The sequence below is a fragment of the Pristiophorus japonicus genome, chromosome 15 (genome assembly GCF_044704955.1).
Source record: "Pristiophorus japonicus isolate sPriJap1 chromosome 15, sPriJap1.hap1, whole genome shotgun sequence".
Classification (NCBI taxonomy): Eukaryota; Metazoa; Chordata; class Chondrichthyes; family Pristiophoridae; genus Pristiophorus; species Pristiophorus japonicus.
The window spans coordinates 145,757,883-145,902,061 of record NC_091991.1 but is presented as its reverse complement, the minus strand read 5'-3'; the positions used below and the strand labels follow the sequence as shown (position 1 = coordinate 145,902,061).

The following is a 144,179-nucleotide window of genomic DNA, read 5'->3' as shown; positions in this document are numbered from 1 at the left end:
TGTAGAGCTACATTTGGTTCCATGGAGGTGCGGAGTGAGGATCGGTTACAAGATTTCAAATCCTTCCACCCCCCCCCCCCCACCCCTACTCCTGTCGCAAGATGTGCCATATTTTCACTTAGTTCGTTAAGAAACACTGGTATCATTGAGGTATCAATCATCTTAATAAGCCCTGTGATTTATTTTATTAATGTAATTTATATAGGAATAAAAGTAAGCAGTAAAAGTGCATTATTTTTCACAATGAAGCATTTTGAAACATCTTGCATTGAAAATTGCTATATAAATTCAACATGATTATTCCTGTCCACTGTCACTGTTATAACCTTAGTGTAATTAAAACTGCTGCCTCCACCACAGTCATACAATGCTAAGTAAGCTATGCAGCAAAACTCACCAATCATAATGGCTCCATTAAGGGAAGAATTATAGGAATGGGAAATACAAACTTCAACAGCAAAATGAAGAATAAAAAGGTTTTGGGCGAATAAACATTCAAGGTTTGAATGCCATTCATAACCACTCAAGATTACCTTTAATGTTTGAAAGCATCTGAAGTATGTTCTAGCCAAGTATGATTCAATAATATCTTATCAAAATAAAATTTACCATAACTGCTTAAGTTTCATAAAGGAATTCATGTGTGTCTGTAATTGTTTAAATAATGTTATAATCCCCTATTAAAAGATCTGAGTGTGTGTGGCTGGCTATTAGAAACATGAATTTTAAAGAGAGTTTCGTGGACAGACTTGGGAATTGTGCTTAAAGAAGATTAAAAACATCAGATAAACCTATATTCCTAAGATGAGTTTTTTTTAAGATGAGAATTATTTCAGTTCGTATGTATGTTTATCTATGTGTATCTTTAAATGTTGAAACTTTATTTTATTATTTTTTATTGCCAGATATCTCTCATGAAGCAATTACTCAGGAATCAAAAAAGTATTGGCAGAACATGGAAGCTAGTGCCCAGGCAGGACAGGTACACATCTTCTCTAAATATGTTTATGAATGTAATTCAGAATAGGTTATTATCTCTGTCTGCAAATGCGCTCATAGTGTATTGCTTGATTAGTGCATTCCATTCTGAGAAAATTCCTCACGTACTAATTAGTGTAAGTGCTTAAAAAGAACAGTTTTAAGTTCCAGAAATGCATTTCCTGATATTCTCGAGGCTGTTATAATTATCCATACTCTGACAACAACTGATTGTTACCAGGAGATTGGGAAGTTATTTAGAAGATATGTTCTCTCTTTTTGGTTGGGAGTTTTGCACTGCAGGGAATAGCTGGGCACTCCCAGTATGCATTGCAAATTTCACTGTGCCAAAAGGATACAGATTAGTTTGACAAATTAATTTAGTGCTGAAATTCATTAAGTATTACCAGACATTAATTTTCAAGAAGTGGATTTAGAAATTCAAATTGACTTGGGTATCGTTAGTGTTATTTAAAAATGAAGAGTAAAATATTTGCATCATTTTCACTTTATTGAATGGAATATTGCGATTTAAAAAAAACCAGTGAAGAACAAATGTGTTCTAAGTCAAATGTGCCAGAATTTGTAGGGATTCACAGATTGAATTGCTTCTCTATCTTAGAATAGTGTGTCTAACTCCAGGTGTGTCTATGTGTTATATTTCTATGGTATTTCACACTGAGGAAGTCGAATAGAAGGCAAGAGATAATTGGACCAGGCACCCAAACATAATTCAATCTTGACTTTTTAAGTCGTATATTCTGTCTTTATTTTTTTACATTTCCTTGTTAAATTCTTGTGTTCACATTCATAATCAAAACTGCTGATATAAGCTTGTCGCATTTTGATTTGACAACAGTGCTGTAGACTGTTTAGTGTGTTATTTTTAATCTAGAAATTTTCTGAGTTTTTAGGCAACTAGAAGAGGGTATACTGGATTTTTAGGGGCATATTCACAAGCTATTTTTGTAAACCACTTAACCTTTAATCCCATCTAGTGACCTGTTTATCTCCCTTTCTCTCCAAAACACTTGCTTTTGATCCAAGATGTGCTCTGTATAAAGCCAATGAAAAGCAGATTATAAATTAAGCTGGACAAATGCTGAGTAAACTGCACTGTTCAGAATTGAAGAAACACCCTTGTCTATAAATTTGAATGTCAGCATTCTATCTTTCAACCCCACATTAACATGTTATAATTATTGTACTAATTACCCAGCTGGAATACCCATTGTTGTAAGCTATCTACACCTGTTTTTTGGAATTTCTGATGGGGTGGCTTGACCCATCCACCTCCACGGAGGTGTGTGGGGGGCCTGACCCATCCACCTCCATGGCACGAACCTGGTATTGCAGTACTTCCAGGAACGGTGCAGTGGCTCTAGGCCTTTTGGCTAAGAGCATTGGCGCAGAGTGATCCTTGATGTGTGCAAGGTGACCTCTGGCGTTTGTGATCTGACAAAGAATTGGAAAGATTGGCTACGAATTTAAAAAAAAAACAAAAGCGTTAAAAAAAAACCAAAAGCTTATAAACTGCAGTTCACCAGTACTCCTTTGCCACTGGTTATTCTGTTGCAGTCAGTCTGACATAAGAATACCTGGAACTTCTCAAATTTAGCTATGTACTGGTGTTGTGGAAGCACATGGCGTTCAAGTGCTTGTTCTAGTATCAGACCAGGTATCTTTGTGTATTGCACGAATACTAGTGTAATACCTACAACAGGCTGTTTACACGTGGCATTCATCGCTTGGGGGCAAAGTGAACTGTATGTCAGAAGTGTTCTATTAGTGGTAATCATAACTCACTTCCTATCATTCTGATATGGTAATACTGTATAATCATTCTCTCTACGTAGGGTTGGAGCAAGTATCAACCCTAGATGTAAATTCTTTTAGAATTGTATGACAAGGTTTGCTACAATCGAAGCCATATTTTCACATTTGAATCAGGCTGTAATGTAATTTAATACCAAACCCTTTGAGAATGGGAAAGGGTTATAAATTCCAACTATGTCTGTTCATATCAATTGCAATAACTGAAAATTATTTCCATCTCCCACGAGATATGTTTCTTCTTAATATGTTAATGGAATGATCGAAATTTTTAGCCCATCCAACACTTTTTGCTGGATGCTAGCCCAACGTTGAAGATATCTACTCAAACCCCATTTTCCTTCTCTTTATCGTACTCTTGAATATTTTTCTTCCAATGCATATCTAATGCCTTCTTAGATATAATTAAGATTAAAAATCAGCAATTATTCAGTTGCTATATTGTTATAGTAAGCTGCTAAACCAAGCATCTGCTATAGCAACTAACTAGCCATAAAATTAACCACATAAAGTGCTGTGGCAGGTGATTTGGAGAAAATAAAATCCTGTTTTTGTTCTGTATAGGTGGTGCTGATCATGCACCTCTTGTAAATAGTGGGTAGCTTACCTGTAGACAGACTTTTACAAGTGCTTATTCTGCAACCAGCAGTACATGCTGAAGACAGTCCCTCTGAATCCTTCTTTCATAGAGGAGACACTTATTTGGTGTCTTGCTATGGCAGCACATCTAAGATCAGGAACTGAATGGGGATGGAACCGGTTTGACTGACTCCACTCTGACGCACTGGTTTAGTCTGCTTAATGATTCTGTTGCGATACTTTGGACAACTGAACAAAATACTTCTTGAACAGTATAAATCGGGGTTGGTTTGCATAGCACAGTAACCTATTTTTTTAAACCCGCTATCTAGCTATAAATGCCATTCTATCAATGAAATGTATATATTTCAAGTGAAACTATAGGTAATGCATGTTCCTAAAACGTGCACGTATGTCTCAAATTAATGGAAAGGAAATAATCACAATTTCTCAATAATCAGAAGTCATTGCAGTAATATGTTCCCAGTATATTGGAAAAGTATACCTCTGGTTAAAGATGATATTGCAATTCAAAATCCTGCTTCTCTTCATAGCTTTACAAAGCTTTCATCACAGAAATTAGAGATATTAGATGAGATTGCACTGTCTGGGTAGAGGTGAACGATCAGTGATTAGTTATTTTCTCTTTTAAGATACCTCTAAGCGTGTCAAAAACTAGGAATCTCAACTTAAAGCTCAAGTTTGTGTGTGGGCAGTGCTTGAGGAATGGGCAGACCATCGAGCCAGATAAGAACAGAAAATACTGCAATGCTAAAGCAAGACACCCGTAAGTAATTAAATAATCAGTATGACTGTCATTCAGTCAAATCAGTATTCCTGAATGATTGATCTACTATTCTGAGTAAATGTAATTTCAATAGAGCACCACAGACAACTGTGTAACAATTTGTTTATTGCTGTTGATTGCTTTTACTGATTCCTACACTTTTAAATCTGTTTTGCACAATACGTTTAGATTATGCAAGAAGCTGTGAACAGTTAATGTAAGGATTAGTTGTATAATAGGTCAACTGCTATGATCTTTTATATCCGTTTAAAAATACTGAACTGTAAAAGATCCTCATAACTTTCACAGCCTGATGCTTGAGATTGGAAACTCTTCCGAGTACAATTTGGCTACTCCTGTTATTTTGCTGGTTATAGAGTGACACAGTGACACATAGGCCCAAAACTTGTTGTGGAAGGGCAACAAACGGCACCTGGAGTTAATTAGACTTGCCTATGCCTGTTTAATGGCATTGATTGTTTGTCCTGCAAGTTGCTGGAAGTGCGAGATGGAAATGGCGCAGAGTGCTCTCCAGGGCATCTGTGGTCTGAGTGAACAGGACAAGCAACTGTGCATCTCCTGAACCAATCAAATTAAAGGATTCTGAAAGTAAGTTAGAATGGTGAATTCAATGTTAAATTAGGTACTAAAAGGGAAAGAAAGATTGGATTGAGAGAAAGAGAGGTGGAAACGGAAAGACAAAGTAAAATTAAAATCTGAGGAATGAGACTCCACACTTGTAATAGTTAATTTTCAGTGCCGGGGAGGTTGACTGGCAGCCATTAATACATATCACGTTGTTAAAAGGGAACTTGGATTTGAAATTACTTGACTTAACTATCTGTGGTGAGTTTACTTTGAATGAGGAGCCAGACAACGAGATGCTGTTTCCATGAAGCTAATAGCAGAGTGTTGTATCTACGCAGCAACTTTTCGTTTTCCGCATTTAATCGCACATCTGCCCTCACTTGAGGTTGCTGTCCCATTTGTGTATAAGTAATAGTGAGCGCTATTAGCCTGTTATTTTGACAGCAATTTTTGGGTCTTTGTGTTTTAGTATACAGACCGTGATGAGATGTCCCTTTGAATCCATGATTCCCATTTCTCCCACCCTTCTGTGTGGAAATTATCTCTATCGCAGCAAGCTACTTAGCAGAAGCCAAGATTTTTGATATTAACCCTATAAAAACATCAGTCATGAGCATGTGCAAATGCAATGGACGTAAACTACTGGAAAGGAAACATTGAATTTACTTGGCAATCGGAAAAAATCGCAAGACTGCACTAGGCATCAAATGAGTTTGGTGGGGAAGAAGGTGCTGTTGTAGGTGATTGGAAGAAATCACAAGACCGCACTTGGCATCAAATCAGCCCGGGGGAGGGGGGTGGTTCCCGATCACTGCGCTTGCTCAGACCTGGATTTGGTCCATACAGACCTTGGGGAGAGAGAACAAAGAACCTGTCCTGCCTGCCGTTTTAAGTTTCTTGCACAGATAAAATTTAAGCATGGGGCAATACTGACAGTGTCATACCTTGTGCAAGCCTTCTGCATCATGGTGCTGCGGAGGAGACAACTGATTTGACGTCATCGCATGAGGAACCTCATAGCCCGTAGGGTGCTGGGCAGGAGGCTTTATCCACATCGGGTATATCGAGACAGGCGTTCGTACCTGCATCTGAGTGATGCAGACTGTGTCAGAAGGCTGTGTTTCCGCTAAGAAGTTGTAACTGCGATCTGTGAGTTGATGAAAGCAGACCTGCAACCTAGAAGCGTCAGGAGGACTGCTTTGTCAGTTGAACTGAAAGTTACAGCTGCATTTTCATTCTATGCATTCGGATCCTTCCAAGCTACAACTGGGGATGTGTGCGCCATTTCTCAACATGCCACAAATGTCTGCATTCGACAGTTAACTGCTGCACCATAATCCCGGAGGAATGACTACATAAAATTCCCCATGACTGCCCAGGGCAATGCGTGACAGGGCTGTGGGCTTCTCCAGAATTGCTGGCTTTCCAAAGGTACAGGGCTGCATTGATTGTACCCACATTGCCTTGAGAGCATCTTTGGAGGATTCCGAGATGTACAAGAACAGAAAAGGCTTCTACTCCATTAATGTACAGCTCGTGTGTGACGACATGCATCGCATCATGTCAGTCGACGCAAGATACCCTGGGAGCACCCATGATGCATTCATCCTACGCGAGACGCTATATCTGCCATGTTTCAGCAGCAGCCAGAAGGGCAGAGCTGGCTACTGGGAGATAAAGGGTACGGCCTCGCCACCTGGCTCATGTCGCCCCTACGCGTAACCTGGATGGAAGCTCACTGGGAATACAACATGTCGCACATTGCGACGTGCAGCATAGGAGAGAGGACCATTGGCATCTTGAAATAGCGTTTCCAATGTCTGGACCATTCCAGAAGCTACTTGCTATACGCCCCTAAGATTGTCGGCCAGTTCATTGTTGTGTGCTGCATGCTGCATAACTTAGCTATCATGAGGCAGCAGCAGCTGGTAGTAGAAGACCCACCTGTGGTGAGAGTGGCTGATGATAATGATGAGGAAGATGCAGATGTTGAGCAAGAGGATGAGGACGAAGAACTACCTGAACCCAGAGCAAGACGGCGGAGGAGGGCGGGCCATCGTGCCCCTTTAACGATTGCTCGAGCCTTGCGCCAGCAGCTCATCTGTCAATGCTTTGCTGCCTGAAGGTTCAGTGGCAACTATTCCACATGGACCATGTTTACTGTTTGGATCTGTTCTGTAATGTTGTGTTGTGTTAATGGAACAAATAATGGAAATGATTCTTGTATTTCAAAAATTGTGTTAATAATGGAACAAATAACGGAAATGATTCAATTATAATTTAAAATATATTTTATTCAAAAGTTTAACAAATTTGTACTTAACTTTAATAAAAATATTCTTGTATCAAACTTTTAAGTTTTCAGTTAAGATCACTTATAAACTTTAAGATCACTTACTAACTTTAAACTTGTAAATTTACATAACTTACAAATAACTTTTAATTTGATAACAGTAACAACAATAATAACATCAGCAGCAAAGAAAGGCTGCACCCATCTCTCCTCCACTTATTCTAAGACCGCCCGCTGCGCTTAGTCTTGATGACTCTACCACCCCTGCCCGCAGGCGGTGGTGCAGTGTTTCTGGGGTTGGTACCAAGCTTATTCTTTCTAACATCTCGGGTAATGCGCACCTGTTGTGGGGGAGGGGGGGAAAGCAGGCGGCAATATGGAGGGCCTGGCTTGGGGCTCTTCAGAGGCTGGTGTGGGAATTGGAGTGGCGTGGCTATTGATTCTGTCAATGGACACATTCCCTTATTGCAGCGGCTAACTCCAACATGCCCTCCCTCATGCGCCCTGACAGTGTCTCAACGACCTCCAACATTCCTTCCCTCATGTTGAGCAAAAGTGTCTCGACTACCTGCAACATTCCCTCCCTCGTGTTCACTGACATGGTTTCAGCTGACTCAGATATTCCCTCATTCATGGTCCCGGACATCGTGCCCATTTCTCATGAGTGTGTTGTTACTTCTCCCGACAGTCCCGATACCTCATCACCCACCCCACTAATGGTGTTCAGGAGTGATCGCGTAAGGTCAGTGCTCTCCGCACTCATTGCCATCATGTGAACCACATCTGTTAGGTCCTGCACCTCAGGAGAGCGTGGTCGAGCTCTCCTTCCCCTCCTCACCACGGGTGTGGCTCGCAGCATCCCAGTGGGACCCGCAGTCTGAGACGGGGCCCTGGGTGTGCCTCGCTGCACCCCACCACTGGAACCCGCAGCCTCGGAAGTTAGGGTCTTGGGTTTGCCTTGCTACATCCCACTGGAATGCCCATCCTCGGACGGTGGGAAACCATGGAATGTCCCACCAACACTCAAACCACTACTCAGGAAAGGGGCTGGCACCTCAATGGGCAGCACCGGCACCTCCTCCAAAGTGAGTACAAGAGATGGGGCTTCACCCATCCCCTTCTCTCCCCCTCACCCCATGCTCCTGGTCTGGAAGGTGGGATTGGAAGATGGTCTCCTCTTCAGGGCTCGTCCTCATCTGAATCATCTTCTGCATCTTCAGGGTTGGCCTGAAGTTCTGCAAAATATAACAGAACTGACAAATGGTTCGCAGCAGAGGAGGGGGCAGGGTGGGTGGCATGAGTAGGCTCACACAGCGCAGGCAGCAGGCTGATATGAAGGACCATGATGAATGATAGCACATTGCATCAACCGAAGCGTAGCTGATGGAGACATCACCAGGAACTGAAGCATGGCTAGCCCACACAGTACTTAACATTTAGCAAAGCCAGACTGTGGAATTTGCAGGACTTATCCTCTCCCTCAAATGTGGGCCCAGCTTGTGCAGTGGTAGTTGCTTTTCTCCAGACAGGGCTCATCAAAGCAGCAACCCTCTCTTCAAAGGGTGTCAGTGGGTGCAGATTTGCTGGGCCGCCTCCTGTTCGAGTTCTTTCCCTTTTGTTATTTGCCACCTTCCTCTGAAAAGATGAAAATATAACTTTTTAGAGAGGGTGTCTTTCAGCTGGGTGGGACATATACAGATGATCACATTTACAATTGCAATTCCATTGAATAAACGAAAATATTACTTACACTAACTACTTGACCAAGATCCTGCCTACTTTTTGCACTGGCCTCCAGACCTTGGGGTGGTCACCATTGCACAGTAATCTTGTGCAAGTTGGTTCCAGCGTTACTTCATTTCTTTTGATGGAACTTTTATGTGCCATCTGCCCTCAATCACAGTAACTAGTACCTCCACTTCATCCTGTAAGAAATTCTTGGTTATTGTGCCTCGTTGCATCTTGTATTGCAGCTCCGATTTTTCCGATGGTAATAACAGCTCTCACACAGCACTCAACATTCTCACACACACAACTGGCTCTTTAAAAATGGGCAAATGCAGACTGGGAGCTGTACTGCGCATGCGCACCCATAGGAATCACGTCATAAACGCCTTTTTTTTCCGCGCATGCGCAGAAGGTGCGGCATCGTTTTTTCGGAGCAGACAGCAGGCTCCACTCCCCTGAGGCGACTGGACAGACCAATTTTCATAAATACAGCAGGGAAACATGGCATAAATATTTTTGGAGTATTTCTAGCCTAGAAAAACGGCATAACTGGCAATACGCCAAAAAATGGCTTTGGGCAAAATTGAGCCCATAAAATGTAACATTAATATTGTTTATCTGTTTAAAGTTGGACCAAAGAACGTCGTGTGCTACTAGTCCTAGCCAATGAAAGTAAGAAATGGATTACTATACGTCCTCTGCCATCAAAGAAACCAATTCCACAACAATTTGATGTAAGTGTTTTAAATAATGTAACCATTATAGAAATGTGTGTTACTCCAAAATGAGCATCCTTTTATGTTTCTGTTTCAGTTGTGCATGCATATGGCAAAAGGAAAGAAATGTGGGTACATTGGGAACTGCTCATTTGCCCACAGCCTTGAGGAGAAAGACATGTGGACCTATATGAAAGACAGTAACAGTAAGTGCAGATTAAATCTTTATTTTCTCGGTTTGAACTGTAAAACTACTTTGAAACCTGGAGTCAAATAATTTGAGTCGAATTTGAAGCGACTGGTTGTTATTCACAATAAGAACAATCCTTCCCTTTTGATTCTTGAAAAACACAATTCTGCAATTGTCATTGAATCAAAGCCTATGTTTTCATTTAGGAAGATGCAGGTAATTATCTTCTCATTTCATTAGAATTTCACTGTAGAAGTACAAAAAAAATCCCTTATTACAGCCTCCTAAGTACATACAGCACTGTTGCTGCACAATAATGACTCATTCTATTCAGAATCAGAGATCCCAGCTCAGCTGGTGGCCACTCATTGTAGTAATCATTCAGACCACTGGCATTATTTTTAATTAATATTTTATTCGAACCTAACACACATTCTTTGGGATGGGGGAATTGAAAGCTTAAAAATAAGATTAAAAATATGATCTCAAAAGATCTGATCTGCAAATGATATCATCAAAAAAAAGACCTGTAACTGACTTCCTTCATAATGCTTGTATGTTCAAATTTTACAGTGGAGTGTCTTCCACAGACAGATTGTTGTCATTTAAAATAGTGGGCAGTTTTATTGGAATGTATGATGTAAATTAAAGAATTACACTACCATGTCACATCAGTACAGCCTAGATCTTTCAGTCTGAAAGCGATCCATTCATTTTCGGTAAGTTGTTCATCATTGTTAATCTTCTGCATGACTTCATTTGCTTTTTCATTGTACCATTTTATATTTAATTTTGCCAGTCCTAGACATGGAACAGTTGTATGAAATGTGGCTGAAGAGCCAGGAGCCAGAGAAAGAGGAAGCATCTTATGCACCAAAAGAAAATGGCAAACAAATCCATATGCCAACTGACTATGCTGATCTCATGGTAAGTGATTAATTACAAGTGCTAGTAGATCAGTTGCTGCATTCCTGAACAGATTTTTTTTTTTAAATTGTACTTCAGATTGTAAACTAGCCCAATTAGTTATGTGAGATCGATCAATGACGGTTAGATAATACGCTCACAAGCAAATTTCATTTATTCAAAGTATAATACCATAAATAAAGTTTAAGTACTTGTAACCAAGCAAGTTTGGGGAGAACGATCTCTCTCAGTTTACAGTTCTTGAGCTCAAATCTTCCCAGGTCTAATCCAAATTTCCATTATAGTATAAAAGCAAAATACTGCGGATGCTGGAATCTGAAATAAAAACAGAAAATGCTGGAAATCTCAGCAGGCCAGGCAGCATCTGAGGAGAGAAAAACAGAGTTAACGTTTCAGATCGATGACCCATTGTCAGAACTGGCAAATGTTTGAAATGAATGGATTCTCAAGGAGCACTGAAAGGGAGAGGGGAAGAAAGAACAAAAGGGAAGGTCTGTGATGGGGTGGAAAACAGGAGAGATTAGAGAGTCAAAGATGATGATGGGTCGACTTGAAATGGTAATGGTAGAAGTAGAAAAAGATTAGTCTAAATAGGGTGTGAATGGCGGAATAATTACCAGGTGCCATGGGAGACAGAGAAAAAAAAATTGCGTAAGATCGGGGTCAGGGGGAGGGATAGAGCCAAATATGGGCAGAGATTATGTTCTGAAATTGTTGAACTCGATGTTGAGTCCAGCAGGCTGTAAAGTGCCTAAACGAAAGATAAGGTGCTGTTCCTCGAGTTTGCGTTGAGCTTCATTGGAACAGTGCAGGAGGCCGAGGACAGAGATGTGGGAGTGGAGCGGGGAATTAAAGTGACAGGTGACCAGAAGCTCGGGCCACACATACGGACTGATTACAGTACGTTACAGTACATTGTCTTTATACCTTAGTTACTTACAATTTTTTCAAAATGTCCATTATGACATCCTAAGTCATAGGAGGCAGCGAAGAGGGGTATTTATTTATACCAGGAATTGCTCTTAGTTGGAAGTTGGTTTTTCACTGCTACTGATCCCAGAATGAATGAATATGGAAAAAATACTTCGAAGCATGTTGTAAGTGGAAAAACTTATAAAGGAAATGTATTAACTTTCTACAAACTATGATTAATAGACATCATCTTTTGTTGATTCTAGTTTTTCTGTCCTCATAATCTGAAACTGAAGAAAAATCTTTCTTATAAAAGAAATAGCAGAAAGTTGAGGCAACCTACATGTATGTTCATGTACATTTAACTAAAAAAGAAAACCTAAACTGCAGCATGGATATAAATTGCAACATGAAATGAGATTAATACCTGTAGTCAACTGATAGTGTCACATCTTGAAGGAAACTCTTATGGCTCTTATTATGAAATGGCCTGTTTTGGAAGTGTTTCTGAAAGTGAGTTGGCTCCAGTTGGTACATAATCTCCCTGTTTGTATTCGAAGATGGAATCAGCAACAAACAATGTGCTCATTTAGAATAAAGTTGCAAACTTGCTAGTCTGGTCGAGGCCTTCTTTGAAATCAGAAGGTGGTCTATATAGGTCATTAGTGGTAAAAGAGCATTGCTGGCTTGTGCGAGTGGAATGAACGGTCAGCCCACCCACAGCCTCACCCATGGTAGTAGATCAGACTGTGTGTGTTACCAGAAGAAGCCATTTAACTTTGCTGCCAGCATCAATTTCTGTTGGTTGTGAGGACTGGAAGTATTTCTTTACACAAAGGATGATCAACAATTCAGATTAGATTTAGAGACAACTGCTTGAAGCCAGGGAACGACTTTGGGGAACTGCTAGATGCTGTAATGGAAAGATAGAGTTGGTGTTTTGTAAGGATGAAATAAAACTGGTCTAAGGGTAGGCTTTATGATCTGAGAATCATGTCTGTAAAATGGAAATCTGTCTAAATTGCATTTAATATGTGGCTTGTAGGAACAAACAAGAATTATCTTCTAAAGTCAGCCAGAAAAACTTTGGCTTCACTTTTCCATACTAAGAATACGATCTACAGTAAATTGTTTTAATTCTGTATTTAAAAATGTGAAGTTTGGATCATTTTTTAAATTTTCCATCTTGGCTGTTCAGCCCTTGTATCTTTTTATTGGTCTGTTGCAATTGCATGACCCACTGTCTCCATTTTTGTAGAAATATGGTGGGGTTACTTGTATTTGACATGTGATATTGAAGAAAAATGCCCAAATCCCACCCTTACTTTATCTTTCTGATGCTGACTGCTCTGTATATTTCTAGCAATGGCCATTTTTATTTTTACCTGTACTGAGATTCTGAGATCTATTGCTCCTGCTCTGTGACACCTGCTTCAGGCCTCTAAGGGAAATCATTCATGGAAATTTAAAATCATTTGTATGGATTTTTATTCATATTTACCATAATACTTTTCTCCAGTAAAAGCGAAATACAATCTAAACTACAGTTTTGCATTTTTTCCCTTTTTGTATATACTTTATGATTTTTCCTTTTGCCATGTGTTATGCTTTTGAATAGTGGAGTGCTTTTAAAGGAAATTACTATTGCCTTTCCTTCAAAGACTGGCTATCACTGTTGGTTGTGTGGGAAGAACTGTAACAGCGAGAAGCAGTGGCAGCAGCACATAACCTCGGAGAAACACAAAGAAAAAGTTTTTAGCTGTGAGGATGACCAAAACTGCTGGCAACATCGCTTCCCAACAGGACAGTTCAGTGTTTGTGAAACGTAAGGATCTGTTTAATTCATGTTTTTAACCTACAAAATAATTTGGTTCTGTTTGGGAAGGAGATTTATATCAGTCGGATAAGAGAGAACTGTGTGCCAGAACCTTTAGTCCAGTTATAGTGGCGGGTGGTAATCTCTATATAAACTCAAAAGTAGTACAGCACCCACCCTGTGTGTCTTTATAATTTATGTAGTTCACATGGACCAGATCCAGTGGAGGCTATTGTAAATTGTACTATATGACATTAAAGGGCACTTATACCATCTCCCTCAATTCCTGGAGCTTTTCATTTGCTTCAGCCCTTAACATGCTGTGGATTTATCTACTTTTGTTGAGGCACAATCTTTTTTCTCATTTGGGTAGCTTTATTATCTTAATATTCATGTTTTTTTCATCATCACCTGAAAACTCACAAAACAAGTCAGCCTAGGGACAGTCATTTCCTTGGTCCTGTCAACACTTTTATAGTTAAAGATTTATTTCACAACTGACTTCTGATAAATGGTAACTAAACATTCTCTCAGAATTAGGAAAGTGCATTGGATTTGGGATAAAATATTAAAACAGCAAAGGCAACACTGATGCTTGAATCTGTTGTGATATTATGATGCTGCATCCATTTATAGTTCCTTGGTTGTGTAAAGGACTTGACTCCCATTCCCCAACCCATCCCCAGCTTAGTATCATCTGTTGAATTTGACTATATTGTGCTGTCAAGAGAATTGCCCATACAGCTTTAATTTAAAAAGGTTATTGTATCTGTAACCTTGCATAATGACTCTTTCAAAGCAATGTGTTATGGAAGTAAAATACCAATTGGAATATAATGAGTGTTTGTGAATTACAGGCATCAGACAGGTACCTGCGTGGATGACGAGAATTGTCAATTTGCTCATAGTAAAGCAGAATTGCAAGAATGGATGGATCGAAGAGAAGTTCTACAACAAAAACTAGCCAAAGCCAGAAAAGACCATTTGATTGCCCCAGATGATGACAACTTTGGCAAATTTGATTTTTTGATTAAAGACTTAAATTAATATAATAACCATGGTATGTTCATATTTTCAGAAACTTATTACTGGTAGAAGTTGACAGTCTCTCAATTGAAACCAAATCTAAAAGGCATATAGCAGTAATTCATTGAATTGTTCTCCTGCTTTACTTTCCTACAGTAATAACTGCTATGGTCTTGTGAAAGTAGCATATAGTAGAGGCAGGAGCGCGCAGTATTCTCTGCACTTTGACGTAACAGCAGGCTGCAGCCAGTAACGACGCTTGCTGAAAGTTGCAGCCTTGCTTCAAGGAGACGTGTATCTTAAAAAATCATGGGGTATATTAAAGTGCAAGGACTTGAATATTTTTAAAATTATATTCTCTATAATGTCATAGGAATATATTTCGGAACTACTAGCGACATGGGAAAAACTTTGGATTTGTATGAATGAGACTTGGAGGATACAGAATTTGTAAACCTTTGAGTATCCAAAGAATTCAGAAACAGCAGAGGAATAGGGATCAGTAATGTGGCAAATCAATTTTGATAGTATGTAACCGTTCAGAGATGAGAGTTGCCATCATTGAATGTGTTAGAGCATTAGGATGCTTTTTTAATAACTCTTTTTCTTCGAAGTAATAGTTTTTAAGCAAAATCATTTATCAGTGTATAGGATAAATGGATTAAAATTTTACCAGTGTTTAATTATGTGCTCCTTTTGTTGGCAACTGGGAAACAGGTATTAAAGAACTGCATAAAATACCTGGGTTGCAAGATAAAAAAGACTTTGTTATATATATTGCTTGCTATTTAAATGTTGATTTTCTTAAAAATCACGTGAATTGCCAGTTGGCAAAAATTATATGGACCAATATTGTCATTAATAAAGGATATGAAAATGTTTACATTCCACATTGTTGAAGTACATTTTATGCTGTCGATCGAATTCTAATGTCCATTTTAATTGTTGGTAGATCTCCGTGGTGTTCACAGTATGTTGCCAAATGCACTGTATTCTGTCATCCTCGTGTTGCTTGTTATGCCTCTGTCTCTGGTCTCCTTCGGTCTTTTTATTGTTTCCTGGTTCTTCATCTGCACTTTTTTGTTTTTGTGTATTTGTCCTTTATGATTCTTTCTCTGTAATGTTCCGTTATGCATTCTCGTTATTTAGTACCTCTCCCTCCAACATCTTGGGCCCAAATTTCCCCACAAAGGTAAAACGGCGCAGCGCCAAGCCCCCCGCCAACATTGTAAAGCAAAAGCAGCGGCAAAAAAAAAACTTGCAATTATGGTCGATTCTCGGGCCGCCTGTCAAGGTGATGTGGCGCAGAACACAGAGAGGAGGAGGAGCTAGGTCTGTGCTGGCCGCGCAGAGCCGGCAGGAGGGTGGGGCCTGATCGGAATGCCTGTGAGCGTGCCAGCAGCACACGCATGTGTGTTGCAGCGTTCGCGCATGCTCAGCGGGGCAATACTCCTCCCCTCCTCCCCTCCCCCACCACCCCACCAGCCTGCCGTGTTCTCCGTTGATACTCCTCTGCACCTCCCCCCCGCCCCCCCCCCCTCACCAGCCTGCCGCGTTCTCCATTGATACTCACACTCCTCCCCCACGAGCCTGCCGTGTTCTCCGTTGATACTCCTCTGCACCCCCTCACCAGCCTGCCACGTTCTCCATTGATACTCACACTCCTCCCCCCACCCCCACAGCCTGCCGCGTCCTCCGTTGATACTCCTCCCGGTATGCCGCGTTCTCCCGATTCTTGCCCTGGCCGGTGTCCCGCACCTTGCTCTTGCCGAACTGACTCCCGCACAGCCAGCCGCTGCATAGTTCAGTTTAAGATCGGATTTGATTCTGCACTTTTATTAATTTAAATCTTTACTTCACTTCTTTATTTTTTATTGAATTGTTATTACTGCTTGTGCTTTGCTTGGTGTGTGGTGGTGCTTGAAATGTTGTTACTTGCGCTGATTCCTTATCTAAGTACGGTCTTTATGGGCGGACAAAAGTGGACACATACGCTGCCCTAAGTTAGTTTAGTACAACTTTTTTCTGGCCAAATTGGCATAAATGGTGTAAGTGGCTGGGAACGCCCCCTTTTGGGGGAAAAAAATTGACCTAACTACCTAACTAACTCACTTACACTGGCACAAATTAAATGGCCATATTTGCAACTAAAAAGAAACACAGAAAAATCAAGTTACACCAAAATAAGTGGTGCAACTCATGGGGAAATTGGGCCCAATCTGAGAGGAATAGACCTGGGAGACAAGTTTGGGAGTAGCAGTGCCACCTGGTGTTGGTGTGCTGATATGTATTTGTACCTTGCAACTTAAAAAAAAAATATCCAAGTATGACAAACAGCAATGATATAAGCATCATACAAATAAGTCTGAAAACTCAAATACGTTAAAGATAGTTTTTAAAAAAATACAGTAGGTTCACCAGAATGCACAGTAACATCGGCTGTTTTCATGTTGTGGTAACTGGACTTTCCGTTCGTGTACTGGATTCTACAACGATGGCTGTGTATGGTGTGTAAAATATACAGATGCAAACCTACTTAATTTGATCTTTGTTCATTACAAATGTAAAGAGATAAACTATTCACAATGCAGCAACTTGAAATTTCAGTTTTTATCATTAATGTTTCTGGACAATTTGGGTTTGTTCTGGGAAAATCGGATTTACACCTTGACGTCATGCTGAGTTGTGTGACGTAATCTGCTGGTTTATATAAAGGCCCTGGAGCTGCATCATAGGAATCAGTTCATTTTTTCCCCAGCTTTGAACGGTTTTCTGCTACCATAACAGTTTCCTAACTTCTCGAACCAGGCCCCTGAAGTTTCAAGGAATCATTAATTCACATTATTTGTCGGATCTTCCCGTGGTCGAGACCCTGGTTTTCAAACCAATTTTATGATTGTGTGGCTCGTTGAGTGTATTCCCTTTGAGTATGATTTTTTTTTTCCTGTGGCTTCATTATTAATGTGCAAGAATTCGGAAGGCTCCCATTAATTACAATTCAGGCTTTCTACCATTGCTTTGAACTCGTGTTTACATCAAAAAACAAATTCTCATCTCCTATGAACTGAAACTTGCAACCTTATGAGCAATGTGAATAGGATAGCGTTCACTGGACTTGTCACCCTCTTACCGTGTTATCTTGCACCAGAGACTATAGCAATGTTTTGGATGGAGGACAATATAACCTTAGATAGGATGCCAAAAATGGCTCTGTTCATGAAAGTCCTCTATTCATGTCAGTGACTCAAATAAAGAAACAGCCAGCAGTTAACAACAACGCTGCTCATTTCCAACTTACAACTCCCTAGAAACTTAACAGAAGTTAGAAATGACTAACAGCTACTTTAACTACATATACTACATGACATCACTATAGTTGTCGATTCAGTCACATTTAGCTTCAGTCTTCACAAGTTACTATAATAAATGATAATTATCATGCATCAAAATGATATAAATCACTCAGGCATAACAATAGAAAAACTGAAGTCAATGGGGTCATGGGAAACTCCCCAGTGACTGACTGGAGTCATACCTGATGCAAGGAAGTTGGTTGTGGTTTACCGACGGGCAATCATTGCATAAGTCATTTAGGGAAGAGATCTTAGCCCAACTTAATGAAGCTAATAAAAACAGCTAATGCTGGAAAAACTCAGCAGATCAGACATATGTGGAGAGAGAAACAGAGTTAACGTTTCAGGTTGATGACCTTCTGTCAGAACTGATGAAGTGAATGTTTGCTGGTGATTCAACATTGTTCCATTACACTTTTCTAAATGAAGCAGTCCAGTTCATTTAGAACAGCATCCAGACTTGTGCTGACAACTAGCAGTTAATATGTGTAGCAGGTAATGACTAACTGAATATGACAAAACTCCACCACCTTTCATTGAACTTCAACTGCCATTACTGAATTGCACAACATCAACATACTGGAGGTCACCACTGACCAGAAGCTGAACTGGACTAGCCATATCACTGGACTGTGGCTGCAAAAGCAGGATAGAGGCTGGGCTGGGTACACTGTCAAGTGGCTAACCTGACCTTCAAAGCATCTCAACCATCTACAAGGAGCAAGTCAGGAGTATGATAGAATACTACCAGCTTGGACAGGTGCAACTGTAACAACACTCAAGAAGCTTGACACCATCTGAGAGCAGTTTGCCTGATTGATGCTTCTGCCACTGGACTCAGTATTTATCCCTCCACCACTGGCACAGTGTAACTACTCGGAGCTCCTTCATGGCAAACGAGCCAAAGGTGGGCAGAGGAAACATTACAAGGATTCTCAAAGCCTCCCTGATAAAGTGCAACATCCCCACTGACACTTGGGAGTCCCTGGCCAAAGACCGCCCTAAGTGGAGGAAGTGCATCCGAGAGGGCACTGAGCACCTCTAGTCTCAACGCCGAGCGCATGCAGAAATCAAGCGCAGACAGCGGAAAGAGCGTGCGGTGAACCAATTCCACCCACCCTTTCCCTCAACGACTATCTGTCCCACCTGTGACAGAGTCTGAGGCTCTTGTATTGGACTGTTCAGTCACCAAAGAACTCACCTCAGGAGTGGAAGCAAGTCTTCCTCGATTCTGAGGGACTGCCTATGATGATGATGATGTAACTGCAGTATGCACAATTTACAAGATGCACTGCAACAACTCACCAAGGTTACTCTTGGCAGCACCTCCTGCCCCTGTGACTTCTACCACCAAGAATAATAACAGCAATATTGTGGAAACAACATCACCTCCAAATTCTCCTCCATGTCCTCCAACACACCTGACTTGACCCCACATCATTGTCCCTTCATTGTTGTTGGGTGAGAATCTTGGACCTCCTTACCTTACACCACACCATTGTGGGAACACCCTCACCATAAGCACTGCAAGGATAAGACTCACCACCACCTTCCCATAGGGATGGGAAATAAATAGTGTCTTACCAGCATTGCTCACAGAATTATAATGGACCAGTTTCACTGTAACCAACATAATATAGCATCATAAAGAAACCATTTTGATTATATTATTCAAACCCTTGTAAATTTGATACCAATAATCAATACTTGTTTCAATAACTCACTTTCATAGTCTGGACAACATGGTAACAGACATGCTTTCAGCTTTAGTTTTTTTAACTTGGATGATATTCATGTAAAAACATGGGACGACTTTGATCAGATAACTGATTTCATACAACACTTCAGTTTCGCTGCGATAGTGCCAGTTAACCCACCTTGGGACAGGTGATTTTTATGTTTTCAGTTCTGCTGAAACAAACATTATTACAGCATAAAGTTGCCCAACTGTCGGGAACAGCTTCATTACTGCAATATAAATCCTAAAGTACAAAACTGATCAGTTAAAAAATAAAACATTTTAAACAGTTTTTTTCTGCATGCCCTGACTTCCCCATTAACTGCTATTTTTATTCTTTCAACTCTACTTACTTTTTCAATCTACTCTATCCATTCTGTTTTCTCACTAAAACAGGGATTAACTCTAAATTCCTTTGCTTACATGTTTTCTTCCCTTTTCCTGCTCTCTGACCTTTTTGGTGGTGGGACTAACTTATAAAACAATTCTCTTGAGAATCAACCGCAAAGACTGTTTTTTTCAGTTCATCGAAAGTCCCCAAAAATCTGAAGATTGAATTGATCAGTCCTACACAGAACCAGATCGAACGTATCAAACTGGGAACAGCGGCTGCTGGGGTTCTCCAGAGCCGAGAATAGTTAACTTGCTCCAGTATAGAACGGATGAACTGTGGGAGAAATTCGAATTGCGCCCCGGGCATAAATTTGGCAGAACGGCTGCTCAGCACGCTGGTCAAATTCGTCTTCGGGGGTCACTTTAAAAAGCTGCCGGCGAGTTGCAAGCGCAAAAAGGGCATCCAGCCGCAGCTCGCCAGTGGCGGAGGTCATGAAATCGACTGGCTCCAACGCTCAGCTGCTGGGCAGGTTGTGTCTGGCGATCACAGGGGGAGCTGGGCCGGCAGTGGAATCATGAGTTTCCAGTTTCCATTGACCAGGTACAACTCTCATGCTGCTGGCTCCCATCTCACTGTTATGCTGCCAGCCAGATGGACACCAAGGCACTGCATTGGTTAATGGAATGGCACTGTGACCCTGCTTCTGCTCAAGCTTTATCTGATCTGGGAAAAGATGGAAGGTCACAACCAGTATGCATTTACTCAATAAACCTAAAACAACCTGCCTCTCTGTTGAGTTTCAAAATAAAGATCCCCGAGGCATTTGGTCCTTTGAAATATTGTAACCTAACCCTGATGGCGTCAGACTTCACATTTAGAGTAGTTAGTTACCAAACTCTTGACACAGTATTAATGAAAGTGACACATGTTTTACTCCCCCGGTTGATAATGTTCTTGTTATTGATGTTGATTGCTTCTCACCAGTGACACATTTTGGAAAGATCCGTGTTTTGTAACAACTCCAACACAGTACTTCTGGTCACCAGTCTGCTCAAATCTTTATTATTAGAACAAAGTCCTTAACACAAAACACATTTCACAGGCCTGGAGGGTTGGGAAGGGCTATTCTGAGTGGTGCCTTCCCGTGGCTGGACAATAATCTGAACCCATCATTGAGGGGGCTGCCCCAAGAACAGGCTTTTGCAAAGCATCAAGTCTACCAATTTCAAACAGAAAACTATGAATGAAGCAAGATAGCAACCAGTAATGTACGGAGGAAAATAACTCAGGGGCAGTAAGGAACAGGGAGAGCAGCAAGTGGGGGCAGCCAGGATAGCAGAGGATAATCAGGACCTGGAGTGAGTCAGGTCCAGCAAGTATTGTGGTGCATAGTGGCTTTGTCTGCTTAGTTTACCTGAAGGTTTTCATTAAGATAAAATAGGTACTGGTTTCACAAGAAAGGATTGCAGGCATGACAGTATAAATTCAGAATAATTTAATGCATCACTATGATTACAGTAATATATCAGGTATGTAATGGTACAATAAGACTTTCATACTCATTTGAAATACAACATAATATATTTACTCAATTTGTGTCTTTGTGGTAATTTAAAGCTAAAAGGACCAAAAACAAAGTTTAAAAACTTTATTATTCAAGAGAGGGAGAGCCAGACACATGAGAACAAAGAACCACAAGCAAGGGTCTAAGAGAGAACAGAGACACATACAGGGAAAGCAGTGTGTAAATAGTTGTAATCATTTATCATCAAGGATGGGCGTTGCACAAGGAAGCTACTAACAAAGGTAAATCTATAAAACATTTTAAAAATAATTTTTCCCCATAGCTTCTATTTTTTGCACCAATACAGTTAGATACAATTAGGTATGCTCATCTCTGCACTCTGATTTTAAATCTTTGCATAATAACTTACCTACCCAGGAGGATGGAAGGAATACAGATCACATAGTGCAAAGAGGCCAACCATCATTGTTTTAAGTTGACAATCAGTGTTTCAACCCATGTATCAGTTTCATGACTATAAGAATAAAAGTGCTCAGTAATAAAATTGATTCTGTGTATGTATAAATGTTGAAAGAGTAGACTATACGAAAAAACAGTTTTGAAAGATTCAAAGCTCACAGACCTCCAGCATGGTGTTTGTGTATTGTCTTAATTGGAAAACCATTAACTTAATGAAGGGATGGCTGGGCCAGTCCAGCAGACACGAGTGAGGAGAGCCAATAAGGAACTGCCCTGGAACCAAGGTCCAATCCTGAGGCTTTCGGAGGAACAATGGACTTAAGGGTTATAAAAACCCAAGCACAGAATACTCTACCCCTCCTTCTCTCCTGAGCACACGGCAGACCTCCTGCTGAAGACCAGCCGAAATAGCAAGCCGTGTGTTCAGCCAGCCAGCGGAAAGTGACGTATACCTTTTTATAAATCTTTATTGTAACATTGTATCTGTTGTAACTAAGTACGATCTGTAGGATAGCTGATGACTGCTGATAAATGTGCATGTGTGTGTTTTAATAAACTGTTCCAAATTGTTTTAAAAGAATCAGTCTCACTGTCAATTTAATGCCAGAGATTTAGAAACCTTACAGACCGGGTGCAGTTGCTTTCTCAGATAGGATATGCTTCTCGGTGTAAATGCATTAACGGGTCTTATTTGAGCACACTGGTCATTGCACTTATGGACTTGTCAGGTTTTGGTAATAAAATGTGGGGCTATTCCAACATACTCCTGGTTGGCCTCCTACATTCTACCCTATGTAAATGTGAGGTGATCCAAAACTCAACTGCCCATGTCCTAACTCACACCAAGTCTCACTCTCCCATCACCCCTGTGCTCACTGACCTACATTGATTCCTGGTTTAGCAACACCTCGATTTCAAAATTCTCATCCTCATTTCCAAATCTCTCCATGGCCTCGCCCCTCCCTAACTCTGTATCTCCTTCAGCCCCACAACCTCCTGAGATATCTATGCTCCTCCTAATTCTCCCCTCTTGAGCATCCTTGAGTATAATCGCTCAACCATTGGTGGCCATGCCTTCTGTTGCCTAGGCCCTAAGCTCTGGAATTCCCTGCCTAAAGCTCACCGCTGCTCTACCTCTCTTACCTCCTTCAAGCCACTCCTTAAAACCTACCTCTTTGACCAAGCTTTTGGTTACCTGCCCTAATTTCTCTGTAGCTCGGTGTCAATTTTTTTTGTCTCCTGTGAAGTGCCTTGGGATGTTTTACTATGTTAAAAGTGCTATTATAAATACAAGTTGTTAAGTAGGATTGGGAATGGTGATGAATTTATAAAAGAATACACCAAGGTTTAACACTCTGTTATCATAGGCTCCAAAATGCTGATAAATGTATTGAATCAGCTGTCTAAAATGTTGTCAATTTGGTTGGGGGAAATAAGCCTATACTAAAAACAGAAATTGCTGAAAATACTCAGCAAGTCAGGCAGCATCTGTGGAGAGAAAGAGTAAATGTTTCAGGTCTGTGACCATTCGTCAACACCAGAAAATGTTAGAGATGTAACGGGTTTTAACCAGGTCCAGAGGCAGGAAAGGGGTGGAGCAAGAAGAGGAAAGAACAAAAGTGATGGTCTGTGATAGGGTGGAAGGCAGGAGTGATTAAATGCTGTAAATAGGCAAGCCTATACTTCACCTGCACACTAGATCATTCTTATACGTTCAGCACTCCCATTCCACTTTGAGCAATTACCAATCAACACTGATGTAAACTGTACTTTTGTGCACTGCACAAAAAATGTGATTGAAGACATAAAGTAAATCAGAAGCTTAATTTTGTTAGTTGTGACTCAGTGGGAGCCTTGCCTCTGAGTCAGAAGACAGTGAGTTTAAATCCCATTCCAGAGATTTGAATGCAATACTGAGGGAGTGCTGGCGGAGGTCTTTTGGATGAGATGTTAAACTTTGTTCCTGTCTGCCCTCTCAGATGGATGTAAAAGATCTCGGGGCACAATTTTGAAGAAGAGCAGGGGGATTTGCCCTGGTGTCTTGGCCAATATTTATCCCTCTGCCAACACCTTTTAAAAAAAAAAAACGGATTACCTGGTCATTAACACATTGCTGTTTGTGGGACCTTGCTTAACGCAAACTGGCTGCGGTGTTTCCTGCAACAGTGACTACACTTCAAAACGTACTTGATTAGCTGTAAAGCATTTTGAGGACGTCCTAAGGTGGCGAAAGATGCTATACAGATGCAACTCTTTAACTTTTTTTGCACTAACTTCACCTGGCATAAGTTCTATAGTCAATTCTCGTTTTCTAGGTTGACACATGTGATGTGATGTGTAAATAATTGCTAGCTTGCGCCTGACCTTGACGCCGACTAGCACAAGGACCCGGAGGCGGCTGTCACGGGACCTCATTGTCTGATCGATCCGCTCCGCCCCCCGCTCCCCCGGAGCCGACTCCTCCATTTCCCAGGTTGCCTTGCGGGGCGCGCGAGCGAGTGAGCTGGAGAGCGCGGGCGCGCGCGCGGTGTCCTGGTTACGGAGCGGAAGCGTTGGCGAGTACGTGGCGGAGCAGGGTTCGCCTGACCGCGAGCCCGAGGGACGGCGGCGGTCGAGAGTCGGGGCCTGAGCGAGTGAGAAGGCGCCGAGAGCTCCCCTCCCCCTCCCCCGCCCCGCTATAAAGGGATGCTGAGGCTACAGAGAGAGCTGAAGCGGCAGTGCGTGTGTGCCAGTAATGCGGTGGCTCAGATGGCGAGGAGACCCGAGTTTGTGTGCGGAGCCATAGCTGTCATCTGTACCCTGCTCACCCTCAGGTTTGCACTCAGGTAAGGGAGTGTTGGCCAGGACAGGCAGCAAACTCACTCTCCTAAACACACACACACACACACACACACTCTCTCTCTCTCATAAACACGCACTCACTCTCACTCTCCTAATCTCCCCCCACCCCACACACACACACACACTCCTAATCACACACACCATCATCATGGGCAGTCCCTCGAAATGAGGATGATTTGCTTCCACGCCGAAAAGGGATGAGTTCACAGGTGTTTCAATGAAGGACCCTAATATTCCGGATCCTGAACTATATTACGCACAAACTCTCACTCTCCTAATTACACTCATTCGCTCTCAGTCTCCTAATCTCTCTCTCTCTCTCTCTCTCTCCGAATCTCAATCTCTCTCTCTCTCTGTCTCCTAATCTCAATCTCGCGCGCTCTCTCTCTCTCTCTCTCATTCATATACTTATTCACACACTTGCTCTCCTATTCTCATACTCTTATTCATACATGCACACTCTTATTTTTGCAGATACTTGCCATTTAACTTATTATGAAAAAGTAATCACTCCAGCGTCTGCATAATTCACTCAATTTAGGGCATGGTAGGGTACTTGCTTGTAAGCTACTTTACTTGAAGTTTTGACCTCCTAAATCCATTGTGTCACTTTTTTCTATTTATGGAGCAATCTGCAGGGAAGAATGTTAGTTCTTTATGAAATTATACACTTGTTGTACACAGGCTGAATATCTGCTTCCCTCCATTGGAGATCCAGCACTCCTTGAAAGGCCAAACAAATTATTTAGAAAACTTTTGAATTCTGAAGTATTTTTCCCAAAGGCACACATGCACTTGTAGTGTGAAGGAAATATAAATGCAAGAACACTTGAGTGATTTGAAGCCACAACAGCGTTTTTGAGCAATAATTTGGAAGTGATGTCATATTTTTGCCAGATGCATTTAAAAAAACTTTATTTGCAGTACCATTGTCCCCTTTGTTGCTGGGTGTTACATTTTGATCTGGTTCGAGCATTGGGTTAGCACACTCTGAATCTATCTTTGTTTGGGTATAGAAAGAGTCTCCACCAATTGAATGTGAGCTCACAAGATGATGTTGACAGGTTTGTCATTGAATTATGTACCTGTAGTAGTAGAGCAGCTGGCAGTTGCTGATTGAGTAGAAACATAGAAAATAAGTGCAGGAGTAGGCCATTCGGCCCTTCGAGCCTGCACCGCCATTCAATAAGATCATGGCTGATCATTCCTTCAGTACCCCTTTCCTGCTTTTTCTCCATACCCCTTGATCTCCTCAGCCGTAAGGGTCATATCTAACTCCCTCTTAAATTATATTCAATGAACTGGCATCAACAACTCTCTGCGGCAGGGAATTCCACAGGTTAACAACTCTCTCACCTGAAGAAGTTTCTCCTCATCTCAGTCATAAATGGCCTACCCCTTATCCTAAGGCTATGTCCCCTGGTTCTGGACTTCCCCAACATCGGGAGCATTCTTCCCGCATCTAACCTATCAAATCCAGTCCGAATCTTATACGTTTTTTTGAGATTCCCCCTCATCCTTCTAAACTCCAGTGAATAAAGGCCCAGTTGATCCAGTCTCTCCTCGTATGACAATCCAGCCATCCCTGGGATCAGTCTGGTGAACCTTCGCTGCACCCCCTCAATAGCAAGACTGTCGTTCCTCAGATTAGGAGACCAAAACTGAACAGAATATTCCAGGTGAGGCCTCGCTAAGGTCCTGTACAACTGCAGTAAGACCTCCCTGCTCCTATATTCAAATCCACTAGCTATGAAGGCCAACATACCATTTGCTGCCTTCACTGCCTGCTGTACCTGCATGCCCACGCAGTGATTGATGACACCCAGGTCTCGTTGCACCTCCCCTTTTTCTAATCTGCTGCCATTCAGGTAATATTCTGCCTTTGTGTTTTTGCCCCCAAAATTGATAACCTCATATTTATCCACATTATACTGCATCTGCCATGTATTTGCCCACTCACCAAACCTGTCCAAGTCACCCTGCAGCCTCTTAGCGTCCTCCTCACAGCTCACATCGCCACCCAGTTTAATGTCATCTGCAAACTTGGAGATATTACACTCAATTCCTTCATCTAAATCGTTAATGTATATTGTAAAGAGCTGGGGTCCCAGCACTGAGGCCTGCAGCACTCCACTAGTCACTGCTTGCCATTCTGAAAAGGACGCGTTTATCCCGACTCTCTGCTTCCTGTCTGCCAACCAGTTCTCTATCCACATCAGTACATTACCCCCAATACCATGCGCTTTGATTTTGCACACCAATCTCTTGTGTGGGACCTTGTCAAAACCCTTTTGAAAGTCCAAATACATCACATCCACTGGTTCTCCCTTGTCCACTCTGCTAGTTACATCCTCAAAAAATTCCAGAAGATTTGTCAAGCATGATTTCCCTTTCATAAATCCATGCTGACTTGGTCCGATCCTGTCACTGCTTTCCAAATGTGCTGCTATTTCATCCTTAATGATTGATTCCAACATTTTCCCCACTACTGATGTCAGGCTAACTGGTCTATAATTACCCATTTTCTCTCTTCCCTCCTTTTTTAAAAAGTGGTGTTACATTAGCTACCCTCCTGTCCATGGGAACTGATCCAGAGTCGATAGACTGTTGGGAAAATGATCACCAATATTTCTAGGGCCACTTCCTTAAGTACTCTGAGATGCAGACTGTCGGGCCCCGGGGATTTATCGGCCTTCAATCCCATCAATTTCCTGCCTAATAAGGATATCCTTCAGTTCCTCCTCCTCACTAGACCCACTGTCCCCTAGTACATTCGGAAGGTTATTTGTGTAACCTTCCTTTGTGAAGACAGAACCGAAGTGTTGGTTCAATTGGTCTGCCATTTTTTTGTTCCCCATTATAAATTCACCTGAATCTGACACCAAGGGACCTACAGTTGTCTTTACTAATCTTTTTCTCTTCACATTTATAGAAGCTTTTGCAGTCAGTTTTTATCGAAACATAGAAAATAGGTGCAGGAGTAAGCCATTCGGCCCTTCTAGCCTGCACCGCCATTCAATGAGTTCATGGCTGAACATGCAACTTCAGTACCCCATTCCTGCTTTCTCACCATACCCCTTGATCCCCCTAGTAGTAAGGACTTCATCTAACTCCTTTTTGAATATATTTAGTGAATTGGCCTCAACAACTTTCTATGGTAGAGAATTCCACAGGTTCACCACTCTCTGGGTGAAGAAGTTTCTCCTCATCTCGGTCCTAAATGGCTTACCCCTTATCCTTAGACTGTGATCCCTGGTTCTGGACTTCCCCAACATTGGGAACATTCTTCCTGCATCTAACCTGTCTAAACCCATCAGAATTTTAAATGTTTCTATGCGGTCCCCTCACTCTTCTGAACTCCAGTGAATACAAGCCCAGTTGATCCAGTCTTTCTTGATAGGTCAGTCCCGCCATCCTGGGAATCAGTCAGGTGAACCTTTGCTGCACTCCCTCAATAGCAAGAATGTCCTTCCTCAGGTTAGGAGACCAAAACTGTACACAATACTCCAGGTGTGGCCTCACCAAGGCCCTGTACAACTGTAGCAACACCTCCCTGCCCCTGTACTCAAATCCCCTCGCTATGAAGGCCAACATGCCATTTGCTTTCTTAACCGCCTGCTGTATCTGCATGCCAACCTTCAATAACTGATGTACCATGACACCCAGGTCTCGTTGCACCTCCCCTTTTCCTAATCTGTCACCATTCAGATAATAGTCTGTCTCTCTGTTTTTACCACCAAAGTGAATAACCTCACATTTATCCACATTATACTTCATCTGCCATGCATTTGCCCACTCACCTAACCTATCCAAGCCGCTCTGCAGCCTCATAGCATCCTCCTCACAGCTCACACTGCCACCCAACTTAGTGTCATCTGCAAATTTGGAGATACTACATTTAATCCCCTCATCCAAATCATTAATGTACAGTGTAAACAGCTGGGACCCTAGCACAGAACCTTGCGGTACCCCACTAGTCACTGCCTGCCATTCTGAAAAGTACCCATTTACTCCTACTCTTTGCTTCCTGTCTGACAACCAGTTCTCAATCCATGTCTGCACACTACCCCCAATCCCATGTGCTTTAACTTTGCACATTAATCTCTTGTGGGACCTTGTCGAAAGCCTTCTGAAAGTCCAAATATACCACATCAACTGGTTCTCCCTTGTCCAGTCTACTGGAAACATCCTCAAAAAATTCCAGAAGATTTGTCAAGCATGATTTCCCTTTCACAAATCCATGCTGACTTGGACCTATCATGTCACCTCTTTCCAAATGCGCTGCTATGACATCCTTAATAATTGATTCCATCATTTTACCCACTACTGATGTCGGGCTGACCGGTCTATAATTCCCTGTTTTCTCTCCCTCCTTTTTTTAAAAAGTGGGGTTACATTGGCTACCCTCCACTCGATAGGAACTGATCCAGAGTCTTATGTTCCCTGCTAGCTTCCTCTCGTACTCTATTTTCCCCCTCTTAATTAAACCCTTTGTCCTCCTCTGTTGAATTCTAAATTTCACCTAGTCCTCAGGTTTGATGCTTTTTTTAGCCAATTTATATGCCTCTTCCTTGGCTTTAACACTATCCTTAATTTCCCTTGTTAGCCATGGTTGAGCCACCTTCCCAGATTTATTTTTACTCCAGACAGAGATGTACAATTGCTGAAGTTCATCCATGTGATCTTTAAATGTTTGCCATTGCTTATCCACCGTCAACCCTTTACGTATCCTTTGACAGTCTATTCTAGCCAGTTCACGCCTCATACCATCAAAGTTACCTTTCCTTAAGTTCAGGACCCTAGTTTCTGAATTAACTGTGTCACACTCCATCTTAATAAGGAATTCTACCATATTATGGTCACTCTTCCCCAAGGGGCCTCGCACAACAAGATTGCTAATTAGTCCTTTCTCATTACACATCACCCATCTAGGATGGTCAGCTCTCTGGTTGGTTCCTCGACCATATTGGTTTAAAAAACCATCCCTAATACACTCCAGGAAATCCTCCTCCACTGCATTGCTACCAGTTAGGTTAGTCCAATCGATATGTAGATTAAAGTTGCCCGTAATTACTGCTGTACCTTTATTGCACACCTCCCTTATTTCTTGGCTGTGTACATACTTCCAGGCTTCTGTTAATGCTGCCCTCTCCTTGAATGAAGAAAGAGCTGGGGTTGAATTGTACTTCTGCTTCTAATAGGTGAAAAATCTACTTGGTCAGGAGAGGAAGGGTGGAAATCAATTGGATATGCCTAGCTTATTTTTGTTTAAACAATTAATTTAACTCGTGAAGAATTGGAATAAACAAATTCTGCAATGATAGTTAACATTCTGGGTTTTCTGTATTAATTATCATAAATTGAGCTGTGTTTTGAATTGCATCACTTCATAACATTCAGTAATTAAACAATCTTAATGTGCGTGTGTCATCTTTTATCATCTGTGTCCATGCAGATGTGATTGGTGAACAGAAACTGAGTGTTGATTCTTCTAAGCCGAATCATCATACTGTATCCTGCAGGGATCTGTAACCAAGAATCTCATTCAAGCTCAATTTTCACTGGATTTATAAAGTATAGCTCGCAAAAAAAGACTTATTTTCAAAGAGTGATTTTTCATTTTTTTTTAGGGAGTTTGTTCCCCCCCCAGTGTAATTTTGAAATTAGAGTGCATACAGTATTTGTGAAGTATTTAACAGCTTAGACTTTTATTGCATTTCTGACTTCAAGTCAGTTACATGTTCGAACTGCAGTAAAGCTCATTCTTGTTTCTGTTAAATGTATTTGAAGTATGTAAATGTTATTGGTGGACAGTAACTAAAACAAATGAATACATGAACCAAATCCATATCACTCCAGCCATTTTGTGCTTTAATTCACTTAGTTTTTGTTACACTCTTTGGTTCCTGAATCTACTTGACACTAATAATACAGCAAGACAGATAAAAGAAAGACTTGCATTTATATAGCACCTTTCACGATCACTGGACGTCTCAAAGTGCTTTACACCCAGTGAAGTACTTTTTGGAGTGTAGTCACTTGTAATGTGATCAACAATATAAAGCCTCAAAATGTAACACCTACCATATTTAAGTAGTGCCAATATGTGCTAACTATATGAAAGAAAGAACTTGCATTTATATAGTGCCTTTCACGGCCTCTAGATGTCCCAAAGCACTTTACAGCCAATTATGTACTTTTTGAAGTGCAGTCACTGTTGTAATGTAGAACCACAGCAGCCAATTTGTGCACAGCAAGTTCCCGCAAACAGCAATGTGATAATGACCAGATAATCTGCTGAGGGATTAATATTAGCCAGGACACTGGGGAGAACTCCCCTGCTCTTTGAATAGCAATGAGATCTTTTAGGTCCACCTGTGAGGACAGATGGGGCCTTGGTTGAACATCTCATGTGAAAGACAGCGCCTCACAGTGCAGTACTCCTCGTGCCAGTCTAGACTTTTGTACTCTGGTCTCGTGGGAATTGAACCCACAACCTTCTTGACTCCGGCAAGAGTGCTACCAACTGAGCCATGGCTGACACACGTATAGTAATGTGGTTTAACAAATCCCGCATCACATTCTTGACTTAAAGTGCAACTTAAGGCGTGAAACTACTGCATCAAGCGACTGAAGTAGAGGACAAAAAGTGGTTTAAAATCGTGTGTCCCGGAATAGCTCGGTGAAGGTGTTCACTTTATTCAGAGGTGTGGGAAGTTGATATTTTCAGTATAGTTGGCTTTGCTCAATTGGTAACCCTGTCGCCTGAGTCAAAAGGGTTTTGATAGAAATTGTTTCCACTGGTAGGAGTGTCAGTAACCAGAGGACACAGAATTAAGGTAATTGACAAAAGAACCAGAGGAGACAGGAGGAGAAATGTTTTTACACAGCGAGTTATGATCTGGAATGCACTACTCGAACAGGTGATAGGATAGAAGCAGATTCCACTAGTAACTTTTTTTTTCTAAGAGGGAATTGGATATGTACTTAAATAGGATAATTTTCAGGATTATGGGGAAAGAGCAGGTGAGTGGAACTAATTGGCTAGCTCTTTAAAAGAGATGGCACAGGCACAATGGTCCCACGGCCGCCTCCTGTGCTGTGTGATTCTGTGAAAGGTTGCAAGTTCAAGCCCCACACCAGGGCTTGAACACATAATCTAGGCTGATCTTCTTCTGCAGTACTGAGCTACATTACTTTGAATGAGATATATTGAAGAACAAGGCGTTTTATCCCCAGTGTCCTGGCCAAAATTCCTCCTTCAGCCGCAATCACCAAAAACTGATTTTAACATGTAATTTATCTTGTTGCGGCATTTGTGAAATTCTGCTTGTGCAAAATAACAGCTGTATTTGCTTAAATAAGTCACAGCACTTCAAAGTAATTAATTGTACGTGGAACATAAATCGTCATTTTCTTTTACAAAATGAAAGAAGTGCTGGTAATATAGCCTTCCTTGAAGTTCCCAATAGTATTCTACTCATGGTGCAAAGTATGCCAACGGAAAGTACACTGCCCTCGATTATTCGCTCTCCGATTACTCTAGTTCTTGATTTAAATGCAAAATTTTTCAAATTAATGGGATACTGGCAGGGAGGGGAGGGGAGGGGGTTGGCGGGTGAGGAGGAAGGAAAGGAAGCTCAATCATCAGTGTACTGTAACTTTAGGACTTTCAATTTTTTCTGCAATTTCCATTAACCCAGCCATGGGAGGGTGTCAATCGGGTTGAATAACTGCTCCACTGTGGTTTTAGCGGTATATCACCAAGTGACCAGAAGCAGTATTCATGAATATCTTTTATAATATTCAAGGACAAATCTTCATTCTGTTGCTCTGCAACAAGCAAATTGAAGGCTTTGAGGGTAAAACAAAAGATTTCATGACCAATATTAATTGGGATATATAGAAAAATTCTAAGCAGACAGCGTCTGATTTAAAAAAAAAAAATGAAATATTAATTATTTCTAGATTTTTCTTTAGATTGATTTGTAGAATTGTTGCCAATCCTGTTCTGCCTCAGTTGCTGGGCCCATGATGCATGTAATTGAGACTATTCTTCAATTTTGCTCCACTCTCCTATACTACTGGTATTAGTACTGTTTCATGATTGCTAGGTGCTCATTAGTATCTCCTCTAGTGGCTGTGATTTATGTATGACACTTAATGGTGCATGTCAGCAGGCTGTTCACCACCAAGATGTTGCATCCAATTCATTCCTGTCCTCGCCCAACATATGTGTGCACTTCCAGTCCAGATTACTAACTCTAGTTCCATAGCCCCTGTTGTAATGCCCAGGTTAGGGTTTGAACCTCTGATCTTCCTGATCTACATGATGTATTAAGCCTTTAATTACAATAGTGATTGCTTAAGTCTACTTTGATGCGAGAAGCCAGTTTCTTGCCTAAAAACTTATATTCTGTATGCACTCCTCATCTCGATTCATTATAATGGAGAAATAAACTTTCCTTGTGGGCTTGTTCACCATTTTTGTATAGTACATCAAATGCCAAAATAATTGTGTCGTCCAATATTCGGGTGCGGTGGTTGTTACTGGACTAGTAATCCAGAGACGTGAGTGAAAATCCCACTAGGGCAGTTTGTGAATTTGAATTCAGTTAATTGAATAAAAAGCTAGCATCTGGGGACTTGTGCCAAAATTGGGGGAGCTGTCCTACTGACTAGTCAACAACAGCCTGATCTAGTAATGCTTGCAGAATCATACCTTGCAGCCAACATCCCAGAGGACTCTATCACAATCCCTGGGTATGTCCTATCTCATCAGCAGGACAGAGCCACTAGAGGTGGCAGCATAGTGGTATACAGGCGGGAGGGAGTGACCCGAGAAGTCCTCAACATTGACTCTGGACCCCATGATGTCTCATGGCATCAGGTTAAACATAGGCAAGGAAACCTCCTGCTGATTACCACCTACCACCCTCCCTCAGCTGATGAATCAGTACTCCTCCATGTTGTACACACATGGAGGTACTGAGGGTAGCAAGAGCACAAAATCTACTCTGGGTAGGGAAACTTCAATATTCATTAAGAGTGGCTCGGTAGCGGCACTGCTGACTGAGTCCTGAAGGACATAGCTGCCAGCCTGGGCATGTGGCAGGTGGTGAGAAAACCTACCTGACTTCATCCACGCCAGTCAACCTGTCGCAGGTGCATCTGACTATTGGTAGGAGTGATCACCACACTGGCCTTGTGGAGATGAAGGCTCGGCTTCACACTGAAGACACCCTCCGTTGTGTTTTGTAGCACTACAATCGTGCTAAATGGGATAGATTCAGAACAGATCTAACAGCTCAAAACTGGGCGTCTATGAGGCGCTGTTGGCTGTAAGCAGCAGCAGCAGCATTATATCCCACCACAATCTGCGACCTCATGGCCTGGCATATCCTGCACTCTACAATTACCATAAAGCCAAGGGACCAACCCTGGTTCAATGAGGAGTGTAGAAATGCCTGTCGGGAGCAGTAGCTAAAAATGAGGTGCCAACCTGATGAAGCTAACAACACAGGACTACAGGCATGATAAATAGCAGAAGCAGCATGCTATTATAGACAGAGCCAAGTGAACCCAATCAACGAATCGGATCAAACCTCCAGTCCTGCCACATCCAATCGTGAATGGTGGTGGACAATTAAACAACTAACGGAAGGAGGAGGCTCCATAAACATACCCATCCTTGATGAAGGTGGAGTCCAGCACGCTAGTGCAAAAGACAAGGCTGAAGGGATTACAGCCATCTTCAGCCAGAAGTGCAGAGTGGATGATCTACCTCTGCCTCCCTGAGGTCCCCACCACTACTGTTGTTAGTCCTCAGCCTATTCGATTCACTCCACGTGATTTCAAAGGGCTGAGCGCACTGGATACTACAAAGGCTATGGACCCTGACAACATCCTGGCTATAGTGCTGAACACTTGTGCTCCAGAACGAGCCACACCTCTAGCCAAGCTCCAACATTGGCATCGACCCAGCAAAAGTGGAAAATTGCCCAGGTATGTCCTGGCCACAAAGCAGGACATTCAATCTGGCCAAGTCAGTCCGTCATGGGCGGTCCCATGCCAAAAAGGATGAGTTGACAGGTATTTCAATGAAGAACCTAATATTCCAGGTTGTGCACTACACGTTGAAGGGTGGAAGATGCCGGTGTGTGGATTTTTTTTAAACATGTGGTGGCCATTGCACATAAGCCATCACATGGGCTTGACAGAGCTAAGTCCTTAGTCCAGTGGCAAAGATTAACCAAGACGACTGGAGACCAGCTCTGCTGCACGGACCTAGTGCACGCACACATTGCAGTGTGGGCTGGCCCGTGCTGCCCCTGGGTCCTCTGGTCCCCAGGACTGGGTAGATGCACTGCTACTGTTCATCGGATCCAAAATTCAATCCTTGGGAGTATTAAATTAGCTGAATTCATCCAGGACACCAAGACAAACGCTGCAGTTGCTTTCGGCGCCTCTGGTCTAGAGGAGATGGGGAACTCAGCCAGGGTTCTGGATCATCAATTAATAAATCCTCCTGGAAATTTCATGGAATTATTAGCTGGTATTGTTAGATATGCTGACCGCAACTACCGATGTCGTATATAACTTAAGGCAACATTGGTTGCAACCCATGTGGACCAACAGTCAGACTAACTGTGCTGACCACAACTGTCTGAAAAGTGACTGATTAACTGTTATCTGATGCTAACCACAACTGCCTACTGTCTGTTATCTAAAATAAGGTGGATGCCTGATTGTAAGACTAATGTTGTAAGATGGGATGTTCTAGAGGTGGGAGGAGACATTATACAACGTGTCATTTATGTGTATATATCTATAAACTGCTGTATCAATTTGGAGAAGCTTGGCTACAGACAGCAAGCAGGCTGTCTCTTCATTTGTGAATAAAGACAGTTTGAACTCTTGATGTCAGAGTTGTGTTGAATAGTGGTATAACATTAGCAACCCCCCAGTTCTTCGGCACTACTCTTGTATCCCATGAGGATTGAAGGATTATGGCCACTGCCTCCATTATTTCTACCTTTTTGCTGCTTTCAGCAACCGAGGATGCATTCTATCTAGACCAGGTGACTTACAACTTTCTTCTTTTATAGTGTCTTAGCTAAACTATATTGATAGATAGAGATGTCCTCTGCCTCTACATGAAAAATTGCCACTGTGTCCTTAATAGGCCCAACTATTTTCCCTAGCAAACCGCTTACACTGTGTATGTTTATCAATCTGGCCGGTTACTGCCCCATCAGCCTACTCTCGCTGGAAGGTGTAATTGACAGTGCTATCAAGTGGCACTTGCTCACCAATGACCTGCTCACCGATGCTCAGTTTGGGTTCCGCCAGGACCACCCGGCTCCAGACTTCATTACAGCCTTGGTCCAAATATGGACAAAAGAGCTGAATTGGTGAGGTGAGAGTGACTGCCCTTGACATCAAGGCAGCATTTGACTAGTAAAATTGAAGTACTGTAATGGGAAATGGGGGGGGGGGGGGTGAGGGGTGGTGATGTTGATGCTTATAAGTAACATCTGTGGCACACAAGTGTCAGGCAATGACCTTCAAGAGAGCGTCTAGCCATTTCCCTTTGACATTCGATGGCATTACCATTGCTTATCCCCCACCATCAACATCCTGGGGTGGGGGTGGGGGGGGGTCACCTTGATCAGAAACTTAACTGCACCAGCCACACACACACTGTGGCTACAAGAGCATGTCAGAGGCTGGGTATTCTGCTGCGAGTATCTCTCCTCCTGACCAATGTTCCCCCAACTTTTTTGTTTTTGTTTGCGAGGCTCCTTTATAAACTTTGCGCATTTGCAAAACTAACATTTAAAAAGTCAGTCCTGTGCAGTCCAGAGATCTGCGTGGCCGTGCAATTTGGAGGGAACGTTGCACCTGATTTTCCCCAGAGCCTTTCCACCTCCTACAAGGCACAAGTTGGGAATGTGATGGAATACTCTCCACTTTCCTGGAAGAGTGCAGCTCGCTTGATCAGGCATCCCTGAAACATTCACTTTCTCCACTGGTGCAACATGGCTGCAGTGTGTACCATCTACAAGAGGCACTGCAGCAACTCGGCAAGGCTTCTTCGACCGCACCGCCCAAACACACGATCTCTACCACCTAGAAGGACCAGGGCAGCAGGTGCATGGGAACACCACCGCCTCCCAAGTTGTATGCCATCCTGACTTGGAAATAAATATATTGTCATTCTTTCATTGTCGCTGAGTCAAAATCCTGGAACTCCCTTACAGCACTGGGAGTAGCTGCATCACAGGGACTTCAGCGGTTCAAGAAGGCAGCTCACTATTTTCTCAAGGGCAACTAGGGAGGGGCAATAAATGCTGGCCATACCAGCAACACCCACATCCGTGAATGAATAAATATTTGTAGTGTGACAGAGAAATCATTAGCTTTCAAGTTTACTGTACATATTGCTGCTGATTACTTAGACAAGATTGTTCTGATGTCAGTTTGAGAAGTTGTCCATTTATGGGAACACTCTGGGGCCTGCTTTTTAAAAACATTTAGTTGCATCTGAGACTTTGTTTCCTGGCATGACTATTTCTACCACCTATTGAACTATCATTTTTGTGAAGGTTCAGTTCCAGTTTAAGAAACATTTCAGTTGCTGTCACTGACCAATTGAAAAGACAAACTGAAACTGGGCTGTCTTTTGTATTTGGAGGAACAAATTAGTGCCACCTGAGGTTTTTATTTGTGTGTGTGTATCTAACTGCATATAATGTCTAAAGCTGTTCTCGTACGCAGTCACAATGCTCTTGCGGTCTTTATGCTTTTAAAACCTAAGATTTGCAATGCTTAATCGCTGCTTCCTGATTTACCCTCGATTCTCTTAACCTTAGTGTGGAGTGCTGTACTCGTCCTTTCATGCATTTATATAATTATGCTAATTAGAATTTCCACCTTAAATGATCAAACTCCGACCCGAAAATTTATTTAAAAACAATGGCCTAGAAATCCCGATCGAGCTCTTCCTGTGGGTAATCAACTGAAAAAGTTAAAGATGCGCACCTGCTTGTTCCTGCTGCACCCACTCGAACTTCTGATCCTGAGGCCTTCACTCCCTACGCATTGGAGCACGTGCACGTTGGGACGTCTGTATGCTGGAGCTGGAGTCACATGGCTCTGGGCAACCAATCAAGGAACAGTATTTTCTCATTCATAATAATGGAAACTTCGTAAGTTGGAGTTCCCATTGTTATGAATGAGACCCCCCCCCAAAAACACACTAATTTTAAAAAAAATAGAAAAATACATTACATGTTCAAGATTCATTTAAATTAAAGTTCTATATATATATATATATATATAAATATATAATATATATATATTTTCCTGACTTTTAAAGTTTTAAAAATTATGCCTTAAAATAAACTTACCGTAATGGGGAGGGTTTTTAACAAAATGTTTTCATGTGTTTATTTAATTTTAATGTTTATATATGTTTTTAAACACTTGCACCTGTAAAAGTAGGCTATACCCCTGCTTTTTCAGGCGCAAGATTTTAAAGGACACTTGCTGGGCAAGATATTTGTAAATATCGGAAATCTTGCCCTTCAAGTGTCCTCGCTCCCGAGATACAGAGGATCTGTCAAGCCAGAAACTTGACAGATCGGAAAAGCCGGTTTTCAGCGCATGCGTGTTGTAAACCGGCTTTTCCGATGCCTTCTCGGGTCCGTACTGGGACGTCGGAATTTCAGGCCCATTGTATTATCTTGTACAATTTAAGTTACACTCTGGCTTCAGTCTTTGAACCCCTCCCATAAGGATTCACTCAGGACTGGATGGATTTGAAAGCTGGGATGTTGCCAGCAGTAGCAAATGGGTGACTAGTTTTTTGCTAGCAGTCAGTGTGGATAAACAAACACGCAAAGCATTAATCTGGTTTTACCATTTCTGCTATTAATTAAGCTGATGTGCATTTCTGCCAATATTTTTATTTTAACAGCATTGCTACAAAGCTGACTTATTCAAAGGGGATCTCTTTAGCTAGTATTTTGAGGCACATTCGTGTGACTTTCTCACTGCATGGATGCTAACTAATCTACGAAGGGCAGCATTTTTTCTATGTAATAGTCCTCCCATGACATTGCTGACTAATAATGCAGAATGTGGGATATTCTGGACTCTTGTGCATCCTCTTTAAGGCCCTTCTTTCAAACTCGTCTCTTTGACCAAGCTTTTGGTCATCCTCCTAATAACTCACTCTTTGGCTCAGCATCTATATATTTTAATTATAGATCTTGGTATGTTTTTTGCTATGTTAAATGCGCTATATAAATGCAGGTTGTTTGCAGTTTTTTTTTATTCTGTAAGTGCTTACCTTGGACCTGTGACTTCCTAAGATACTCTATAATGCCTACAAAGAACCTACTCCCAAGAAATTGTGCTTCAACTTGTTCCATTTCTTGAACAGTGGCTTTGTTTGGGTGTAATCTTTATGCTGATGAGCCCAGCTTCCAATTTGAACTAAACTCAAGTAAGTGGTAAAGATGGTTAAAAGATTGGCAATCCACATGAAAACTTAGTTTGAACTTTAGTGTTCGACAGAGCCTTTATCTGCCTATTAATATTAAATATTGTAAGCCAACATGTCGAATGAGGAAGGAAAGAAGAGAAACTTGCTGATCAGTATACTTGAAAGTCAGATTATTAGACTAGGTGAAGATGATGATGTTGGTGTTAGAGTTGATGCCATTGGACAAATTATGACTCTGTGCCATTGAGCAACACCAGAAGAGTTGCCAGTTTATGGAATTCTCTCCCAAAAGGTATAATCAACTAAACAGTGAACATAACATAAGAATTAGGAACAGGAGTAGGCCATCTAGCCCCTTGAGTCTGCTCCGCCATTTAAAAAGATCATGGCTGATCTGGCCGTGGATCATAACCCTTAATTCCCTTATTGGTTAAAAATCTATCTATCTGTGATTTGAATACATTCAATGAGCTAGCCTCAACTGCTTCCTGGGGCAGAGAATTCCACAGATTCACAACCCTCTGGGAGAAGAAATTCCTTCTCAACTCGGTTTTAAATTGGCTCCCCCGTATTTTGAGGCTGTGCCCCCTAGTTCTAGTCTCCCCGACTAGTGGAAACAACCTCTCTGCCTCTATCTTGTCTATCTCTTTCATTATTTTAAATGTTTCTATAAGATCACCCCTCACTGTTCTGAACTCCGAGTAAAGACCCAGTCTACTCAATCTATCATCATAAGGTAACCCCCTCATCTCTGGAATCAGCCTAGTGAATCATCTCTACCCCCTCCAAGGCTAGTATATCCTTAAGTAAGGTGACCAAAACTGCACGCAGTACTCCAGGTGCGGCCTCACCAATACCCTGTACAGTTGCAGCAGGACCTTCCTGCTTTTGTACTCCATCCCTCTTGCAATGAAGGCCAACATTCCATTCGCCTTCCTGATTATCTGCTGTACCTGCAAACTAACTTTTTGGGATTCATGCACAAGGACTCCCAGGTCCCTCTGCACCGCAGCGTGTTGTAATTTCTCCCCATTCAAATAATATTCCCTTTTACTATTTTTTTTCCCCAAGGTGGATGACCTCACATTTTCCGACATTGTATTCCATCTGCCAAACCTTAGCCCATTCGTTTAACCTATCTAACTCTCTTTGCAGCTTCTGTGTCCTCCACACAACCCACTTCCCCACTAATCTTTGTCATCTGCAAATTTTGTTACACTACACTCTGTCCCCTCCTCCAGGTCATCTATGTATATTGTAAACAGTTGTGGTCCCAGCACCGATCCCTGTGGCACACCACTAACCACCGATTTCCAACCTGAAAAAGCCCCATTTATCCCGACTCTCTGCTTTCTGTTAGCCAGCCAATTCTCGATCCATGCTAATACATTTCCACTGACTCCGTGTACCTTTATCTTCTGCAGTAACCTTTTGTGTGGCACCTTATCGAATGCCTTTTGGAAATCTAAATACATCACATCCATCGGTACACCTCTATCCACCATGCTCGTTATATCAAAGAATTCCAGTAAATTAGTTAAACATGATTTCCCCTTCATTAATCCATGTTGCGTCTGCTTGATTGCACTATTCCTATCTAGATGTCCCGCTATTTCTTCCTTCATGATAGCTTCAAGCATTTTCCCCACTACAGATGTTAAACTAACCGGCCTATAGTTAGTTACCTGCCTTTTGTCTGCCCCCCTTTTTAAACAGAGGTGTTACATTAGCTGCTTTCCAATCCACTGGTACCTCCCCAGAGTCCAGAGAATTTTGGTAGATTATAACGAATACATCTGCTATAACTTCCGCCATCTCTTTTAATTACCTGGGATGCATTTCATCAGGTCCAGGGGACTTGTCTACCTTGAGTCCCATTAGCCTGTCCAGCACTACCTCCCTAGTGATAGTGATTGTCTCAAAGTCCTCCCTTCCCACATTCTCGTGTCCAGCAATTTTTGGCATGGTTTTTGTGTCTTCCACTGTGAAGACCGAAGCAAAATAATTGTTCAAGGTCTCAGCCATCTCCACATTTCCCATCACTAAATCCCCCTTCTCATCTTCTAAAGGACCAACATTTACTTTAGTCACTCTTTTCCTTTTTATATATTGGTAAAAGCTTTTACTATCTGTTTTTAAGTTTTGCGCAAGTTTACTTTCGTAATCTATCTTTCCTTTCTTTGTTGCTTTCTTAGTCACACTTTGCTGTCGTTTAAAATTTTCCCAATCTTCTAGTTTCCCACTAACCTTGGCCACCTTATATGCATTGGTTTTTAATTTGATACTCTCCTTTATTTCCTTAGTTATCCACGGCTGGTTATCCCTTCTCTTACCGCCCTTCTTTTTCACTGGAATATATTTTTGTTGAGCACTATGAAAGAGCTCCTTAAAAGTCCTCCACTGTTCCTCAATTGTGCCACCGTTTAGTCTGTGTTTCCAGTCTACTTTAGCCAACTCTGCCCTCATCCCACTGTAGTCCCCTTTGTTTAAGCATAGTACGCTCGTTTGAGACACTATTTCCTCACGCTCAATCTGTATTACAAATTCAACCATACTGTGATCACTCATTCCGAGAGGATCTTTTACTAGGAGATCGTTTATTATTCCTGTCTCATTACACAGGACCAGATCTAAGATAGCTTGCTCCCTTGTAGGTTCTGTAACATACTGTTCTAAGAAACAATCCCATATGCATTCTATGAATTACTCCTCCAGGATACCCCGTGCGATTTGATTTGACCAATCGATATGTAGGTTAAAATCCCCCATGATTACTGCCATTCCTTTTTCACATGCCTCTATTATTCCCTTGATTATTGTCCGCCCCACCATGAAGTTGTTATTTGGGAGCCTATAAACTACGCCGACCAGTGACTTTTTCCCCTTACTATCTGTAATCTCCACCCACAATGATTCAACATTTTGTTCATTAGAGCCAATATCATCTCTCACAACTGCCCTGATATCATCCTTTATTAACAGAGCTACCCCACCTCCTTTCCCTTCTTGTCTATCCTTCTGAATTGTCAGATACACCTGTATGTTTAATTCCCAGTCTTGGCCACCCTGCAACCATGTTTCTGTAATGGCCACCAAATCATACCCATTTGTAATGATTTGTGCCGTCAACTCATTTACTTCATGTGCTCCTTGCTTCTTAAGTGCTCCTTGCAAACATTGCTGGCTTCAGGAAAATGCATTGGGGGCCCCATGAGCAACTTCTAGCTTGTCCACTGGTATCCTGCTACGAATCAAATTATCCACGTCTTTCAATGCTCTCAGCAGGATGTCTGGTGCGACATCTTGCTATGCCACGTAATATCCCCCAAAAATTCAGTCGTGAGCAGGAAATCTTGGGGCATAAAGGAAGAGTATATTGGAGAGAAAGCTTGCATACCTTTATATATGTTTTGTTTCCTTTTGATACTAGGATGAGAACGGACAAGAGAAATTTGCTCTTCTGTTCCGGGAGGGAAAAAAATCCATGCTACTGTGCTGCACACTTTTGAGCCTAACCTTAAATCCTAATGCAGACCATAACCTTAAGCTCTGGCCCCACTCCAAATCAATTTGTTAACCCTGACTTTGTTCCAAGTGTACAGCAACAATTTCCCAACATGCTGTTTCCACTGATTATTGTTTAAACTAGATCACCTACAACTAAATTTGTTGCTTAGAATCATAGGTCATTCTGTTCATCAAGACTGCACTGGCTCTTTAAGAGCTTTTTTTTTTTCAGAACCATCAGTTTTATTCTCCACACAGATACCCTTAAATTGGTTCCCCATCTCTACCACGGCTAGATTGCCCCAGAGAAAGTCACTAATAGTGTTCCCAAGCAGTTCATTACTGAGAGCCAGAGATTTGGGACCCCAAGCACACTTCCAGCGCAGAATCTGCAATGCTATCTGGCCCAGTGAAATAATTAGCTAACCCTTTAATTATCTTTTTTATGATTTAAGGTAGTGGCAAACTTGCTTACAAAAGTAAATGCAACCAACACCACTAAGTCACAATGCATTTTATAAAAATCTGATGGGTCCAGATTAATATAAAAATTGCAATAGTACTGCATTTACCTTGATGAATTCCCTGCAGACAAGCATTCCACCAAAACTGACCAAAGCTCAGTAATTTTATGATAAAATACAACCAAACCTTCTAACTGTTGCACCCATTGAAAGTTTGAAAAACTCCACAATAGATTGCAGTTACATTTTTCTTTTGAATTCTCACCTTTTTAAAAAAAAAAAACTTTCAACGCTATATGGTAATAATGCGTGTAATTTATCCCTATGATGTGACTACTTTGGATTTTCTGAAGGATCACAATCTCCTGCTTTGGGGCAGCTTCTGTCCAGAAGTCCAAGCTGGCATACTCCAATAGTGCTTGCATTTTACTTTTCTTGGCTGGTCTATTTTTGTAGTAAGGAAGAAATGGCTGGAAGAAACAGGGTGGTGTACATGCATCATTTTGTTCAGTCTGTGACAGTTTTATTGGGGTGACCATATTTTCTAAGCCTAACCTGGGGACACTGGGTAGAAGCACAGAAAAGTAGCCAGGACAGAAAAAGTAGGTTGCGCAGTGAAGCGAGGCAATTTTTTTTAGCAGCCTACATTGTAACAGTTGCACACATGCACTACAAATGTGCATAAAATTATTGTGGGTGTGACATCGCACTATTGAAGCGCAATCAGAGACCTGACCCGGGCCCTTCCGCAAGGCCTCTCCCTCACCCGCTCCCAGGCACAACTGGCACATGCACAGAAAGACCGCCCAGTCGCAAATGTGCAGAGAGTCACACTGGCCCCTGAGCAAGTTCTTTTAATTTGGCCTTGGAGCCGCAAACTGGCAGCTCAGGTGGGGTGGTGGTACCCTCACTACCCAGGGGTACACCTCCGATGAGCTTTTATGAACTGGGGACTCTTCTGGGGACATTGTTTGCCTGGGGACAAATTAAGTCATCCAGGGACTGTCCCCAGAAAACAGGGACATGTGGTCACCCTAAGTTTTATTCACTATGTAGTGCACCTATAAAACTTTTATGATGCCTGCTTTGGGATTTTTTATCACTTTTTGTAATGGGTTCAAATACAGATGATTGCAAGCTTCAATATGCTATTGCATTCCTGCAGCTGCTATTTTTTGTTGTTGCTGGGTGGTGTTGTATCACACTTAATTCAATGTTCATGTCTGTCCAGATGGAGCATTGGATGTTCAGTTTGACCCAGCTTTTGTGGCTGCATTTAATGGCTTCTTCATTATGTTGCAAATTTAACAGAAATCAATTGTGTTTTCATTTAAGTTGGAGGAAGTCCATTTCCTCATTGCCTATTCTTCTATGCAGTTCCTTTTTTTGTGAACCCACAAGCTGCATGTAAAATATTTCACCCTCATCCCATATTGTGTTGATAAGTCCTGTAATTTCAGTTGTATGTGAGAGTTTCAAAATAAAACATTTGTGTACTATTTGAAGGGACACGGATACCCAGTTGCTATAGTGTGTTCCTGGATTACAGATGACATGAAGATAATGCTATTGAAGGTGTGGGGGCCTGTTTGAGTTATGAATGCACAATAGGGGACTGGGCAATACCAAGCTTTTGGCTTGGATTTCTTGTGAATTGAGGGCTTCAGTTACAGCAAACTCTTGTTTACTCTGAAAACTAATTGCTCCTTCCCAATTTCCATTATACACACAGGCTTCCATCTGAAATTTTGCTTTTTACAAAGGTAAAGTTGGCAATTTAAAAAAAAACATATTTCGCTTTCTGCTTGAGATCGAGTGTTTTTTTTGGCAATGTTTCTAACTCAACATTAACTACTGAGTTTCATAAAACTAGGTGAGAAGTTGGAGCAAGTTTCATTTCTTGCATTAGAATGTTTTGTCCGCTTATGCAATTGTTTCATTTTTTTTTTAAATTGTGATTTCTTCATGAAAAGTAAATGTTTTATTTTTGGATTTTGTTACAGTCGGGCAAAAGATGTTGTCAAAATGCCCCCACCTCCTGTTCGGTTTTTCTCCCCCAACTCTCCTGTTATTGACCTATACATGGGACAACTGGACCAAGTGGAAAGATATTGCCACATCTCTGAAGTTTCTGTTGTTCTGTTTTATGCTCCTTGGTGTGGAGAGTCAATTTCTGTCAAGGGAGAAATTGATCAGGTAGCAAGGAAGCTTCGGAAACAGGTGAGTATTGCTTTGTGTCCTCCGCCTTTCAATGCTGACTTTCCTGTGCACCCACAGTAAAACCTCAACATGCGCGCACACACCTCAGTCAGCACACTTATTGTGGCTATTTTGTGCACTACAGGTGCTGTTTGTTTAGTGTTTCCTTCTCTTCTGTGATTACTGCATATTCTAACTAGGGCTACGCACTGTACAGAAAATTGAAATATCTATCCTGTCCACCATAAAATGGCTTAAAGTGCAATCATTTAATGTTTGCAAAATCAGTCTCCCAAAGATATGGCCATTTCAAACTGTATTGCCCTTTGATTACAATCTTCATATTAACTCTTACTGTCTACCTGGTCATGCGTTATAATGTACACCTTAAGAATTTACGAGATGTTTTTCTGGATTAAGAGGTAAAATTGGAGAAAAGGCCTAAGTATGTTTGTTTTTCACTGGAGATAGTTGAGGATTTAATATAATTTTTCAGAATTATGAAACATTTTGAGGGTGTAAATAGTGAAAGATTGTTTCCACTGTTGGCTGAGAGCATGCATAAAACAAGCTCAGGCAGCGGAAGGTGTGTGCGGCAAATCAGACTCCCCACCCGCCCTATTCTTCAACGACTGTCTGTCCCACCTGTGACAGAGACTGTAATTCCCGTATTGGACTGTTCAGTCACCTGAGAACTCATTTTTAGAATGGAAGCAAGTCTTCCTTGATTTTGAGGGACTACCTATGATGATGAACAAAGAAACATCAATTCTGGATTATCACTTCAATGAAGGGGAAGTTGAATAGGGAGTGATGTATCACAAGTGACTATTGAGACAGTAGCCTTTTAAAAGTGAATTGGATAAGTATTTGTAAAGGAAGAATCTGAAAGTGATGTGGGTAGAGAGTAAAGAATTGTCGATGGAATGTAATTTCATGAGGGAGAAAGAAATCAAAGGTTAGGGTGAGAGGAGGCTTGTGTGGAATATAAATGCTGGCATAGACCAGCTGGGCTGAATGGCCTGTTTCTGTGCTGTAACATCTATCATTTCAGTGATGACTCGAACTTTTCTGCTGAACAGAAATTGTTGGTCTGCTGTTTGGTACAAAAATACTTGGCAGGTAAGGCAGCATCTGGGGAGAGAAAGAGTTAATGTTGCAGATCGATAACCTTTCGTCAGAAATGTAGGTGTTTGACAACTAAAATGGTTATCAATTGTAGGTGTAATGGGCTCCTGAGGCTTCAAGTCAACCTTGGTGGACCATTCTCTGGTTAGTTTTTACCCTCCCTCAAATTTAAACCTATAGCATCCCATGTTGAACTGCTTTGCATTTTACACTGTCCTCATAGTGCGAATGCACTATGTAAAGGTCCTGACACATCTTCAGTAGCACAGATCTTCATATGCTCTTTTTTTTCTGATCTATGTTATTTAAGACTTTTGTTTGTGCTGAAATAATATCCCCTAGATAAAATTAGTTTGATTCTCAATTTTATTTTCTGCTTAATTTGAGGATGGGTGGGTGAGTCTACTCCTAATTAGCTTCCTTCTTTAAGAAACTGCTTTACAATTGAAAGTTTACATAAGAACATAAGAAATAGGAACAGGAATAGGCCATACGGCCCCCTGAGCCTGCTCTGCCATTTAATAAAATCATGGCTGATCTGATCATGGACTCGGTTCCACTTCCCTGCCTGCTCCCCATAACCCCTTATCCCCTTATTGTTTAAGAAACTGTCTATTTCTGTCTTAAATTTATTCAATGTCTCAGCTTCCACAGCTCTCTGAGGCAGTGAATTCCACAGATTTACAACCCTCAGAGGAAATTTCTCCTCATCTCTGTTTTAAATGCCCCTTATTCTAGTTCTAGTCTCCCTATTAGTGGAAACATCCTCTCTGCATCCGCCTTGTCAAGCACCCTCATAATCTTTTATGTTTCTATAAGATCACCTCTTATTCTTCTGAATTCCAAGAGTAGAGGCCCAACCTACTCAACCTTTTCTCATGTCAACCCCCTCATCCCCGGAATCAACCTAGTGAACCTTCTCTGAACTGCCTCCAAAGCAAGGATATCCTTTCATAAATATGGACCAAAACTGCACGCAGTATTCCAGTTGTGGCCTCACCAATACCTTGTATAGCTGTAGCAAGACTTCCCTGTTTTTATACTCCATCCCCTTTTGTAATAAAAGGCAAGTTACCATTGGCCTTCCTGATCACTTGCTGTACCTGCATACTATCCTTTTGCGTTTCATGCGCAAGTACCCCCAGGTCCCGCTGTACTGCGGCACTTTGTAATCTTTCTCCATTTAAATAATAACTTGCTCTTTGATTTTTTTTCTGCCAAAGTGCATGACCTCGCACTTTCCAACATTATATTCCATCTGCCAAATTTTTGCCCACTCACTTAGCCTGTCTGTCTTTTTGCAGATTTTTTTTGTGTCCTCCTCCCATCATTGTATCGTCAGCAAACTTAGCTACGTTACTCAGTCCCTCCTTCCAAGTTGTTATTATAGATTGTGAATAGTTCGGGTCCCAACATTGATCCCTGCGGCACCCCACTAGTTACTGGTTGCCAACCAGAGAATGAACCATTTATCCCGACTGTCTGTTTTCTGTTAGTTAGCCAGTCCTCTATCCATGCTAATATATTACCCCCAACCCCGTGAACTTTTATCTTGTGCAGTAACCTTTTATGTAGCACCTTGTCAAATGCCTTCTGGTTGTCCAAATACACCACATCCACTGGTTCCCCTTTATCCTACCTACTGAAGCTAATTACTGTTATTTAAGCAATGACACTAGTAAATTGATTTTGGGGGTGGCAAAAATCCTAAATTCTAACTTCTAACTTTTGTGTCTTAAGCTTGTGACTCAGCCAGAAATCTTTAAATGGCATTGCAACTAACTCGATTTCATACAGAAGGTTAAAGTAAATGCTTATTTTGATGTGTGCCTCCTACTAGAGTACTTTTCTTTAGAATTCTTGTTACAATCGAAGAGGAGCGTAGACATTTTTCATAAAGATGCCTGTTGACACTGACCCTCCTGCCACCTACCTCTTGACACTTGCTAAACTGTAATCTACAATTTACATGTTGTAGGTTGGCTCTTGGATTAGATTGAAATATGTAGTTTTAAGAGATTTCTAAACATGGGTGTTTTGAATTTGTGGTAGATTATGCAAAATAACAGGGTTCATTGTTATAATGTATTTGCTTCATGGGTTCGTTGCTTAATAGCAATGTGTTGTGTTATGAATTCTTAAGAACTATTTGGTTTATTAGCAAAAGGTTTAATAATCACACTACACATTACCAATTCATTCACCAGGCTCACAATCACCTGCCTCACTGTGGATCGCCCGAACCCAACCAGCTGGGGTTTTATTGGGGTCAAGTTTTGGCCTGAGTTGCTCCTGTTTTTTTTGGAGCAACTGGTTTAGAATGGAGTATCTTAGAAATTGCAATTCTCGGCATTTAGTTTGCTCCAGTTCTAGTCAGTCAGAACAGTTTCGCTTTGGAACAGAATATTTTTTTCAAAAATGAGTGTGTCCGGCCACTTACGCCTGTTTTGAAAGTTTAAGCAGTGAAAACTTGCTCCAAACTAACTTAGAATGCAGATTTTTGTACGCTCAGTAAAACCTTGCCTACACTTTACAAATCAGGCGTAGGTTACAAATCAGGCGTAGGGAACGGCAGGGGGGGTGGAAAGGAAGTAATTAAATTCTACAAGCATTCAACAGTCTTACTTATACAAATAAAAATTATAAACAAAGCAAAGACAAAATATTGAATATTCCTACCTGTGTGAAGCAGCAGCAGCCTTCGAGCTGCGGTGTTTCAGGCTGGCCTTTCTTCCATCTAGGAGACAGGGGCGGCGTCACTGGCCCCACGGCAGCCGAAAAAACGGCAAACAAGCAGCCTTCGAGCTACGAAGGGGACTGAGGCCATTAGGCCACGCGATAGGGGCGCCGGCAGTGGCTCGACAGCAGCCGAAGACACAGCAAGCAAACGGCCTTCAAATCAACAAGTCCCTTTAAAAATGGCCGAGTGCCAATGTTTATGTGCTACTGCGCGCGCACTCCAACGCGCCCGCACAAGGCTGCCGGCACAATGTTGTCTCATTTAAATTAGCCCCGCCCCCCCACCACTTCTAGCGTCGGCGCCACTCTTGCTCCGCCCCCCCGCTGCTCTGTGCGTGCCGCGCCAAGCTCCAAAGGACCTGCAGGGAGCCGGAGAATCTGAAGGTATTTTTTTGACGCACTTTCGGGCGCGAAAAACGGGCGTCCAGGTCTAGGCGCGGCCCGAAACTTCACCCCATTGAGTCTTGTGAACATCAAATGACTGGCTAAGCTACTTCCAACTCAACAGCTCTACAGCTGTTTTTGTAGAAACAATAATCAAGTATCCCCTGCTCAACAGCTCTACAACTCTCTTTTTTTTTGTTTACAACCAAAAAATACATTAAATCAAGTGCCCCCTGATTAAAAGGGGGGGGGACACTCAACACATTTCAAGTGCCCTTTTTTGTTTTGTTGGAATTTTTTTTTTAGGGCATTAAAAACACACATCCTACAAGTGCTGCCTGGCTTTAAAAAAGGGGGAGGACACTAAAACCCAGCAGTAAAACAAATTAAACTTTAAACACTAATAATCAAATTAAAATTTGGTTGCCAGGGGTGATGATGCACTCCAGTCCCTCTGGCTCACAAACCTGTGAGCATACTCATAGGTGCATACGTTATACTTGTAATTTTCTTACCGCTGTCCTCAAATTGTGTGCCTGCCCTCCCCACCCACTGACACTCAGCTGGCTGATTTTTTTTTTAATCATCTACCCTGATCTGAATTCTTGTATATAATTTTTTGTGTCAGCTTTGCTCTACATGTTCAATTCCCACTCCAATGCAGTACTGAAGGAGTGCTGTTTTGTCAAGAGATGCTATTTTTCACACGAGATGTTAAACTAAGACATAGTTTGCTTGTTCTGGTGGATTTCAAGGACAGGAAGTGTATCTAGTATCCTGGCAGGGTGGGGAGAAGAGTTAACACTGATTCACCGGATGTTGCCCCGCATTTAAAAAAAAAAAAAAAAAATTACACTCCTTTGCCCACGTCCATTAACACCAGTTGTAGCATCCATGAACTGCTGCTTCAACTGAGACTGGCTAACTCAACAGTCCAGCAATTGGACTATCCTAGTATGTGGAAGGTGCCACACTGTTTTGCTATTGAGCTGTTGCTTGAGGCTCCGAGGAAATTCTCAATTGAGTAGTGTTCTTGGATTAAAACCAAGCAACTTTGATTCTGGTGCAGAAAATTGGAGAGTGATGAGGTTGCTCAGGCTGATGCTATAAAAGGAGTTCCTGAGTTCAGAATAGGACTGATCCTCTTTTCTGTTCCAGGTGCTGTTCCTTGCTGTGAACTGCTGGTGGCACCAGGGCAAATGCAGGAAGCAAATGAATCTATTTTATTATCCTGTGATCCATTTATATCAGAGGAGGTAAGAAACAATTTCATAATCAACCAACCAACACACAAAATGAGCAACTGATGAATAGCCCCCAAAAAGCTGACCACGCCAAAAATAAACCACAACACAATACAACAATGCCAACACTGAAAAACAAACCTGAATAAAGGCCTGTGACCCAGATCACTACTTCAGGGTGATAATTAATATGTTTTCCTTTTTTATCACATTTCCCATTTTGTTTTTTCTGTGTAAACTGAAACCCAATGGCCTTGCACAAGGCAATGAGAATTGCCTATTAAGAATATATTATGGGGGGAAATTGAAATACAAACAAGTAATTTTTGCAGTGGTGGATTTAGAAATTTTAAAGGCTGAGAGTTCTGGTGCTGAATTTCTTTCCTGGGCTGTTTGGGGCAACTTCCTCCCTCTGATTTATTTTTTTGACTTTTTTTTGTTTTGTGCATTTCCCAGGATTTCAAAAGTTGTTCAACAATTGAAGCAAAATATAATACTGGATGACTTCTCTTTCTCCCACCCCCAACCCTGGCAAGCTGAGGTTCAGCACCGTTTCTTCTTCCATTTGTTGTTTCAGCTCCCACATATTGTTGGGCAAAATAGCTTCCAGCTAATTCTCCAGTTGCCACCAGCATTTGCACTATTAGATGGTAGATTGACTGGTAGTTTTATATATTTTTATTCTTGGTGAAACTTGCCTTTTTAGAGGTTTGCTGCTAAAGCCACTTTGTTCTCTGACTCCTACATATAAGTACTAATAATAATAACTTTAATTATATAGCGCCTTTAATGTAGTAAAACATCCCAAGATGCTTCAAGTGTTACAAGACAATCAGATAAATTTGACACTGAGCCACAGAAGAAGAAATTAAGGCAGATGAACAAAAGCTTGTTTAAAGAGGTAGGTTTTAAGAAGTATCTTAAAGGAGGATAGAGAGGTGTCGGGAGGGAGTTCCAGAGCTTGGGGCCCAGGCAGCTGAAGGCACTGCCACCGATGGTTGAGCAGTTATAATGAGGGATGTTCAAGAGACCAGAATCTGAGGAGCGCAGACATCTTGTGGGATTGTGAGGCTGAAAAAGATTATAGATAGGAAGGGGCAAGGCCATGGAATGATTTGTAAACCAGGATGAGAATTTTGAAATCAAGGTGTTGTTTAACTGGGAACCAATGTAGGTCAAAAAGCATAGGGGTAATGGGTGATCTTGACTTGGTTTATGTAGTGTGGAAGGCTGGCCAGGAGTGAGTTGTAGTAGTCAAGTCTAGAGGTAACAAAGGCATGAATAAGGGTTTCAGCAGCAGAAGAGCCGGGGCAGAGGCGGACAATGTTATGGAGGTGGAGAAAGGTGGTTTTAGTTATGCCGTGGATATGTAGCTGGAAGCTCATTTCACGGTCAAATATGACACCTAGGTTGTGAGCAGTCTTCACCCTCTTTGATACTAGGGAGAGGGATGGAGTTGGTGATTAGGGAACACTGGTGGGGACCAAAGATAATGGCTTCAGTCTTTCCAATATGTAATTGGAGAAAATTTCTGCTTATCCAGTACTGAATGTCGGACAAGCAATCTGACAATTTAGATACCAAGCAGGGGTCGGCAGAAGTAGAGCTGGGTGTCATCTGCATACATGTGGAAACTAACTGTTTTTTCGTATGATATTGCAAAGGGTCAGCATATAGATGAGAAATAAGAGGGGACCAAGGACAGATCCTTGAGACATCAGAGGTAACGATGTGGGAGTGGGAAGAGAAGACATTGCGAGGCTGTGGGGGGTGGAGGGAGAGAAAAGAACACGCATGGCAGCACGTACAATATTTCAGTATATTCGGTATATAGAACAAGGTTGCATTTTTGCAAGCTCTAGATCATATTTAAATTGGACAGTGAAAGTGCATCTAAATCGAGCAGACATGAGGTCCACGTACAGGAGGGACTAATGATGCAGAACGCAAGAGAATATCATAGAATCTTGCAGCACAGAAGGAGGCCATTTCGTTCATTGTGCTCTTCTCTTTTCCCCCCCCCCCCCCCCTTGCAAAAAATTTCCCCATCAAGTTAATATCCAATTCCCTTTTTGAAAGTTACTATTAAATCTGCTTCCACCACTTTGCTGCATTTAAAAAAAAAAAATCTCATCTCCTCCCTTTCTCTTTCTTCTGCCGCCCCCCCCCCCACCCATCAATCTTTTGCCAATTATCTTAAATCTATATTCTCTGGTTACTGACCTACCTGCCGGTGATATCTAGTGGAAAATTCCACAAACTGACTCATCAGCTGGGGAATTTGAACTGTTTCCTGTGATCAAAATTGTGTTTATGTAAAATATACAGCTATATTGATATAACTAGGGACTAGAGATGGATGGATTATTGAAGTATCTACCTCTGATTACTAGCTGCTGCATTTTGCTAAATTGATAATTTTTAGATTTTGTTTGTAGATTTTTTTTGGGGGGGGGAAGGGGGTGATGGGCTGAGAGAATGAATAGTTGCTGTCCTTCTCCACTTGGATCTATTGTCCCGTACTGAATTGTCGGCTTGTCAGAAGGACATAAATTAGTGTGATTTTTCTAATTTTTTTTTGATCTTTTCTCCCCACCCCCACAAGTGGAGGGGGCGGGAAGATCTGTGCAGACCTAATCTGGAAGGAATGATATCTTGATGGATGTTATGCTGACCTGTGTAATTTAAATTTTGAGTGTAATTAACCTTTCTGTAGGATGCAATTTGGCTGACTAATTCTGCAGAAATTCCTTTGTCTCATGTGAAAATGTCAGCATGGCAATGAATTAGGAAATTACTCTGCACAGGAGGGTGCTAGATTGAAATGGGTGAACATAATGAGTAATAACTGCTGGGATGTCTCCTGTTCCTGATGTACATAAATAAATCTAGATTTGTTGTCTTCGTGACAAGTATTTACAATCTTTGATTAAATGGGGGGTAGGCAACTGTTGACTCAGAAGGCAGCTAAGATCATGCAAAGAGAGCTTGGCCATATCCACCTGATCTGATCAGTAGTAAATACAATTCAAATGCTTATTGGAAATAGGGAGAATATGTACGCCATATATGATGGGACTTGCCAAGAAGGAATTTGAGAGCATATGACTATTTTGTTGAGTCGTTGCTCATGTCCAAACGATGTGAGGTAGCAGTAATCACCCAGTCCCCCGACGTAATGGAGAGGAGAGCAACTAGGCTAAAGAGGGCTGAGCTATGAGCAAAGAAAGAAAGGTGTATTTATATAACCCCTTTCATAATCTAGGGACATCCCAGAGTGCATTACAGCTAATGGAGTACTTTTGAAGTGTAGTCATTGTTGTAATGTAAGACAAGATAAGCTTGGGCTCCTCCTCCTTCAAAGGGACCTTTTTTTTTATATAGAAGTAGACAAGATATTTAATTTGAAGGGTAAAGAAACCTGGAATAATGCTTTCAGATACACTAAAGCAGGTTAAAGGTTGTGAGGACTGGAAGTATTTCTTTACACAAAGGATGATCAACAATTCAGATTAGATTTACAGACAACTGCTTGAAGCCAGGGAACTACTTTTGGAAACTGCTAGATGCTGTCATGGAAAGGTAGAATTGGTGTTCTGTAATGATGAATTAAAATGGGTCTAAGGGTGGTCTTTGTGATCTAAGACTGTCTGTAAAATGGAAATCTGTCTAAATTGCATTTAATATGGGCTTGTAGGGACAAACCAGAATTGATGCACGATTCCACTTCTACTTGCAAATGATCTTCTAAAGTCAACTAGAAAAACTTTGGCTTCACTTTTCCATACTAAGAATACGATCTACATCAAATTGTTTTAATTCTGTATTTAAAAATGTGGCGTTTGGATCGCTTTTTATTTAGCCCATGCCTCTCTAACCATCTTATTAGTCTGATTCAATTATATGACTCGATGTCTACATTTCTATAGAAATATGGTAGGGTTATTAGTATTTAACTTGATTTTCATGGACTAATTTTTCAGGGCCCAATCTCCAGTCCTCTACAGCCAGTCTCCCTACTCCCTGTAGGTAGGTCATCTCCCCTATTCCATCACACCATCTCAAGAGATTCTGCTTTTTCTACTCCAGCACTGGTTCTCCTGGAGGGAATTGCTATCCAGCATTGGTTTGGAGACTAGATGGACTTAGCTCCCTACCTACCCACCCTGGCCTCATTGCAGATCCAAACTTACTGCCATGATAACCTCTCTAGTTATCATTCACAGTGCTTAGAAGCAGCTCCTCCTCTTTCTAACCCACCTCCCCACCCACTCTGGCTCGGCAAGCAGAGCTGCTGAATATTGCTATTTACTGGCTTTGATTCAAAACTATCATTGAAGTTATTTTATTCTGTTTTGATGGTGTATTTCATCAATTTGAGAAAATATTTAATCCACAGAGATTTTTTCAAGAAAAGTGTTTAAGTTAAAACAAAACTTCATTTCCTTTCTTGGAGTAGAGTATTCCACCTGAAAAGTTGCTGAATTGAGAATGTAAACTTCCAGGTTTTCAGATATTCAGTAAATGCCACGCCTCATTTTTCCGATGAAAAATAAAGCTTTTGGAGATCATTTCAAGATTGTGTTGTCTGATTAATTTTTCTTTTGCAATATTAATTTGAACTGGTGAGTGAGGAATAATCTTTGGATACACAGGAGGCTTGAATGAGGAGCCCTGTACTTGTCAAACTAAGTTTATCTGTAGCTTGAAATTTTAATCTGAAATAGTTTTAGATTCTCTTGGGTTCTATATATTTAGTAATGTTGGAAAAATACTCCATGGGATAAGGCCTATTTTTTTTTCACCATATCTTGAGTCTACCTAATGTGTTAACTTAGAAGTATTAATGCTCCTTTTTTTTTTTTCCAACCAACTTTTATCCCTCTTTCTCCTCTCCCCTACCCCAGGTGCTTAACTTCTTGCTGGGGTATGGTTCCACGTGCACCAGTAACTTGTCCAAGTGGCTGCTATTCATGTATAAGCTTGGATAGCTGTTGATAGACCCCCTCTCTTCGATGGTAGGTGGCATCACTACTAAGCATGAAGGTAGACTCCATGCGCACGTACTTCCAGTAGGAATCGCTAAATAGCAATCAGGAATACAAGCTTTGGCTCTTGTTGTTCTGCCCCCCCCCACCTCTAACCTAGGAGTGCTGAAGCTAATTGTTGCACCCCAACATATACCCCAGTGCAGACTGAGGATTAAATCTGACACCTTCCTAGTGGATACTGTGAAGGAGAGAAACTGGCTGGTGAAGACTTGAGTACCGATCCCCAATGTTAAGTGGGCACAAGGATATCACTTCACTAAATATGACCCTGTACTGTCTGCTTTACTGGGCATTACAGCAAATGGCTAGATCCAGAAAGAAATGTTCCACAGACAAGTACTTGCCTGTTTGTGTATTCTGTAGTAAATTTTAGTTGTCAAAGTTGATTTGGAAAGGGCATACGTGGGTGACAATATTTATACATCCTGGTAATGGAAGTTACATGGTACCAACTTAATGCATTGAGCTGAGAAATCAGCAGTATTGGTCATTTTTTTTAAGGTTTTGTTTATTGAATGTATCTTTGCACAGCTGCTTACAATCCAAAAGCCATTTGTTTTTCAACTGTGTAAAGTGTGAGTATGTGATATTACAGATGGCCTGTTTTATGGTTTTCCCTGAGCTGCTGCAATATTTCAACAGCTCGGTAATCAAATTAAAATCTCTTTGGCCTGTTATGAGTAAACTAGAATTAATTAAAATGCCTGCAGACCAGAGTGGGATCTAAATTGGATTTTTCTTTTTTAAGCACTAATTCAAGAGTTAGCAAATGTTCAGATTGGCAAATTGCATTTTTTATATTTAAGGGGTCTGGATGGCACAAGTTCTTTAGACACCATCTTTTCAGTTCTGGGTTCTGGATTTAAATATAGCCGACTGCTTTGGGTCTGTCACCTCTCTCAACTACAAGGATCTCAACCAAAATTTAGTTTGTTTCAAACCAGTGGGAGAGGGTTGACCACACTAAACTGGCAAGTCTATTGAAGCTCCACGGATGGTTGGCAAAGGATATACCTCACTGGTGCAGTAGGAGGTGCTCAAGCTTGGTAGCTAAAACATGTTGTGATGGTGGTATGAAAGGATCTTTATCTTGTATCTGACCTAGTGCCTGATACTGCTAAAGGGTGATTTTTTTTTTTTCTCAATCCATTTAGTATTGGTATCTTTCAACTTGAACATCAAATCATTACCCCACCCTCCAATTTTTTTTTAATTAGACAACTTTATTAATTTTAGATCTTGTGCAAGTATTCATTAAGGGTTAACAGCAAAAGGTCTTTATTAAAATAAGTTACCCCTATTTTTGCTGGTAACTGATAATTTCTTGTGTTTTGAAACAGGTGAATTTTAATACTAGTGATTTTTATGGCCAAGATGTTTCTGTGCTGGCCTGGAATAGATGTAAGAAAGCTACATGTTCTGTATTGCACAGTAATAGATATCTTAAATTCTCCAATGAAGATGGGTGTAAACATATTACAATTCATGGAAATTTTTTTTTTGTCATGTTAGGTTTGGCCCAATTGAGTACAAAGGCCCTCTTACAGCAGCCTACATTCATAATTTCATTCGACGCGTAATGAGTCCACTTCAGTACATTGCGACTCATTCTATCTTGCTGGACTTTCTATCGCATTATGAGGTAGGTACTTTTTTTTTTATACGGGGTGCAGCAAGCTTGGTTCAGTATTTGTTTTTAGTGATGAGTTAGCAATAACTGAGGTACCTTCTAAATATGTGCTAAATACAGTTTCTCTTGGTTGTGTAGATTTCTTCAGCTGGCACCCCAGTGCAGTACTGAAGGAGTATTGTATTGTTGAAGTTAAATCAAATGGATGTTGAAGACCCCATGGTATTATTCCATGGTTCTCATGATGTTCAGGCCAACAGTTTCCCTCAAAGACCACCAACAATAGACTAACTAGTCACCTACATAGCACCACATACAGTGATTACACTTCAAAAACGAATTCACTTTGTGGTGTCCTGAATAATATGGTCAGATGCTACACGTTTTTTTTCTTACTGACCAAAATGGACAAGTTTTTCAGTACATTGGCCTAGAATTTGCAGTCAGTAGCGAAGCGAAGGAGTATGCTTAGGACAAGGATCTCATGATCTCTCTGTCGAACTTTGAGTTTTCCGACGTTCAATTCAAACCAAAAGAGGTTAGTGGGGATCCCCTTGTGCGAACTGCAACGGACTGTCTAAGCAGCCAATCAAAGCAGAATTCCCACAGACAGCGAACAAGGAAGTGAGTAAGCTCTTGCATCTAACATTTTAAAATATTATAGACCAAGACAAAAATTGGGGCTTTCGCATAGAAAAAAGGCAAACCTGAACTAACGAATAAACTTCAAAATCTTTTATAAGTTTCTTAAATTTTAATGTTTTAAAACACTGCACAAAATTAAAATGAGTTTTTCAGGCCCTTAAACTTTTTAGCAGTCAATATCCTGTTACAACCCCAGTTGCACCTAATCCCTTTGGGTCGAACATTTTTTATTAGTGAGGAATTTAACAGCTAATTAATGCGAAAGAGCCAAAGTTTTTCAGTTTCTCTGATTTGGCTGATTAAAGTTGCCAGCTCTGGAGGGGATGGGGTGGGTGGGGGAATAGCGAAGCCTGTGTCGGAATAGTGAATGACAGCCTGCAACTTCAGGATTTCCGCCTGTGCCAAATCCCGAAGTTGTGGTCAGTTTCAAAGGCAGAATGACGACGAGTTATCAGTTTGCCGTCATCTGGACTGCAAATTCCAGCCAATGTTTTTGAGGACTAAAATTAAAAAAATTTTAAGTTTACACTGTTTTTAACTTTCATTCTGGATGCTTTCCGTTGCGCTATAGTGATTTTACTACAGCTGGGTGGAATAAATGTGGAAACTAGAAATACGCAAAGCTTATGTAATTAGGAAATTTCACTAAAACAGGACTTTGGTGATTTTAAATAGAAGAGTAATTTTCTGTGAATGTTTATCTTGTACTCTTCCAGAAACAAAATTTTAAAAGGAGAAAAAATGTAACTGTTTTGTACATGTTCTCCCAACAATAGTGTCAGATTGTTCAGGGACTGCAGAATGCTTTGCTCCTCAAGGTTAATGACTGCTCTCTTAAGTAGATATTTTCCACTTTGAAACTTGACGTTACAATGTAATTCACGTTTGAGATTTAATACTCATGTTATGTGTGTTTTTAAATAAAGAGAGAAGTTGACATTTAAGTGTTTTATATGCAATGAAGTATTTTGAAGTGTAGTCACTTGTAATGTAGGAAAGCCGACTACTAATTTGCACAAAGCAAAGTCCCACAAACGGTATTGTATAAGTGACCAGATCATCCATTTTATTAGTGTTGGTTGAGGGATAAATGTTGCCCAGGACACCGGGATAACTCCCTAGTTCTTCAAAATAGTGCGATCTTTTTTTTTTAACGACGGCCTGAGTGGGCAGACGAGGCCTCAGTTTAGGTCCAGGAGAATTCAGGCTGACACTTCATTGAAGTACTGAGAATGTTGCAGTGTCCGAGGTGGATGTCTTTCGGTGAGACATCAAACTGAGGCCCCATCTGTCTGTTCAGATGGATGCAAAAGATTCCATGGCACTATTTGAAGAGGAGGTAGTTCTCCTGGCCAACATTCCTCTCTCCGATCAGCACCAACGTTCCCTCTAAGCTACGTGGCCGTGCAGTCCGGGAATGTTAAATTGCACCTTTTTTAAAGGGGCTGAGCACACAAAAACATTGAGGGGGCGCGGTGGAACATTGATCAATGCTACCCAAAAATAACACATTAACTGGCCAATTATTTGCTGTTTGTGGAGCCTTGGTGTGCACACATTGGTGTATTTGCATGCCTAATAACAATGTAGCTCACTATCAGCGTGTACTTTTGTAGCTGTAAAATGTTGGTACTTTTCTACTCGCCTGGTTAGTGTCCACTACTTTTAGCAATTCACAGCAACTTTTTCACAGGTTTGTTTTACAATTGTCTTTTCATTTACAGCACTAATACAGGATTTTAGTTTCAAATAAACCTCCAAGGCCTGAGCATTAAACTTTGGGAGGGGGGGAGGGGGTGGGGGGGGCCAGCAGGCGCGATTGGTGGCGGGTCAGGTGGGAATGTGTGTTTTTTCCTCCCCAGCTGGTCAAGACCCCGCCATGTGAACCTGTCACCATGCGCCTTTACCAAATGTCTGGTCTGCTGGCGCTGAGCAGACCCAGCACGCAGCAGTGGGGGAGGCAATTAAAATCATTAGTGGTTTGTTTACAGCCACTTATCAAAGGTTTTTTCCCCCCAGCTTTTTGAATTTGACAGGTTGCCCAAACGTTTCCTGTTGAGCCGAGACCTCATCTGTGAAGCTGAGGAGGGAGGTCAGTGGCCATTGAATCAGCTGATGAATTAATGCCTTCAAATGTCAAGTCAAAGCTCCCAGTTGATTGAGAAATGTTCCTTCACCACTACCTTTTCTAAACTGTATTTCCACTACAGATTCAGGATACTGCAAGTCTTTACACAAGTCTCCATGCAGTCTGACCTCATTATCTCTTCCCACCATTGACCGATTTGCGTCTGTCATCTACTTCACTGCCGCCTATTCCATCAACATGGGTGCCCTTGAAACACTCCCCTTGGTCATTAGAATCCCACTGCAATCAGCCCCAGCGCCAGTCACACCAGCAGCACCAACAACAACACCAACCTTTTCTGCAATCAACTGATGCTGCACAGGATAGAGGGCATCAGTGCATGACTACTTTGCTGTCCGGGAGGCCAAGGATCGCTTCGCCATGGCCAGATTTACTTCACTTGATACTGTACACCATGATGTGCCAGGTTGCCACCACCCCACACCAAAAGCATAAAGCATCCCTACAATGCCCAAGCCATTCCTTTCACACACATCACCATTGGTTGGAGGGGGGGGGTGGTGTGTAACGGCGTGATAGTACCATAATGTCTCCCCATTCACTGCAACTCACTAAGCCACTTCCAAAGGTGCACACATCTGTCCAAGAATGCAAAGTGTTGAAAATAATGATTTCAATATTTGACATCACATTAACAGAAACGTTACATGGACATTACATAAAACACTTAAATGCCTACCCTTGTGTGTTGTTTAGTTGATATGATTGCACTAGGTTGAAGGTGATGGGTGGCTAGTGAGATGAGGATGCGATGATATAGATGCAAGGTAAGTTTGTGAGTAAGGATGTGCAGGAGTAGGGTAGGGAAGGCAGAGTGATGGGGATGTGATGAGGTTTTTGTTATCTACTGAGATCATTGAAACATTTAAGGCACTGCACCCAGGTTTTCCTGACCACAGCCCTGCTTCTGGCCCAAGTTTCTGGGTTCCTCTGCATATTCCAGGTTATAATGGATATGATAGCATAATGACCTTTTCTACTAGTATTTCATGTTGAATACATCCTGTATCCAATGTATTGCTGAATGGATTTTTTTGTTGACTTAGATATCAATCTGAAAAATTGTAAAATGAAGTGCTTCAGTATACATTGTTTAAAATGAATGCGTCATTTAGAAATGCGCCACAGACACACTTGCAGTTTTGACATTAAATTTCCATATTGACCACAAGGGGGAGGTCAAGCATAAAGATAACTTGACTTTTAAAGTGGTGAACTTTGTTCATCCTATACTTAGTTATAATGGAGTTGTTTTTTGTGAATGAAATGTGTCCCCCCTCGTTGATGGCAGATTACTGAATTGGTTGAAGTCTGTAAAATATGATTTGGATTTGATGTCCATTAGTGACTCGTGTTGCAAACTAAAATACTGTAATTGTGTTACTATTTCTGCATGACACGTCACTCTTAACAGACTGAAAGATGTTGCCTGCTGGGATAATGAGCTTTCTGAGCTGAAATTAAACTCCAGAAGATAGCCAGACAAGTTCCACAGTTCCGTCCTGTAGCGCTATTGTCGAGGAGGATTTCCTTTTATACTAATAAGAACATAAGCAATAGGAACAGCAGTAGGCCATAGGGCCTCTCGAACCTGCTCCGCCATTCAATAAGATCATGGCTGATCATCGACCTCAACTCCAATTTCCCACCTGATCTCCATATCCCTTGATTCCCCTAGACTTCCAAAATCTATATCTCAGCCTTGAATATACTCCGATTCAGCATCCTCAGCCCTCTGCGGCAGAGAATTCCAAAGATTCACAACACTCAGTGAAGAAATTCCTCCTCATCTCTCTCTCTTTTTAAATGGCCTATCCTGAGACTGTGCCCCCTAGTTCTAGACACTCCAGCCAGGGGAAACAACACCTCAATCCCCTTCAGAATCCTGTATGTTTCAATGCGATCACCTCTCATTCTTCTAAACTCCAGAAAGTATAGGCCCATTCTACACAATCTCTCATCATAAGACAGCCCTCTCATCCCAGAAATCAATCTAGTGAACCTTTGTTGCACTGCTTCCAAGGCAAGTATATCCTTCCTTGGATAAGGAGAACAAAACTGTGCACAGTACTCCAGGTGTGGTCTCACCAAGGCAGTGTACAATTGTAGCGAGACTTCCTTACTCTTGTACTCCAACCCCCTTGCAATAAAAGACAACCTGCAATTTACTGCTTTTATTGCTTGCTGTACCTAGCTTTCTGTTTCTTGGTGAGAAATGTAAGTTTCTCATTTAAATATTCTGTTTTTCTATCCTTACTACCAAAGTGAATAACCTCACCTTTCCCCACATTATACTCCATCTGCCACCTTATTGACCACTCACTTAGTCTATCTGTATCCATTTGCAGACTCTTTGTGTTCTCCTCAGTCTCCTTTCCCACCTAGCTTTGTATCGTCAACAAACTTGGATGCATTACACTCGGTCCCTTCATCTAGGTCACTAATATAGATTGTAAATAGTTGAGGCCCCAGCACTGATCCTTGTGGCACCCCACGAATTGCAGCCTGCCAACCTGAAAAAGACCCGTTTGTCCCTACTCTTTTTTTTCTGTCTGTTAACCAATCCTCTATTCATGCTAATACATTGTCTCCAATCTCATGAGCCTTTATCTTGCGTAATAACCTTTTATGTGGCACCTTATTGAATGCCTTCTGGAAATCCAAATATACAACAACCACTGGTTCCCTTTATGTACACTGCTTAATTATATCAAAAAACTCAATAAATTTGTCAAACACTATTTCCTTTCATAAAACCATGTTGACTCTGCCTAATGTTATGATTTTCTAAGTGCTCTGATACTAAATGATTTCCAGTATTTTCCCGACGACTGATGTCAGGCTAACTGGTGTGTAGTTCCCTGTTTTCTCTCTCCCTCCTTTCTTGAATAGTGGTGTTGCGTTTGCTACCTTCCAATCTGCTGGGACCGTTCTAGAATCTAGGGAATTTTGGAAGATCAAATCCAATGCATCCACTATCTCTGCAGCCATCTCTAACTTGTTGAGGATCTGATATCCCACAGAGGAATTGGACCCAAGCTATGCAAACCTTGATTTTTACTTCTGCTAGCATTGACCAGTGTCCTTAACAGCCTTTTTTTGCTGCTGGCACCCCTCTGGAAGTAGTTAGCTGCTTTTATATTGATCTTCTAATTCATATTCTGGGAGCCCACTTTTTTTTGGTATCAAAATCAATTTTGCATAGCCTGCAGTAGACTTAGTTTACAGATTATGGAAAACTGATTCAACAGCATAAATACATAGGAGACTGTTCATTGATTGCTGGGTTTCCAGAGTCTGAATTAAAATTAAAATGTAATCGCAGTTTTTAATCATTTCCCTTGAGGACATGGCCACCATTGCCTTTCATCCAAAAGCTTTGAGGTCCATCCAAAGATTTGGCTTTCATCAGTGCCAGCAAAGGCAGTGATACTTCATTTACCGCTCTGCCATTGATTTTTGAGTTTGTCTATGGCAGTGGCATAAAATAAAGATGGTATATAGATTCGAGTAAGGTCGGCTGTAGTAATGTTATTGAAAATCAATTGCTGCATATGTGAATCCTTAGAATAAAGTTAGAATCTAGATAACACCTGTTACTAATTAATTACAAGAAAAATTACAATTGTATGACATTACAGGGTATTGACCAATACTCGTGTTCTTTTAATTCATTACAATTAATATCACTGGTGCTCCCAGTGTTTCCTCATATATATTGTACAGTTTATTTCAGACACTAACTTTGGAAGAACTAAATCTGTAACTTGACTGTTCACTTTGAACATGGAAAATGGTCACCAACTTGCTCTGTTATTACTCTGAAATCTTAGTGACATGAGCAGCTACAGCTACATTGTGGGTGTGTGAAATGTCATAATCATTCTTGTACTTCACTACAGTACCTCAAAATTAGTGCTTGTTGTGACTTTAAATTTGTGTAACTGATCGTGCCATTTCACTGGCAAGTGTTAATTAATCTGCTCTCTTTTGGCTTGGGAGCAGCTGAATCTAGTTTGTGGCCTAATTTTGTAGGACTTTAAAAGGAAAGGAATGAGATGAAACAGTGCTTTAATAATGGGAATTTGGCTAGAGAGACAAAGAAGAGTTTAATTGAAATTTAGATAAAGAATATAACTTAACTAAATTAATATTTATCATAAAAATGGCAGCACAGGAAGGGACAATGACATGCGGTTCGTGCAGGATGTAGGAGCTTGAAATAGTCGTCGTAAACTCTGACATGCATTTGTGGAAAGTGTCTCCAACTGAGATTTCTTGAGCTTTAGATCTCAAAATGTGAAGTGGGAAACAATCTGACACTGGGGATCGAATGGAGGTTTCTGGAGCAACAGTTTTGAGGGTAGTCGTCTTGCTAAGAGATGAAGTGGTGACTCTCCACAGACTAGGAAAAGTGAGGTGGGATAGGCTAAAGCAGGAACATCCAGAGCAATTGACCTTCTCGAGTTTGAAGCAGTGGCTTCCTGTAGGGAGGTTGAGGACTCTGGGCAGGTTTGTCAAACAGATTTCTATTTCACCAAAAAATCTGAAATGTCTAGGTGGGGAGTGGGAGATTAGGAATGCAGTAGTAATAGGAGACTTGCTATTTAAAGAGGTGGACATTTATGTTTTGAAGTCCAAATAAGAGTCATAGATGCTTTGTTAGAAACATAGAAAATAGGTGCAGGAGTAGGCCATTCGGCCCTTCGAGCCTGCACCACCATTCAATATGATCATGGCTGATCATTCACCTCAGTACCCCTTTCCCCCTTTCCCGCTTTCCCTCCATACCCCTTGATTCCCTTAGCCGTAAGGGCCATATCTAACTCCCTCTTGAATATATCCAATGAACTGGCATCAACGACTCTGCGGCAGGGAATTCCACAGGTTAACAATTCTCTGAGTGAAGAAGTTTCTCCTCATCTCAGTCCTAAATGGCCTACCCATTATCCTAAGACTATGTCCCCTGGTTCTGGACTTCCCCAACATCGGGAACAATCTTTCCGCATCTAACCTGTCCTGTCCCGTCAGAATCTTATACGTTTCTATGAGATCCCCTCTCGTCCTTCTAAACTCCAGTGTATAAAGGCCCAGTTGATCCAGTCTCTCCTTATATGTTACATCTCTGGTGTGAAGGACTTGTTTCAAAGTTATGACAGCAGAGTGCTTTCAGCTCAGAGGAACATTTTAAATTATTGAACCTCCATTTCCAGTAAGCTCCTAAAGGAGTAAGGTGGCCTTGACTCCATTGCCCAGATGTTGTCAGAATTGACCATAATGGTATCTAATGCACTAGCTCAGATCCAATTAATAGTGTCAAATTTAAATGATACTTCATAGCTAAACAATTTCTAATCTATTAAAATATAGAATATATGCAAATTTTAAAAGATGGAATTATTTTAATTTAAAAAAAAACCTTTGCGTTGTCTGCATTATAATGTTCATAGGTACAGGTCTAACTTTTAATGCTGCTAAGTTATTCGTCCCAAATATACGAATACAGGTCGGAGTTGGACATTAGGTTGTCTTATCTTTCTAATTAACAGATTTGAAATCCCTCTTAATTCTAAAGAAGGGATAATTCAAACTATTTAATTCAGCAGTGTACTGTATATACCAGCCAACCATTCATCAGTAATGAATTGCGCAGTAATTCTTTCTTAAGCTGCAGTAAAGATGTCATGTCATATAATTTTTATCCTTTTTTTAAATGGTTAATGTTCACCTCATCAGGGACAGTCCTACATGTGTGCACTGATGACCAGTGTTCATTGAGAGCCAAAAGTAGGTGGCTTCAGAGCTTTAAAAAAAAATAGCCAGTAGCAGAAGCAGCTAAAAAGTCTATACCAATGAAATTACGAAGAAATCCATATCAATTTCAAGTGGCAATTTTACTGTGGAGTTTAGATGACCATTTAAATTTGAGCATGTCATCTGGACTTTGCATTAATGAGCATTGTGCAATGTTTTGAAAACTGCCCTTTTTTATATTTATGTAAAACCGGAACCACTATATTTTAAAATAAGAAACACTTTATCATGTATCTTAAATTTATCATGTGTTACACCACTATTCCATATGGAGAGGCAAGACTTGTACAACCATGGAAAGTTTTATCTTGAAGTTCCCAAATAATGTAATAACAGTACATCCAAAAAATGAATAAACTGGATAGATCTTTGTGGGAATTTGGAGATGACTGCAGGAGTAAAACTACAAACCATTGCTGGAGATGTGCTGGCTGCATTCGGACAAGTAGAAATAAAGGCTGTCGCACAGAGCTGGATAGAGCAGAGGCAAACGAGGGGTGCATGATTTGAATATACAAGTTGAACCACCCCTCTTCCAGAACCATTCTTGGCCACTGGTCCTTCCTTGCTGCCGACTCCTGCAATCGGTGACCTGACCCCGCAATCCCCCACCCCCTCCCCACAATTCCAACCCCCCCTCTCCCCCCCCCCCCCCCCCCCCCCCCATGATCTCTCTGCCGCACTCTCAGCCCCAAGCCAGCTAGCCTCGATATCCCCTTGCTCAATGCCTGTATCATCCAATTTAACAGGACCACCCCTCATCCAGAAAAATCCCTTATCCAGAAAAGGCCAAGTCGTGAGGGTTCCGGATAAGGGAGGTTCAACCTGTACTTGGAAATTGGGTATACAGGTGGTGCATGAAGTTCAGTGTACAGGAATGCAAAGTACATCACGGGGACATCCAGGAGGGACACTTACTGAAATGGAATGAAAATAATGTACATGATTTGGGGGTCCTAATTTACAACACATTGCCTCCAAACAGTGTTGTGATTATTTCAATGAGTAAAGCAAATCAAATGTTGGAATCATGTTATCTTGCAGTACAGAAGGGGGACAATCTGCCCATTATGCCTATGCTGGCACATTTGAAAGAGCTGTCCAATTTAGTCCCACACCCCAGCTTTTTCCCCATAACCCTGCAAATTCGTTTCCTTCAAGTACATGTCCAATTGCCTTTTAAAAGTTGGATGGAATCTGATTCCACCACCTGTTGTGATTTATTAAAGGTCAAAATTGACCCAAAATAGGGAGGTAATCCTGCTGCTTTGTCAATCATTGGTGTGACTGCACTTCAAATAGTGGTACGGTAGCATAGTGGTTATGTTACTGGATTAGTAATCCAGAGGCCTGGACGAATGATTTGTAGTTCAAATCCCACCATGGCAGCTGTGGCATTTAAATTCAGGTAATTAAATAAAAAGCTACTATCAGTAATGGTGACCATGGGGCCCAAGTTTCGGCTCGAGTTGCTCCTATTTTTTTTGGAGCAGCTAGTTTAGTATGGAGTATCTTGGAAATCGCAATTCTCGGCATTTAGTTTGCTCCAGTTCTAGTTAGTTAGAATAGTTTCATTTTAGTACAGTTTTTTCTTTCTTTCCAAAAGGGGGCGTTACCAGCCACTTACGCCTTACAAGTTTAGGCACGAAAAGTTACTCTAAACTAACTTAGAACGGAGCAAGTGTCGAATTTTGTATGCTCAGAAAAACCTTGCCTACACTTGATAAATTAGGCGCAGGTAGCGAGGGAGGGGGGGAGGTGGTGGTTAGGGAATTTTGCAAAGCATTAGACACTTCACTTTTACCAATAGAGCCATCATCAATAATAAATGATAGATAAATCAACAAATCCATCAAAAAAAAAATTTTTTTTTTAAATCAATCAATAATTAAAAAGTTAAAAGTTTCTACTCACCTAATGCAGCAACGGGAGCCCTCAACAGTCTGCTGAAGAGCTGCTCGGGCGGGCCCCACCGCCAACGAGGAGTTCGGGTGGGGCCCGTCCCCAGGAGATGTCGGGCAGGCCCCGTCGCCGACTAGGTAAGGGTAGTCAGGCCACTCGGCCCGGGATAGGGGCAGCAAACATCACGACGTCCCTTCAGCCAGGGATAGGGTCATCGCCCGGAGACATGACGCACTGTGGGGGCCAGGAGCTACTGCGCACGCGCGCAGGCCCCACTGTGCATGCACGCAGCTGCCGGCACTCTTTGGCGCAGGGCTGTCGCTCCGCCTCCAGCAGCTCCTGCTGCGCCACGCCCAAGCTGGAAACGGCCCGACATATATCGGAGAATCGCTAGTTAAGTATTCGGTGCAATTTCTGTTCTACAAATTAGGCAGGCCTCTCCGATGTATGCCATTCTAGCGGGGATCCGAAATTGAGCCCCATGAAACTACTGTATTGTCGTAAAAATTCATTTGGTTTACCAATGTCCTTTTTTAGGGAAGGAAATCTGCCATCCTTACCTAGTCTCGCCTGTGTGGTTGACTCTTAACTGCCTAGCAAGCCACTCCTTTGTATCAAACTGCTAGGAAAAACCCAGCATCGACTTTGGACACAGCAAAGTCCCACCCAGCCCAATCAACCCTGCAAAGTCATCCTCGCTAACATCTGTAGATACGTGCCACATACTAGTCAAGCAACAGTCATACTCTCAATCATACCTTTCAGCCAACATCCCAGACTCCTCCGTCACTATCTCCTCGGGGGAGTGTTTGCTAGTGCTGTTGGGGAGGAGTTAAACTAATATGGCAGGGGGATGGGAACCAATGCAGGGAGATAGAGCGAAACAAAAAGGAGGCAAAAGCAAAAGACAGAAAGGAGATGATGAACCCAAGGCAAAGAACAAAAAGGACCATTGTACAGCAAAATTCTAAAAGGACAGAGGGTGTTAAAAAAACAAGCCTAAAGGCTTTGTGTCTTAATGCAAGGAGTATCCGCAATAAGGTGGATGAATTAACTGTGCAAATAGATGTTAACAAATATGATGTGATTGGGATTACGGAGACGTGGCTCCAGGATGATCAGGGCTGGGAACTCAACATCCAGGGGTATTCAACATTCAGGAAGGATAGAATAAAAGGAAAAGGAGGTGGGGTAGCATTGCTGGTTAAGGAGGAGATTAAGGCAATAGTTAGGAAGGACATTAGCTTGGATGATGTGGAATCTATATGGGTAGAGCTACAGAACACCAAAGGGCAAAAAACGTTAGTGGGAGTTGTGTACAGGCCTCCAAACAGCAGTAGTGATGTTTGGGAGGGCATCAAACAGGAAATTAGGGGTGCATGCAATAAAGGTGCAGCAGTTATAATGGGTGACTTTAATATGCACATAGATTGGGCTAACCAAACTGGAAGCAATACGGTGGAGGAGGATTTCCTGGAGTGCATAAGGGATGGTTTTTTAGACCAATATGTCGAGGAACCAACTAGGGGGGAGGCCATCTTAGACTGGGTGTTGTGTAATGAGAGAGGATTAATTAGCAATCTCGTTGTGCGAGGCCCCTTGGGGAAGAGTGACCATAATATGGTGGAATTCTGCATTAGGATGGAGAATGAAACAGTTAATTCAGAGACCATGGTCCAGAACTTAAAGAAGGCTAACTTTGAAGGTATGAGGCATGAATTGGCTGGGATGGATTGGCGAATGATACTTAAGGGGTTGACTGTGGATGGGCAATGGCAGACATTTAGAGACCGCATGGATGAAGTACAACAATTGTACATTCCTGTCTGGCATAAAAATAAAAAAGGGAAGGTGGCTCAACCGTGGCTATCAAGGGAAATCAGGGATAGTATTAAAGCCAAGGAAGTGGCATACAAATTGGCCAGAAATAGCAGCGAACCTGGGGACTGGGAGAAATTTAGAACTCAGCAGAGGAGGACAAAGGGTTTGATTAGGGCAGGGAAAATGGAGTATGAGAAGAAGCTTGCAGGGAACATTAAGACGGATTGCAAAACTTTCTATAGATATGTAAAGAGAAAAAGGTTAGTAAAGACAAACGTAGGTCCCCTGCAGTCAGAATCAGGGGAAGTCATAACGGGGAACAAAGAAATGGCGGACCAATTGAACAAGTACTTTGGTTCGGTATTCACGAAGGAGGACACAAACAACCTTCCGGTTATAAAAGGAGTCGGGGGGTCTAGTAAGGAGGAGGAACTGAGGGAAATCCTTATTAGTCGGGAAATTGTGTTGGGGAAATTGATGGGATTGAAGGCCGATAAATCCCCAGGGCCTGATGGACTGCATCCCAGAGTACTTAAGGAGGTGGCCTTGGAAATAATGGATTCATTGACAGTCATTTTCCAACATTCCATTGACTCTGGCTACCCTCCACTCTATAGGAACTGATTCAATGTAACCCCACTTTTTAAAAAAGGAGGGAGAGAGAAAACAGGGAATTATAGACCGGTCAGCCTGACATCAGTAGTGGGTAAAATGATGGAATCAATTATTAAGGATGTCATAGCAGTGCATTTGGAAAGAGGTGACATGATAGGTCCCAGTCGGCATGGATTTGTGAAAGAGAAATCATGCTTGACAAATCTTCTGGAATTTTTTGAGGATGTTTCCAGTAGAGTGGACAAGGGAGAACCAGTTGATGTGGTATATTTGGACTCTCAGAAGGCGTTCGACAAGGTCCCACACAAGAGATTGATGTGCAAAGTTAGAGCACATGGGATTGGGGGTAGTGTGCTGACATGGATTGAGAACTGGTTGTCAGACAGGAAGCAAAGAGTAGGAGTAAATGGGGACTTTTCAGAATGGCAGGCAGTGACTAGTGGGGTACCGCAAGGTTCTGTGCTGGGGCCCCAGCTGTTTACATTGTACATTAATGATTTAGATGAGGGGATTAAATGTAGTATCTCCAAATTTGCGGATGACACTAAGTTGGGTGGCAGTGTGAGCTGCGAGGAGGATGCTGTGAGGCTGCAGAGCGACTTGGATAGGTTAGGTGAGTGGGCAAATGCATGGCAGATGAAGTATAATGTGGATAAATATGAGGTTATCCACTTTGGTGGTAAAAACAGAGAGACAGACTATTATCTGAATGGTGACATTAGGAAAAGGGGAGGTGCAAAGAGACCTGGGTGTCGTGGTACATCAGTCATTGAAGGTTGGCATGCAGGTGCAGCAGGCAGTTAAGAAAGCAAATGGCATGTTGGCCTTCATAGCAAGGGGATTTGAGTACAGGGGCAGGGAGGTGTTGCTACAGTTATACAGGGCCTTGGTGAAGCCACACCTTGAGTATTGTGTACAGTTTTGGTCTCCTAACCTGAGGAAGGACATTCTTGCTATTGAGGGAGTGCAGCGAAGGTTCACCAGACTGATTCCCGGGATGGCGGGACTGACCTATCAAGAAAGACTGGATCAACTGGGCTTGTATTCACTGGAGTTCAGAAGAATGAGAGGGGACCTCATAGAAACATTTAAAATTCTGACTGGGTTAGACAGGTTAGGTGCAGGAAGAATGTTCCCAATGTTGGGGAAGTCCAGAACCAGAGGTCACAGTCTAAGGATAAGGGGTAAGCCATTTAGGACCGAGATGCGGAGGAACTTCTTCACCCAGAGAGTGGTGAACCTGTGGAATTCTCTACCACAGCAAGTTGTTGAGGCCAATTCACTAAATATATTCAAAAAGGAGTTAGATGAGGTCCTTACTACTAGGGGGATCAAGGGGTATGGCGAGAAAGCAGGAATGGGGTACTGAAGTTGAATGTTCAGCCATGAACTCATTGAATGTTCAGCCATGAACTCATTGAATGGCAGTGCAGGCTAGAAGGGCTGAATGGCCTACTCCTGCACCTATTTTCTATGTTTCTATGTTTCTATATCCTGTCCCATCGGCAGGACAGACCCGCCAGAGGTGGTGGTACTGTGGTATACAGTTGGGAGGAAGTGGCCATGGGAGTCCTCAAACATGGACTCCAGACCTCCATGAAGTCTCATGGAATCAATTCAAACATGGGCAAGGAAACCACCTGATTACCACCTGCCATCCTCCCCAGCTGATGAATTAGTACACTTTTTGGAAGCAGCACTGAAATTCCCCACCCAGAGTACATTCTGTGCCCTTGCTTCCCTCAGTGTCCAAGAGTGGCTCGATAGTGCCACTACTGACTGAGCTGGCCATGTCCTGAAGCACATAGCTGCCAGACAGGACTTGTGGCAAGTGGTGAGAAAACCAATATGAGAGATAAACCTACTTGACCTCGTCCTCACCAATCTACTGGTCACAGGTACATCTGTCCATGACAACATTGGTAGGAGTGACCACTGCATAGTCCTTATGGAAATGAAGTCCTGTCTTCACACTGAGGATGCCCTCCATTGTGTTGTGTGGCACTACCACCATGCTAAATGGGATAGATTCAGAACTGATCTAGCAGCTCAAAACCGGGTATCCATGAGGCACAATAGGCCACGAACAGCATTAGAATTGTATACTACCACAATCTATAACCTCATGGCCTGGTATATCCCTCATTCTACCATTGCCATCAAGTCAGTGGACCAACCCTGGTTCAATGAGGAGTGTAGAAGAGCATGCCAGGAGCAGCACTAGGCATAGCTTAAAAATGAGGCTTCAACCTGGTGAAACTACAACATAGGACTACATGCATGCTAAACAGCAGAAGCAACATGCTTTAGACAGCCAAGCAATCCCACAACCAACTGATCAGATCAAAGCTCTGCAGTCCTGCCACATCAAGTCATGAATGGTGGTGTACGATTCAACAACTAACTGGAGGAGGAGGTTCCATGAACATCACATTCCTACATAATGGCAGAGACCAGCACGTTGGTGTAAAAGGCAAGGCTGAAGCGTTTGCAACCAACTTGAGCCAGAAGTGCAAAGTGGATGATCCATATCTGCCTTCTCCTGAGCTCTCCACCATCACAGAAACCAGTCTTCCACCAATTCAATTCATTCCACGTGATATCAAGAAATGGCTGAGCGCACTGAATACAACAAAGGCTGTGGGGCCCGTAGTGCTGAAGACTTGTGCTCCAGAACTAGCTGCGCGTCGAGGTATTCCAGCACAGCTACAACACTAGCATCTACCCTATTTTAAAGTGGAAAATTGCCCAGGTATGTCCTGTCTGCAAAAAGCAGGACAAATCCAATCCGACCAATTACTGCCCCATCAGCCTATTCTCAATCATCAGCAAAGTGATGGAAGGTGTTGTCAACAGTACTTACTCATCAATAATCTGCTCACCGATGCTCCGTTTGGCTCCTGCCAGGACCACTTGGCTCCAGACCTCATTACAGTCTTGGTCCAAATATGAACAAAAGAGCTGAATTTTAGAGATGAGATGAGGTGAGAGTGACTGTGCTTGACATAAAGACAGCATTTGACCAAGTGGAATCAAGGAGCCCTAGTAAAATGAAGTCAGTGGGCAGCTGAACACGTTCCACTGGCTGGAGTCATATGTAGCACAAAGGAAGATGGCTGTGGTGGCTGAAGACCAATCATTCAGCCCAGGAAATTGTGGAAGTGGTTCCTCAGGACAAAGTCCTAAGCCCAACCATCCTCAGCTCCTTAATCAATGACCTTCCCTGCATCAGACGGTCAAAAGTGGGGATATTCACTGAAAATTGCAGTATTCAGTTCCATTTGCTGCAACTCAGATATTGAAGCAGTCCGTGCCCACATGCAGCATGATCTGGACAACATTCAGGCTTGGGCTGAAAGTGGCAAGTAACATTCTGGCCACAAGTGCCAGGCAATGACCATCTCCAACAAGAGAGAGTAATATAACAGCATTACCATCATCGAAGCCCCACCATAAACATCCTGGGGGTCACCATTGACTAGAAACTTAACTGGACCAGCCACATAAATACTGTGGTTACAAGAGCGTGTCAGAGGTTCTGCAGCGAGTGACTCGCTTCCTAACTCCTCAAAGCCTTTCCATCATCTACAAGGCTCAAGTCAAGATTGTGATGGAATACTCTCCACTTGCCTGGCTGAGTGCAGCTCCAACAACACTTAAGAAGCTCAACAACATCCAGAACAAAGCAGCCTACTTGATTGGCACCCCATGAACCACCTTAAACATTCACTCCCTCCACCACTGGCGCACCGTGGCTGAAGTGTGTACCATCTACAAGATGCACTGCAGCAACCCGCCAAGGCTTCTTCGACAGCACCTCCCAAACCTGCGATCTGTACCTCCCTAGAGGAACAAGGGCAGCAGGCGCATGGGAATACCACCACCTGCATGTTTCCCTCCAATTCACATACCATCCTGACTTGCAATTATATTGCCGTTCCTTCATAGTTGCTGTGTCAAAATCCTGGAACTCCCTCCCACTGTGGAAGTACCTTCACCTTGCAGACTGCAGTGGTTCAAGAAGGCAGCTCACTACCACCACCTCTCTGGCAATTCGGGATGGCCTCACTAGTGACGCCCACATTGCTTGAAAGTATTTTTCTTAAAATTCAATGTACAGTTCTGGTTGCCGCAGTACAAAAAGAATATTGCAGTTATTGAAATGATACCGAAGTTCGCAACCAGAATGATTGAGGGATTGGATTATGAGCAGCAATGACATAAATTGGGTATCTTCTTCCTGGAAAAGACGAGGTTGAAGTGTGATCTAATTGCTGTTTTTAGGATTCTAAAAAGACTAGATATTGTAGACCATAACCAGCTGTTTCGCCTTGTCCAGAACAGTAGAACCAAAGGACATAGCACTTGAAAGGGGGTCAAAACTAACTTGCAGAGAACATTATTTCAGTGAGCGAGTGATAACTCTATGAAACGGGTTCCCTAGGGAGACAGTGGAAACAGATGACATTGATATTTTGGGATACAGTACATATGTAACATGCTTCAGAGAAACAGGTGACACTAGACCTTGAGTTCTCAAAGCTTTCTACCACAGAGGGTTTTCTCGCCTCATGTCGGGGTCTGTTGTATTCGAATTGATAAAGATTTACGGCCATGATTCGTCAAACAACTACCAAGATGGCAGAAGCTGAATGAGATGGACTGTGGTCGTTTTTTGTCGAGCAACTCCTGTGTGTCCTCTACTCTAGAGGTTCTTTCTCAGTTATCTTAAAAATGTAGCCACAGTTTGGAGGTGGCTGCTGGCTCCATTGGAAAGACCAGAATAGCTTACTCCTCGTTCGTATATGAATTTCCTACTCCATTTGCATTGACTTTACCAGACCAGTTCAGAGTATTTGTGCCACTGTAATGGGTATGAAATCCAAATTCGTATTCATGTCTGAAGCAGCATTTCAGATAAAAACAGCAATCTTCCTGTATAATACACCAGCTATTCATACCAGATTTGACCAGTGTTGACTGCATGCCGTTGATCCCTGCCATGTGCTTTTCTGCCAAATTAATGACAGTTAATTACTTAATGAAGTCTCCTGTGTATCTTCTGTTGGGCTGAAATTATAATCTTCAAAAGCAGTCAAATTAGTTTTTTGGGGGGTTTCTACTTTAAAACAAATCTGGAAAGTTCATTAACAGGTTAACTCCGAGCATTTCAAACTCGATAATGGTAATTATTTGGAAGGTCACAAATTCAGAGCTGCAGCCTTAGCTGAAATATTTGGAATGTGAGCTCTCTTGGCCTATTGGCTCATTCTGTTTTGATTCTTCTATTTGCTATTGTACCATAATTTGACTGAGTTGGCATTAGGATATTTTGAAAACTTACTGCAGTGATGAATTAGTGTTTATACAGTACTGTGATAAATGGTTACATTGAACGTGCATTTGCTAATGAGCAGATGTTGACCCTCAAACTCCTGTGCAGGCAGATAAATTTAAGAAAAAAGATAGGGGTAACATGAGAGTTGATATTCCTGCGTAATAGTGTTACAGATGCAGCTTCCAAAATCTGGACTCCGGGATGATCCGTGGCAGAGTCATCCAGAATCCACAAAATGTTCCGGAATCCGGACACCCTGTCAAACTGTTACTGCTGCCAGCCCAGTGAAAAGTAAAAAAAAATGAAATCCAACTACTGCACAGTGACAAAAATTGCAAGAATAAAAACGCCAATCTTACCTGTTCCAGGTCTTGAGTCACTGCACCACTGCTCCTGGATCTACAGCAACTCTGCACAGCACACAAGTCCCTTCGACCAGAATCAAACTTTGCAAAGCACACAAGTCCCTTTGGCCAGAAGCAACCAAGCTCCCGCGCACAAGTCCCCAGCCAGAATCAAACTCTGCACAGCACACTGCAGCTCCCCGAAGCAACAACCACACAATTGGATCGCCGCGCCCCATGACTCCGAGTGGAGCTGACCTCACCCGACCAGATTGTGATTTTAAGTTTGCACACCTGTACCTGTAATAAATACTAGCTGCACCTATACTGTACATGCATTTTTAAATTCAGCTGACCCATCCACACCACATGCTGAGACCCCACCTGACCCACCTACATCCCATGATCAGACCCCACCCAACCTGACTCCATTGCTGTGGTGTTTTTCCCGATTTTAAAGATCTGCACAGGTAAAGATTGTGAATTTGTTTTGTCATTGCAAACATGTCAAAAAGGCCAACAGATACCCCAATGGGTTCAGATAAAGGAAAGAGGCAGCATAGTTCACTTTCAATTGCCAAAAAGGTGGAGTTACTCCAGAGATTGAATAGAGATGCTTCAGTGAGAAGATTGAGGTGAGGAGTATGGTGTTGGACTCCACCATCTATATCAGAAAACCGAAAGAACAGCTCATGAAGTTTTATGCGGAAAGTCGAAGGGCTGAATGGCCTACTCCTGCACCTATTTTCTGTTTCATAAGGAAATGAGTAAGAGAAAAAGTATGCATAAGCCGAAATGTGGTGATTTGGATCGAGCAGTGACGGAATGGTGGTGACAGAGGTGAAGTGAAAAGGTTCCTTTGTCTGGCCCAATGGTGGTGCAACAAACTCAAATATTCCATGCACAACTAGGGATTGAAACTCCATGTGAGTACTCTTCTGGTTGGCTAGCCAAATTTAAAAGGCGTCATGGCATCAGGCAACTGAAAGTATGTGGTGAGAAAGTCTCAGCAGATCATGAGGCAGCTGAAAATTATATTGATGAGTTCATCAAACTAATTGCTGCTGATAAACCTTTCACCTGAGCAAATGTACAATGCTGACGAGACAGCACTGTTGATGCTACGTACGGCGAAAGATATTAGCAGCAGAAGAAACGCAGCCAGCATATATAAAAGATGCCAAGGATAGGTTGACTGCTTGCTGCTGCAAATGCGGCTGGGACACAATTGTAAGCTTATGGTCACTGGGAGAAGCCAGCATCCAAGATGTTTAAAGGGTTTAAGAGTATTGCCAGTGTATTATGCCAATAAGAAAGCATGGGTAACCAGGGTAATCTTTCTGAACTTGTTTGAGAACAATTTTGTCCCTCAGGCACGTGCTCACTGCACGGAAGCTGGCCTTGAGGAAAACAGCAAAATATACTTGCTGCTAGACATTTGCTCAGCACATCCCGATGCTGAACTTTTGGTAAAGGATAATGTCCATGGAATCTACTTACTCCAAATGTTACATCACTGATAGTTAATGGGCCAAGGAATTTTGAGATCAATGAAGTGTCTGTACAAAAACGAGTTTGAGGTGTTTGCTTAATGGTGTGAACACCGGCATGGAAATAAGTTTTCTCTATCAAGGACGCCAAATGGACAGCTGCGGATGCATGGAACTTGGTAACTGCAGACATCTTGGTCAATGCTTGGCATAACATCTGGCCATCAACTATGTTTGCTGATGATGATGCTCCTCAGGACTTTCAAGGCTTTCATGTGTCCAGGGAGAAATCGATGATTGCTCAACTTTTAGATTATGCAAGAGGGCTGACTTGTGAAGCTGCGCAGGAATTGAATGAGGACGATGTCGCAGAAATCATGGACATAAACCACGATGCTCCCATTGTGCATGCAGTGACAGATGAAGAAATCATGCAGAGGGCTTTGCATCCAGAAGGAAAGGATGAAAGCAGTGAGGATAATGATGCCAGTGAGTAACGAAGCTTCATAGAAACATAGAAAATAGGTGCAGGAGTCGGCCCTTCGAGCCTGCACCGCCATTCAATAACATCATGGCTGATCATTCCTTCAGTACCCCTTTCCTGCTTTCTCTCCATACCCCTTGATCCCCTTAACCGTAAGGGCCATATCTAACTCCCTCTTGAATATATCCAATGAACTGGCATCAACAACTCTCCGCGGCAGGGAATTCCACAAGTCAACAACTGAGTGAAGAAATTTCTCCTCATCTCAGTCCTAAATAGCCTACCCCTTATCCTAAGACTATGTCCCCTGGTTCTGGACTTCCCCAACATCGAGAACATTCTTCCCGCATCTAACCTGTCCAGTCCCATCAGAATCTTATGTTTCTATGAGATCCTCTCTCATCCTTCTAAATGTCAGTGAATAAAGGCCCAATTGATCGAGTCTCTCCTCATATGACAGCCCAGCCATCCCTGGAATCAGTCTGCTGCTATTCGGATAATATTCTGCCGCCTTGTTTTTGCCCACAAAATGTATAACCTCACATTTATCCACATTATACTGCATCTGCCATGTATTTGCCCACTCACCTAACCTGTCCAAGTCACCCTGCAGCCTCTTAGCATCCTCCTCACAGCTCACACCGCCACCCAGTTTAGTGTCATCCGCAAACTTGGAGATATTACACTCTACAATATACATTAACGATTTGGATGAAGGAATAAAGAGCTGGGGTCCCAGCACTGAGCCCTGCGACACCCCACTAATAACTGCCTGCCATTCTGAAAAAGACCCGTTTATCCTGACTCTCTGCTTCCTATCTCCCAACCAGTTCTCTATCCATGTCAGTACATTACCCCCAATACCATGAGCTTTGATTTTGTACACCGATCTCTTGTGCGGGACCTTGTCAAAAGCCTTTTGAAAGTCCAAATACACCACATCCACTGGTTCTCCCTTGTCCACTCTACGAGTTACATCCTCAAAAAATTGTAGAAGATTTGTCAAGCAGCATTTCCCTTTCATAAATCCATGCTGACTCGGTCTGATCCTGTCGCTGCTTACCAAATGGGCTACTATTTCATCTTTAGTAATTGATTCCAACATTTTCCCCACTACTGATGTCAGGCTAACCAGTCTATAATTACCCGCTTTTTCTATCCCTCCTATTTTTAAAAGTGGCATTACATTAGCTACCCTTCAGCCCATAGGAACTGATCCAGAGTCGATTAGATTGTTGGAAAATGATCACCAATGCATCCAGTATTTCTAGGGCCTCTTCCTTAAGTACTCTGGGATGCAGACTACCAGGACCTGGGGATTTATAGGTCTTTAATCTAATCAATTTCCCGCTTAATAAGGATATCTTTCAGTTCCTAATTCATGCTAGACTCACTGTCCCCAGTACATTCGGAAGGTTATTTGTATCTTCCTTTGTGAAGACAGAACTGAAGTATTGGTTCAATTGGTCTGCCATTTTTTTGTTCCCTATTATAAATTCACCTGAATCCGACTGCAAGGGACCTACTAATCTTTTTCTCTTCACATATTTATAGAAGCTTTTGCAGTCAGTTTTTATGTTCCCTGCAAGCTTCCTCTCATACTCTATTTTCCCCTTCTTAATTAAACTCTTAGTCCTCCTCTGCTGAATTCTAAATTTCTCCGAGTCCTCAGGTTTGCTGCTTTTTCTGGCCAATTTATATGCCTATACACAACTCCCACTAGCGTTTTCTGCCCTTTGGAATTCCGCAGCTCCACCCATACCGATTCCACATCATCCAGGCTAATGTCCTTCTTTACAATTGCATTGATTTGCTCTTTAACCAGGTTCGCCACCCCGCCTCCTTTTCCTTTCTATCTATCCTTCCTAAATGCTGAATACCCTTGGATGTTGAGTTCCCAGCCTTGGTCACCCTGGAGCCATGTCTCCGTGATGCCAATCACATCGTATCCGTTAACTGCTATCTGCGCAGTTAATTCATCCACCTTATTCTGAATACTCCTCGCATCAAGGCACAGAGCCTTAAGGCTTGTCTTTTTAACACACTTTGCCCCTTTTTGAATCTTGCTGTAATGTGGCCCTTTTTGCCATGGGTTTCTCTCCCCTCCACTTTTACTATTCTCCTTTCTATCTTTTGCTTCTGTCCCCCTTCTATTTCCCTCTGTCTCACTGCATAGGTTCCCATCCCCCTGCCATATTAGTTTAACTCCTCCCCAACAGCACTAGCAAACACTCCCCCTAGGACATTGGTTCTGATCCTGCCCAGGTGCAGACCATCCGGTTTGTACTGGTCCCACCTCTCCCAGGACCAGTTCCAATGTCCCAGGAATTTGACTGCCTCCCTTCTGCACCATTTCTCAAGCCACGTATTCATCTGAGCTATCCTGCGATTCCTACTCTGACTAGCACGTGGCACTGGTAGCAATCCTGAGATTACTACATTTGTGGTCCTACTTTTTAATTTAACTCCTAGCTCCCTAAATTCGTCTCATAAGACCTCATCCCGTTTTTTTTTACCTATATCGTTGGTACCTATATGCATCATGACAACTGGCTGTTTACCCTCCCTTTTCAGAATGTCCTGCACCTGCTCCGAGACCACCTTGACCCTTGCACCAGGGAGGCAACATACCATCCTGGAGTCTCGGTTGCGGCCGGAGAAACACCTATCTATTTCCCTTACTATTGAATCCCCTATCACTATCACTCTCCCACTCTTTTTTCCTGCCCTCCTGTGCAGCAGAGCCAGCCACGGTGCCATGAACTTGGCTGCTGCTCTCCCCTGATGAGTCATCCCCCTCAACAGTACTCAAAACGGTGTACCTGTTTTGCAGGGGGAGGACCGCAGGGGACCCCTGCACTACCTTCCCTGCACTGCACTTCCTGTAGGTCTTCCATTCCTTATCTGGCTGAGGACCCTTTACCTGTGGTAAGACCAACTCACTAAACGTGCTATTCACGTCATTCTCAGCATCGTGCGTGCTCCAGAGTGAATCCACCCGCAGCTCCAGCTCCGCAATGCGGTCCGTCAGGAGCTGGAGGTGGACACACTTCCTGCACACGTAGTCGCCAGGTACACCGGAAGTGTTCCTGACTTCCCACATAGTATAGGAGGAGCATAAGTGAAGAAGTAGTACTGAAGGTCTACAGCATTCAGGAAAGATTAATGAAAGAAAAGCCAAAATTATTTAAACAAACAACAATATTAAATATCTTTCAAAAAATGTTGTAATAGAAGGCCTAAGACTCTGACTCTGGATCAGTTCCTATGGACTGGAGGGTAGCTGATGAAACACTGCTTTTTAAAAAAGGAGGGAGAGAAAATGGGAAATTATAGACCGGTTAGCCTGACATCAGTAGTGAGGAAAATGTTGGAATCAATCATTAAAGATGAAATAGTGCATTCGGAAAGCAGTGACGGGATCAGTCCAGGTCAGCATGGATTTATGAAAGGGAAATCCTGCTTGACAAATCTTCTAGAATTTTTTGAGGATGTAACTAGTAGAGTGGACAAGGGAGAACCAGTGGATGTGGTGTATTTGGACTTTCAAAAGGCTTTTGACAAGGTCTCACACACGAGATTGGTGTGCAAAATTAAAGCACATGGTGTTGGGGGTAATGTATTGATGTGGATAGAGAACTAATTGGCAGACAGGAAGCAGAGAGTCAGGATCAACAGATCCTTTTCAGAATGGCAGGCAGTGACTAGTGGGGTGCTACAGGGTTCAGTGCTGGGACCCCAGCTATTTACAATATACATTAATAATTTAGATGAAGGAATTGAATGTAATATATCCAAGTAAGCTGGGTGACGGTGGGAGCTGTGAAGAGGATGCTAAGAGGCTGGAGGGTGACTTGGACAGGTTAGGTGAGTGGGCAAATGCATGACACATGCAGTATAATGCGGATAAATGTGAGGTTATCCACTTTGGTGGCAAAAACAGGAAGGCAGAATGTTATCTGAATGGTGACAGATTAGGAAAAGGGGAGGTGCAATGAGACCTGGATGTCATGGTACATCAGTCATTGAAGTTTGGCATGCAGGTACAGCAGGCGGTGAAGAAGGCAAATGGCATGTTGGCTTTCATAGCTAGAGGATTTGAGTATAGGAGCAGGGAGGTCTTACTGCAGTTGTACAGAGCCTTGGTGAGGCCACACCTGGAATATTGTGTTCAGTTTTGGTCCCCTAATCTGAGGAAGGACATTCTTGCTATTGAGGGAGTACAGCAAAGGTTCACCAGATTGTTCCTGGGATGGCAGGACTGATATATGAGGAGAGACTGGATCAACTGGGCTTGTATCTACTGGAGTTTAGAAGAATGAGGGGATCTCAGAGAAACATATACAATTCTGACGGGATTGGACAGGTTAGAGGCAGGAAGAATGTTCCCGTTCCAGACCAGGGGTCACAGTTTAAGAATAAGGGGTAAGCCATTTAGGACCGAGATGAGGAGAAACTTTTTCACTGAGTGGTTAACCTGTGGCATTCTCTATCGCAGAAAGTTGTTGAGGCCAGTTCGTTAGATATATTCAAAAGGGAGTTAGATATGGCCCTTAAGGCCAAAGGGGACAAGGGGTATGGAGAAAAAGCAGGAAGGGGTACCGAGATTGAATGATCAGCCATGATCTTATTGAATGGTGGTGCAGGATCGAAGGGCCGAATGGCCTGCTCCTGCACCTAATTTCTATGTAAGACCTACAATGTGCAACTACACCAGTAATTTCCACATTTGATAATCCTATTGCAGGCCCATCAGCCCCAGACATCATAGCTGAGCCCTCTACCTCAAGCACAACCTCTAGTCAATTGTAACTGCAACTGTTTATTTTTATTCTGTTTTAATAAGATCGGGGTGGTAAATTTGGCAGGGAACTTGCAGATGGTGGTGGTCGCATGTTTTTGCTACCTTTCTCCTTCTAGGTCGTAGAGGTCGCAGGTTTGGGAGGTGTTGTTGAGGAAGCCTTGACGAGTTGCTGCAGTGCATCTTGTAGGTGGTACACACTGCAGCCACGGTGCGCTGGTGGTGGAGGGAGTAAATGTTTACGGTGGTGGATGGGGTGCCGTTCAAATGGGCTGTTTTGCCCTGGATGGTGTCGAGCTTCGAGTGTTGTTGGAGCTGTACTCATCCAAGCAAGTGAATAGTATTCCATCACACTCCTGACTTGTGCCTTGTAGATGGTGGAAAGGCTTTGGGGAGTCAGGAGATGAGACACTCGCCACAGAATACCAGCCTCTGACCTGCTTTGGTAGCCACAGTATTTATGTAGTTGGTCCAACTAAGTTTCTGGTCAATGGTGATCCCCAGGATGTTAATGGTGTGGGATTCGGCAATGGTAATGCCGTTGAATGTCAAGAGGGAGGTGCTGCTTGTTAGATTCTTTCTTGTTGGAGATAGTAATTGCCTGGAACTTGTGTGGCACAGACGTTAACGTGCCCAAGCCTGAACGTTATCCAAGTCTTGTTGCATGTGTGCATGGACTGCTTCATTTTCTGGGGAGCTGCGAATGGAACTGACCACTGTGCAATCATCAGCGAACATCCCCATTTCTGACCTTGTGATGGAGGGAAGATCATTGATTAAGCAGCTGAAGATGGTTGGACCTAGGTCACAGTCCTGAGGCACCCCTGCAGCGATTGGATTCATCCCCCCTGCTTACATAACTGCTGTTGGAGGGATTGCCATAGTGTTGACACAGGCACTGCTGCAACTGGTCATACAGCTGCTCCAGTGTGCTTTGTATGTCTACTTGCTAACACTTCTTTCTAACCCCCATATTTTTCTGTTTTCCTGCACAACTCTTACCTTTTTTTTTCTTCCCACTTCTGGTGGCCAGTTACAAAGAGCAATTGATGTCACCCCTTCCCCTTTCCTCTTCCCTCCCCTCCTCCTTGCTGGACAAGGAGCAGTAATGGGAAGTGAAGAGAGGAAAACTTAAAAATAAATGGAGGAGTGGGAGGGGAGGAAGGGATCACAAAGCTTTGATCCTTTCTTTTGAAATTAGCATAGCTGCCCCACCCACTAATACTAAACTTGTTGTAGCTGTTCTTACTGTACTTTGGCAAGTTAAGCTGTGACCTTAGCCTCTTTAAAGCAGCCACTATCACCTTTAGCAATTTGTTCAAACTAAACGGATTTCTTGTTGCCCCTTTTCCATGTCCATCTGTTGGTGGCTGATTTCTGATAGCCCCTTTTCCTCTAATGTAAGTACAAAAATGGAAAAAGTTTGAGATGGGGAAGAAAAGCTGCTTCAGGAAATTAGTCGTCAGGCACTTTAGTGTTGATACAAAAGCAAAATACTGCGGAAGCTGGAAATCTGAAATAAACAGAAAATGCTGGAAACACTCAGCAGGTCAGGCAGCATCTGTGGAGAGAGAAACTGAGTTTATAAAGTTTCAAGTCAATGACCTTTCATCAGAACCTGGAGATCCTGCTGCATGTCTGTGACCTGAAACATTAACTCTGTTTCTACTCTCCACAGATGCTGAGCGATTCCAGCATTTTCTGTTTAAATTTTAGTGCTGATAGTATGCTTGTGACACGTCACAGGTATTCCTGCTGCTGTCAATGTCTTACTGTAACATAAAGATGGTGAACTTCATTTCTAGGATGGCTGCTGCTAAGAGCCAGATGCTGTTCAAGACATACAATATATTTGTTACAAGCTTTTTGCATAAAAAGAGCAGAGATCTGAGCTTACAGGTCTGATCCTGAGTTCAGCCTTAACATGAAAGTTAATATTGGATTTGGGTCCAATTTAAATATGATGGCTAACTGTAATTATTTTTATAACCACATGGGGTTGAATTCCATTTTTAATTAGAAAGTAGCAGAATGCCTCTGTTTCTCCATTGCGGTGCGATTTTCTGTGCAATTTTATTTGCTGATTTTGAACATTTCTGTCTTTTAAAATAGGAATTTTATGTCCCATAATCGTCCATATTTTACAATGGTGAGGCCAGGTTGACCTGGGTGGGGGGAAGGAGGTTTGGAGGAGAGATCAATCCAGAATGTAGTTCCTTTTGCTTTTCCATGAGGCTAATGGCATTTGTGATTTAGCTTTTTGTTCTTCTTTCCTGTGCTGTATAAATATATCTTCCCAAGCTGGTCGTTTTTTTTTTCCTTACCTTTTTAGGCTCTCTGGTTCCCAGAATGATAAAGTCCATTTAAATGCATTTGTTTAAAAAAATAATGCTGAAATTGTTAACCGTACTCTCTAAGCACAAGTACACTGTGCAGCATGGTTCAATCACTTGCACCACCTGCTTGAAAAATCTCAGCCTGCAACCAAGTATGATTTGACTTCAAAGATCTGATCTCCAGGATTGTCTGTGCCTCAGTAATGAGCCAAGAGAGGATGGAGGGGAACCTGTCTTGAGAGATGCCAAATGTAATCTTGAGGTGTCAGAGTTGGTGTCCATGTTAAAGAGTTGCTCATGATTGACATTCTCTGCCCAGTTGGAGAGGAATTGAACCCATTATATCTACAGCCAGGTGCTTTCCAGCAAGATAATGAATGAGGGGGGAAAAAGAACTCGCTTACCCTTTCCCCAACTTAGTTTAGTGTCACTGAAGTCAATTGTGTTTGTATTGCCACACTACTAATGTTTGTAAATTGCTAGAAAAATGAAAGTTGCTTTTGAAATGGTCAATTCTAATTAATTATAATTAAATTTTGTTTGATAATTGCTCCTGCGAGTTTTACTATGTTAAAGGTGCTATATAAATGCACGTTGGTCCCAAAGTATGCTCTGCACGAGGATCTCTCAATCCCTGTGTCAAGAGCTTTGGGTTTTCCGACCTTGAATTCAATTCAACAAAACTTAATGGGGATCCCCTTGTGCGAGCAGCTGTGATGTCAATAGGCTGTCTAAGCAGCCAATAAAAAGGCAGAATTCACAGTCAGCAAACAAGGAAGTGGGTAATCCCTTTAGACAGAGCAAAAGAAAGATTGGGGTTCTCATAAGGGGAAAGGGCAAAGTAAAATAAAGCTGCACAAACTTTAAAAAAAAATTAAACATTTTTTTGAAAAGTTGCTTAATTTTTAATTTTTTATTAAAATGGACAAATTTCACACTGCACAAAATTTTAATTAGTTTTCCAGGCTCTTAACATTTGTTCAATATGCTGTTAAAACCCCTGTTACTCCTAATTCCTTTGGATCTAACTTTTTTAGTGGGGTATTTAACAGCATAATTACTGCGGAAGAGCTAAACGTTTCAACGATTTGAGATTTCACTGCTGGTTCTGGGGAGTGGGGGGCGCACGACGCAGACAGTTTCTGAGCGATAATTGACCGACCGCAACTTTGATTTCCGCGTGTACCAAATCCCGAAGTTGCAGTCAGTTTCAACGGTGGTATGACAGTGTACTCCGGGTATGCCGACTGCAAATTCAGGGCCAAAAGTTTCTAACTAGCACCTGAGGGCAAACTAGTCCCATTAGCATTCATAATGAATGAAGCCTTGGCATAATGTATGAGTTATTATCAGTTTTTGTTTGTATAATATAGCTTCATTTGAATAATTGCTGTGTGGACAGGGTCATGTGTCAATCATGGTGACCTTTATATAGCGGTATGTGTTCTGTGACACCCTTTGTGGATGAATAATTTGACTTTAAATTGCATCAGACAATAACCAACAGGTGTATAAGTAGCTGGAGATTCCCAAGGTGTCGGGTGTTTTGTGAACATATGGTGGAAAATGCTGATGAGCTTTCTCAGTTTTTGCATTGTCTTCATTTCATTTCCCCCCTCTTTCTTTCCAACACAGCCAGGTGTTCTTGGATATTTCGAGTTCAACGCCTCACCGCAGCCTCCAGGTTACCTGACACTCTACATCTCTGCATTGCATGCACTAAAAAGAGGTGAGACTTCTCATTAGTTTTCGAATACTGGAGTGACTGGTCAATGCCAAAAGTAAACTATGCAATATAAACTTTCAATTTACTGCATGTTGAAAGCTTTCTAATTCACTGTAGAATTATATAGAATTTTACAGTATGGGAGAAGACCATTTGGCCCATCACATCTGTGACTGCCCTTCCCTCATTCCCTGCCTTTTCCCATACGCTTTTAATGTTTTTCTTTGTCAAATATTTATCCACTTTTTAAAAGGTATCATGGATTTTATTGTGGCTGTTGGTAAGAGATATTTTTCAACTTTTGAAAACGAGAAAAGGATGAAGCTTGCCTGTTCCAATATTTTGCAAAAGTCTGTGTTTTTGATTGGCTGGCAGCCAAATCTGGAAGCCTGTAATCTGATTCTAACTATGAGCATGTGTATCAGACTTCCTTGTAACACTAGCAGAAGTGGTATCAAAATTCTGGGTGATTTTACTAAGCAAAATGCTTTAATTTCAGATTTGGTGGCAAATTAATTCTTGCAGGTTAATGAGTTTTGCTACATAGCCCTAGAAAATGCCAGCTCAAAGAAGGAGATTGTGACCTCTTTTGGCTCTGCAGTTTTAAAAGTTCTATAAAGTGGGAGAGCAATAGTAATAGGGGATTCAATCGTAAGGGGAATAGATAGGTGTTTCTGCGGCTGCAACCGAGACTCCAGGATGGTATGTTGCCTCCCTGGTGCAAGGGTCAAGGATGTCTCGGAGCGGGTGCAGAACATTCTGAAAAGGGAGGGTAAGCAGCCCGTTGTCGTGGTGCACATTGGTACCAACGATATAGGTTTTAAAAAAAGAGATGAGGCCCTACGAGACGAATTTAGGGAGCTCGGAGTTAAATTAAAAAGTAGGACCACAAAAGTAGTAATCTCAGGATTGCTACCAGTGCCACGTGCTAGTCAGAGTAGGAATCGCAGGATAGCTCAGATGAATACGTGGCTTGAGCAGTGGTGCAGCAGGGAGGGATTCAAATTCCTGGGGCATTGGAACCGGTTCTGGGGGAGGTGGGACCAGTACAAACCGGATGGTCTACACCTGGCCAGGACCGGAACCAATGTCCTAGGGGGGAGTGTTTGCTAGTGCTGTTAGGGAGGAGTTAAACTAATATGGCAGGGGGATGGGAACCAATGCAGGGAGACAGAGGGAAACAAAATGGAGACAAAAGCAAAAGACAGAAAGGAGATGAGTAAAATTGGAGGGCAGAGAAACCCAAGGCAAAAAACAAAAAGGGCCACTGTACAACAAAATTCTAAAGGGTCAAAGTGTAATAAAAAGGCAAGCATGAAAGCTCGGTGCCTCCAATGCAAGGAGTATTCGGAACCCAGGAGAGGGCTCTGAACTTGTTAGTGGGTGAGAACTCGGATGAACAGGACCCCAAGAAAGAATGCAAAAGGCAGGAAGCAACAGAGCAGAGTAGCACTGGGGTAAGTGTAAACCACAAGGTGACAGGAAGGGACAATATGAATGAATATAAAGGGGCTGCAGGAGGGGTCAAAACTAAAAATCATGGTTTAAAAACTAGTATTAAAACACTCTACCTAAACGCATGCAGCATTCAAAATAAAGTAAATGAGTTGACGGCACAAATCATTACAAATGGGTATGATTTGGTGGCCATTACAGAAACGTGGTTGCAGGGTGGCCAAGACTGGGAATTAAACATATAAGGGTATCTGACAATTCAGAAAGATAGACAAGAAGGGAAAGAAGGTGGGGTAGCTCTGTTAATAAAGGATGCTATCAGGGCAGTTGTGAGAGATGATATTGGCTCTAATGAACAAAATGTTGAATCATTGTGGGTGGCGATTACAGATAGGGGAAAAAGTCACTGGTCGGCTTAGTTTATAGGCCCCCAAATAATAACTTCATGGTGGGGCGGGCAATAATCAAGGGAATAATGGAGGCATGTGAAAAAGGAACGGCAGTAATCATGGGGGATTTTAACCGACATATCGATAGGTCAAATCAAATCGCACAGGGTTGCCTTGAGGAGGAATTCATAAAATGCATATGGGATTGTTTCTTAGAACAGTATGTTACAGAACCTACAAGGGAGCAAGCTATCTTAGATCTGATCCTGTGTAATGAGACAGGAATAATAAACGATCTCCTAGTAAAAGATGCTCGGAATGAGTGATCACAGTATGGTTGAATTTGTAATACAGATTGAGGGTGAGGAAGTAGTGTCTCAAACGAGCGTACTATGCTTAAACAAAGGGGACTACAGTGGGATGAGGGCAGAGTTGGCTAAAGTAGACTGGAAACAGACTAAACGGTGGCACAATTGAGGAACAGTGGAGGACTTTTAAGGAGCTCTTTCATAGTGCTCAACAAAAATATATTCCAGTGAAAAAGAAGGGCGGTAAGAGAAGGGATAACCAGCCGTGGATAACCAAGGAAATAAGGGAGAGTATCAAATTAAAAACCAATGCGTATAAGGTGGCCAAGGTTAGTGGGAAACTAGAAGATTGGGAAAATTTTAAACGACAGCAAAGAATGACTAAGAAAGCAATAAAGAAAGGATAGATTACGAAAGTAAACTTGCGCAAAACATAAAAAGAGATCGTAAAAGCTTTTACCGATATATAAAACGGATAAGAGTGACTAAAGTAAATCTTGGCCCCTTAAAAGATGAGATGGGGGATTTAATAATGGGAAATGTGGAAATGGCTGAGACCTTAAACAATTATTTTGCTTTGGTCTTCACAGTGGAAGACACAAAAACCATGCCAAAGATTGCTGGTCATGGGAATGTGGGAAGGGAGGACCTTGAGATAATCACTATCACTGAGGGGAGGTAGTGCTGGACAGGCTAATGGGACTCAAGGTAGACAAGTCCCCTGGTCCTGATGAAATGCATCCTAGGGTATTAAAAGAGATGGCGGAAGTTATAGCAGATGCATTCGTTATAATTACCAAAATTCTCTGGACTCTGGGGAGGTACCAGCGGATTGGAAAGCAGCTAATGTAACGCCTCTGTTTTTAAAAAAAAAAGGGGGCAGACAAAAGGCAGGTAACTATAGGCCGGTTAGTTTAACATCTGTAGTGGGGAAAATGCTTGAAGCTATCATTAAGGAAGAAATAGCGGGACATCTAGATAGGAATAGTGCAATCAAGCAGACGCAACATGGATTCATGAAGGGGAAATTATGTTTAACTAATTTACTGGAATTCTTTGAGGATATAACGAGCATGGTGGATAGAGGTGTACCGATGGATGTGGTGTATTTAGATTTCCAAAATGCATTCGATAAGGTGCCACACAAAAAGGTTACTGCAGAAGATAAAGGTACGCGGAGTCAGTGGAAATGTATTAGCATGGATCGAGAATTGGTTGGCTAACAGAAAGCAGAGAGTCTGGATAAATGGGTCCTTTTCGGGTTGGAAATCGGTGGTTAGTGGTGTGCCACAGAGATCGGTGCTGGGACCACAACTGTTTACAATATACATAGATGACCTGGAAGAGGGGACAGAGTGTAGTGTAACAAAATTTGCAGATGACATTAAGATTAGTGGGAAAGCGGGTTGTGTAGAGGCTGCAAAGAGATTTAGATAGGTTAAGCGAATGGGCTAAGGTTTGGCAGATGGAATACAATGTCGGAAAATGTGAGGTCATCCACCTTGGGGGAAAAAAAACAGTAAAAGGGAATATTATTTGAATGGGGAGAAATTACAACATGCTGAGGTGCAGAGGGACCTGGGGGCCCTTGTGCATGAAATTTGCAGGTGCAGCAGGTAATCAGGAAGGCGAATGGAATGTTGGCCTTCATTGCGAGAGGGATGGAGTACAAAAGCAGAGGTCCTGCTGCAACTGTATAGGGTATTACTGAGGCCGTACCTGGAGTACTGCGTGCAGTTTTGGTCACCTTACTTAAGGAAGGATATACTAGCTTTGGAGGAGGTACAGAGACGATTCACTAGGCTGATTCCGGAGATGAGGGTTACCTTATGATGATAGATTGAGTAGACTGGATCTTTCCTCATTGGAGTTCAGAAGGATGAGGGGTGATCTCATAGAAACATTTAAAATAATGAAAGGAATAGACAAGATAGAGGCAGAGAGGTTGTTTCCACTGTTCGGGGAGACTCGAACTAGGGGGGCACAGCCTCAAAATACGGGGGAGCCAATTTAAAACCGAGTTGAGAAGGAATTTCTTCTCCCAGAGGGTTGTGAATCTGTGGAATTCTCTGCCCAAGGAAGCAGTTCAGGCTAGCTCATTGAATGTATTCAAGTCACAGATAGATAGATTTTTAACCATTAAGGGTTATGGGGAGCGGGCGGGTAAGTGGAGCTGAGTCCACGGCCAGATCAACCATGATCTTGTTGAATGGTGGAGCAGGCTCGAGGGGCTTGATGGCCTACTCCTGTTCCTAATTCTTATGTTCTTATGTAAACTGTTCTCAAAATTTAATGGGAGATCTAGATATCGAATCAACAATTTTCTTAGAATGTCACAGGTTGCATTTCTCCAAATTCTGATGTTGACACAAATATGACGCATGTAATTTGTGGAGCACTGGGGACTGCTGATACTCGTGCATCAATATTTGCAACAGAAAGCCTTGCAAAGTTTTTTGTTTTAGTCAATTGAGATGTTATTTATAATAGACATTTAGCAAAAAAAATTCATAACCAGTACCTTAATTAGCAATTGTAATACCATTTTCAATCTACTTCCCTTTTCTCCGATCACCTGTTTTGCTGCTTAATGTGTGCTATAAAATGCAAAGTTCTTTGACACGGTGAATAATTGTTAGCCAGTTTGCATGCAGAAACACTACGTGCTATTTAAAAATACCCAGTTATTAATGCATGAAAGCAGATGTTTCCTATTAATTTGACTTTTGGTGCAGTCCTTTTTTGTTATCCATACGGAAACCAATAACAAGACATTTTAAGTTGATGTAATGCATTGAATGTTACATTTATTCAGCTTGAGTGAAAAAATTTTTTTTCTTAACTGATTCATTGATATGAAGAGGCCATGTTTTTCATAACAGACATTGCCTATCTGATCGTTTTCCATGAGTATGAGTTTAAGTAGGACCTCTCTCTAAGCTGTACTTCTGTTTTTGCTGTTATCGGCAATAGCTTCCACTTTATGTAATACTGGGCCAGAGAAGACCTGTTTACTTTTTATTTTGTTTTTGAACTGCAGCTGCACTTGGTTATCCTAGTCATTCAGTTTGCAAGTGAAATAACTATTTCTCATTTTGTTTTAACTGCATTGTACTCTGAAGAGTTGGTACAATTTAAGCTTGTATTTTTAAATGTATAAAGATTACCATTTGTTGTCCAAATGCAAGGAGGTTAAATTATTAACATTTCTGCCATATATCTTATCTTGAAATGTAATTGTTTCTTGGAGTTGGTATGACTAAGCCATTCTTACTCAGCTTAAATTAAGTATGCATCTATATACATTTGGCCAGGAATTCCACTCTGTGCTTGTCAGCCCTAGTAGTTTCCTCCCATTAAAGAAAACAAGCAGAAAATCGCTGATGGCGAGCACCAAAGTGGAATTTCTATCCCATAATCTTTATTTTGCCAGGAGAGTATAAAGCTAAATTCATAAGGGGTAAGGGTAGTGGGGTGGGGGGGGAGAGAATGGGTGAAGATTAAAAATATGGTGGCTTCAATGGAGAAAATTAAGAATATTTGCTGTTTAATATTGGGAATAACTGAAATTTACCATCTTTGGAACTGTATAAGTTACGGCCACAAAATAAATGCATTTTACTGTGTTCTTTTTATTTATTGCATTGATCAAGTTGGAACATCAGCATGCTTTGACACTATGAAAGCCTGCTGTTAATCATTTGACACCACCTTCCTTCATTAATAAAAATCACCTCAGAGATGTTTACATCTATGGGGAAGGCATGGCCGAAATTGTGCCGGTGCTCAGCGGACAGGATTGGTGGCGGGTTGGGTGTTAAAGTTGAAGTAATTAACAGCGGGTCGGGAACCCGCTGTCAAATTGCACCCACACGCCTTTCCCAATGTCGGTCTGTCAGCGCTAAGCAGACTCGACCGGCAACGGCAGGGAACCTAATTAAAATTATTAGCATTTAGTTGCCAACTGCTTAACGTTTTTTTTTTCCCCACTTACCTTTTTGTCTTCAACTTCATGACCATGGGATCCCTGCTGTGCACTGATCTCAAGCTGAGGCGTGGGTTCAGTGGCCATTGCGCCAGTTGATTACTTGATGGCTTCAAATATACAGTAAAAGCTCCCACCTGACTGATAATTCACTTTCCTCAGCAGAAGCTTTTTCTCACTCCATTTCCAGCACACATTCTGCAGGCTTTCCACTTTCCACTCTCGCCTCATTGGAAGAGGTCTTTCACCATTGACAGAATACTTCTGTCATCTCTACTTCTCCTCCTGCCATCTGTTCCATCAACATGGGTGCCCTTTATACTCTTTCACCTTGGTCCTCAGAATCCCAACACAATCAGCCCCAACAGCAGCAGGACCAATAACAACACCAACTTACTCCGCAGTCAACTGATGCTGCACAGGACAGAGGGCATCAGCATCCAGTCAGGGATGGCCTCACCATGGCCAGATTTACTTCACTTAATGCTGTACACCCTGGCTGCCACATGATGGGCCAGGTTGGCACCACCCCACACCAACATTGAAAATAAAGGTTTGAATGTTTGACAGCACATTAACAGAAACTTTACATGAACATTGCATAAAACACCCAAGTGCCTATGCTTGTGTGTTGTTAGTTGGTATGATTGCACTAGGATGAGGGCGAGTGTGAGAAGTGGCTAGTGAGATGGGGATGTGATAATGTAGACAAATAGAGAGGGATGGGTGGAGGTGCAAGATAAGTTGGTGTGAGTAAGGATGTGCAGGGGTAGGGTAGGGAAGGCAGAGTGATGGGGATGTGCTGAGAGGCACAGCAGGTGAAGGTGAGTAGGGCTTTGTACTAACGTTTCGTGATCTACTGAGATCATTGAAATGTTTGCAGCATTGCACACAGGTCCTCCTGCCCACATTACTGCGTGTGCCCTCCTGTGCAATGTGCGCAGGTTGCGCTGGTGTCCTGGGGAGGTATCTTCCTCCCATGGGAAGGGAAGAGGACCTCACTGCATGCTCTGACTCCCTCCCATAAGCCCTGTGCCTTTGTGCAGTCATTGTCAGTGTTTGCAGCGCCTCAATGCTGTAGAACACTGATGGCCATATTTGTCTCAACATTTGTGCTCTGGTCCCATCATGAAATGGTGTCACCAGACCCGCTTCCTCTAATTGGGCCAGGTAACTTGCTGGGCGGGCTTATCAAGCCCAATCAATGGAAAGTCATTTTACACAGCAGGATGGAGCCAGCAGCAGGGCCGCGACCTGACATTGCCCACCATGGACCCGCTGAGGGAAGTAAAATCACGGCCCATGAGTTTCTTTTGAGTGTCTTATCTGGTAACATTTGTACCCTTGTGAAAATAATGTGGATGTTTATTGGTCTCTCGCTGGAAATAATACCTGCTGTTTAGATCATCGTAAATCACTGCTCAGTTAAATAGAACACTTTTTTTGAAGCAATGTCTAAAGTGCATAATGTTGTTTTATGTGTAAATTATGGAATTTGTTCACTGATTTGCATTCATCTATGAAATGTATTGACTTAATAGTATGGTGCTTTGAAGGTTACCATGGCTCTGCAGAGAATTGTTCGAAAACCAGACATTTTGCACATAGTTAATGGAGTTGTTCAGAATACGGAACTTTTGTTCGAAAACCGGGCATTTTTGAGGCAAAACCCAAAAATCTGGCACGGATTAAGTCGAGGATTCCGGATTTCAGACAAGAAAATCAAGTTTGAAATCCGGAATCCTCGATCGAATCTGTACCAGATTTTAGGTTTTGCTAGATTTTGGACTTAGCCGCTCAAAATCCGGCACAGATTTTGTCAAGGATTCCGGATTTCAGACTATTGATTTTCTTGTCTGAAATCTGGAAAAACCCCAAAACTGTAATGGAATCGACCCGAGGATTCTGGATTTCAGACGTCGTACCTTTTACTGTCAATTTTATTACGCCCCTGTCACTTTAATTCTGGCTTTAGATAAGTTGAACTCTCCGCCTGCCTGTACATGCCAACAATGCTTTTTTGGCATGCTGGCCTATGCAGATAGTCCACAACATTCAAAACTTTGTGCACGTGTAGTTATTCAAATCTACTCAGTTCTATTATGCCTGTGGTGCCAATCAGATGAGCATCAATAGAACTGGCACGTACAATCACTCCAAATTCTAATTTAAATACAACATTAGAACTGCGGTAGGTTTGCATGGAATTTGCACATTCCTTTTATGAATGATTGTTTCTTGTGTCTAAAATGTCATGTCAGCACATAGAATTACACTGAGGTCACTGTCTTGCAAGCCATTATGCTAGTTGTACATATTGCTAGCTAATGAAATGCACGTGTCTGAGGTTTTTATTGCAAAAACTCTATTAAAGCAATTTTGTTAAAACTGATACTATGGTACTAGAATACATTTTGTTTAGATGAGTAAAAGTGGCTTTCTGATCTCACTTGCTTGATTAAAAATTTAGAAATTTCATCTCAAATATCTTTGATTATTGGCATCTTTCTGAGGAAAGCTGTGTGATGGTGTGAAGAAAATGTGTCTCATTGATGCCCTATAAGTACCTTTTTCAGGATTATTTCAAAAAAATGGAATGGGTTCTCATTGCACAACTCATCATAACTAGGAATTTCAGAGTGAAAAAAACGGTCTTATTATAATGAGATCTGCTTAAAACAAAACATACCTGTGATTTCAGATCATCATGGAACAATTCGCTTTGGTGTGATAACCAGCAAGCAGGTGGCCAAAGAGATATCAGTAACCAAACCTGGAACAATTTATATGCATAGGCATTTCAATTCTTCCTTAGTAAGTAATAGTTCATTTATAGCCAGTCCTTAATTATATGTATATTACTATAATTCTCTGAGATTAGTGTGCGGTGTACTGCTTTTGAAACTTTTCATTTACTAGATGGTTACTTGATGATGATGATGATGACTACTAAAGCTAAAGTGAATGAGATTTGGTTGTGGACTAAGGAATTAAGTCTATTTGTTTTGAGATGAGAGTTGAACAAAGATTTAGGACCGATAACAGAATGAATATTTTTTATATATGGAGGTTGTGAGGCTGTGGAGTGAAGTACCAGAGTTAGTGAATGAAGCAGAGGTCGTGACAACATTTAAGAATTGATTGAAGGAAATGGGAATAAACGAACATGGGATTGAGAATACTGTTCACATAAAGGATGAACACCAATACGGTCTGGTTGGGTCGAACGGCCTGTTTTGCTGTTTCTATATAGACCAGAAAAAAGCTGTCTTTCCAACAGAGTATGGTGTAGGTAGCGCATGGCTGCACTGAATGGTAGGACATGGATTTACTCGCAGGATGAGTTGGGAGATACTGCTCTCCGAGAGTCAGGAATAAGTGATTCGCAGAGTGGCCTTGTGTACCAACCCTGCTTTTGAGCCCGCCTTTGGTGGAAACTTGGAAACAAGTCGCTGAGGATCTGATTGTGGCACGGAGACCTAACAGAAAGGAGAAAACGAGAGTGCAATCTAAATAGATTCCAGATCTTTCTGTACTGCAGGAAAGTGCATTGTCAGTTTATTTTATTTATATTTTCGTCATTTGGATTTATTTACTTTTGTAAAGTCGGAGCAGTCACATCCTGAAACTTTGGTCTGTCTTCCTACTATAGGTCTTTCCTCACGAGGTCCTGAACTTCACCGCAGTGACTGTCTACAGCTGGGCCTTTGAGAACCGAGAGACCTTTATGCACTGGTTGCGACCACATGGCAGCAAGAGCCTCCTTCTAAACAACGAACTGAAGAAAGGCCCAGCATTATTACTGTTTTTCCCCTTCAGCCCATTAGCTGAAAAACAACCACTAATGGAGGAGGTGAGAACTAAAGGCATAGAAATATGTGTTTTGAATGTAGAAGTAATTGGCCATTTTTTACTTGTGGTTGAATGCATTTGAGAGATGTTTTGAAAATGGCACTGTCCATTCATAATCCACAGCCAAAAGATGTGAGCCTTGTTGGGCAGACTCCCCCAAGCTCTCTTACATTTCCCTGACCAGTTTCTGAAGTGCTTTACAGCCACTTACTGGAAGCATGGTTCCTTTTTGCCAGCTGTTACTACATTCTCACCTACCAAATACAACAAACTGGCTTTTCTCTGTAGGCTTTTTCTCCAGATTTAGCTTCTTTGAAACTGTAGATTTCTTAAGTTTACAACTTTTACTGTGTGACTTTGATCAATATCTTCTGCGACTTGTGCATTTTGATCGATGAGGGGTTTGGCTGCTGCATTTACCTATCAAGTTAGATTCGTTGAATAAGAAACTTGAAATATTCTGGCTGGTAAATTTCCAGCTGTACTATACAAAGGGTTATTCCTCTTGTTTAGAGCAGGACACAATTTGAGAAATATTGGTCCTGAAATTGCGGTGTATGTGACGGCATACTCATGACTGTTGTATTCCCTTTGAAATGTCCCGCAAGTCCAGGATTTACACCTGCTCGAAATCCGGAACTTGCAGCTTGTCGATGTACGAGTTGACAAGTCATCCGCGGGGGCCGAAAAAGCAATCACTTGTGCAGAATTGGGTTATTTGCTCAGTGGCTGTCCAGCAATTGCCCACGTAAGTCTTACGGTTGACATAAGCAGGCCTGCTTGCATCAGCGTAAAGGGATATCAAAGGTTTAAATTAACCTTTTTCATATCCTAAAATATGCACGTACAATGTATTAAATCAGTTATGCAAATATTGGCTCGCATTACACTTTTAATGTATAACATTTTATTGAGGTTGGTGCAATGAAGGTGATTATGAATAAAAATCCAATACTGTACATTGTATAATTATTAGATTTGGTGATTCCATTGCATCTCATTCGGGGATTCCCTTTGTAAATGATTGAAACAGAAATCTGCTTATTGATTGGAGGACCGGGCCCACGTGATCCCAGGCGAACCACCTGCGTCCCTGGGATCTGTGCTGCCCTCCGCCTCGAGGCTTGAGACCATAACATTTTGCAGCCTGGGAGCCAGGAGGTACTTTCATAATTGTTACTCCAGGGGTACATCTCCGACCACAATTTCTAGTCCTTGGGCTTTCAAGACAGTTTAGTTTGAGCTGGCATGCCTACTCTAATGTGTAAGGAGTATCTTGGAAAAAGATAGGAAAAGTGTGACGGCAGTAACACCAGCTCAAGAGTGTAATGCTGTAATACAAGACAATGTTGTGGAAGATAACTACAAACAGTCGGATCATCCAAGTAGACAAGTTGCAATATTGGCAATTATCCTACATGAAATCATTTTTTTCATTGTACTCCAACCCCTGGAAAAACAGAAACCTTAAATCTCCCAGTTTCAGCAACTTCCTTCCATTGTCATCAGTTTTTTACTATATTTGCCACGGCCAGTTCATTTTCATTAGACATTTTGAAAGTTTTTAAATGCGAAGTGGAAAATGTTAGCCTAACAGGATTCATTTGTGGCAACCATTTTAAAAATGGCAATGTGAATAAAGCTACTGTGGGTTTTTTTTAATATTCAGCAGGAAATGTTAAAATGTTCACTTCTTTGATCAAATGCTAACTAAACTCTACTCTACATCCTGGCTGATTTATTTTGCCATACCTGTAGATTGATATGTTAGATATGGAACTGATTTCCCCACTACCCACCTTTTCATTTCAATGTTGTTTATTTCATGAAGTCTCCAGTCCAATTTGTATCTCTCTCGCAGCTTCACTGTCCATGAAATCATCAGTTGTTAATGACCATACCTCTGCTCCACAGTAGTCTCAGCTCTGCAGCAGTGCTGTACACCTTTACAATTGTCAACCTTTTTCCTCTTCTGTAAGCCAGACGATGAAATTGAACACTATCTCTAGTTCTAATATTAGCAATCCAGAAAATTTGGGCCCAGTATCCATGCTAGCCACTATAATTTGGAGCTCCAAAATTAAGTGTAGAGTCCAGAAAATATATTCGGTAATCCTTGCCAGATTGGCACAGTACACCATTGTCAGAAACTGCCAAAATATACATTCACTCGGTGGATTTGAACCAGTATCTAGTGGCCTTAAAGTGATTATTTTAAATACTTGTTTTTTTGCTTGATGCTTAATCTGCTCTTGGTTACAAAGATGTAAAGAAAATAAGTGTTTTGTATGTTCTACATTTGGTACATGAAAAGGGAGCTGTTCAACTGTGAAGGATTTAGTTAGAACATGTTTTTTAAAAGAGAATTATCAGAAATGATTCAACTCCACTTTTAAATGCCATGGTTTACAAAAAAATTAGAGCTGTTATTTCTAACAGCATATGCAAAGAAAGATGGTTCTTTGCAAGCGGCAACTCTTTTTAGCTGAAGAATTGTTGAGCATTTCTCAGCATTTTAAAATGATTGATTCCAAAAATCGGAAGCAGATTTTGTTGCATGGTCTAAGAATATCTCCTTTTGCAATTCTTGTAAAATCTAAAGCTGCAAAAGCATGCCATTTTTTGCTTCCTCTCTTAATTTAATTTTTAGAACTGCATTTGCGTAATGCATGTAATGAGAGGAAATGGTTTACCTTGAAGGATACCACAAGCTGAGCGCAACCCGACTTCAAAATTGTCGACATAAGCAAATTTTATAACTTAAACTTTTTTTGTGCTCTTTAAGGTGAGTGATGTTGGTGCTGAGCAATAGAACATTTCCTATTTTGTACACTCACTCCCAGTTTGGGGATTGCACAGAGATGTAGAGTAAAACTTCCTCTACTCTTGTCTCAACCTCCGACGAGCACCCCTTACTGCACCAGTTTGACATTTTTCATTTCCTACCTTAACCTTCCTGTGGTGAGTGAGATTGCTAAAATAAGAGCATTTGAGTGTTATGGGTACATGCCTATTGGAACTCTTAAGAACTGCCCAAACTCGTTTAACATAGGACCCTTACAGACAAACCAAATCTTTTAACCTTTATTAATCTGGCCTGGATTTGAATTCGTCTGTCGTCAAAGGAGATTGTCAAATCTACTTCAGCACCCAGTCTCCTAAAGGTGATGCTTTTAAAATTAAAGGGTTATGAACATCTAAGAATATTTACTGCAAGATGTTATATACATTTACTATGGTATATGATGGTTTAAATACTCAAATTTATAAATGTATCTCTTGCAAGAGTGAATGAATCTGCTGGCATTGCACAGAACAAGGGACTGTCTTGCAGTGTGCCTACTAGGTAGTAACTCCCTGCAGAGTATTTGCTGAAACAAAATACTCTGCAGACTGAATTTCAAAAAACTTATCCCATCCACTCTGAAAATGAATATGTTGAAAGGGGATACTATCTGTCATATGTCACTGTGATTTGTGCTCACCAAATCAAAGTCTAAATGCATATAAGGCTCCAATGAGAGGCTGTGAATGTGCGTGGCTTTTAGATCCAACTTGTAAATGGACAGTGTATCGAGGAGAATGTATTTGATTGATTTACAATTTGCCCACCCCAAATCCCCCCGGATACCTTTTTTGTTGTGTAAATGGGTTGATGACCTTTTCCATAAACAGATGGTCTCCTACAAGATGAAATGTGCATCTTTATTCTTTGTTGCAGAGTTAGCTTAGACCAGGTTGAAATAGTGAACCCCATTTGCAGTAACTTGCTGGTGAATAGTTTGGCCGGTACATCCTCTGTTGATTCTGATGAGTGAAAACTTTGACGTTAAAGCACTGAGCACACGATGAACAAAATAATATTGCCAGTATCCATTGTGGAACATGCACAACAAGCGAGATATATATATATATATATTGTGTTTTTTAAAAATCTACATCTTTGGCATCTATTTAAAACTATGGGCCCAAATTTCCCCATGAGTTGCACTGTTTTTTTTGGTGTAACTTGATATTTTTGGTGTATCTTTTTAGTTGCAAATATGGCCATTTAACTTGTGCCAGTGTAAGTGAGTTAGGTTTTTTCTTGGGTCAGTTTTTTTTTTCAAAAGGGGGCATTCCCAGTCACTTGCACCATTTATGCCAATTTGGCCCGAAAAAAGTTGTACTAAACTAACTTAGGGCACTTTTGTCCACACAGAAAGACCTTACTTACAGATAAGGAATCGGCGCAAGTAACAGCATTTCATGCACCACCTATGGACTGGAGGGTAGCTAATGTAACCCCGCTTTTTAAAAAAGGAGGGAGAGAGAAAATGGGTAATTATAGACCGATTAGCCTGACATCAGTACTGGGGAAAATGTTGGAATCAATTATTAAAGATGAAATAGCAGCACATTTGGAAAGCAGTGACCGGATCGGTCCAAGTCAGCATGGATTTATGAAGGGAAATCATGCTTGACAAATCTTCTAGAATTTTTTGAGGATGTAACTAGTAAAGTGGACAAGGAAGAACCAGTGGATGTGGTATATTTGGACTTTCCAAAGCCTTTTGACAAGGTCCCACACAAGAGATTAATGTGCAAAATTAAAGCACATGGTATTGGGGGTAATAGAGAACTGATTGGCAGACAGAAAGCAAGGAGTAAGAATAAACGTGTCCTTTTCAGAATGGCAGGCAGTGACTAGTGGGATGCCGCAGGGCTCAGTGCTGGAACCACAGCTATTTACAATATACATTAATGATTTAGATGAAGGAATTGAGTGTAATATCTCCAAGTTTGTGGATGCCACTAAGCTGGGTGGCGGTGTGAGCTGTGAGGGGGATGCTAAGAGGCTGCAGGGTGACTTGGACAGGTTAGGTGAGTGGGCAAATGCATGGCAGATGCAGTATAATGTGGATAAATGTGAGGTTATTCACTTTGGTGACAAAAACAGGAAGGCAGAATATTATCTGAATGGTGGCAAATTAGGAAAAGGGGAGGTGCAGTGAGACCTGGGTGTCATGGTACATCAGTCATTGAAAATTGGCATGCAGGCGGTGAAGAAGGCAAATGGTATGTTGGCCTTCATAGCTAGGGGATTTGAGTATAGGAGCAGGGAGGTCTTACTGCAGTTGTACAGGGCCTTGGTGAGGCCTCACCTGGAATATTGTGTTCAGTTTTGGTCTCCTGATCTGAGTAAGGACATTCTTGTTATTGAGGGAGTGCAGCCAAGGTTCACCAGACTGATTCCTGGGATGGCAGGACTGACATATGAGGAGAGACTGGATCGACTAAGCCTTGTATTCACTGGAGTTTTAGAAGGATGAGAGGGGATCTCAGAAATATATAAAATTCTGACAGGTTTGGACAGGTTAGATGCAGGAAAAATGTTCTCGATCTTGGGGAAGTCCAGAACCAAGGGACACAGTCTAAGGATAAGGGGTAAGCCATTTAGGACTGAGCTGAGGAGAAACTTCTTCACTGAATTGTTAACCTGTGGAATTCCCTGCCGCAGAGAGTTGTTGATGCCAGTTCATTGGATATATTCAAAAGGGAGTTAGAAATGGCCCTTATGGCTAAAGGGATCAAGGGGTATGGAGAGAAAGCAAGAAAGGGGTACTGAGGTGAATGATCAGCCATGGTCTTATTGAATGGTGGTGCAGGGCCGAATAACCTACTCCTGCACCTATTTTCTATGTTTCTAAACCAAGCACAAGCAGTAATAACAATTCAATAAAAAATAAAGAAGTGAAGTAAAGAATTAAATTAACAAATTAAAGTACTGAATCAAATCCTACCATAAACTAAACTATGCAGCGGCTGGCCGTGCGGGAGTCCGCCTGGCCAGGGCAAGAATCGGGAGAACACGGGAGGAGGGGAGAGGAGAAGTATCAGCAGAGAATTAGGCAGGCTGGGGGGAGGAGAAGGCTGAACTCTGCAGGCTTGGGGGCGGGTGGGGGGGGCGGGTGCGCTGACGAGGAGGGATAGAGAATTCACATGACTGAAGGGGCGGGGGGGGCGGGAGAAAGAAGAGAATAAAAGACCTTTGGGTTTCTTACCTTGTTTGGGGAGTGAGAAGAGCTGGGCTGTGCTGCCATTTTGCACCACCTTTAACCTTTTGAAAGTTTTAATTTTACTTTAAGGATGGGTGCATCAATCTCAACGCTGAGGATTATTCAATGGTTATGTGTCACTGTTATACGTAGGAGAGAATTGATTAGCGCTCATCGCATCTGAGCCCGTAGGCTGCTGGGCAGGAGGCGTTACACACCTCGGAGATTTCGAGTCAGGCGTTCCTACCTGGACCTGAATGATGCAGATTGTGTCAGAAGGCTGCGTTTCTGCAGAAAAGTTGTTTGTGAGATCTGTGAGTTGGTGAGACCACAGTTGCAGCCGAGAAGCAGCAGGTGGACTGCCTTGTCTGTTGAAGTGAAGGTTACAGCTGCACTTTCCTTCTATGCCTCGGGATCATTTCAAGGTACAACTGAAGATGTGTGCGCCATCTCTCAAGGTGCAATACAGGTCTCCATTCGCCAAGTCACGGCTGCACTGTATGCGCGGAGGAATGACTGTCAAGTTCCCAATGACCGTACAAGCAATGTGTGACAGGGCTGTGGACTTCTGCAGGATTGCTGGCTTCCTAAAGGTACAGGGCTGCATTGATTATACCCATATCGCCTTGTGAGCACCTGTGGGGGATGCCGAGCAGTTCAGGAATAGAAAAGGTTTCCTCTCCATTAATGTGCAGCTCGTGTGTGACGACAAATATCGCATCATGTCAGTCGATGCAAGATACCCTGGCAGCACCCATGATGCATTCATCCTGTGCGACAGCACTATATCTGACATGTTTGAGCAGCAGCAAGAAGGGCAGAGCTGGCTACTGGGAGACAAAGGATACAGCCTCGCCATCTGGCTCATGATGCCCCTACACGTAACCCGGACAGAAGCTGACCATCAATATAACATGTCACACATTAAGACACGCAACATCATAGAGAGGACCATTGGCATTTTGAAACAGCGTTTCCGATGCCTGGATCATTCCGGAGGCAACTTGCAATATTCCCCTGAGATGGTCGGTCACTTCACTGTTGTGTGCTGGATGCTGCATAACTTAGCCATCATGAGGCAGCAGTAACTGATAGTGGAAGAAGACGACCCACCTGCGGTGAGAGTGCCTGATGATGATGATGTGGAAAATGCAGGTGATGAGCTGGAGGAGGAGGATGATCAGGATTAGGAGACCATGCAAGTGCCTAAGACCGGAGCATGACATCAGCGGAGGGCAAACAATAGTGCTCCTTTAACGTTTGCTCGAGCCTTGCGCCAGCAGCTCATCCGTGAACGTTTTACTGATGCCTGAGGGCTCAGCGACAACTGTTCCACTTTGACACGTTTATTTTTTGCAGCTGTTCCTAAATGTTGTGTTAATGGAACATGATTCAGTTTCAATGTAAAAAAAGTTATTGAAAATTTTAGAATGTACTTCACTAGTGTAATAAATTTTATCACTGTACTTTAATATGACTCTAATCACAAACTTTAAGATCACACACAAATTTGTAAAGTTACAAAACAATTTCAATATGAAAAATCTTACACTCTAAGATCACTTAAACTTCAAGATCACTTTTTAGGTGCAAAATTAAATAACTTACAAAATGTGAACATTTACACTCTGATCACTTTAAAACCCTAAGATCACTTAAGTTGTAACGTTACAATACTTACAAAACAACTTGCATTAGTTAAAAACTTGCACTGTAAGATCACTTAAACTTTAAGGTCACTTATATAAGTTACATCACTTACAAAACAATTTACATTTGAAAACAGTTACAAGAATAAAACCAACAACAATAAAAACAGCAGCAAAGAAAAGCTGCACCCATCTCAGATCTACATCTCGGTAAATGTGCACTGCTTCATGGGGGGAGTGGTTACGGCTTGGGTCTCTACAGAGACTAGTGCGGGGATTGCCGTGGGTGTGGCAGTGGATTGGCCTGGCTGTGTTCCCTTATTGCAGCAGCTACCTCCCTGATGGTCTGTGCCGTCTTTTCGGCTGACTGTGGCATTCCCTCCCTGATGGCCTGTGCCATCTTTTCGGCTGTCTGTGGCATTCCCTCCCTGATAGCCTGTGCCGTCGTTCCTGCTGCCTCTGAAATTTCCTCCCTCATGTCCTGTGATATTATTGCTATTTCTGCCATCAGTGCCGTTACCTCATCACCCACCCCACTGACTGTGTTCATGAGTGATCGGGTAAGCTCATTGGTCTCCACACCCAATGCTATCAGCTGAGCCACATCTGTTAGACCCTCCATCTCAGGACAGAGTGGTACATTTCTCCTTGGCCTTGCCCTGGGTCTATCTCGTGGAACCCCTCCAGTGTGAGGCACAGGCTGGGACGGTGTGGCCATGGGTATTCCATGCTGCATTCCAGCAGCACTGGAACCTCGGACGGTGGGGCACTGATTGTTCCATACTGCATATCAGCAGCTCTGGGAGGCGTAGGCTGGGATATTGGGGCACTGAATGATCCATAATGATCCACTACTGACCTCAGTAGTGGGTAAAATGATGGAATCAATTATTGAGGATGGCATAGCAGTGCATTTGGAAAGAGGTGACATGATAGGTCCAAGTCAGCATAGATTTGTGAACGGGAAATCATGCTTGACAAATCTTTTGGAATTTTTTGAGGATGTTTCCAGTAGAGTGGACAAGGGAGAACCAGTTGATGCGGTATATTTGGACTTTCAGAAGGCTTTCGACAAGGTCCCACACAAGAGATTAATGTGCAAAGTTAAAGCACATGGGATTGGGGGTAGTGTGCTGACATGGATTGAGACCTGGTTGACAGACAGGAAGCAAAGAGTAGGAGTAAATGGGTACTTTTCAGAATGACAGGCAGTGACTAGTGGGGTACCGCAAGGTTCTGTGCTGGGGCCCCAGCTGTTTACACTGTACATTAATGATTTAGACGAGGGGATTAAATGTAGTATCTCCAAATTTGCGGATGACACTAAGTTGGGTGGCAGTGTGAGCTGCGAGGAGGATGCTATGAGGCTGCAGAGCGACTTGGATAGGTTAGGTGAGTGGGCAAATGCATGGCAGATGAAGTATAATGTGGATAAATGTGAGGTTATCCACTGGTGGTAAAAACAGAGAGACAGACTATTATCTGAATGGTGACAGATTAGGAAAAGGAGAGGTGCAACGAGACCTGGGTGTCATGGTACATCAGTCATTGAAGGTTGGCATGCAGGTACAGCAGGCGGTTAAGAAAGCAAATGGCATGTTGGCCTTCATAGCGAGGGGATTTGAGTATAGGGGCAGGGAGGTGTTGCTACAGTTGTACAGGGCCTTGGTGAGGCCACATCTGGAGTATTGTGTACAGTTTTGGTCTCCTAACTTGAAGTACATTCTTGCTATTGAGCGAGTGCAGCGAAGGTTTACCAGACTGATTCCCGGGATGGTGGGACTGACCTATCAAGAAAGACTGGATCAACTGGGCTTGAATTCACTGGATTTCAGAAGAATGAGAGGGGACCTCATAGAAACGTTTAAAATTCTGACGGGTTTAGACAGGTTAGATGCAGGAAGAATGTTCCCAATGTTGGGGAAGTCCAGAACCAGGGGTCACAGTCTAAGGATAAGGGGTAAGCCATTTAGGACCGAGATGAGGAGTAACTTCTTCACCCAGAGAGTGGTGAACCTGTGGAATTCTCTACCACAGAAAGTAGTTGAGGCCAATTCACTAAATATATTCAAAAGGGAGTTAGATGTAGTCCTTACTACTAGGGGGATCAAGGGGTATGGCGAGAAGAGAAAGCAGGAATGGGGTACTGAAGTTGCATGTTCAGCCATGAACTCATTGAATGGCGATGCAGGCTAGAAGGGCCGAATGGTCTACTCCTGCACCTATTTTCTATGTTTCTATAATGCATTCCAGCAACACTGGAACCCGCAACCTCTGGACTTTCGAAAGCATCCAATGTCGACCAAAACTCAAACTACTATGCAGGGACTAGGACGACCTGAAACCACAGAATGTTGAACCAGATCCTAAACCACTATGCAGGGACTGGGACGAACTGAAACCACAATGTCGAAGCAGACCCTAAACCACTATGCAGGGACTGGGCCGCGCACAAACCACGGAATGACGAATCATAAATCATGGAAGTGCTTTACAATGCAAGTTCAAGATTCTCCCCTTCATACCTCTCCATGGCCACCCCCTCCCCCCTACAAAGTTGGCCTGGCTCATCCACGTCTGAATCTTCTGTATCTTCAGGATTGGCATCAGGTTCTGCAAAATATAACACAACAGTCAAATGGTTAGCAGGAGAGGAGGTGGCAGGATGGGTGGCATGAGTAGGCTCACATGTAGCAGGCCAGGCAGCAGGTTGATTTGAAGGGCCACGAGTAATTTTCAGTACTTGCCCTCTCCCTTGCATGTGGGCCCAGCTTGTGCAGTATTGATTGTTTTTCTCCAGATAGGACGCATCAAAGCAGCGACCCTCTGTTCCAAGGGTGTCAGTGGGTGCAGATTTGGCGGGCCTCCTTCTGTTCGAGTTCTTTCCCTTTTGCTGTGGGACAATTTCTTCTGCAAAGATGAAAACATAACTTGTTGTAGAGGATGTCTTTCTGCTGGGTGGGACATATACAGATGGTCACAATTATAGATGCAATTCCATTGACAAATGAAAATATTACTTGCACTAACTGCTTGACCAAGGTCCTGCCATTTCTTTTTACACTGCCTTCCATTTCTCGTGGTATTCACCACTGTGCAGTAATCTTCTGCAACTTTCTTCCAGCATTTATTAATTTCCTTAGGTGGCACTTTGAGAAGTACCTCCACTTTGTGATGCGTGAAATTCTTTGTTCTTGGCGCACGGTGTTGCATTGCTCTATTGAATTGACAGTGATTTTTCAAAACACACAGTCCTTATTTTGCTTGCAGCAATGAATGATTCTCACCTATGCAGCACACCTTGTGGAAGTTTAGCAGCTGATTTCTTGCAGAGTACTCCAAACAGCACTCCTGTAGCTTTCAAAACAGCAATCAGGCATTCAAAACTAAGTGAGAGGTTCTCCTTTTAAAAATGGCTGATTGCCAATGTTATTGCCCCACTGAGCATGCGCGAACACTGCAACACACGTGTGTGCTGCCGACACGCTCACAGGCACTCCGATCAGGCCCCGCCCCCCTGCCGGTTCTGCACGGACCAAGCCCCCCCCCCCCCCCCCCCCCACGTGTTCTGTGCCATGCCACCTCGACAGACGGTCTGAGAATCGGCCATAATTGCAAGTATTTTTTTGGCGCTGCTTTTGCTCTACAATGTCGGCGGGGGGCTCAGTGGTGTGCCGTTTTACCTTTGTGGGGAAATTTGGGCCCTATCCATCCTGATCTTTTCTCCCCACTTCTCAGATTTCCAGTTTGGAAAATCACCTTGAATATTGTGTACAGTTTTGGTCTCCGAATCTGAGGAAGGACATTCTTGCTATTGAGGGTTCACCAGACTGATTCCTGGGATGGCAGGACTGACATATGAAAGACTGGATCGACTAGGCTTATATTCACTGGAATTTAGAAGAATGAGAGGGGATCTCATAGAAACATACACCATTCTGACTGGATTGGACAGGTTAGATGCAGGAAGAATGTTCCCGATATTGGGGCAGTCCCGAACCAGGGGTCACAGTCTAAGGATAAGGGATGAGCCATTTAGGACCGAGATGAGGAGAAACTTCTTCACTGAGTTGTGAACCTGTGGAATTCTCTACCACAGAAAGTTGTTGAGGCCAGTTCGTTAGATATATTCAAAAGGGAGTTAGATGTGGCCCTTACAGCTAAAAGGATCAAGGGGTATGGAGAGAATGGTGATCATATTGAATGGTGGTACAGGCTCGAAGGGCCGAATGGCCTACTCCTGCCCTATTTTCTATGTTGCATTTTAAAATCTGCCCTCAATGCAACCATTTTGTTGATTTGAGTTATTCCATTATCATCGTTTTCTAATTTATATTGGAACTGATGTTTGGTTGCCCATTTCTGGCTTGCATGGTCAGCTGAATAACTCAAACCACAAATAAAGCTGTTTCCCGCTACTGTCAAAAAGTAAATGTGTTGAAGCCCAGTATGCAGGAATACAGCTTCAACCATGATCTATAAATCATCTTTATTACCAATGTTGTTTTGGATGGATATGTAACATCTGGAAATCATTTTGTAAGCATAGCTCTGTACAGTCTTAAATTATTCTGTTAAGCCAGAGGTACGGTACTCACTCAACTTTTGGTTTGGTTTGACTTGCTTGTTGCTACCACCAGGATTTTGATAAAGCATAATCCAACATTGTGCAGTAAGGCACAATGACTCCTTTCAGAAAGGGGGAAATTTTGAGCAACTATACAAACCTTGTGTTCCTCCTTCCCCTGCCCCCCAAACCCCCCCCCCCAAAAAAAAAACCCCAAACACACACTTTTCCTCGATCTCTTGCTGACTTTGCTGCCATGGTTGTTGCACCCCTCTATAACCTCATCATAGGCTTTGATAGTGAGTGTGTAGGCTACTGTAATCTGGGGGTACATCATACCTAGTCCCTATCTTGCCTTCCCAGCAACCATACACTTTTTTTTTTGTCAAGCAGCTATCACTCAATGGATCAGGAAGGGGTACTCTGACTTACTGTATTACTTTAACAAGCCCAGGCTGCTGAACCCATATGTAGCACTTCTGCTGCCTCCCTGGTTGAGATCAGCTAAACAAGTCAGACCAGAACTTCCCTGGTCTGTATGGGTTACCACTATATCCAGTCTTGCATTTGTCCACTTAGTCATTGGGAGATCATTCAGTATTGACTTAAATCATTTTAACAGAAAGAGCAAAATATACTAATGTGTCCATATGATGCACAACAAAGAACGTGTTTATAAATTATGGTAAAACGTTCAATCTGGTTTAACAAGCCGAGGTTGAATTGCAAAATGTATTCACCTGTTCAATTAAGTTTGTTTCCAGGGTTTGAAAGAAGTGGAATATTCATCTCTTTTTTTGTGATCTCTATTTTAATTACTACTTTGAGGATCACCCCTAATTGGTTTCCTGGAGTGAACTGGTGAAGGTGCATCTTCCTGTAGAAAGACTCAAATTTTGGTGCCGCTTGGAACTGAAAACGTAATGGGGTGGGGGAATCGAGCCCTACAAATTACAAATCGGTGTTCAGTGCTCAATGACACAGCACTGTCATGATCAATACTGTGAAACATGCAACTGATTTTTTTTTTTTCCCTTTCTCTTTGCTCAGATAACTGAAGTTGTTCTTAAATATCACAACTGTAACAACAGCAAGAGCGTTCAACACATACTACAGTACATGGAACAGACCGAGCAGGCTGACCGCGAAGATCAATCCTCAGATTCCTCTCCACATGCAGTGGAACCTTTCTTCCAGACTCTGAAATCTTGTTGTAACACAGTCGTGCTTCCCCAGTGGCATTCTATAACTCAAACTCACAACATCTGTGAGTTATGTATTAATCAGACTGTTGGAATTCGACCAAGTGTGGTCCACATTCCAGAGTGCAACTTCATGGAGATGGAGGCAGCGCTGGATTCATTCTACCTCAGAGAACAAATGTTTTTCCACTTGCAATCAAGCACTGTAGAATGTAGCAATTTCTTGAGCTATTACAGTCCTTTCAACTACTACACTGCTTGCTGCAGGACATTCAGCAATTCATTTAAGTCAGAATTGTTTTCCAATGCAGAGCACAAGAGTGGGGTGATTTCCCACAGTTCTTTACCTCACATTGAGGACAGAGCACCGATTCTCGACCATAGTCAAATCCGCATTACAGGACTGAGCTGTAATACTAATAAAACTCTAAACTTTTACATGTTGGATTCAAACTTGCACTGGAGATTTGCCACTAGATTAGGAGCCAATGAATCTGCACAGGTGCAAGAATTTGCTACAATTGTTGATCTATGGCATGAAGTTCATTATGTCCTTGACCAAAAGCAGCTTCTTGATAAATCTTCTATTGGTAGGTACCTATGAAAATGTATACTGAATGTAGCTGAGATTTCGGTGATCTATAATACTCTCCGCTTTTATTGTGTTGATTTGAATCAATTTACAGACTCCAGTTTAAGTTCTATTGCTGTTTCATTTAATTTGAACTTTCATAAATTTGTTCAAAAAATCAGAGATCAACTGAAGCTAAAATGAATTTGAAGGGCAATTCAGTGTAATAGACATAATCTATTCACCTACTGAAATCATGCATTTAAATTTGATTCTAAATTAACTTGAATGCTGAATTTTTTTGCAACTTTGAAAATATGTACATGTTTTATCTCTTCTTCTAGATATAATTGAGCTGTCCATGTGCCATGACCACTTCAGTATTATGTATGCAAATGTTTGTCCCTCTTATTCAATAACTTTGCTATTCAGGAAATCAACTACTTGCTTTTCTCCCTAGCTTCACGGTTCGCCCCCGAGTTAACCGCCTGCGAAGTAAATGGGTGTTTTAAATTGTAATAATGTAGATTTGCAGCACAGCTGATCCTGGATTGCAAGGATTTCTACAAGGGGACAACGGCTGTATTTAAGCTTGTATTTCAGTATCTACGAGAGAAAATAAGGCTCAATCCTGTATGATCTTGACTTTCACTTAATTGGAACCCATACCACAGCTCAACCTCAGGAAATCTTTCTAATTTCCGAAAAATGTATTTATTTTCCACCACTTACACCCTTGGATCACACTGCAGCTGATTCTCTTGGTTAGGATCTTCTTTAGAGTCTAAATTAATATGCAAGTAATATCCTTGCACAGCTTATCTTGTGCATTCCTAACCGTCTTTTTAAAAAAAGCTATTTGGCTTGACTTACCTTCAAAGTCAAATTGATGAATCCCTTCAAAAATGATCAGGACCAAATAAATTGAGTAAATCGATTTGGAAGTTCGAATTTAACAATTAACATGTTTTGATCAAATCCCAAAAGATTTAAATTGTCTTGTGCTTCCCCTTTACCAACATCCGTCTCGCCCAAAACAACCAGTTGTTGCAACAGTTGTATCAAAGTACCACGGGATATGATTACAATGGCGGAATTAAAAAGACCAAGCTAAATTTTAGACAAAAATACTTAATTTTTGTCATCGATGTATCTTCATCTTTGAATTGTCCATTGAGAAATTAAAAGTGTCCCAATTTATCACAATGTGTTGGAATATTTTAGGATCAGAGTTGCTTCAGATTTGCATCACTTTTTGTTAAATAAAGAAACATTCTCTCTGGGAATAAACAAAATTGATACTGTCATTGAAGTCATAAAAATGTTGCATGTTGGTGATGAATGGATCTGCAGCTTCACATAAACAAAGATGAACTATTAGGACTTCTAGTTATTTCAGATTTGGATTTTCTGGGGCCCTACAAGCAAAAGGCCAATATTTTAACATTTATCACACTCTATTGCAATCTCTTTAGGAAGTATGCATGTGTGACTGCCAGGTGAGGATAGAATCTGGCTCAACTGCATTGTATTGTGTTTGAATGGCCAACCAACACTTTGTGTCAAGACTCGCCTAGAAATATTCGTATTTCAGATGAGACATTAAACAGGTGGACATAAAAGGATCCCATGGCACTATTCGAAAAAGAGTAGGAGAGTTATCCCTGGTGTCCTGGCCAATAGGTATCCCTCAACCAACATCACTGAAACAGAATGTCTGGTCATTATTACAATGCTGATTGTGGGACCTTGCTGCACGCACTTTGGCAGCCGCGTTTCCTACATTATAAGTGATTACACTACACTTCAAAAAATTACTTCATTGGCTGTAAAGTGTTTTTGGACATCTTGAGGTCGTGAAAGGTGCTATATAAATGCAAGTCACTTTTTTTTGGGTCAATATTCATATTTGGCCAAGTCGTTTGGGGAATTTTGAGCATGTACCCATATGCTTACCACTCTGTTGCATTCTTAAGAAATATCACCAGTGTTCTAAACTACTGCACATTATATTTATGTATGATCAATTAAAATACCCAATAGGGTGAAGAGCAATTTGTTTTATAACATGTACCCCTTTATAATTAGATTAGTTTATTTTCTCAAGGTTTTTTGTGTTTGCCAAAGTGTGGCGTGTCCATGCTGGGCAATGGATCTCTACCACTTTGGGCCACCAGTGTTTGCGTTAAGTATACCCAAATGCAGACTAAAGCTCCCTCTACTTTTGTTTCAATAATTTACTTCAGACTCATCTTTAAGAGAACACCCTTCTGATTTTCCAGTTTTTACACACATACCATTTGTTTTTGACTTTCCAATAAGATTCAGCTTGCAATAAACTGTTTATTGATTGAGTGAGATTGTTAGTTTAGTAAAAAAATTGTGCAAGTATTTATGCTGTGGACTTTGAGTGAGACTGCTCAAGCTTTTTTCACGCTAGTCCGGAATATATTCATCCCAGGTCCTGGGATGCTCTCTCTCGCTATTGCCCCATCTTCTGAATTGTAAATTTTTAAAATAGAAGTCTATTGCAACTGAAAGTCATAGAATGCAAGTTGTATTTAGTCTGCAATATGTACAGGTCAGAAATGTATTAATTATTAAAATTTTTACTTTATCATTTTTCCTGTTGCAGAAAATATTATAAAAAATTACAGTAGGACGTATAGTCCATTAAATCGGCATCTTATTGCTGGAAGCAAGTCTCAAACTCAGGAAGAATATTTAATTGCCGAAGTAACGACCCAGACATTTGACCGCATAGTACTGGACACGGAAAAGGTGAACCACCTCATTTATGTTGCTGCTTATCTCAATTTTCATATTTGGGTAACTGTCCATATGTTTTATTGAAAATGCCATAATATATTCTGATTTACTGTGATGGTTAGTTTGAAAGATTGTGTACTGTGTTTCCAAAGGGTGATTTCCATTTCCCTATTAAAATACACAAGCAAATAGCTATGAATTGCTGTGCTAGTTCTTGATACCATGCCTGTGCAAACTAGGTTCTGCTCAGCAAAATTCATTCAGGTTTTATGCTGATTTTGTGTTTATACTGCTATTTTGCTCTGTATTCCAAGCTCATATCTAACTGTGAATGAAAATGGGGTCTGATGTCACAGAGCGAGCTTTTTCCTGAACAATTGTGAAAATTGGAGCTAACCTTACAGTTTGACAAATAGCACATTAAAATATTTTTGTTGAGCTTTTCAAACTATTTTCCTCCTGTTAAGACGGTGACTCATGATGTTATTTGCTTCTGCAGGCACTGGCAGCCTTCTGGTTCCTTTCCTGAATTGCTGTTTTGCATGTCTGAGCCTAGACACATTGTTGGGGGAGGCAAGGGGGATATTTGACCATAGTAGTCAAGGCATCAAATTCAGAGTCCAGACTTAACTCCGTCCAATGTCTACACGGTCACCAGAGAGCAGCGGGGGCAGGAGTCCTGGCTACCAGTTTGGGATTTGTTTTCCCCACCACCTTCCATCCAAGGATACCGAGACCAACCGTAGTGCCCCACCATTGAGCTCAATTCAGGAACTTGGTGCAGGAAATTGTTAGATCTTCTGCTCTGTATGCTATTATCAAACCATGTGATGCATTTATCAGCTAATCCATTGAGAGTTGTATTTATTTCTTAAACCAGGTGAGTAATCAAACTGAAATCTGAGTCACAGGATTCTATGATTTCCTCCCCTCATCCTTAAAGGGGGAATTATTGCTTCCAGGGACTGCCTATGATGATGATGATTATGACAGTTCCATAGATGCTGGCAGGAGTGGCAGCCTTCTGGTATCCTGCCCAAGTAACCATTAATTTTATTTGAGCCTCGATGCTTTGTGTTCCCAAGCTTATTTCACCATTCATCACATTTGAGCTTAATTTTGTTCTCGCCTGACCTCTACACACACCCACTTTCCAGAATTGGTCACAGGATAGCATGTGGGAGCGGCAAACCCTGACAGGTTTTTGTTTGTTCCCTAACCCAAGGCCGCTGAAACCTATTGTAGCACCGATAGCTAACTTAACAGGTACCAGGAATTGAACTGACTGATCTATTATCGTTGTGCATACAAACAAAGTTAAATCTGAATTGTTGCAAAATTACAATTTTACAAACACACATTTGTGCAGCTACTACAATCTCTGTATTCTCCTTTGTTCTTTTGTTCTTTAAAGATTCTAGAAAAAGGCAGCTGCGGAACAGACTTTGTGAAATTCCTCATGAGTGACACAAATGAGTAATGTGGGCTGTGGCAAGATTCCTCATTCAGTAGGGCAGGACTGCACAAGTCTGGCTCTGAGCAGTTTTAAAGCATAAAGTGCAGGGACAAATAATAACTAAATGGAGCTGATATGTATGCCAATTATGTTTTATTAAATGTAGATTAATGTGGCAATTTTTTTTTTTTAAAGAGTACAGTCTTTTTTGTAAACTGATGCTAAGAATGCTCCTCTAAAATTGACTCAATATATTTTAATTCAGATATCATGTAGGCAGTACTTCTCTGGCTTTTTTATTTGTTGGATTTGGGAAAACAATATTTTGTGGTGGGAGCCCACCACAAACTGTTCCCTAGCCACTGACTCCATCCCTTTCCCTAACACCTGTCTGAGATTGAACCACACTGTTCGCAACCTTGGTGTCATATTTGACCCTGAAATGAGCTTCCGATCACACATCCGCGACATAACTAAGACCACCTATTTCCACCACCGTAACATTGCCCATCTCTGCCCTTGCCTCAACTCCACCACTGCTGAAACCCTCATCCATGTCTTTATTACCTCTAGACTTTGCTATTCCAACGTGCTCCTGGCTGGCTTCCCATGTTCTACCCTATGTAAACTTGAGGTCATCCAAAACTCAGCTGCCTGTGTCCTAACACACATCAAATCCTGTTCACCATCACCCCTGTGCTCATTTACCTACATTGACTCCCGGTTAAGCAACGCCTCAATTTCAAAATTCTCATTCTTGTTTTCAAATCCCTCCATGGCCTTGTGCCTCCCTATCTCTGTAATCTCCTACAGCCCCACAACCCCCCAGAGATATCTTGCGCTCCTCTAATTCTGGCCTCTTGAGCATCCCTGATTATAAGAGCTCAACCATTGGTGGCTGTGCCTTCTGTTGCCTAAGTTCTAAGTTCTGGAATTCCCTCCCTAAATCTCTACCTCTCTTTCCTCCTTTAATACACTCTTTTTTTTAAAAACCGACCTCTTTGATCAAGCTGTTGGTCATCTGCCCTAATTTCTCCTTATGTGACTTGGTGTTGATTTATTTGTCTTGTACTCCTGTGAAGTGCTTTGGGATGTTTTACTAAATTAAAGGTGCTATATAAATACAAGTTGTTGTTGTTCAAGTGTTCTTTACCTGCAGCAAGTCGATGTCGAATGATTACTGTTTTCATCCGGTTCTCTTTTTAGAAGATGTAACTATAGAGCCCCTAAAGACCTAGATTATGATGACTGAGAGAGTAGTATGCTTTCTGAAGTTCCAATTTCCCCAATACCAATTTTATTCAGACTATTTCCCGTTTAAAATAGTGTTTAAAACTTTATTGCTTTGATGTTTGCATCATTCATGGTTATGATTGTGGTTCCTGTTGGTCTGCATCTTGCATGCACAGTCATTGCAGACATCAGTACAAAACAGTACCCGTCTTCTGCATCTGAGGTTATTCTCTTGCATCCTTTCAGGAACAAATACATTTTGCCATGATGAGTCACCCTGGAAAAATGTCTCCATCAAAAGCTCAACTTTTAAGTAGTCTCCTTTTTATCTCAATGCTCCTTGTTTGAAACCTTGATGGTTCAACCACTCCTTTTAAAATATCCTGTAACCTTTGCCTTTACAAGCTGGAGCATACTTAAATTAAGTACTGTTCGTAGTGACCGGGGAGAAAGGAATTTGGGAGATAAACAGATATTTTATTGAATGGCAATATTTTAAAACTGCAAGTTTGAAAAGCATTAACTTGCTAATGTAACTTTGAAAAGGTTGGGACCCTTGGTTCAGTAATCCTTTTTTTGGCCGATTGGTGTAACTGAAAGCCTTGTAAATTCCTCTCCGACTCCCTTAGACGATCAAAACTAGTCCAGGTGACCGTGTAAATACCACCTGATATGTTGCCTATCTTTTATAAGATATGATTTTCTTCCCAATGAGGAACTGGTCCAGTGCTGTCTGGAAGGCACGCAGAGTCTGCACTCACCACCTGAGCCAGTAACTTGTTCCATAGGTCTACTATCCTTTCTGAATTGTTCTAAAGTTACATTGGGCTAGAATTTCCATTGCATTGCCGCCTGGTTTCTTGGTGGTATTAGTCATTTTGGGTGAGACCGGGTCGGCGCTGAGTTCCGCCGGCGGTTTCAAAATACCGCTGTAGAACAGACCGTTGGCGTGCACCGCCCATAGACTGCCATCGCCCGATTTTTGGCTCAGCAGTGATCCATAGGTAAGTTGGGGAAAAGAAACGCCTATGAGAGGCAGCGGTGCTGGGCAGTAGATAAGTAGCCCTGCAAAAAAAAAAAGGTAAGTAAATGGATTTTTGTTAATTATTTTAAAATTCTCTTGCAGTGATTTAAGTGAAAAGGGTCCTGAGTGTTTTTCTGGTTTTTGTTTTTATTTTATGTTTTTTGAAAAAATATTTTGTGTTTTTCTCCTCCTAGGCTCAACCCGCAGCCTCGGTGTAAATTTTAGTAATTGTCGCCCTTTTTTTTTTAAGAACCATCCAATCGGCCCAAGATTCCATTTTCCGCCGAGAATTAGGGTGTAAGGACCATTTTCTTTTCGCTGGGCGGATTTTTTTTTTTCTTTCTTGGAATTTTTCGCAAGCGATAATTTGAGAATCTTAGCGGTATTTTGGACGGCAATCCAACGCTGGCAGTTTTTTGGGAAATTCTAGCCCATTGTTTCTATAAAAAGTGTTTGGTTTCCAATAACATGAGAATGTAAAAACAAAGTCAACTTTATACAATCTGGCAGCCATACATTTTAAACAGTCAGTCTTTTAACACCGGAATTTTAAAAAATCTTTCTGAAGATGTTGCCTCAACAGCAGCTCCTTTTAAAATTCATTCATGGGGTGTAGGCTTCGTGGGTGAGGCCAGCATTTATTGCCCATCCCTAATTGTCCATGAGAAGGTAGCGGTGAGCTGCCTTCTTGAACTTCTGTAGTCCATGTGGTGAAGATACTCCCACAGTACTGTTAGGGATGGAGTTCCAGGATTTTGACCCACTGACAATGGAGGAACAGTGATATTATTTCCAAGTCAGGATGGTATGGGACTTGGAGGGGATGGTGTTCCCATGCGCCTGCTGCCCTTGTTCTTCTAGGTGGTCGAGGTTATGGGTTTGGGAGATGCTGTCGAAAAAGCCTTGGCGAGTTGCAATGCATCTTGTAGATGGTGCACACTGCAGACACACTGTGCCGGTGGTGGATGGGGCACCAATCAAGCGGGGTGCTTTGCCCTGTTAACTGGTCATTAATACAGGTACCTGGATTTAAAAAAGTCACCTTGTGACATGATAATTATCTCTCTCTCAAAAAATTACATATAAAATCCAACAACATTCTATGTTCCTAAATGTATTTGGGGCACAAAATGTTTGCTGTTTGCTATTGGTAGCAAAATTATAAAAGAAAATGCAAACAACAGGAATTGTCTTCTTCACCCCAACCTCTTCCATCATGTCCTCTTAATTAATGCATAGTATGTCAAACAAGTATAGCTACATTTAGTGGAAAGTCTACATCCATCTGGGGGAAAACAATAGCTTCTTCCCCCACGGCCCAAACAAATAGCAATAGGTGCAAGACCAAATGGCCACTATTCTTTGGGTCTTTGGATAATACTGGTGCTGACTTATTTGTACAACACTCTTCTCTTACAGAATGTCTTGCTACTCTACTACACTCAGTGGTGTGGATTTTGCACTGTTCTCAATCATGTGTTTATTCAGGTTGCCCGCCTCTTCCACGTCAATGATGGAATCATAATAGCCAGGTACAAAATATTTTCATTTGTTTCAAAATCACTTTTTACATCTTCCCTTCCCCTGCTTTTTATTTTCCCTCTTTTCCCAAAAAACAATACCTCCTGAGTTCATGTACAACTACTCCAGCTTCATCACTGCTTTTAAACTCTCCTATCGCTTGATTCTAGTGAATCAAGATTAATGAAATTATGGGCCCAAGTTTCGAGCCGCGCCTAGAACGGCGCAGCCCCGACTTGGACGCCTGTTTTTCACGAGACAAAGTGCGCCTAAAAAAAACTTGCGTATTCTCCGGCTCCCTGCTGGCCCTCGGCGCGGCGCAGCACGAGCTGTAGGGGGCGGAGCTAGATCCCTGCGCTGAAAACCGTGCCGGGACCTCTGCACATGTGTGGGAACTGTGTGGGAGGGGCCCGAAGCACGCGGGCCCGAAGCACGCAGCCCCTAGCCCTGGCCGAATGGCCTCACTGGGGCTGCGTGCATAAGGCTCCTCACACGCCCAGCTCCTGCTTCCTCCCGACCTAACCCGACTCCCGCTTCCACCCCCGGACCCGACCCCCCCCCCCCCCCCCCCCACACGACCTGACCTCCCTCTCCCTCCCTCCCTCCCTCCCTCCCTCTCACCAGCCCGCGCCCCCCCCCCGACCCGACCTTTCCTTCCCCCCCCCCCCCCCCCCACGACTGGACCGGACCCTACCCGAACCTGACCCGCGCTCCCCCGGACCCGACCCAAACCAACGCCACCTACCTGTAAATCTGGTGCTGGGGACGGGCCCTGACCGAAGTCTTGGGCCCAGCTGGGCCCGGCCTGTTCAGCCTCCCTCCCCCTTCTCCTTTCCCTTCTTTCTCCTTCCCCCCCTTCTCCTTCCCCCCCCTCTCCTTCCTTCCCCCCCCCTCCCCCTCTCCCTCTCCTTTCTCCCCCCCCCCCCCATATCTCCTTTCTTCCCCCCCCCCCCACCCCATATCTCCTTTCTCCCATCTCCTTTCTCCCCCCCCCCCCCCCTCGCTATCAGAAACACAGACACTGACAGACAGAGAGTGAGACACACACACACACACACACACACACACACACACACACACACACACAGACAGAGAGATAGAGACACACTGGGTGTGGGGGGGTGGGGGGGGCTCCTGGTGCTGCAGTCAGTAAGTAAAAAATGTTTTGTTTTATTGATTTAAAAAAAAATGATTTCTTAATTTTTTTGATTTATTAATGTTTTTATCATTTATTATTGATGATGGCTCTTTATTTGTAAAACTGAAGTGTTTAATGTTTGTAAACTTCCCTTTAAACCCCCCCTCCCCCCATTCCCTACGCCTAATTTGTAACCTACGCCTGATTTTCTAAAGTGTAGACAAGGTTTTTTCGAGCGTACAAAAATCTTCACTTACTCCATTCTAACTTAGTTTGGAGTAAGTTTTCACTGCCGAAACTTTGAAAACAGGCGTAAGTGGCCGGACACAACCCCTTTTGAAAAAAAAATTCTGTTCCAAAGTGAAACTGTTCTAACTGACTAGAACTGGAGCAAACTAAATGCCGAGAATTTGAATTTCTAAGATACTCCGTTCTACACCAGTTGCTCCAAAAAATCAGGAGCAACTGAGGCCGAAACTTGGGCCCATTAAACCATTTGTGAGGCGTGTAACCCCAAACCTGGATCAAATCTTGCTTTACACAAGCTTGTGTCACATAAACTTGAAATTATGTTTTGTTCTTTCTTGGGTTAGTGAGCTTCATGTTGAGATATGTACTGCGGAGAAAAGGCCGCTCATACGTGCTTGCCCTGTTTTGCTAGATGACTTCTATAATTTGGCCTTTGGTAGAGCAGCCATAAGGCCATGGCTCAAATTTATGTCTAAAATTATATCTTAAAAGTACCATTTTATTTCAAGAAGTTATGGTGACATCTTACTGGTAATTTTTTGTATTGAGTACGCAAGCTAGCCTGACACTCCAGTGCAGTATTGAGGGAGTGCTGCATTCTCTGATACGCTGTCTTTCAAATGAGGTGGTAATTGGAGACCTGTCTGCTCATTCGCGTAGACATTAAAGATCAAATGACATTGGGTGTTCGCCCAGTGCTTTGTTCAACATTCCTCCCTGCTTCTCTGATTGGTCACTCAGCTCGTGCTAGAATCTTTGTGAACCGAACAGCTACCACATTTGCCTATATAACGATTGCTGTACTTCAAAATGGCTCATGAAGTGCTTTGAGACATTGCTGAACGATGTAATCACACATGTTACAAATGCAATTCTTGTACCTTGTTGAAGGGGACTGTTACTGTGCCTTTACAGGTTCTGTACTACATTTCTAAACAAGAGTGTCTAGTAATCCTGCCAAAATAGTCACGTTAAAACTGATTTTCTGCAGTAGATATTTGAACTTCAAAAACTTGCATAAGTATTCAACTTCTCTTCCCCGTCCCAAAAGTACACGTTGGCACTATAATTTATGACATTTGATTACTCAGCAAAACTCCACATATCAGCTAGCATGGCAACAATTAAGCTATTTATAGAACAAACTGTACTAGGAACACTTATTCTGTGAAACCAGTACAGTGACAATGCATCTTTTTAAGGCTACATTATCATTGAACAATCTTTTTTTTAATTAAAAGTGAATTAAATCATTTTTATGTACAATGGTTTATATAAAAATTGGAATATCAGTAATTGGTGAAATAAAACCTAAAATAACTTGCCAAAAGTTTCGAAATTGTAAAGAATCTTAAAAGCATTAAGTCACTAACTTTCAGCTATATCCACGCTATCAAGAAATTATGCAAACAGAACTTCTGGTGCATGAGTAAAATGCTTCATACTCTACAGTTTCTAATTTCTCCAGTTGCTACAAATGAGTTCATCAAAGTTATTTAAATTCTTCAGCTGATTTGAGCATTTGTATTTATATTCAGAAGAAAAATGGATCCTGATTTGTATTGCGGTATTCTCTTTTCACATGATTTTGGTCACAGCATACAAAGCTCATTCACCAAGTTGCTTTGTGCTTTCAGAATCAATGTTGCCAAAAATGACCTTCCTTGGGAGTATATGGTTGACCGATTTCCAACCATTCTGTTTTTCCCCAGTAACAGGTAAGGCATGGATAAACTACATGTTTTTTGATTAGGACTCATTCCTTTTTTGTGTAAATACGCCCAACTGTAATAGTCAGACATTGAGTTTCCTACACCAACGATTTTTATGGTTTGTCTGAGTGTGATTGGCAACTTGTATCAAATTCTGCCCTATTAGTGCTGCTTTCATATTGTGAGATACTCCTGCTACGGCTGCCAACTCTCATGCAATCCTAAAATAAATTTGCCAGATCAGAAAGTCCTTGGATGCGCATTGGAAACCAGAGGCCCAAACTACAGCACTTGACACTATATAAATGCAGTTTATGTTTTACAATGTACCACTACTCGGTGGGGTGGTCATTTGTGCACTGTTGATCTGCAACATGGTGCCATCTTCCCATTGGTCTCCCTTATTTAAAAAAATGTTTTTTTTAAAAAGTGTCAGTGAGCCCCCAAGAAATGTTGAACTAACATGGTAAGTAAGGGGAGTTAATGCAGCCAGTTAAACTGACAAATTGCTTGACTGTTTTCTACTGCAACCAAGCTAATTGCATTTTATGCTGCTATTAATTCAGCTCCTTCACACCATCTATCTCACTAATGCCGCAGAACTAATTTAGCACTTTCTGCTGATGCCTTCATCCAAAGTTGGGTGGATGAAGGTGTCACCTTAACCAAAATAAAAAAACAAAAGCATGTCAATTGTAGTTTTGTTGAACTGTTCTATTTGAAGTATTTTACATTGGCACTCTGTCTCCTTCATATTTAAGTGTGACAAAGAAAGTAGGAACTTGCATTTATACATCGCCTTTCAGAACCTCAGGATATCCCAAAGCACTTCCCAGCCAATCAAGTACTTTTGATGCACAATTACTGTTGTAATGTGACATAGTAATTGTACTGTTACAGCTGCATAGGAAAACCACTGGGGAACTAAAATTATTTCTTGTACTAGGAACACTTATTCTGTGAAACCAGTACAGTGACAATGCACCTTTTTAAGGCTACATTATCATTGAACAACCTCTTTTTGTAAATTAAAAGTGAATTAAATCATTTTTATGTACAATGGTTTATATAAAAATTGGAATATCAGTAATTGGTGAAATAAAACTTAAAATAACTTGCCAAAAGTTTCCAAATTGTAAAGAATCTTAAAAGCATTAAGTCACTAACTTTCAGCTATATCCATGCTATCAAGAAAATATGCAAACAGAACTTCTGGTGCATGAGTAAAATGCTTCATACTCTACAGTTTCTAATTTCTTCAGTTGCTCGTGGTATTATGTTGAATTAATTCATGATATCGTCTCCCAGTTATGCACTTCACAAGGGAGATTAGGCCAGACATTGGCTTTTTGACTATTCACTAAGCAAGTCTGCAGCACAGTAAACAGAATTAACAATTGGACAGAACACGCAAACTCAGCACGAGGTTTTTTCAGTCACTAAGTATGCCAGAGAAAGCATCTCGTGTTTAAACTGCACGCATCATGTGCTATGTATAACTTTGGTCATCTGTGTGTCAGCCTGCACAGTCAGCATCGACAACATTTGGTGAAAATTGCTGATCTAAATGTAAAACAAAAATTGCACTGCACACTTAAATCGATGTGGAACATTTCCAGCAAAAGGCTGTTTAAGAACTGAAAATACAGATGCAAGAGAGCATGTGCACACTATAATAACACCAGCCATAGACACACTCTCTTTCCTTTTGTCCCTTGCATTAAATCTGACCGAGGATGGGTGGGTTACTTGTTCCCAATGTCCCTTTTTAAAACTAGCCATTAAAGGATATGGAGGAACAACCCAGGTGATTCTTCCCTACAATTTTATCTTTCCATGTTGGGAATTATCTGGGTTCCGACTAGCGTTTCCTCACTGGTACAAGTAGTTCATTTTGTTAGAGAGTTGTGGGCACAAGCAAGCACCCTCCTCCTCATTAGCAAAATATATTAGGGCTCCATTCTACTGTTTATTTATAGCCTAAAGATGTGTTTCAGGAAACATTTAATTTAAAAGGTGCTGCAGAGCCCAGTAAATAAATGTTTCTCCTGAGTACAGTGTACTCTGTGAATGGGGGTTCACCATGTTTTTGAGCTCAGTCACTATATTGTACAAGAGCAGTTTGAGGTAACTCTTACTCCACTGTTCTCTCTCATGAGGAACTGTCTGACCTCTGCTTGTCATCATCCCCTCGGAATAAAGATGATGTACTGTAATCGTGCCCTTCCACTCCACTGAGCTGAATCATTCTACTGCCTAGCACAGTCTCAATACTATTGCAATTGTCCTATCTCTAACTGAGGATAAGACATTGGATCTCTTCAACTACATTGTTAGGCATGCTATTTTGATTGCAGCAATGTAGGGACACTAGGTCAAGTAATATAATCAGTCCAATACACAGCCAATAAAGTCTTTCCTGAGGATTATCATCCATCTATAATTTATAAAATAATGGTGTCTTTTTTTTCCTCCATAGGACAGTTAAGAATTTGGAAAATAAGAGTCTAAATGGAGTAGAGGAGCAAAAGGATCTAGGGGTGCATATTCACAAATTACAAAAGTTAACAAAGCCATAAAAAATGCAAGCAAAGCACTGGTGTGCATTTCTAGAATTGAAAAGCAGGGAAGTTGTGTTATACTTGTATAAGAACTTTTGTTAGACCATACTTAAGAGTATTGTGTACAGTTCTGGTCTCCATATTGCAAAAAAGATATAGAGGCACTGGAGAAGATGGGAAAAAGATTTACAAGGATGATGCCAGAACTGAGAGGTTATAACTCAGGAAAGACTGAACAGGCTGGGGCTCTTCTTTCCTCTAGAACAAGAAAGCTGAGGTCATTCAAAATAGTGAAGGGGTTTGATAAGATAGAAGATATTTTTACTTGTGGGTAAGACTAAAACTAGAGGCCATAAATATAAGATAGTCACTAATAAATCCAATGAAGAATTCAGGAGAGTTTTTCATGAACCCAAAATATTTTTAGTAGGACACAAATTTAGTGTGCCTTTTGGTAACTATTAACTACTTGAATAGTTTCTGTGATAAATGTGCTTTTGAAGAAAATTTGAAGTCACTTTGGAGTTGGTTAAAACTTAAGAGCCCAGATTTTTTTTAAATTAATATGGCAAATGGTCCAAATGAATTTTACATTCAAAATTAGCATCAGGATTACGCACTAGCTTTTGTGGTGACAACTGTACTCTATCTGATCCAGCGCTCTGCTTTGTACCTGCATCATAGCTCCAGCCCAGCCCAGATAGATGGAGCAACACATTTACTGAGGGCCACAAATGAGGATGAGGTTAGGCTGCATTATCATTATTATTGAATTAATCCAAATTGGGTCTCTGCACAAAAAAAGTTTACATTCTAAGCTTGACTCATCTTCAGGCCCATTTGTATTTGCAGTTTATTTAGCGCAGAAGTTCTAGTGTCCTGGTCAACATTCTTCTCCTTCAGACACTAACATTCCGTGTCGAAGACTGCACGTGAATAATGGGCCCATTGGTGAGATACCAGAGGAATAGCTACCACCTAGTTGACATTTCCAGGAGAGGAGTGGAGAAAGTGAGATGAGAAATAGTTTGCTTTATCTTTGCACTTTCAGGTTGTACTCAATTCAAGCTTGTGTATTGGGCACATTATTAAAGATTTGTATGAAAGAATTTTGATCAGAATTTTTTAAATTGTATTTACTATCGACATTGTCTTGTGGATATGTGCAACTAACCCAACAGTAGCAAATTGGATCCCGTATCTATAGAAACAAGAAAAGTGTGGCAAATGTGTCCTGGTTACAATTTGTGGCTTGCAGTACTGCTATGGATCCATTGTTCAATGCATGCTTTGGTGATGTTGAGTGTGTGACTGAATGGGAAGGAAATTAAAGCATGTGTGCTCTGAAGCCTAAGCTGGGACAAGGCGCTCTCCTTCCCCATTTGTTTCCTCGTCAAATGTCCCCTCCCTGCAAGTGGATCAATGATGTGGGTTTGCCGCTCTTCCCCACATTCTCATCATGGCACTTATACAAGTCATGGAAATGTGGCCAGGTTTGGCAAACTGAGTTGAGTGCATGCAAACCATGCCCTTTCTGACTTGCACTGGGATGATACAAATCAGCTGCAAGACCTGTGGCTTTGCAAGCCTGTGTATGATCCTTGCCCTCAGTATGGAGTTGATACACACCTGAACCTCAGCCCCGGTACCATTATCATTGATATGAAAATAGTGGAATGGCAATGCTTATTTTGTAAAAAAAAATGTAAATAGCTTTTCAATTTAATTAGATTCTTTTTAAAGTTACAAGTAAACAATGTTGCATTTATCATTGTAAAACTTTCAGCTCAACATGATAGTTCATGGTTTAACAGAGATTAAAGCTATGGATCTTTTTTTAAATTGGCCTCCAAACTTGGGGAGAAGGGACTACTAGAAACTGGAGGAAAGTAGGAGGAATTGAAACTGGTAATGTGAGCAGTTTTGTTTGCCGATTTTAAATGGGTTTTTTTAAGCATCAACATTATGACTGACTTGAATGAGGAAGCAGCTATGAAGTTGCTTGCTTTACTGATTGATATGTTGACTAATTAGAGAAGCACTGTTTACTTAATTTGTTAATGAGTAAAGTACTTCAATACTATTATTCAGCTGGTTCCACCTCTCTTGAAACTTACTGGAGTAACAGACATAAGGGTGAGTTTGTCCTTTGTTATAATGCTTTCCTCCTGGCTACTACAGTTCGCTCAACAAACCACACTGACTAGCGGTCCCAGCTAAGCTTGGCTTTGGTAAAATTGGCCTCAGGGCATTTAAAAAGAAAAATCAACTAAGGTTTCTGAGCTGTATCCAGTGACCTGTGCTGAAAAGTATGTCTGTCAATGTTTAGTGAGAGTGGACTTGGGCTCAATTGTGATTTCTTACTTCGTTGAGTAGCCTGCCAATGTGTATTGCCAAAGCTCGTGTATGAACAATGCCCATTTGTAGCTCTGTTAAGCCCATGTGGTGGCTGATGTGCAACGGTCACAAGTTAATAAAAATCCCGCACAGGCATCTTTCACCCCTGGAGTTCAGGACTGGAATATTGGGTCCTCCATTGAAACACCTATTAGTGTGGAAACAAGTCATCCTCGTTCGAGGGACTGCCGATGATGAGGGTTACTGCTGCCTGTGGAACCGTGTTGCCATATAAGTCATAACACATCTTCTGGAGGGTAAAAATTGAAAAATCAATTGGTAGAATTGTCTTGGCAATAGTCCTACCCAATCAATTAAACTTGAGCATTTGAGTAGTTTTGTGAATTTCAGAATTAAGAATTCTTTCTTCTGTTCAACTTAAATTTTAATTGGATAAATACCCTCCTAATGCTACATTGTCTCCTCATTGAAGATAGTTGCCTTTATCATGACCAGGTTGTTCAATTTATTGATATCCTGTATACATAGAGGAATAGTGAATAATGTGGATAGGAAAAAGTTAGAATTTCCTTTTTTATTGGTAGATGAAAAATGGAGAGAAATCTGAATAAGGAAAGATTCATATTTTACTATCAGCATATTTTCACCAACTTCACTTTTTCCCATATTGTTTTTCAGAAAAGATTGGAGTGTGAAGTACCCTGAGGATCTGCCATTAACTGTCCCAAACCTAGTGAGGTTCATCCTATTGCATTCTTCCCAGTTAGTTAGAGACCCATTCCGGGCTTGTAACCCAGACTGTATCCAGAAAGCAGCAGGACTACAGAAAGACCGAATTATCCAGCTCGAGAGTGAGATAGAGAGACTCCGTGCAGAGATGCAGGCATTGCATCAGGCGGAGAAACAACTGGCTTCACAGCTCTCTGTAACCAGGCAGGAGGAACACCAACTAAAGCTCCATAATTATGCTCTACAGGAGCAAAATGAAGAGCTCAAACATCATAATGAGAAACTACAAGAGCTGTATAACCAGAGAAATGCAGAGCTGGCTGAAACGGCAGAGAAACTGGGCGAGATTGTGACAGTGTCTGAGAAACTTCTTAATGAAAACATTTTGCTAAAAACATATATGGCCTCAATTGAAGAACTAGAAGAAAACACTTATCCCTCCTCGACTCCACTTCCCATTGAAGACTCTGGGTTAACTTCCACCTGTTCAGAAAATGATGCAGAACCTTTTTCAAATAGCGACACCAGTGCATTGTGATGATGGATGATCATGAAAATGCAGAGACATGAGACATACTGCTATCTAACTTAAAAAAAAAAAAATTGCACCTGGATCATGAATTATTCTATATTGGGGAGGAGGGGGAGAGAGAAATATATTCATGTGAAGTTTATGAAATGTCAGTAAAATGTTCTTCCTTCAGATACAAGATAATTTTTTACAAGAGCTGTATTTACCAAGTTGCAAGCTTAAGCATCTTTTTGCAGATAAAAAAAAATCTGGTAAAAGGGGAAATTCTTTATTTGTTTACATTTGAATATTGCACTGTGAAATCTTGGTTACATAGGTACAGTAAATTCATTTCTGTAAACTATGAATTACAGGAAAGAGGAAAATATCTGATCATAGAGTACCACAATCTATCAGTTTAAAAACAAATCAAACAGTTTAAGTAATATTAACCCCACTAAACATGCTTTTAATTAAACAGCAAACTGCTCAGCCACCATCTTAACTCCACTGCAGACCTTCCGGATCACTTGTAGTTTGTAACTACAGCCTTCTCCATCATAGGCCCAGACTAGAATTAGTTTACAAAGTGCTTTGGCAGCATCCTAGCAGTCATCTCATTTCAGCACAACCTCTTGTGTGCAAAATGTAATAACAATTCTGCGTGACCCTGTAGAAATGATGGCTCCCTCTCTTCCCAATTCCATTTTATAAAACCCCTTTGTAAAGATAATACAGGATGCAATTTGAGGTGATGCAAATTTGAACAAATCATCATTTGAAATAGCCGTATCATTAGACAAATGTTCAGCGGTAAGTGTCAGACTACTTTTACAAAATGTTACTTGTACAATCTTTGAACCCCTTAAATCATTTCTCATTCTGCATCTCTGACACTTCTTCAGGCCGCCCCCCCCTTCCCATTTCAACCTGGACTCAACAACAAAAAAAAGCATGATCACTTAAAACAAGGCCTCTTCTCTGGTACATTTACAGCAGTTCATTTTGCACTTTAGTATGTAATACTATCTTGTATGATACAGAAAACTGATGATTTCATACTGATCTATGCACATTTTTCCAGAGATCCACAGGTTCAGTAGGAATGAAATTTACAGTAGTTACTCCATCAATATAGGCTCAGTTAAAAGGGATTAGAATTCAAGTAGGAAACACTGCAAAAACATGAATTTTGAATGGCTAGTCTTGAATTTCCTCAATAACATGCAGTTGCAGATCAACAGACATCTGGGTAGTCTGTGTCCTCTCGTGCTACCTTGCTATTTATTTTAATAAGCAGCTTGACAGATTTAAACCTTCACAGTATGAAGAATAATTATCCTACAAATGTTATTTAGTCCAAATGGCAAAAGCTGCAGTTGTGAACGGTGACTGAAAATTAGCCATGACCTTCCGTTCCATTCGCTGTCAGCTTGGCTTTCCGCTCTACCCGCGGCCCTTTTGCAGAGTACTGCACCAGCAGAAAGGGCTCTTTGGTCTCTCCTTCTCCCACGATGCTTTCCTCATCTTCCGACTGACCTATTCGTTGCAGCCGCAGGTAGCACCAGCAGCCCAGGATCAAGGCACCAAGAGCTGCTATGGCAATAAGAATCACAATGACTGTGACCACTCCAGTGGTGGGGCTATGGTCCATAGACATGGCAAGTGTCCAGTGTAAGCCTTCAATTTCAGACTATGAAGAGTGTTGGTTCAACTCGGTGGCTGGGAGAGGTTGCTATAGTTGAGATGCTTGCAAAATAATCTGAAAGGTTAAAAAAATATATTAGTAAGCATGTTCTGTGGAGCAGATGTGGGTTATTAGCTGGTACGGCAATAGAAAGGTTCAGATTTTAAATGTTAAGTCTCTGGAAATACGGTTGACTGTCCAGGTAAGATTTCCACCCCTTTTTTTTAAAAAAAGGAGCAATTTGTCAGTTTTCCTTTTGCTTTCCATTATATTAAGGGCTTTTTTTTTTTAGGGGAATCCACCACAAAAAGCTAAATGACATGATTCTAAAAAGCCCAAGTTCCTATTAAATGAAACAAACCCAGCATTTAAAATTCTCCTTTAGCATACAATGACAGACCTAGCAACTTTGCAAATGGTGCTCGTGTTTAAATTACAGTACTTGAATCTGGCATGCTGATACCATGTGTTTCCCCCCCTAGGAAGCTAATTAAGGCCAAACTCTACTGGATTTATGGGGAAGTAAAGAAAGAAAACTCCCCTGGGAACAGGGGAAAGAGGAGACTGTTCATCCCATATAAAAATGTGGTTAACCAGTATGAGAAATATCTTTCTAAATATTCCTTCCTTCTATGCTTAATAATTGTATTGCACATTTTGCTTGTGATATACTAACCCAGTCTCCAATATTTATTATTTTCCAATTTGACTAGACTAGTGGTGTGGGTAGGATTCTGCCCGTGTAATCTTGCCCACAACATTTTGCTTCTGTTCAATGCGGAGCCTGGACCTGCTCATTCAATTGGAAACCTTTCATTCAATGAAAGTCTGGCAGACTTCCGGGCTGTGGAACAGTACATTAATCCACTGTACCACTACCCAAATTGAGGGTGGAGTGGAAAGAACATAAGAAATAGGAGTAGGCCATTTAGCCTCTTGAGCCTGCTCTGCCATTTAATAATATCATGGCTGATCTGATCATGGGCTCAGCTCCACTTCCCTGCCTGCATCCCATAACCCTTTACTCCCTTATCGCTCAGAAATCTGTCTGTCTCTGCTTTTGAATATATTCAATGACCCCGCCTCCACAGTTCTCTGGGGCAGAGAATTGCACAGATTTACAACCCTCAGAAGAAATTACTCCTCATCTCAGTTTTAAATGGGTAACCTCTTATTCTGAAACTATGCCCCCTAGTTCTAGATTACCCCACAAGGGGAAACATCCTCTCTGCATCCACTTTGTCGAGCCCCCTCATTATCTTGTGTCTCAATAAGATGATCATCTCATTCTTCTGAACTCCAATGAGTACAGGCCCAACCTGCAAGGGAGGAGCATATGCTACATGGGAGCAACAGAGGAAATATCTGGATTTATAAGTTTGCAGCAAAAGTTTCTTTGATGTCCATTCAAATTCTGCATATCTAGCAAAATCTAGAATATTATTTAAAAGAAAAATCTTTCTGATCACTGTTGTACTTGCTAATTAAGATTACTTATCAATAGCAAAGTAGATAGGCTGCCTGAATAGCACCTCAAATGTTCTTTGCAGCCCAACCCATACCCTAGACATTTCCTCTAGATTGTGCATTTAAGAGCAGAGTCACCTTAAAGTTCTGAAATTTGCCTCTGTTGTTAAATGTGGGATTATTCCTCTTGACAGAATAAAAAGGTTTCTAATAAGCTACTGCAGGGAGAGGGGGTCTGGTTTTTATTTATATCTCATTGGTAAAATACATTATCATGCTGTTAAGCTTTTGTAAGTAGGACAAAGTAAATTAAATTTATACTGGTGCTCTCATTTTCTGCACAGTAAAAGGGCTGATTTTGGTCAGTGATATCCCCAAATTTAGGTTGCAGTATGAGCACCGCAGCAATAAAAAGTGCTCAGTTCTCCATACTTTCTTTCACATCTCTTTAGACATCTCCAAGAAGTCATCTTGATTCATTTTTGGCAAAAATTCAGCCTACCGTTCAAAGATGTTCAGGATGTGTTATGGTCACCTTTACTGTTGCAAATGAGATCTTAGTTAGCTGGATAATCATTTTTGTTTAATTGTTCACTAGTTCCTATGCTCAAACTTGACACATACTGACAGATCTCTTAAGTGAGATGGAGAATAGTCTAAATTTACTAAACAGGTTTTAAATGCTTCCACCTATCTCATCATCTGCCACCCCCATTTTATCATTTCTGGAGCGTTCAAATTGAAGTTCCTCCTGTGCCTTGTCTAAATAATAATTCTTAATGTGAACCTAACCTGTTGAAAGTCGGCAGGCTGTTCAATCACACGGCGTCGCAGCTCAATCCTTACATGCACATTTAGATCAATTAACTTAGCCCAAACCTTATAACATTGACTTCATGACAACAACTTTCATTTATATTGTTCCTTTTAGTGTAGAAAAATTTCCAGGTCACCTTTTTACAGAGAGAAAAAAATTAAAGGAACTGACAACAAGCCCTGGTGTAAGTGTTATGAGCGATAACAAAAGCTTAGTTGAAAACATGGATTGTGAAAAGGTTTCATAAAGGTGCAGTGGTTTATACAGGGAGCGCCAGAGGTAGGACTGAGACTGCTGAAGATTGTACCACCAAGGCATGGGGCATCGAAGCCTAGTCTGAGGATTGAAGGGTGCAAGAGAGGATGCGAGGCTGGAGGGGGTTACAGAGACTGATGGGATGAGACCACGGAATGATTCGAAGTGAGGATGATCTTTAAATTTTTAATGTATGGTGATCAAAGGACTCAACTTGACTTCACTACTATTACAGCAACTTTACAGTTAAGAGTTGCCTCTGTCCATAACTGACCCATTTTGAATGTTAAGAGCAACTGCAGAAAGGTAATTCTCAAAGCATATATAGCCAAATATCTTAATGCTTACTCACCAAACAGATGGTAGGTTGGGCAGACAGTACCTGAAGTTTTTTTTAAACTACAGCCTGGGAAAAATTACTGGGGAGGGGAGAGTAATATTGTAAAATGGCTTATTCTCCATTCAGTAAATTCAAAATGGAGCCCTTAGATTCTACTTTGATAGAACCAGTTTTGATTACATAGGCCTGGCACTTTGACCAAGTACCTCACATGTAAAGTCTATAAATGGACACAAAATGCAGATCTGCATACATAGTGTTCTAAAAATATTAAGTGAAATTTATATCCATTGTGCAGTACCCTGACGTGTTCCACCTAGATCAGTAAATCTGATCTGAAATCCGTATTCGCCTTGTGGCGGAGTGATCAAGCAGATACCACATACTAAATCAGAAAACCTGATGGGAATCACATGTCTGTCTGTCCCCTGTGTGCATGCATAATGTTTCCATATGTGCAACAATTTTTTTTTAATCAATGCTTCAGGTTTCTTCAGCCAATTCCCATGGAGTAGTCCAGATGAACGGGGGAAAGCTGTAGCACATGAATGCAAACCAGGCCTGGAATGGAGGAATTTCAGTAAGTTCGAATGGTGTGTTTGCAAAACTTCTATGCGGTATTGGTGAGGCCACACCTGGAATACTGTGTGCAGGTTTGGTTTCCATATTTACGAAAGGATATAATTGCTTTGGAGCCAGTTCAGAGAAGGTTCACTAGGTTAATTCCGGGAATGAGGGGGTTGACTTATGAGGGAAGGTTGAGTAGGTTGGGCCTCTACTCATTGGAATTCAGAAGAATGAGAGGTGATCTTATCGAAACGTATAAGATTATGAGGGGGCTTAGCAAGGTGGATGCAGAGAGGATGATACCACTGATGGGGGAGACTAGAACTAGAGGGCACGATCTTAGAATAAGGGGACACCCATTTAAAACCGATGAGAAATTTCTTCTCTGAGGGTTGTAAATCGGCAGAATTCGCTGCTTCAGCTGTGGAAGCTGGGACATTGACCAAATTTAAGACAGAAATAGACAGCTTCTTAAATGATAAGGGGTTATGGGGAGCGGCGGGGAAGTGGAGCTGAGTCCATGATCAGATCAGCCATGATCTTCTTGAATAGCGGAGCAGGCTCGAGGGGCCGTATGGCCTACTCCTGTTCCTATTTCTTAGGTTCTTATGTTCTCATCTTCACTTGAACTATGAAAAGCATGCAGTTGTGCAATAATAGATTTCCTACACCTGTGCGGGTCTATCACTCGGGTTGTAAGCAATTGAGGTGATGAGTTAAGATAATAAAAGCAAACTGGTTTACCGCCAAATTTCCGGAGAATATATTGGTACCAATTGATTTAAGCTGAAACTGATGACGTTTTGAAGGTTGTGTTTTTTGACTCGGGATACAGAGGCCATTAAGCAGTCACTGAACTTGCAAATTTTTAATTGCTTTGGGAGTGAGAACTATTGAGGTTGGGTCTTGGGGTAGTTCCAAGTTCATGCATGTCGCGTGGTTAAGTTTTCCAAAAGGATATCCAGTTGAGCAAATCATAAGATGAATCCCCAGACCTCTATAGTAGTAACATATATATATATTTTTTTTTTTAAAAGTACATTCTCTGCCCTAGGTCCCATCTGCATAGTGACCATGCTCTATAATACGACATTTGAATCCCCAACAGCTTTGGTGTTTTTCAGTATTATTTTCTTAAGTTAGAACTTAAATAGTGTGATTCAGCTACAGCCACCCTCATATGAAATCTAATGAATGCAAACGATGCGGCTCCGAGCAGTATCAATGTGAGTCGTGACCTTGAGTTCTTATTGCTAATGAAAGGGGAGATTGTAGGCTGCTGGATTGTACTTTGACAGTAACTCTGCTGCATTCAACATTTCCATAAGATTCAGGAAGGCTGAAGCTACTTTTTTTGCACAAAAGAATCTTGTCTACTTAAAGTTCCTGTTGTTGTCATTTCTACTTTGTCAGAACCAAATGGATAATGAGCAGGAAGTAACAAGAACAGAACCTTGCTCCATAGTTTCCTTCAGAAAGGAAATATTCCAGATCAACTAGTTTGCAATAACTCAGTCACTTTGGCATTCTCAAATTGTTACTGTCAGATTTTAATGAAACTTTATACCTAGGAGACAAACATCACTTTTTAAAAATAATTGATTTGAACAGAGAGCATTCAGAATGTGTTTTTTTCAAAAAAAGCACAATTTAGGACTTTTTAAAAGGAATCAAATGAAGAGGGTGAGCTAGCCTCTGCTCTGACTGAAGTACATAACAAATCACATTTGGTGCATTTTTCTTCCTGATTGCGAGGCTGGAGTCCAGATACTAGCTTTTATGGGGAAATGTCAAAACTTGAGGAAATGAAACATGGGGAGGCATAAATTAAATCTTTGGCAGTGATTTTAAAGACCTTATCCTTCCACTTTTTCTATAATCAATTTCTATTATTCTCAAGCTGTGCTTCTCCAAAATACTGGCTAATTTATGGATCTGCAAAATAAATGTCTGATCCAATTTTCTTCTTAGTCTGAAACAAGCAATCAAGCACTCCTTTTAAAACAAATTCAGTGAAAATTAATTATTAAAACCATACATGCTGCAGTATGAACTCATAGATTATGAATGCCTTATAAACTTTACATCCATTCTAATTACTACAATCAGATTTCTTTTGAAAAATTCAGAAAGAAACTTCATAGCATAAACCCACATCACACAATAGGTCAACATTTACAGCTCTTGGCTACACCAGAGCCAAATCATCACTGAACACCCTCCTTTTTATGCAATTGTTTAAAAAAAATCTTATTTACAGCACAAACAAAACACCTTAAACAAACCTCACAGTGATGACCATAACTGATGTTCAACTTTGTCACTCCTGAGTGAGGATAACCCAATTGTGAATATCTTCATTAAACTACACTAGAACTTAAGTATATAATCTCTGATGATGCTTTAGTGCAGTACTGCATGATTGCAGCATTGTTCAAGGTTCTGTCTTTTAGATGGGAAATTACCTCATGCCCCTTATGAACTCACCTCCTGCCCCTTCTACTCCGTTCCCATTAAAGTATTGACCACCCAACTCCTGTTCCTGGTCTCCAGAATAGTTAATATAGTAAATGGTTCCCTAGCCTCGGGTACTATCACACATCATCTCAAAAGCTCCATCTCCAACCTCCTTTCCAAACATGATGTCTGCCAGATCCATGCCCATCCTGTCCCCTCCAATCAGGTTTATGCTCTTCCCACAGCAGCAAAATGGCCCGAAACAAAGGCATGAAAGGTATTGTGTGACTGGTGCATTATTCTTTCTCATCCTCCTCAATCTCTCTACAGACTTTGACACGGTAAACCACATGAAACTCCTCCAGTGCCTGTCCTCTATTGTCAAGCTGGGTAGGACTGCCATTTCCTAGATCCACTCTTGCATATCCGATCATTGCCAGAGCATCTCCAGCAATAGCTTCTCTTCCTGTCCCACACTAATCACCTCTGGAGACCCCCAAGGATCAATGGTTGGCTCCTTCCACATCCTCAACTACATGCTGCCCCTTGGTGACATCTGCATACATGGGGCTAGTTTCCACATAACATTCAGCTTCACTTCTCTGGACACCTTCACTGCTTATGTGCTATCAGATTAAGCCAGAATTTCCTACAGCTAAACATTGCATAGAATAAAGTCATCAGTGAGTCCCAACACAAAATCTGTACCTTGCCCCAAATCATCCGCCCTGGCTACTGCCTCAGATTGAACCAGACTGTTCATAACCTCTATGTTCTATTCAACCCAGAGCTGAGCATCCGGCCCCATATCCTCCATCACAAAGATTACTTCCACCTCTAACGTTGCACACCTCTGCCACTACCTCAGTTCATCTGTTGCTGAAACCCTCATGTCACCTTTGCCACCAACAGGCTCAACTAATGCAATGCTCTGCTGACCAGCCTCCATAAACTACAGTTCATCCAAAACTCTGCTGCCTGTATTCTATCCTGCACCAAGTCCTGTTCTCATCATTCCTGACCTTGTTGATGCCCAGTCCCCCAACACCTCAAATTTAAAATCATCTTTGTACTTAAAATTACCTGACTGCCTCACCCTTCCACATCTATTGCCTCCTCTAGTACTGCAATACTCTCCAAACTCACTTTCTCTGCCTTCTCTTGTGCATTCCACTATTGGATGTGCCCCACACACTGGACTTCGCCTCCTAAACTCATGCTGCTCAACCTCTTTGACCAAACATTTAATCATCCTTCCTAATATCTCCTTTGGTTTGGCACTCCTTTTCCCTCTTATACCTCTGAAGTGAATTGGAACATTAATTCTATATTAAATGTGCTATATTAAAGCAGGTTGTTGTTGTAAACCAAGTCTGTCTGTTCAAGTGTACATAAAAGAGCCAATGTCACAAAGAAAAGCAGGAGAGTTTGCAGTGTTCTGGCCAATATACATCTCTCACCAACATTGCCAAAACATATTGACTGGTCAATTATCAATCTGTTTGTGGGACCTTGCTGTGTACAAATTGGCTGCCACCTTTGCCTACATGGCAACAGTGGCCACACTGCAAAATAATTAATTGGCACGAATGTACTTTCTGCTGACATGAAAGGCGCTAGAAATAGACGCTATTTCTTAAATTATCCATATATAATCTACACATTCCTTTTTTTTAAAAAAAGATACAAACTTTATCCAAACAAAAGTAATATCTTCAAACTAGTGTTACAAACCAGTAAACCGGATGCAAAGGAAATATTAGCACCTGGACATTTACTGCCTTAGCTAAAAAGGAAACTTTTTTTTACAAGATGCAATTTGAAAAAATTAATTTTGTTAATGCGGCCTACATGACATTCTGTATCTTAAGTTTCTCATGGTAAGAAGATATTGTACTTTAAGGAAGCAAAAGTCCAGTAACACAAAATTGTTGCATTTATGCTTGAATCAGGTGCTAATAACATTTACTAGCAAAAGCCAGTCTGTAGATATTTTAAAAAAAAAATCAAATCTGCAACTAAAATGTAAAACTATTCATTAGTTAACACACACAATTCACCATAAACCATCTATGAAGTACCACTCCCTTTTTAAAAACTGAATTTATAATTTGTTTAAATTAATTTAAAAAGATTAGCTACTTTTAAGGGTTTAGACAGTACCATAAAGTGGTCTTAAAAATGCAAGGTTTTTTTTCCCCAAGTTGCTCTGCACAGAATTTTACAACCACTGCACTGGAATTCTAATTCAGTTGTTATCAGATTGCTTCAACCTTCCCAGTGTCTTTGCATTTGTGTAATTATGTATTGTCATATAATAAAAATGGTTTGTTTCAGACAATCTTACTCTCGCGATAGGACAACATTTTTGGCCTGTAGCTCTATAAATCAGTAGCTAGAAATTGAGGTCATTGTGCTGATCTGAGGACTACTTGAGCTTGTAGTTAGGTATTCTAAAAAGGATGTTATAGTATGTATTTTTATATATATATGACCTAAGCATAACACAGCAACTGCAGGGATTCAAGGCTGTTGAGTAGATAAAGGTTTTCTCCCACCGCACAAGATAGAGATATTTCCTCACTTGAGTGAATATGATATTAATTCCCAAGCTACTTGCCCATTTCCTACACACTAATTAGTGACTAGATAATCTAGTCTCAATCAATCCATGTAGTTCTATCGCACATTACTATAGCCTTTTTGAAACCAGCCATCGCTGCTTAATTAAGTATGGAATCGAACTGTGCAGCATTCAAAAAAAGTAACCACATCTGTTCCCCTATTCCCAATGCTAAGTATGGATTTCTTGTTTGGCAAAATTTAAATAAACTATAAATTTATTATCTTAGACTTTTGCTCATGTTGCCCAGTTTCTACCACAGGTCCTTGGGAGAGCACCAGCCAAAAAATTCTGGTACCGACCAACAACTGCCATAGTTACTTTTTATATAGATACATCTCACGGTATTTAATGGGGGGCAGGGGAGAGAGAGAGAGAAAAAAAAACAGTGAGAGACACTAGAATGGATATCAAGCCATAGAGGGAGCAATGAACAGAATATTGGTCAAAAAGATGGGTTCTTGATAGGTTTTTAAATAGTTATGGGTGGGAGTTCGAGAGTAGGGTTTAGGAAGCTGAATTATCCACTTTCTAATATGCTCTGTTCTTTCAGGGTTTAGAAGCTAACAAGAGCTTGCTTATTGGATCATCTGTAAGGCAAGAGATGTTGTGGTGCAAACCGCTTGATTCTTGCACCTAAGAGTCTGAAATTATGGGACTACAGGTTATGATAGGTGGTGACAGATAAATCAATGTGACCTTTCTGAACTCTAATGCCCTGAGAAACAGGTGCACAATACAAAGGGGTTTATCAAAAATAAGTACCTTTCCCAAACTATATACCTGTCTGATTACATAAAGCTCTCGTTTGAATAGAATCACTTATCTTTTTCATTTGGGATTTCTACCACAAATGCTTGTAATTGACTTAACTGCCAGAATAGATCAATTACTCCAGAAAAATCAGGAAACAAGCCTGCGGGCAAATTAATTATGGAGGAACTGTATAACCCGTTTCGCTCAGACTGACCCCAAGAGCACAATCATAAACGCAGATCACGTGCAAGTTTGAGCTGTTCAATATTTCAAAAACTAATGGTTATTAGCAATAGATCAATCCTTTAATACTACCTCAAACCATTTTTGTTTCCAAACATTCACCCACCTAACCGAACACCCATTGTCCGCATAATAAAACATCTAAAACATAAACCGTGCCATGAGATAAATGCCCAGCATCAACTATAAAGCGATAAACGTTGACCATTAAAGCGACAGAACATTGACAATTTTTTTTCCGCAACGCGGGTTAAGAAGAAAAAAAGATTTGGGGTTAATATAAAATGCAATGATCTCTGGCAATCTGGAGCCGCAGTGTGAATGCAGCTTCGCTCTGATGCGATGAGGTGAATGTCACTTGTAATTTACAGTTAAAATACATCACAAACCGCAGAGGAATAGCTAGAAATTTAAGAACATTGTCAATTCCCCCCACTACACGCCTGGTTTTTCCCTGGAGTTACTTACTTTACGTATATAACTGGCACCGAATATTCGGCTAATAATCAACTGCACGCCCTCTTGAACCAAATGCACACCCCGTCACCCACTGCACTCTCACAATATTGATACCAATAAGACATTTAAGATTGTGGTTTAAACCGTTGCGTCGCTTTGTTTCTCTGATCGGCGGATCCTGCATTGCTACAAGGTAACCACTGCGGAAAGCAGCGCCCCTACAGCATATTAAAAAAAGGCAACAGACAGCATGCAAAAGAAATAGGGTTTTTTTTTTCAATGCAGCGACTGCAACATTCATTCAACTGCACGAATTGCTCACCATCTTTTCGCACGCAAAAAAAAATTCGCCAGCCACCCTGCAGCTAACCGGCATCACTGCTCGATCCCCGGAGCGCTGTAGGCGGCCAGGCGGAGGGTCCGCGGGGCGATCTCTATGCTGCTGCGGTCAGTTTGTCCGGCCGGCCGCGGTGCTGCACCCACTCTCCCCCTCCCCACCTCCTGTCACTTTCACGCTCGCTGCAGACTGCGCTGATCAGCTCGCCCGCGAGGCGCCGCCTGGACTGTGAGCTCAGCGCATTGATTGACGTCCGCCGCCCTCCAATCCAGCCAACAGCGGCGACCAAGGGCGAGGACGGCCCCGGGGCAGGTGAAGGTTCCATTTTGACAGCTGCAGTCTTCGCATTCGGCCTTTCGGTCGGTCCCTGCAAACTGCATCTTTCAGCGGAAACCATTTTGATCAGTTGCTCTGACAAATGATTTTAAAGCTGCAATGCACTTCAAAAAAAAAATGAAATGAGTTTGGGTGAGATGTATACAGTCTGCTCTTAATTCAGACTTGCTCCCTGCAAATGATTTGATCGTTCAGTTTTTTGCACAAAATTTGCTGTTGCTTCATATCATTATTTGGATAATTCAATTGTAACGCTATTTATTTAAATTCTCAGTAAACTATAGATACACAGTAGTATTGGGGACTTCAGAATCATTTCTTTTGGCAACAATATCTGTTGGAGCTCATCTGCTGCGGAAACCCTCGTCCATGCCCTTGTTACCTCTAGACTTGACTATTCCAACGCACTCCTGGCTGACCTCCCACATTGTACCCTATGTAAACTTGAGGTCATCCAAAACTCGTCTGCTCGTGTCCTAAATCACACCAAGTCCCGTTCACCCATCATCTCTGTCCTTGTTGACTGACATTGGCTCCCGGTTAAGCAACACCTCAATTTTAAAATTCTCATCCTTATTTTCAAATTCCTCCATGGCCTCATCCCTCCCTATCTCTGTAATCTCCTCCAGCAACCCCCCCCCCCCCCCACCACTCCCACTAAACAGCCCTGCCCCGAGATGTCTGTACTCCTCTAATTTTGTCCTTTTAAGCATCCTTGATTATAATCGCTAAACCATTGGTGGCCGTGCCTTCTGTTGCCTAGGCCCTAAGCTCTGGAATTCCCTCCCTAAATCTCTCTACCTCTCCAGCTCTCTCTCCTTTAAAACACGTTTTAAAACCTACCTCTTTGGCCAAGCTTTTGGCCATCTGCCCTAATTTCTTCTTATGTGGCTCGGTGTCAAATTTATTTTCTTGTAATACTCCTGTGAATTGCCTTGGGACGTTTTACTACATTAATATCACTATATAAATACAAGTTGTTGTTAAATAGATTTGCAATGCTTGTAGATTTGTCCTGCTACACTTTTTAATAATTATTTTGGGATGGGGGGTGGAGTTAGCTGTTTTCCATTTTCCACGAATCCCTGTGAATAAATCTCCTCTATGGTAACTAAACATCGTATTTGCATGTTCTGATTGTTCAGTTCTCACATTTTATGTGAAGCCTCCATTCCATTTCCATTATGTATTTTTAATTCTGTTGTTAACCAGGTGAGTTGACCTTACCATTCAGAAAATCCCAGCTTTTTCTCCCTGTTGCTTGAGGCATTATCCTTAACTATTTTATTCTGCAGTTAGTCTTTTTGCCAACATTACTGTTGTGTTCCTAACACAGATGAGCCTGTACACAGGGAGGTTAAAGTAACAGTGACCTCCAGAGTGCAGAACAGGCCTTAGGGGCGGCTTATATTCAGTGCTCCCAAGGGATGCTGGGATCCCTTGGGACTTCAGGGGATGCACTCCCTGGTGGCGGAACATGGGAGTGCATGCTTTACAGATACACAACATCACTCCCGCCCCAAAGTCAAAGTGAAAACTATTTACAAGGTGAGGCGGTTGGGAGCCTTTCTTTCCTTGGTGGACCGCCTCGGTACAAATGTCTGTTCTGATGTGTTGGCTGTGACCTCACTGGGCTGGTGTGTTATTGGACCTGTAGGGCTGCTGGGTGAGCCTGGCCTTGCTGGGCTGTTGGGCGTGATGGGTTCAATTTCCTGGTCCGGGGTGGTGCCGTTGATCTTTTGGGTGTGTGTTGTGGGCTCGAAAAAGGTGGTGTCTGCTGTGGGTTGTTCAGGGCAGTCTGTGAACCGCAGCCTCGTTTGGTCCAGGTGCTTTCTGCAAATTTGTCCATTGTCTAGTTTGACGACAAACACCCTACTCCCTTCTTTAGCTATCACCGTGCCCGCGATCCACTTGGGACCATGTTCATAGTTTAGCACATACATAGGGTCATTCAGATCAATTTCCCGTGGCACAGTGGCGCGACCATCGTTTACATTTTGTTGCTGCTGCCTGCTCTCTACCTGATCATGCAGGTTGGGGTGAACCAGTGGGAGTCTGGTTTTAAGTGTCCTTTTCATAAGTAGCTCAGATGGGGGCACCCCTGTGAGCGAGTGGGGTATCGTGCGGTAGCTGAGCAGTACTCAGGACAGGCGGGTTTGAAGTGAGCCTCCTGTGACTCGTTTAAGGCTCTGTTTGATTGTTTGTACTGCCTGCTCTGCCTGCCCATTTGAGGCTGGTTTAAACGGGGCCGAGGTGACATGTTTGATCCCATTGCGAGTCATGAATTCTTTAAATACGGCACTGGTGAAACATGGTCCGTTGTCACTGACCAGTATGTCAGGCAGGTCCTGGGTGGCAAACATGGCCCTCAGGCTTTCAATGGTGGCAGAGATGGTGCTTCCCGACATTATTTTACATTCAATCCATTTTGAAAAAGCATCCACCACCACCAGGAACATTTTACCGAGAAATAGTCGACATGGATCCTTGACCATGGTCTGGAGGGCCAGGAACACAAACTTACTGGTGCCTCTCTGGGCGCGTTGCTCAATTGAGCACACACGCTGCATTGCCGTACACAGGACTCTAAGTCAGAATCGATACCGGGCCACCACACGTGGGATCTGGCTATCGTTTTCATCATTACTATACCCAAGTGTGTGCTGTGGAGATCCGAGATGAACGTCTCCCTGCCCTTTTTGGGTAGCACTATGCGGTTACCCCACAACAGGCAGTCTGCCTGAATGGACAGCTCATCCTTTCACCACTGGAATGGCTTGATTAGATCTTGCATTTCAATGGGGATGCTGGCCCAGCTCCCATGCAGTACACAGTATTTTACTAGGGACAGCAGAGGATCTTAGCTGGTCTAAGTCCTAATCTGGTGGGCTGCGACAGGTGATTTATCATTTTCAAATGCTTCCATGACCATCAACAAGTCTGCGGGCTGCGCCACCATCAACAAGTTTGCAGGCTGCGCCATTTCCACCCCCGTGGTGGGCAATGGTAGCCGACTGAGAGCATCCACATAGTTCTCGGTGCCTGGCCTGAGGCGGATGGTATAGTTATATGCTGATAGCGCGAGTGCCCACCTTTGTATGCAGGCTGAGGCATTAGTATTTATCCCCTCGTTTTCAGCGAGCAGGAAAATGAGGGGCTTGTGATCGGTTTTCATCTCAAATTTGAGGCCTAACAGATACTGATGCATTTTCTTTACCCCGAACACACAGGCTAATGCCTCTTTCTCAATCATGCTGTAGGCCCTCTCGGCCTTAGACAAGCTCCTGGAGGCATAGGCGACAGGTTGCAACTTCCCCGCAACGTTAGCTTGTTGTAATACACACCCAACTTCGTATGACGACGCATCACATGCTAGCACAAGTCTTTTACACGGGTTATACTATACAAGCAGCTTGTTGGAGCATAAAATGTTTCTGGCTTTCTCAAAAGCAATTACTTGTTTTTTTTCCCCATACCCAGTTCTCGCCTTTACGCAATAACACATGTAGGGGCTGTAAGAGGGTGTTTAACCCCGGTAGGAAGTTACCAAAATAGTTGAGGAGTCCCAGGAACGACCACAGCTCCGTGACGTTCTGTGGCCTGGGCGCATTC

At 41.8% G+C, this 144,179-nt stretch overlaps 3 protein-coding genes across 12 annotated transcripts in view; 2 read left to right on the top strand and 1 right to left on the bottom strand.

The window, feature by feature from the left end:
* Positions 1-15,234, top strand: part of zc3h7a (zinc finger CCCH-type containing 7A) — a 99,772-nt gene extending 84,538 nt beyond the window's left edge. For both annotated transcript variants that reach the window (XM_070901061.1, XM_070901062.1), the window contains exons 17-23: positions 906-982; positions 4,044-4,177; positions 9,415-9,520; positions 9,600-9,708; positions 10,492-10,619; positions 13,193-13,356; positions 14,205-15,234. In XM_070901061.1, the coding sequence (XP_070757162.1) occupies positions 906-982; positions 4,044-4,177; positions 9,415-9,520; positions 9,600-9,708; positions 10,492-10,619; positions 13,193-13,356; positions 14,205-14,394 (908 nt within the window). In that variant the 3' untranslated portion in view covers positions 14,395-15,234. The remainder of the gene's footprint in view (positions 1-905; positions 983-4,043; positions 4,178-9,414; positions 9,521-9,599; positions 9,709-10,491; positions 10,620-13,192; positions 13,357-14,204) is intronic.
* Positions 15,235-24,302: 9,068 nt separating this feature from the next.
* On the top strand, positions 24,303-128,496 carry txndc11 (thioredoxin domain containing 11). 8 transcript variants are annotated; one of them, XM_070901050.1, is made up of 12 exons: positions 24,303-24,607; positions 45,110-45,326; positions 50,715-50,812; positions 57,364-57,493; positions 86,856-86,949; positions 95,785-95,897; positions 96,736-96,936; positions 110,240-110,981; positions 113,598-113,743; positions 118,864-118,976; positions 121,990-122,070; positions 127,662-128,496. In XM_070901050.1, the coding sequence occupies exons 1-12, from the start codon at positions 24,468-24,470 to the stop codon at positions 128,248-128,250; spliced, it is 2,664 nt and encodes an 887-aa protein (XP_070757151.1). In that variant the 5' UTR covers positions 24,303-24,467; the 3' UTR covers positions 128,251-128,496. The 8 variants fall into 8 exon arrangements, with proteins under 8 accessions (XP_070757151.1, XP_070757156.1, XP_070757155.1 ...); XM_070901055.1 differs by lacking the exon at positions 127,662-128,496 and adding an exon at positions 125,310-125,403; XM_070901054.1 differs by lacking the exon at positions 127,662-128,496 and adding an exon at positions 124,544-124,985.
* snn (stannin) lies at positions 128,492-140,409 on the bottom strand. 2 transcript variants are annotated; one of them, XM_070901058.1, is made up of 2 exons: positions 140,217-140,409; positions 128,492-129,985 (listed from the first exon to the last, which is right to left on the bottom strand). In XM_070901058.1, the coding sequence occupies exon 2, from the start codon at positions 129,881-129,883 to the stop codon at positions 129,623-129,625; it is 261 nt and encodes an 86-aa protein (XP_070757159.1). In that variant the 5' UTR covers positions 129,884-129,985; positions 140,217-140,409; the 3' UTR covers positions 128,492-129,622. The 2 variants fall into 2 exon arrangements, with proteins under 2 accessions (XP_070757159.1, XP_070757160.1); XM_070901059.1 differs by lacking the exon at positions 140,217-140,409 and adding an exon at positions 139,904-140,081.
* Positions 140,410-144,179: the final 3,770 nt, after the last annotated feature.

Excerpts from the sequence above, each read along its gene's own strand:
- snn (XM_070901058.1), bottom strand. The coding sequence starts at position 129,883 with ATGTCTATGGACCATAGCCCCACCACTGGAGTGGTCACAGTCATTGTG.
- txndc11 (XM_070901050.1), top strand. The coding sequence starts at position 24,468 with ATGCTGAGGCTACAGAGAGAGCTGAAGCGGCAGTGCGTGTGTGCCAGT. Across the intron at positions 50,813-57,363 it reads ATCCATTTATATCAGAGGAG|GTTTGGCCCAATTGAGTACA; the intron begins GTAAGAAACAAT and ends TTGTCATGTTAG. Across the intron at positions 113,744-118,863 it reads TAGTACTGGACACGGAAAAG|AATGTCTTGCTACTCTACTA; the intron begins GTGAACCACCTC and ends CTTCTCTTACAG.